The following is a 126,091-nucleotide window of genomic DNA, read 5'->3' on the forward strand; positions in this document are numbered from 1 at the left end:
GTATGTTAGCTATCATTTAATAAAAAAATCTTTTAAAAAAATAATAGCTAACGCTTTACATGGATTATTAAGCTGTTCTAACTCTTCATGTGGATTGTCTCATGAAACTGTCTCAGGCACATGGGATGGATTTTGGAAAATCCCAGGGACGTTGTCCTCTGTAACAGACATTCACTGCTCCCTTGTCTCAAAGCTTAACTCCATTTGGGTCACTTAGCATGGGGTTTCCAGAAATGGAGAGGGTGGCAGTGGCTGCACCAAGCTAGAGGGGAGAGGTGCGAGGTGTGCTGCGCTAGTGATTCACCTGCAGGCCCATCCTTGGTCCTTCATCACCCCTTTGTGACCCATCCTCAGAAAGCACTGTGTCAGTCCTGAGAATGGCTCTTGAGGGAGCTGAATGGCTCAGTGGCAGTCAAGTGTAGGCATGAATTGAGAGAAACCTCCCATCCCTATCACCTTCAGGGATAAAGTGCAGAAGAGGGTCACTGGGCCAAGCTGTGTGGTCGTGTCAGTGCTCTGAGTTCTCTGTGGAGCACCAGAAGATGGAATGGTGAGATGGTCTCCAGCACGCCTTATTAGGAGGAGGCAGGCCCTGAGGGCACAGTCTTCGGAGTAGCTTCGTTTAGTGGGTACATTGAGGCTAGTACGTTTTTCTGAGTATTAGAGATTCTTTTGGAGGGGGGCATAGAGAGCCCTTTCAGAACGAGACGCCCCTCCCGGGGACACTTCAGGGTGGGGAGGTGAATGGGTTGGAGCAGCATTCAAAAAACTCTTCTTCAAAATACAGTGAGTAACCAGTCAGAAGAATCCTGCCCCAAGGCCCCAAACTCCACCTGAGTTGTCCCTTTCTGGCTCTTTCCCACCCCCCATTACTCATACCTCTGAAGCCACAATTCTCTTCACATACAACACAGGCACTGGGGTCTTTGTCACGGGTCTGAAGTCCTCACTTTCTGCAGCGTCACCCTTCGGGAGCAGATGCCAGCTGGCTGAGTTCCTAGTGACAGCAACAAGACCCATCTTCAACTTCCTTGAGCAAGTGCTTCTGCAAAAAGTGTGAGGGGAAGGAAAAGTAAAAACAGATGCGCAAGCAGACTTCACGAGCAGCAGAGGTGGGGGACCTTTCTTCCATGCCTCTGACATCAACAGCCCCTGGGTAGTTCCTCAGGTGCCTGTTGTGAGAAGGACTAGAGAGACAGGGGTCCCTACTGTTAACTGTCACTGTGGGGACGCTGCAGGATGTTTAATACATTTAAGGCATGCTCTACCCAAAAGAAGAATGAGCAAATGCACCTGCTTTGGAAAACAAAGGGGAGAAAAGGAAGACAGTTTGAGGAAGGGCTCTCCAGGGTCCCAACCTTTCTTGTTCCTGTTACCTCCTTGGTATCTTCATTTCAGGTGGACAGAGGGTTGGGGGGGAGGGACATTCAGTCATGAGGACACAAGAAGGACACACTGAGCTCCCTTCCCCCTGTCCTGCTGCAGTCTACGACTGCACTGGCTGTATGTTTGAATTCTGCAAATTCATCTTCTTGGTCTCCCTCCCACATCTCCCCCAAATCTCCTGAAAAGCCAATATATGTGTCTTATGGGAGCTAATCGGAGGAAAGAGGCCAATTTGGGAAGAGCATTATCTTGCATATTCATGTTTCTGTATCCCCTCCTCCCTCACTGACTTTGAGTGACTCCGCCCCTGGAGGTTAATGGGGTCACATTCTAGAGCCACTTAGACACTAGGAAGTAGTGTCAGCACTGGTCTCCTCTGAGGGATCCTGGCCTCCCTGCTCGTGCTGGAGTCTCCAGCCCTGCACTCCACTGGGGATGGGAGGGTGGGCCCGGAGAAGCAGACAACCCCTTCCCCAGAGCCTGACAGCTGAGGCTCACTGCAGGAAATCCTAGGCTGATGGGGAAAAGGACGAGGGAAATGTACAGAGGCATGAAAAGAAAGGATGCCGAGATCCCCCCTCTGGGTTCCACACACATGGCTATGCCGTTTCTCTTTAGGGATTCCTGGGGATCAGGCTAGGGGCTGGCATCAGCCACAGAGAGAGGTGACTTTCCTCTATTGTAAGCCATGCCTCAGGACTACCTACGCTCAAAGAGGTGCCCTTTCCCGGTTTGCACAGACACTGTTTAGGATTTGGGAGGGCTACCCCCATCTGTTTGTATAAACCTTCTTCTTCTTCTTCTTCCTTGGGATCCATACTGAGACTTTCAGTTGAGGCACCGTTACTCATTTTCTACTTGGTTGTTTTGTTTTGTTTTGTTTTCCAGCTTAGAACTGAAAGTGGGTTAGAGTCTATTGACACAGACCACGTTCTAGAATCCTGTTTCTCCAACTGGAAAGTTTGGGAAACCCTATAGTGGGAATGGGAGAAATTAGTAGTATCAGCTTTGAACTGGGCACATCTTCCAAGCAAGATTCTGCCCTGCCCTCACGCTAAAACCTCCAGCTCTATCTTCCTCTCTCCCATGAGCAGGTGGCAAAATACACACCTCACCCCTTTATTTTGTCTATCTCTGATAACAAAGAAAAAATTAAGGGGGAAAATGTTTGTTTATCCCTGTCTAGCAACCCTCTGTACTGTTGGGAGGACATGGTGAGACAGAGGGAGTCATGTTTGTGGGCAAAGAGCCTAGAAATTCAGAGACCAAAACCTCTAATGAGGGTAGCTCCTGGTTTTTATTAGCCAGTTATTTTTAGTTTCTAGTTTACATCTTTCTATCTCAGTGTCTCCATCAGTAAAATGTAGCCAAAACCAATCACAGCTCACAGGGACACTAAGGTAAGATGTTATTTGAATGAAAGCACTATGAAAACAATTTAAAAGCTTCTTCAAATACCCATCTCTTCACTGGTGTAGCCCCAATGTTAAAATAATAACCACATTTCGTGTCCCAAAGAGACAGTCACATATATTAGCTATGTAAATGAGAAACCTCTGGAATTGGAGATTTCTCTTTTCAGGTCCCTGGAGCAGCTAAAGATTAGCTCCTGTCAAAATGAATCCATATCTTTCCCCAGTTTGCTTCTGAGGTTCAGGAAGGTCTACTTCCTGCTACTGGGTTTCCTCTTCTGGTCAGCATTTCCCAGCTTTAAGCAAGGGTGTTGTTAAGGGTCCCTGACTGCATAGAGTGAATGGAATCTGCCTTGAAGCTGATGGAGACCTCCTTGTTGAATTGTAGCTGCTGCTTTTTTTGAGCACCACGAGCCAAATGGAATTCCCTGTTCCAGCTTAGTGCTAGGAGATTTAACCTAAACTCACTCCCTTGTCATCCCTTGAGCTGGGTAGTCATGGATTTTGTCCTTCTTCCCGGTTTTGGAAGGCAGCAGAAATTGAGGAAGGTGAAAGGCTCCAGGTTTCTGCAAAGTCTATTCTGAGGCCTCTGAGGCTGAGGAGCAGAGGGAGACTCTGGAATTAGCCCCCAGCTATAGGAAAAGCTGTTGGGGAAAGCTCCTTTGTAAGACAAAGAAGAACCTTGAAAATAAGGTGCTTAGACTGGGTTCATCAGCCCAGCTCAAGGAACATCATAATATCCAGGATGCAAGAGAAGAGTGTTCAGGGCAAAATGGTGGCACTGGTCCTCAGGAGCTGTTACCAGGCTGAAGATGGCATCTTGTTGTGCAGATAGATGATACCCACACTGACCCTGCAACCCAATGACCACACTACATACATCTGACATTGTCAGTGGGAAACACATTCAACACTCACGACAAGCCTTCTCTTTTTTGCTTACCTTTGTGATCAAGCACAGTTCCCCATGATCTTATCCTCTGAGGCATTCAAATTCTGGATCAGAAAGTATGTGGTCATTTTCCCTTTCCCTTTCACTTCGATTTCACCCCTCTCAATTATTTCAAACACTCAATTTTCCAGGGCTCTGCACAGAGGGGTAAACAATGTACCAGATATTGAAGATCACAGGTCTGTAACTTGAGAGTTGGCTACAACAGGACGGTAATGAGAGAGGAGAAGTCTGGGGTGCAGGACACACAGTGAAGGAGGATGGGAACCCTCAGACTGTAGGGCCTGCTGAGGGGTGCAAAAAGGCAAGTGGGGAGAGGAGGGAGGCATGAAGCTCAGACATTCTGAACAGGGTGAGGGACAAAGGCAGAGGGACAGCACAGGGGAGCCACCAAAACCCTGTGACTCTATCACCACCTCTCCTTTCTTCAACACACTGCTCATACCAGCAGTCCTCAGACCTCTACAGCCATGTCCCACATGGTTCTGAAACAGGAGGCTCCTTGGAGATCAGCCCTCTTCTTTCCATCTTCCCCAAGCACCCTATATGCCCCTAGGCTGTCATCATGCTCATCCTAAGTCCCCAAGCTTCTGCATGGTTTCCAGCTGTTAAGGAACCGAAGAAGAGGATCGAGAGGGGGGCCAGGAAAAGAGACAGAGCTATGGAAGTACTATAAAATGTTTATTTATTTACTGGCTGCTGAGAGAAAAACCACAGAACAGTGCCAACCAGCAATGTTTCAAATTCATGGTCAGCTGCCTCAGCCAGGTCTCAGCACACATCAACCTTCCCTTGTTCTTGGCCAGCTTCCTGGAGGTTTTAGACCTTCACCACTCCATTTCCCCCCATTTGGCACTGGCTCACCTCACTGGGAAGCAGCTGACTGTGCCTCCTTCTTTGTGACCTGATTCATCTATGAAATATTAACCATTATAGTGAAATCCAGCAACTTCTCACCCCACTGACCACACTCACCCTCTTCCCCAATCTCAGAGGATGAGGTGTCCTTTTCAAGGGCACCCAATCTATGCTCCCTTCCTACCTCCTTGGGCCCTGGCCCCATGGCCACCTCTTCCCTCATCTTCAGCTCCCTCTCCATTTGCATCCTCTCCTCACCCTCCTTGCATGCTAAGGTCTCTTTCACCCTAAATAGAAACAAAAAACTCACTTGCATTAATCCCATTTATCCTTCAACCCATAATCCAGTGTCTACCCCCACCATTCCACAACAACCACTTCTGATAATGTCCCCACAAATGTCTGGTGAATATTTTTCAGTCCTGTTAGTATATCTGACATTTTTTTCAGTTCCTCCACCCTGAAAATATTCATAAGGGTGCTTCTCACCCTGGACTTTCCCTGGGTTCTTTTCTATTTTTCCCACCTCGTACATGTGCTCCTCTTTCTCCAACAGCCACTTAAATGTTAGTTCTTTCCACTGTTTTTCTCATCCTTCTCTAGATGATCTTATCAACTCTCATGATTTAATTACTACCTAAATGTTGCTTACTCCAAGTCTGGATGCCAGCCAACAACTCCACTACAAATTTCATCCATCCATTTAATGGTACCTCTACCTAGATTCTCCACAATTCCTTTGAATTCAGCACTCATTGTCTGCCCCTATGTCCTGAAATCCCTTTTGTCTGATTTCAGATAGTAAAATTCAGGCCCTAGTCACCCAAGGTGGAGACTGGGAGATAATCAAGGGTCCTCTCTCTTTCTCATTCTCCATTTCTAGCAATTACCAAGTCCAGCTGATCTACTTGCCCCCAATCCCCACCACCCATGTTCTGGTCCAAACCAAACTCCTGACAGGTCTTCTCTTTCCCGTTTCCTGAATCTCTGTCAGTCTGGAGTGGTCAGTATCAAATAGGACCCTGACCTGGCCATTGTCTCTGATCTCATATTCCTTAGGGTTTCTTCCTCACTTTTAGGGTAAAGCCTTGCTTTTTAATGAGGCACCCATAGCTCTCACCACTTTCTGCTTCATATTTTCTACCACAGAAAGCTAAATTGTTATAGTTCTCTGCACTTATTCTACATCTGTGTTTGTACTGCTTGTTTTTTCACTCCCAATACCACAGTTTTGGCTAAGTCCTACTCTGGGAATCCTTGCTCAAGATTCAGCTCAGGAATCTCCCCTTCCACAAAGAATTTCTTTACTGGGTTGGGCCCCCTTGCCTTAGGCTCCCATAACACACCCTGTAATTTCCTCCAAGCCTGATTCTCTGGGTTTTATCTGACTCTTTTCCTTCCTAGCTTACTTATGACCTGAAGCACCTTACTAACCTTTTTGTGCCTAACTTTTCTCATCTATAGATAACAATAATAATAGTATATCTTCAGAGAGTTGTTGCAACAGTAAATGAACTAACATATTTAAAAAAAAGCTTAGGACAGAGTGTGACCTCTTATAAGTTCTCAAGAAATCATAAGTATCGTTTTATAAATATCTTTATCATTGTACTTATCACAATTTTAAAATAATGATCTGTGAATATTTCTTCTTCCACTAGGCTGAGGGTCAGCAAACTTTTTCTGTGTAAAAGATCAGATAGTAAATGTGTTTGGCTTTGCAGGCTATACTGTCTCTCACAACTACTTAGCTCTTCCATTTTAACATGAAGGCAGTCATAGACATTGGCTGTGTTCCAATAAAACTTTATTTATAAAAATAAGCTTCAGACTGAATTTGGCCTGTGGGCAAAATTTGCCAATCCCTGCACTCCTTGAGAGCAAAAACTATCTTGTAGTAGAGACTCAACAATGTTTATTGTCTGACACGATGTCTCCTCTAAGCTAGTGTGATGTGGAAGAGAAAACATGGGTGTCCTCCACTACCCCATCCATCACATGGCTGGTAGGTCCTCTGTAAATTCTGGAAGGAGAAGAGTCAAAGGAAGGCATGGATGAATGAATGGTTACCTGTAGGCTGTGGGGCTCAGGTGCACTTTATCAGGAAGCCCATGACTTTCCATCCTAGAAGCTGTGTTCACTGTGTCACCACATAAGCAGTACCGGGGCATCTTGCCCCCTACAATACCTACTAAAACAGGTCCAATGTGAATCCCCACTCTGATCTGTACAGAGAGAACCTCACTGAAAAGAGGTTCTCTCTTACCTTTATTTTAAAACTGGGATATAATTTACATAAAACAAAAAAGACAGACCTTAAGTTTTGAGCATAAATCCTTATAGCCATCATATGAAATAAAATATACACTAATTACATTTCTTCATAAAATTATCTTGGGTCTCTTTCCAGTTCAGTGCCATCCTCTCTGCACAGGTAACCACTTTATTTCTTTTTACCAAAGATTAACTTGCCTATTCTAGAACTTCACATAAATGGGATTACTTAGCATACCCTGTTTTATATCAGGCTTTGTTTATGTAATATAATGTTTTTGAGATTTACGCACATTGTTGTTCATTCTTTTATTGCTGAATACTATTCTATTGTAAGACTATATGACAATTTATTTATCCAGTCTTCTCTTTATGAATATGAACATTAGGTTATTTACATTTTAGAGCTGTTATGAACATTCTTTTTGTGGACATATATTTTCATCTGGGTCACAAGGTAGATGTATACTTATTACAAAACAAACAAACAAAAAATACCTTGCTCAACAATTCCCCAAAATCTTTGAACCATTTTACATTTTTGTCAGCAATGTGACACTTCCAGTTGCTCCACATTCTCACCACCATTTGGTCTTCTAGTGAGTGTGAAATGATATTTCATTGTGGTTTTAATTTGCATTTCCCTGATAGCTAATGATGTTAAGCACATTTACATGTACATATTGTCCATTCATGTATCTTCTTTTGTGAAAAGTTTGTTCAAGATTTCTGCTCATTTAAAATATTGAGTTGTTTATCTTTTATTGTTAATATATAGGAGTTCTATATATATTTGGCTATGTAATGTATATGTATTATAAATATTTTCCCCATTCTGTGGGTTTGTTATGTGCATTTTCTTCAATAAGCAGAAATTTTCAATTTTGAAGAATGTATTAGTTTTCTAGGGCTACCATAACACAAGACCACCAACTGAGTGGCTTAAACAACAGAAATTTACTTTCTCATAGTTCTAGAGATTGGAAGTCCAAGATCATGGTGTCAGCAGGTTTAGTTTTTCTGCAGGCTCTCTCTTCACCTAGCAAATTGTACCTTCCCACTGTGTCCTTATATGGTCTCTTCCCTATGTGTGTGCCTCCCTAGTATCTCCTCATATATGTAAATTTCCTCTTTTTATAAAAACACTGTTCAGGTTGAACTAAAATCTCTCATTTTAACTTAATCACACCTTTTAAAGGCCCTACCTCCAAATATAGTCACATTGTGAGGTACTGGGGTTAAAGCATCAACATGTGAATTTCAGGGGAGACACAATTGACTCATAACAATGAATTTTATCTTTTTTTTTTCCCCACTGTTAATGCTTTTTCTGTTCTATTTAAGAAGTCATTGCTTACCCCAAAGTAAGGAAGCTATTCTCCTAGATTTGCTTTTAAGAAGCTTTATAATTCGAACATTTATGTTAGGTCTTTGATACATGTTAAATTAATTTTTATATATGCAGTAAGGTAGGATTGAGGTACATTTTTCTTTCTACAAGGAAATTCACTTGTAACAAAACCATTTCTCAAAATGAGATTCCTTCCTACATTGAATTAATTTGGTGTCTTGGTCAAAAGTTATATGGCCTTAGGCTGCCAGTCAAAATGGTGGAGTAGGCAAATGCTGAGCTCACCTCCTCCCATGACTATACTACAGAACAATATAGAACTGTACTACAGAACAACTATCATTAAGAATTGCCTGAAGTCTAGCTGAATAGAAGTCCTATAACAAAGGATATACAGAAGAAGCCACTTTGAGACTAGTAGGAGGGGCAGAGATGCAGATCAGGCAGGTCCCAAACCAACCTGTGGCAGTTAAAAAGCAGGAGGAGGGATATCTTGGCTGCAGAAATCTCCCTTGAGGAGCCCCATACAAGGCTCCCTAGTCCTGGGTTCAGTGTTGGGAAGAGAAGTCACCATAACACGTGACTGTGAAAAACAGTGGGGATTGTGGCTAAGTGAGCTGGAGGGCAACTGGAGTCACAGGTATTCCTCTTAAAGGACTCACTGATGGATTCACTTACTCTGAGCTCCAGTACTGGGGAAGAAGTTCAAAAGGTGCCAGGCACATACATACAGGGAGGAACTGAGTTGTCTGGCTTCGTGATGAGGGCTGGAGGGGCAACTTGCTCCCAGACAGAAGTGCTGGTAGAAACCATTGTTTCTTTGTTGAACCTTCCCACCACCTAGCCTGCATGTGCAGGTGGGCACCATATCTGAATTCTACATCTAGTAGATTGCTTGTCTCCATTTTGTTTAGTTCTTTTTCTGGAGCTTTGTTCTTTGTTTTGTTTTTTTTTCATTTGGGACATGTTTTTTTGTCTCCCTATTTTGGCTGCCTCCCCGTGTTTGTTTGTATGTATTAGGTAGGGCTGCTATGCCTCCTGGTCTTGGTAGAGTGGCCTTATGTAGTAGGTCCTTTGGGGCCCAGTGGCACAGTCTCCCTGGTCACCTGAGCCAGGTGTTGTAGATGTGTCCCTAGTGTAGATTATGTGTGCCTTCCAGTTGCAAGTGAGCCTTGGTTGCTGTTTTCACATAAGAGGGACAGATTGACAGGTTGGGCATCAACCTGGCTAAGACCATTCACCCTGTCTTGGTGATTCTCCAGCCCACCCAACTTGACAGCCCACCCAAGCCACTTCCAGTGGCTTTTCCTTACAAGCAGCCTATCTTGGCTCATGCTGCAGATTTTCCAAAACTCTCTCAAAGGTTCACAAACCCCAAACAAGCAAAACCTGGCCTCAGCATGCTTTATACCTCTTGCTAAGCAGCCTCAAGCCCGGCACTAGCAGCATCTGGCATCAGTTCACAGTTTAACCTCTCCCAGGCACCTCCAAGCCATCACAAGTGGAAACCAATTGCAGATCACTTTGTAGCTCATACCAACTGGCCCCAGGCAGAACATAGACAGCGGCTGATCTTGACCTTCAACAGAGCCCCACCCCCCTCCTCAAGAGGCCTCAGAACCAACACTCCCAATGGACAGCTTCAGATCACACCAGAGCACCATCCAACCACCCACACAAATGATACATCCAAAGGAAAGACTCAGTAGCACCAGAGACCTGCTAAGTGAATCCTACTCCATAGGGTCAGCTTTTGCACAATAGCTCCTCACTATTGTCATGGCCAGTCTTCAGGACGAGTCAGCCTGAGAATCAGTCTGTCCCTCTGATGTGAAAACAGCAACCAAGGCTCACTTGCAACTGGAAGGCACACACAATCTACACAAGGGACACATCTACAACACCTGGCTCAGGTGACCAGGGAGACTGTGCCACTGCACCCCAAAGGACACCTACTACATAAGGCCACTCTACCAAGACCAGGAGACATAGCAGCCCTACCTATTACATAGAAACAAACACGGGGAGGCAGCCAAAATAGGGAGACAAAAAAACATGTCCCAAATGAAAAAAAACAAAAACAAAGAACAAAGCTCCAGAAAAAGAACTAAACAAAATGGAGACAAGCAATCTATTAGATGTAGAGTTCAAAACATTGGTTATAAGGATACTCAATTATCTCAGTGAGAACTTCAACAAGGAGACAGAAAACATAAAAAGAGAACCAGCCAGAAATGAAGAATACAATAACTGAAATAAAGAATGCACTAGAGGGAATCAACAGTAGATTAGATGAAGCAGAGAACTAATCAGTGATTTGGAAGATAAGGTAGCAGAAAACACCCAATCAGCACAGCAAAAAGAAAAAAAGAATTTGAAAAATGAGGATAGTTTAAGGGGCCTCTGGGCCAGCATCAAATGTACCAACATTTGCATTATAGGGTTACTAAAAGGAGAAGAGAGAGAGCAAGGAGTTGAAAACTTATTTGAAGAAATAATGATGAAAAACTTCCCTAATCTGGAGAAGGACATAGACATACAAACCCAGGAAGTGCAGAGAGTCCCAAACGAGATGAACCCAAACAGGCTCATGCCAAGACACATCATAATTAAGATACCAAAGGTTAAAAACAAGAGAGAATCTTCAAAACAGCAAGAGAAAAGCAGTTAGTTACCTACAGAGGAGCTCCCATAAGACTATTAGCTGATTTCTCAACAGAAATATTGCAGGCAAGAAGAGATTGGCAAGAAATATTTAAAGTGATGAAAGATTACTTGATTACAATCAAGATTACTCTATCCAGCAAAGCTATCGTTTAGAATCAAAGGACAAAGAGCTTCCCAGACAAGAAAAAGCTAAAGGAGTTCATCACCACCAAAACAGTATTACAAGAAATGTTAAAGGGATTTCTATAAGAAAAATATATAAATATGAATAATAAAATGACAATAACTACATATCTATCAACAATTACTTTAAATTTAAATGGATCAAATGCTTCAATCAGAAGATATACCGTGATTGAATGGATCAGAAAACAAGACCTTATCTATGCTGCCTGCAAGAAACTCACTTCAGATTGAAAGACACACACAGAAAATAAAGGGATGGAAAAAGATATTTCATGAAAATAGGAACAAAAAAAGAAAATCTGGAGTAGCAATACTTATACCAGACAAAATAGACTTTAAAACAAAAGCTATACCAAGAGACAAAGAACTTAATAATTCCACCTCTGTGTATCTGTCTGAAGAAAACCAAAACACTAATTTGAAAAGACATGTGCATCTATTTGTTCATTGCAGCATTATTTATAATAGGCAAGATATGGAAGCAACCTAAGTGTCAAAACCAGAGGAATGGATAAAGAAGTGGTACATACATACAATGGAACATTACTCAGCCATTAAAAAGAATGAACTTTGCCATCTACATCATGGCTGGACAGAGAGGGTATTATGCTGAGTGAAATAAATCAGACAGAGAAAGACAAATACCATATGATTTCACTTATATGTAGAATCAAAATAACAATAAATGAACAAACAAAACAGAAATAAACTCATAGATACAGAGAACATTTTGATGGTTGCCAGATGGGAACCATTGAGAAAATGGGTGAAAAGGTGAAAGGATGAGAGGTACAAATTGGTAGTTACAAAATAGTCATGGGTATGTAAAGTATAGCATAGGGAATATAGTCAATAATATTGTAACAACTGTATAGTGTCAGATAGGTACTGGATTTATCGAGGTGATCACTTCATAAGTTATATAAATGTCTAATAACTATGTTGTACACCTGAAGCTAATATAATATTGTATGTAAACTGTAATTGAGAAAAACTATTCATGAAATTAGTTGGTCTTAAATATATGTACTCTATACTGCTGAACACATAATACAGTTTTAATGATTTGTTTTTCAATCCTTCTGCCAATTCTACTGTTTTTATTACTGTAGTTTTAGAATAAGTCTTAAAGTTAGGTAGGGTAAATCCTCCAATTTTATTATTTTGTAAGATTTAAGACTAGATTTAAAGATTTTTATTTCATTTTCCAATTTTTTGCCCTCAGAATATAAAACATCAACTGATTGTGTGTATTGTCCTTGTATCCTGTGACTTTGGTAAACTCATTTATTAGATCTAGTAGTTTACTATAGCTAAAGTTTATTAGGTACACCATTATTTACTCTGAATAATGATAAGTGAATAATGATAATTTTACTTCTTTTTTCCCCAGTCTTTATGTATTATAATTCTTTTTCTTGCCTTATTGTACTGGGTAGGTCTTTTGATATATTTAAATATATATTGTATATATTGTACTTATCTTGCTTTAATTTGTTAAGCTCTTAGATTTGTGGGTTGATATCCTTTATCAATGTTAAAAATTTTCCAACATTGTCTCTTCAAATATTTCTTCTGAGGCATTCTCACTCTATCTCCTTCTAGGATTCCAGTTCCACATATAGTAATCTATTTTATATTATCCTACAGATCTAGAATGCTGTGCTTCAATTTTTCCTGTTTTTTTTCTTTGTGTTTCAGTTTGGATAATTTCTATTGCTGTGCCTTCAAAATCCCTGACCCTTCCTGCTACTGTATCTAGTCTTTTTTAAGCCCATAAAATGAATAATTTATTTCTGATATCATGGTTTTCATTTCCATGGGATATATAGATAAATAGACACACAGACAGACAGATAGAAAGAGCAACAGATGATAGATAGATGAATAGACAGAGATACAGTGTGTGTGTATTTCCCATCTGTTCAAACTTGTTCCCCTTTTCCATTAGATCCTTTAAAATATTTATCACAGTCATTTTTAAAGACACTGTCTGATAATTCCAACATCTAGGCCATCTCTGGACCTGCTTCTATTTCCTCTCTTGGCTGTACACCACACCACCATTTTCTTGTGTGTGTTTTTTTGTTGTTGTTGGATCTAATATTTTAAATTATTTAATTGTATGTTTCATATTGTGTGTGAAAGTACAGTAGAGATTGAAGTAGATAACATTTACCCTTTATAAAATTCATACCTCTCTTTCTGTCAGACTGCTAGATTGGAGACTGAATGAAATAATGTGCATTTGAGTTGGGTCTGAGCTTCTTCCAGAGATATTGCTAGATTTATGTAGTGCTGATTTCAAATATCATGAAGGGTAGATCAGGACTTTTTTTCTAGAAGGGCTTGGGATCAGGGCAATCTCAGAACCTCCTTATGCTTTATATCCACACCACTAGCTTTCTGAATTATGGGAGATCTCTTCTGCTTTAGAGACTAACAATGAGATTTTGGGAAATCTCCATACCCTTCAGTACCTTGGTTCTCTGTACCTTGGGAGATTTATCTCTGCCCTCAGACTTCAAAGGGTTATTGTAGCATATTTGGTGAAAGCCAAGAGTACCTCAGAGGGATTTCTCTTAGTTTTTGTACTCTAACACCTTCCATAGGCCATTGCCTTGCATTTGTGGAAGGTCCTCTGTACCTCAGGGACTATATTCTCTCTCAACTCTCTTTTCTTATCCTTGGCCTTTGGCTGAATAACCCTATGAAGTTGGTGAAGGCCTGTGGGAAAGAATTGGTAGATGGGTACAGCCTCTGTGGCTAGGACTTATCAACTACAGGATCTTTGGGATTCTAACTTTCCATTTCAGCCCCAATGTGGCCATTAAAAGTTCACTAAAATTTAGACTGGTTTCTCCTTAATCTCACCTGATGGATTACTTCTCCTGCTGCTCTCCTAAGGGATAAATGTAATTAGGGTGTCTTCTCCTTAAAAAGGTTTGTTACTTTTTGGAATTTAGTTCATTTGTATTTCTTTGTGCTCTGATTTTTTTTTTTTTTTAACTGCTAGTATGGGAACAGAAGTCTCTGGCAGCCTTCAATATCCTAACCATATTTACTTGTTTTTTCGTCTTTTCATGCTAGATTTTCTCCTTGAAATAAGATTATAAATTCCTCTAGGAAAAGAAGCTTGTTGTATACTTCTCTGAATCCTTCAACATTTAGTAGTACTGTTGTATGCATAAAAGTTCCTCAGTAAATGTATATTAAAGGTTATATGAATGGAATAATAGAAGATCTCAAAGAGTACTAATTTTAAAATTGTAGAAATGGAGCACAATTCTCTTAAGAGAGAAAATATTTCCAGTCCTTTCCCCTACTTCCCTAAATAAACATGACATGCCCTTTCTGGTGGATATTTGACCATGTTCGTATGTCCCTATTCTTAGAATTGATAACGTCTTTTCCTGTTTACTTCTTAGGATATCTACCATGAGAGTTTCCAGGAATTTATTGTTTAATTTCATTCTTATAGTTGTAGTATTATTCACATCTCTGTTGCTATGCCTCACACACACACACACACACACACACACACACACACTTTCTGTTTACACAACAGTAAATTTCAATTATTTTTTTCTCCAATAGCTTGCATTAGTCCTTAAATTGAAACATCTCTTATCTGACCTTCTTATCTCTATGTCCTCACTACCTCCCATCCTGATTTTTCAATTCTTGCATTGGAGGTTTTACTCAGCAGATGTATCTGTGTGTATACAACAGGCAAAGTATTGTGGACATGTTGTTCTTGCGATTACCTAAAGCCAACCTTTACTCAGAAGATTGCAATGGACACAATAATCAGGTTCTACAGGATTTCTCAACTTCTAAATTATCGTGGTGAGAGTGAGTGGAGCACATTTTTAGAATCTCCTGCATACAGGTTATAATGGGAAAAAATCATTTCCATCTCATAACTGGCTCTATTTATTTTTAGTTGGCTATTTAGTTCATTTTGAAGATCTGACCAACATGCACAGGAAGCGATTCGGTTTCAAAAGGCAGAGACACTGCTCTAAGCCATCTCAGAGCAATTAAGATCTGCTGAGCAGACAGAAGGGGACACCTACTTTTCATTTCCAAAATTGTTCAACTTTTATAGAGTGAACAAACTTCCGTACTTGGAAGAGTAGCTTCCTGCAGAAAGCAGAGCAGATGTCTCCCTAATGGCCACGTGGTGGAAGGAAAGCTATTCTGAATATCTTATGGCACCATGGTGTCTAGCCTGCTGGCTGGAGGCAGTTTCACACCTCAGCCTGAGTTCTGAACCTGTCAGACAGCAAGTTGGATACACAATTTCCCTCAGTAAGAAAAGTTGGCTATTTAGTAAACCTGACCACTTGTTGAAATGCTTGAACAAAAAAGCAGGAATTATAAATGAGCTGGCTTCCAAAATGGACTGAACCCTACAAAGTAAATGAGGAGACGTGCTCAGCTCTATCCTAAGTTATGGACAAAGAAGCCTGAAGTGAATCACGTGAAAATCCTGAGCTCCACAGCCTCTTCTGAAATTTGAGAGAAATTGGAACAGTAATATTATGACTACCATGTTTCCCCGAAAATAAGACCGGGTCTTCTTTAATTTTTGCTCCAAAAGACGCATTAGGGCTTATGTTCAGGGGATGTCATCCTGGGAAGTCATGTTAGGGCTTATTTTCCGGGTAGGTCTTATTTTCCGGGAAACACAGTATTGTCTATTACTTAGTAACATACACAAGAGAAGAGAAGAGTTGAGAGAAATCACTCGTTTTTTTTTTTTGTTTTTTTTTTTTTATTAATTAATTTATTTATTAGTTTCAGGTGTACAAAACAAGGTAATACTTAGACGTTCATCATTTATATCCCTCATACTGTGAACCCCCCTCCCCCCATCCACTATCCCTCCGACCTCACCCTGAACCATCACATTATATATATAAAATTATAGTTGGCATTCATTAATGTTTAGCTTCTGATGTACAATGCCATGATCAGGTATCCACAGTATCCCTGAGGTGGTCTCCCAAATAGGACGCATGTCCATCGGATACCCAACAAAATCTTTACAACATTATAGAATACCTTCCCCAAATTAATTTTCAAAAGAAAAACCCTGAGGCCATCTTGTGGTTACCAGCTGCTTCCAAATCCCTTCACCTTTCCCCTTATCCCCAACCCCCTCCCACACACCCATCTAACCACTCTCGGTTTTTTCTCTGCGTCCCCAAAACTGACTCTGATTAGTTCATTCACATAGTCTTTTCTTTAGATTCCATATATAAGTGAGATCATATGGTACTTGTCTTTCTCTTTCTGACTTATTTCACTTAACATAATGTTCTCTAGATCCATCCATGTTGCTGCAAATGATAAGATGTCTTTCTTCTTTATGGCTGCGTAATACTCCATTGTATAAATGTACCACAGCTTCTTAATCCAGTCATCTACCGATGGGCATTTTGGTTGTTTCCATATCTTGGCTATTGTGTAAAGTGCTGCAATAAACATAGGAGTGCATACAGATTTTTGAATTGGAGTTTTGGATTTCTCCGGGTAGATGCCTAGGAGTGGAATTACTGGATCATAGGGTAGTTCCATTTTCAGATTCCTGAGATACCTCCATACTGTTTTCCATAGTGGCTGCACTAATCTGCAGTCCCACCAACAGTGCACTAGCATCAAACTAAAAAGTTTTTTCACAGCAAAGGAAACCATCAATAAAACAAAAAGGGATCTCACTCGTTTTAATTACTGTAACATAGCCAGGAATCACTTGAGCAGACTATTAAATAGAATTCTACTTTTTTGTGTGAGGTGGTATTTAGCAAAGTACTGTTGCTCTCTACCTGGCTGGGCTCTCCAGTAACAGTATGTGTTTCTTCTTTTGCAGAAATTCTCATCCCCAAGGCAAAATTAACCACTCTTTGAACATGGCTTCCAATAGGCACTGGTACACCCCCTACCTCTAAATAAGCATCTCCTATTGTTTCCACCTGTAAGGGGGAAAAATGATATTCAGAGGGTTTCCTCGATGCACTAAACATATCACTAGAAATTTGTGTAATTTTCTATATATTGATGGAGGGCCTTATTAAAGCTGGTGATTACTTGTTAGGGGTATGAGGAGTATGAGGAAGGAGGGGGCAGGGAAATGACTTAGAAAACAACCAAGAGAGAGCCAAAAGGCCTTTCTGCTTTTGAAACAAATCCCAGAGAAGATGAAGCTCCTGGAATAGGCGTAGGATGCTATATATTAGATATGTATTATTTGTATTAGATTTGCTGCTGAATTTAAGGAGTAGGAGAACTACTCTCTGGGAAAAGTGTGCCCTCAAATGCACCTTAGTATTGGGTATTATGAAGGATTCCTAAAAAAAACTAACATTCCTGAAATACCTCCAATTTCCTTTTAGCTCTTCCTTCTCACCCTGCTCCCATCCACACCAAACCCTAGACCGGTGAAGAGAAAGGCCTACAACTGAGTACCAGCCTGCCCAAGTGCACTGTGACACACACCCCACAGCACACAAACACTTACTTTGCAAACCTCGTGGACACTGGTTAATCTGTCAAGCTTGGAGTACATTGAATTCAGCATATTCACTATTTGGATAGGTTCACAGGCAGCACAGATGTTTTTAAATGACACCACATCACTAAAAAGGATTGTGCAGGTTTTAAATCCCTTTGATACCTCCTGTGTTAGTGATAGCTAAGGATTTAGAATAATAATTCTATGGATTCTGAATTCAAGAGACCCTTGGGAACCAAACCTGACTGTGCCTTGGGGGAAAGGAGACAGATGCTATTCACCATTCACCCAACTGACATTTATTGAATGCCTGCTATGAGCTGGTCACCAGGCTGGGAAAAATCACATAGCACGACGCAAACATGGCCCCTGTTCTTAAGGAGTGCCCAGTGGAGAGAAGTAGATAGAAGAGTAAACAAATACTCAGTAAGATGTGCCAAGTGCTGTGGAATGACAGAAATGGATTGGGTGGGCACTCGCTTGCAGAGAAAACCCTGGCAAGTGGGCCAAGGCAGAGGCTGAACTACAGGAGAGCCAGAGTCAGGGCCGGTAGAGACTGGTCACCACGAAGTACGGCAGGAAACTACCATATCTGCAACACATTCTCAAGTCATCTGGCTGCTTTCACTCTTGCTGATTCCATGCAGCAGCCAGATGATCTGTTTAAGTCAGATCTCTGATTCCTCTGCCTCAAATCTTCTACAGCTGTCATCATAGTTAGACTAACACACAAAATCCTAACCATGGCCTGTAAAGGGCCCCGCTCTGTGCCCACCACCTCTCTGACCTCATGTCTCCACGCTGCTCCTCTGCCTGGCTCTAGTCCAGCCACACTGGCCTCCTTGGGGATTCTCCAGCAGAGCAAGTACCTCCTGCTTGGGCCTTTGGCCCTGCTGTTTCCTCTGCCTGACTCACTCTCTTCTCAAATATTCGTGGGGCTCTGTCTCTCACATCTTAAATGGAACCACCTCAGTGAGAACTTTTCTGACCACCCTATCTAAAATAACACTCCCTAGTTCTCTGTCCTCTGTGCTTGAGTGCAGCCCTCTACTCCATTAAGACTCAATTGGCATGATATTTTATATAAGATTGTTTATTTGGTTATTGCCTATCTCCCCCATTGGAACATAAACTCCATGAGATGAGAGACTGTTTTGATCTCTACTGTATCCCCAGCTCCTAGAGCAGGGCCTGGCATATAGTAGGTGCTCAATAAATATTTGTTGAATGACTAAATGGATATCTCCTTGAACAGAGCTGGGAGCCTTCTATATGATTTATACTTCTGGTAATAATCTCCTATTCATGTAACTTTCATTTCCCTTTGGCTTCTGGCCTACATCCTCTCTTCATATTCTTCCAACTTTTCTCATCTCCTTTTATATATTTCCCTGGCTGTTCTTCCTTCTTAAATAATAGGTGTCCCCTAATGTTCAATACCCAATTCTTTTCATCTCACCTCATGCCTCCTAGACGACTTTATTCATCATTCATAGTCTATGATGAATCACCATCCACACTGCGATAAGATCTATAGCTCTGTCCTAGAACTTTCCATTGAGCTCCCCTTACAGTTCCTATCTACCTATCAGCCATGCTCTATGGAGTATCCCACAGGTATTTCAAATCCAACAGTTCTAAAACTGACCTTACTTTCCCAACCCTCAGGATTCTTCTTTTTGATTCTGTCTTAGGATAAAACATCACCTTTCCCCACTAGAAATCTCACACTCATCACGGACTCTTTATCTCTTACCTTTTCCATCTTCTCAGTTATGAAACCCTGTCAATTCCTACTTGTGCTGCCTGAATTCGGCCTTTACCATTACTCAACTGCATATTGATGAGCTTTCAGTGTGCCTCCCTCACATGTGTTCACTGCACTGCAGTCAAAATCATATTTACAAAGCTAATCATGTCACCTCCATTATTAAAAAACAAAAACAAAAAAACAAAAACAACAAAAAAACTCCAGTGAATCCCCACATCTAAAATTTAAGATGATTTCCTTTTCCATAGTAATGCAGATTCATCACGACATCAGCTGAGCCTCATCCTATCTGCTCAGCCTCATAAGGCACCACTTTGCCGTAAACCCTCATGTTCTAAGGATAATGCCCAGCAGTATTTCTTTTTATATTACCTTACCTTTGCTCTTACTATCCTATTCTCCTGAAGTGCCTTGCCCTTCCTGGTTTTTGTTTGTTTGTTTTGTTTTTTGCTGATATTTAGCCTCATGGCCCAACTCAAATACCACACACTTTATATAGGTCTTCACAACCCCACCTTTCTCCCATCTCTTTCTTTTCTGGCATTCATTTATTATTAATTTCCATCATCTGTGTTTCTATAGTACCTTATGTCATGGAAAGAGTATGAATGTTTGTGTTAGATGGACTGATTATTGGTCCATTATTGGACTGATTACCTCAGCTCTTTTACTCATAAGCTGAGGTAAATGTAAATTTGCTCAACTGTAGAATATGGATAAATAACTCCTCCCTCATAGAAATGTTCAGAAAATTAAATAAAACAGCATATGTAAAATGTCTAACACAGATCCTGGCATAATAATTGTTAATGCATATTAGTTTCCTTTCCTTTGGCCAACCTCACACCCTCATTAATTTATTCTGTGTATATCTCTCAAACCCACAAAACTGTGAACTCTTTTGGGTCCCCAGAACCTAGGACAGCACCCTGGCACTGAGTACATTCACCTTGCTTGTCTGGTGGATGAACCCATGCCCATTACAAATGGAAAGTGAGTTCAAAGTAAACATGGCATCCTTCACTCCAGAAATAGCTTACTCTCCCAGGTGGTCTTTAGAGGCACCCCACAATTTAATGTGTAGGTGTATCACTTCCAGTCATAGTGAAGAATCCTATTCATGGTCACTGAGCAAAGAGGCCCATCTTAGGATATAGCTTTAAATCCTTAGAGAATGTTATATATGTTAGTGTCATTGACAGGCATTTTTATTTAATCTATATTTCACCCCTGTATTATTTTTATTATTCTCAATGTAGAGGAGAAAACTAAGGATATACAGCTTAAGTAATTAGCTCAAGGTCATGTTGCTCAAAAGCGATGGATCCAGAATTCAACCCCAGGTCTCTCTGGTTTCAGATTCTGTGCCCCTAATCACAAAGGCACACTGCCTCCTGCTCAGGGGTCCCTGTGGAGGGAAGGAAATGCCTTACCTGCAACCATCTTTTTGTCTTCCTTCAGTTGGTTGACCACATGCTTGGGCAGCATGGTGTAAAGCAAGGTCTCTGTTTTCTTCTTTTCTACAGCCAATTGCTTGGCAAGGACCCACAGCTCCTCCTTCTTCCTCTCCAGCTGGTGGACAGCTCAATCTCAGCCAGTCGCTGCTGGTTCAGCAGGATGAGATCTCTGGTGGTGTCATGGGGGGAGAGGTCCAAAGGATGCCTCTGGTGCTCCTCCAGCTCTTGCAGGAGGAGCATGGGGGAGCACAGGTATATCATGCGCTACGTAGACTCCATCCAGATCATCTGGCCTTTCCCTCATGGAGAGAAATGTGACAAGACAGCATGTTACCAACAGGAGGTGATATGACTCTCCATGCAATGGGCCTTTCTATCCACTACAGTCTCGCTCCTTCCCTTTCAGCCAAATTTTGTGAGAGTTAGCTATACTTTCTGCCTCCACGTACTCATCTCCCTCTCTCTCCATGGCCTCCAAACACCTGCTTCAACACAAGTCTGTCAGTCTTTTCCTTACTCAGCCAATCTGCTGTGTGGTGGAGCAGACCCTCCTTCCTGACATCTCGCTTCCAGGGACTTTCCTGACACTGCTTTCCCCCTGAGACTTCTCCTACTTCTTTCAACTATTTCTTTAGGGTTTTGTTGTTGTTGTTATTGTTGTTCATTCCTTAAATGTTGGTGTTCCCCAGGGTTCTGTCTTGGTAGTCTTCTCTTTTGGCATCCCACAACTGCATTGTACACCAGGCTGACAATCAATAGTGGTTACCTGAGGGTAAGGGGGGAAGGGGTGATCGATGAGGGTAAAGGGGATCAAATATATGGTGATGGAAAGAGAACTGACTCTGGGTGGTGAACACACAATGGGATTTATAGATGATGTAATAAAGAATTGCACACCTGAAATCTATGCAACTTTCCTAACAATTGTCACCCCAATAAGCTTTAATTTAAAAAAAGAAAGTAGACAAAGAAATATGCACCTAGTAATAGTGCATTGATGAATCTGATAGGGCAGAGACTCTTTACAAAGTTGAACTTGTATGTTACTCATTTTATGATAAAGATTAATTTTTCAATAAAAATTTAAGATAAAAAATAAATGTGCTTATTATTTTATTGTAAAAGTAATACACATTCATTGCAGAAAAGTAAAAAGTTGAAGAAAATAATAAAAAGAGTCATTATTACACCACATAGGTAATTACTGTTAATTTTTATATTATAAAAAAAATGGGGTTATCTGGCATCTACTTTTTGTAATCTGAATTTTTCACTTCGAATATTTAATAGATATTTTTCCATATCATTAAATAAGATATGCACCATATTTTTGCTGGCTACATTTGTTATACTATATTTTATTTAAGCAATAAGCTAGAATTGATTATAGTACATCTGAGTTTATCGCTCTATAAACAACATTGCCAAGAACAAGTTTGAAGTAACTCATTGTGTACAATCATGGCTATTGTGTTAAAGAATGTATCCTTAAACACGGAATTACTTAGACAAAGAATATGCTCATTTTTAAGGCTTTTGACACATATTGCCAAATTGCCCTCTCTAGAAAGATTGTGACAATTTATACTCCCATCAAGTGATTTTTTTTATTACCAGTTAGGTATTTATACATGAATATCTGCAACTGAACTCACCTTCTCTGCCCTCTGCAAATCTTTTCTTTCTTTATTAATTCTTCTATAACGCATGTGCTTAGTCCCTCCTACGAGCCAGGCATGTAGCATTAAACAGTAAGGATGTAGCAGTGACTGAAACTGACAAAAATCCTTGCTCACGAGTTTACATCATGTCTTTTCTGTTAATCATACCTTTATCAACCAGTTACCCAAGCAAGAAAGCTAATAATTATCTGAAATATTTTTCAATTCCTACATCTGGTCACCAGTTTCTGCCTTCATCATCTCATGCTTCTGTTCCTTGATCATCACCCCAGTGCCACTGCCTGAATGCAATCAGCACTAGAAAGTTTCTCACCTGCTCTCCAATGGCAGCCTCCACCTGGTCTCCAAGGTTCCATTTTCTCTACTCTCTAGTCCATCCTTTACATGCCTCCAGAGTGACCATTTTAAATCTCAAATCTGCTCATAGTGGACACTTAAAAATGTTTCCAACTGCACAATCTTGCCAGCTTCATCTCCCAGCACTCCACTCTACAATTCAATCGGGGTTCCCAAAACACATCATTTTCCTCTCACATGTCTCTAAAGCCCTGCCTATGTTTATGCCTAGAACACCTAATCATCAGTCTAATAAAAAGACAGTTCAAAATGTGTGCCATCTCACACCATATACAAAAATTAACTCAAACTAGATCAAAGACCTAAATGTAAGACGTAAAACTACAAAACTCTTAGAAGAAAACACAGAGAAGAGCTGCATGATATTGGATTTGGCAATGATTTCTTGGATGTGATACCAAAAGCACAGGCAATACAAGGAAAAATAGTTAAGTTGGATTACATCAAAATTTAAAACTTCTCTGCATCCAAGGGTGCAATCAACAGAGTGAACTGGCAATTCATGGAAAGGGAAAAAATATTTGCAAATCGTATTTCTGATAAGGGTTAATATCCAGAATATTTAGTGAACTCCTATAACTCAACAACAGCAACAACAACAAAAAACTGATTAAAAAATAGGCAAATGACTTGAATAGACATTTCTCTAAATATGTACAAAAGGCCAATAAGCATATGAAAAGATGCTCAATCACTAATCATTAGGGAAATGAAAATCAAAACCATAATGAGATATCAGTTAAAATCCATTAGAATAGCAATTATCCAACAAACAAACAAGCAAACAAACAAAAAACAGAAGATAACAAGTGTTCATGAGGATTTAGAGAAACTGGGATACTTGTGAATTGGCATCCTTGTGACACAAGTATTTCTTGCTACTCTAGCTTTCTGTTTCTACTTGCATGGAATATCTTTTTCCATCTCTTCACTTTAAATCTGTATGTCTTTGGATGTGAAGTGAGTCTCTTGTAGGCAGTACCTATGTTTGATGGGTCATGTTTTTTAATCCATTGAGCCACCCTAGTCTTTGTTTGGAGCATTTGATCAATTTACATTTAAAGTAATTATTGACAAGTATGTACTTATTGTCATTTTATAAATTGTTTTTTGGTTGTTTTTATAGTTCTCTCTTCCTTTCTTCTCTTGATCTCTTCTGTTGTGGTTGTTTAGTTTTCTTTAGTGTTTTTCACTTTGTTTCCTTTCTCTTTATTCTTTGTATACCTTTTGTAGGTTTTTTTGTTTTGTGGTTACCTTGAGGTTTATGTATATTATTCCTTATCTATAGCACTCTACTTTAAGCTAATGGGCATTTAAGTTTGAATATATTCTATAAGGACTATATTTTTACTCCCCTCTCCATGCTTTATGTTATTGTTATCATTTATTATAGTTTGAGTTGAATTTGAAACATTTTTCTTTTAATCCTGTTGTAATGTTTTAAATGTCTGATTTGCTATATTTATTGAATATTTGCCTTTACCAGTGAGATTTTTACCTTTCTCATGTTTTCTTATTTTTTTCCTGGTCTACTTAAAGGAGACCCTTTAACATTTCTTGTAAAGCTAGTTTAATGATAATGAAGTTCTTTAATTTTTGCTTGTCTGGTAAACTCTATCTCTTCTGCAGCTCTGAATGACAACCTTGCTGGGCAAGTTATTCTAGGTTGTATGTTCCTTTCTTTCTGCATTTTAAAGATGTCCTGCCACTCCCCTCTGAATTGCAAAGTTGCTGACGAAAAATCAGCTGATAATTGTATAGGGTTTCTTTCCTTTGTGTGTAATTCATTTTTCTCTTGTTTTCTTCAAGACTGTCTCTTTAACTTTTGCAGTTTTTAACTACAATATGTCTTGCTGTGAGTCTCTTTGGGTTCATCTTGTTTGGAACTCTGTGCTTCCTGGACCTAGATGTCTGTTTTCTTTCCCACTTATGGAAAGTTTTCAGCCTTTCTTTCTTTAAATAAAGTTTCTGCTCTTTTCTCCCTTTCTCCTCTTTCTGGGATGCCGATAACATGAATGTTTGAATGTTTGATGTTATCTCAGAATTCCCTTAGTCTACCCTCATTTTTTTGAAGTTCACTTTTCTTCTGCTGTTCTGAGTGGTTGATTTCCAGTAGTCTGGCTTCCAGGCCATTGTCCCATTCTTCTGTGTTAGCTACTCTGCTGTTGATTCCTTCTAATGTGCCTTTCATTTCAGTTATTGTATTCTTCACGTCTATTTGGTTCTTTCTTATAGTTTCTAAATCTTTGTTGATGTTCTTCCTAAGTTCTTCTATCCACTCTCAAATTTAGTAAGCAATCTTATGACCATTTGTTTGAATTCTTTATCAGGCAAATTATTTATTTCCATTTCCTTAGGGTTCACCCTCTGCTGCCCCCGCCCCATCCCCCGGGCAATTTTTCTTGTTCCTTTGTTTAAGAGATATTCTTCTGCCTTTTCATTTTATTTGAATTTCTATGTTTGTTTATATGAATTAGACAAGATAGTTGTCTCTCCCCGTCTTGGAAAACTGGCCTTATGTAGAAGCATGTAGAAGCAGGCTCTGTGTGGACTGCGTGCAGCATGGTTTTGACAGGCTGGTTAGGAGCCAAGCAGGTGCTTACGGTGTACAGGGCACTGGCCCATTAAGCCAGAGCAGCTCCAAGTGGGCAGGCCAGGGGTGTGTAGCAATGCCCTGTTGATCCTCTTGCTCTATTTGTGCAGAGCCAAAATAGGCTCAGGCGATGTGTCTGGGAACACATTGCAGCAACCTTGCAGGCATACCAGAACACCTGGATAGAGCCCCTACCCACCCCATAGAGGTGGACAGGGCCATAAACAATGGTGCTCACCCACTCCTCCAGCCCTAGAGAGTTTTCAAAACTCCCAGAGGCCTCCCTCGGCTTCTCAGCATTCTCTATTTAGTCTCTTTCTCTTGTTTGTTGTCAGAAGCTCTTCTTCAGTGCTTGGTTGTCTCACAGGAGCAACTGACATCTCTCTACATATATATTTGATTTTGCTCATGGGATGAGGTGAGTTCAGTGTCCTCCTACCACAGCCATCTTGTCCACTTTTGGATATATACTAAAAAGTTTTGTAGGTAGGGATTTCAAGAGAGACTTGTACTCTGTAGATCACAATAGCCAAAAATTGGAAGCACTCAAAAACGGTTAAAGTGGTAAATTTTATGTTATGTAAATTTTACCACAATCGAAACAAAAATGTGCATGCCCTATTAACAGTAGGTCATATGATCATGCTGCTATACAAAAAAGACATTAAATTAGTTCTGATAGTACCACGTGCATTCTGAAAATCTTAGTAACAGAGACCAGAATTTTATAATTTTATATATATTATACAATATATTATATTCTATATATTATACAATTAGAGTCCATTTATATCTAAACCATAAACAGTTGAGGAAATAAAACATATTGTTTATAGATCAAGCCAAATGGAAACGTCAGAAAAACAACTGTTCTGAATGCAGTCCCTGCCCCACTTTTCATCCAACTTTTTTGAAGAAATTGGAAGGCTCTTCTTTCTTTTCTAGCCAATCTCCCAAACAGCAGAGAACAAGGGGAAAAGGGTGACTTATTACCTTGGAGTTTGAGCGTGGGTTGATGTTTCCATACTTCAGGCATCATTTCTTTCAGTGTCTTCAGGACAAATTGACTGTTGATAAATTTGCAGATGCTGAAAATGTTGAAGGTAACTTGGGGATGAATGATGGAGAAATACTTATCTAATCGAATCTTCTGGTTTTGGAGTCCTGGGACATATTTCTGAATATTCACTCCATCTTGCTTGACCCTCAGCTATACACAGAGAACAGATGTAACACTGAAGAATGGAAAGGAACCTGCATCATAAAAAGCAACCTGCACCATAAACTTTCCCTTAGAAATATCATTCTGGCCATGCTTTGTGACTCATTAGGGGGAAAGGGGTCAGTAATGAAATAAACACCAGAGTAATAGTTAAACATTATTTTAAAAATCAAATCTGCAGCTAATCTCTAAAATAGAAAAGAATATTTGAGCAATAGAGTGCTCAAAAGCATATCTCTGACTAATAAGAAACAGAAGTTAAAGCTCTCACTTGAGCTAATAGTTGCTTCCTAGCTCTGTTCTCTCTCTCTCTCTCTCTCTCTCTCTCTCTCTCTCTCTCTCTCTCTCTCTCTCTCTCTCTCTCCTTCTTTTTAGAATTAATTAAGAAAGAAAGTAGCAAATTCTGTAGCATTGGATCTGGTACCCAAGCCTGGGTGAAGGAGTCCATTATGGAGCTGGGGAGACATCATTCATTGCTATCTCCAGGGAACACACAGAAGGAAGAAGCAAAATGAGTACCCTTCACATGAAATACCCAATGCCGGCACTAGTTGTCCAGGAACACTTAGCTTCACTAACCATAGGGACTTTCTGAGGTGATAGAAATCAACCTCATCTTATGAATAAGTATCACTAACGTTTCTGTTATTCTATGCCCAAAACTCAGAAAGGGAGTTTTTAAAGTAGATAAGAATTTAAAATATTAATAGTAGCAATAATAATATCTTGTGGCATTAGGGAATAGCTGAGGCACACTGTTTTATAATTTCCTAGTTGTTTCTTATGGAGGGTTTGTAATGGAATAAACACCAGAGAAATAATAAATATTATTTTAAAAATCAATTCTGCAGCTAATCTCTGAAAGAGAAAAAAATAGTATTGAAGTGCTCAAAAGCATATTTCTGACTAATAAGAAACAGAAGAAATAGCAGCAACATGTCTATTCATTCCAACAAAAATCAGAGAAAAATCACAATAGCTGAAGGGATTTTAACTGATTTTTTGGACCAAATTTATCCTTTGCCTAATTGACCTGGATGTGAGTTCATAACCAATTTAGTTGACATATATTTTATCCAAGAAAATGGAAAATGACCAAACATGACCTGTTGATGGTCATTCTCATAACCCTTGACCTCTTCCCCACCTTCATGAGGCAGAAAGTGAAGTTTGGTGGGATTGGGACATCCGTGGTGACCACAAGAATGATGAGTGGTCATGTCTAGAATACCACCCTGCCATTGCTACTGACTATGTTCTCTTGTCTCTTGGTGTAGGGAATTTTAGTGTCATTTCCCTTCTCTCTGATGGCAAACTTTCTCATGTAGTCACTAGTTCAAACCCCTTGGCACTGCTTCCATCCATATCTATCAAAAAGAGCCTGCATTCTGGTTTCTAGAGGCGGCCACAAGGAAAAGGAAGTCAATGGTCCTACCAGGCTAAATTCTGGTTTTCCAAACTCTGGGGACACCTCGGGGACTTAAAAGTCCCCACCAGCCATAAAGACTATACAATATACTCCGTTCCCCAGCCTATCCCCAATCCAAGCGATAGAGGGAAAGGGTCTCTTACTGATTCATCAAATACAAAGGGAAAGGGTCTCTAACTGATTCATCAAATTCAAAGACATTACAGAATGTCTTCTCTTCCATCCAGAGCCGCTCGGGATAAAGCAGCACAAAGATGTTCATTCAGGAGATGTCCTGCCTGTAGAAAAACAGAGTCCTGTTCCCAGGCCACTTGCGCCACCAACCTGGCACAGAGCAGAGCTTAGGATAGTATCTTAAATGTTTCACAGGAAAAGTACAGTCCCCCACTCTCCAGCACAGCTCCCTCAGCATCTCCAGATGGCCACAGCAATTCCACTTCCAAATTAAAACAAACAGAAAACTTGCTACCAGGTTGAGAAGCCCCCCTGCCCCCTGCCAAGTTTCTGCCTGCCGCTGAAGGGTTTCTAGGCCAATTGAGTATGTCTCGCCATGAAAACAGAGTCGGCATTGAAACGGTGACAGCCAGACAATGAGCTCGCGGAGCAGAGTGTGTGTGCCCAGCCCAGCGTCAGGGACATTTGCCATGGAGCTTTTTAGACTGACAGTTTGGGGTGGCACATAAAAATTTAACCAACAGCCCTATTTGGCAGAGGGTAAAGATTCCAAATGGAGTCTTTTTGATATGAAAATCTCCTAGACAAAGGATGTCAATTGTGTATTTGAGTCACTTGCCACGGCTCTCGGCTCTCGAGGGACTTAAAATGCAGCCTTTTGAGCCCTGCAGACCTTCTCCCAGATGCGTGTCATCGTGATCCAGGGGACGTGAGGAGGACACTCTAGCTCCCTTCTCTCAGTGGGCTGGAGCCCTTAGTCTAACTCAGGCATTCAGTGCTGATCAGCAGACCAGCTCAGGGCCAACGGACAGACTACTGCCTTCATTTTTCAGATGGAAGATGGATGACCTTGGCCAAGGTCACACAGCACCTCAGGGACAGAGCCAGAAATCTGCATTCCTGGCTCTTGACACAGTATCCTTTGCATTACTGGACACTATGGTTTTTATCCACAGATTTGTAGGCCAGAAGTGCTTCCCAGTCCAGAAGGGGCGATGAGCTGTGGGAAATTCATTGTTCTTGATAATATGTCAGTACTCATCGTCCTTCTCTTTAACAGTCACCAATTGGGACTGATTCCAATCCTCTCTCCAGTGGTTTTCCCTGACGACAAGGGAGACTGTGTCTGTGTGTCATGCAGCACAAATAAAACAGGCAAAAGAAGGCAAATTACAGTCTGACATTTTCAAGTTAAAAACCATGTCGGCCAAATCCAAGCTCTGCAGGGTCAGTGACATAATAATCACAAAGGACGTTGTCCATTTGTGTGTTCCAAGCAATCACAGTGCACTGAGAGCCCAGCTCTGGAGAATAGCCCACTCATCTTTTCCAAACATGATAATACTTTTCATAACTTCCCAGTGGGATTTCTTCACAGGATGAACAAAGACACTCCAATACTTCTCCTTCATCCTAAGGAAAGCTGCCCCAAAGGCCTACTGATGGCAGGGAGAGAAGCAGACATGCCTGGTCACGTAACTGGTCATGACCCTAGTGATGCACAAGCCCCATTTGCTGTTATTAGGGCCACAGGAACAGTGAGGGCTGCAAGGTCAATTCTACCAAGACTTCGTAAGCCCCAAGATTTTTATCTACTTAATTCTTATGCTATTCTCTATCAAAGGCAGCAGGAACTTTTTATAAAATCTCAAGAGGGGACTGGTAGGAAAATCACACATGATCATCTTTTTTCCTGTGGTCAAAGACGCTTCAGTGAACAGACTTGAGGTGGACTTTGAATGATAGACTTTGAAAGATACAAACACTGTGTGCTCCAGGAATCACAGACTTACCTGGATATTTGTACAAGCTATGTGGACGTGGAGAGCTGTGCACCTAATATACGTGGTTCCTAAATGGATAATGGTCTACAATTTGCAATTGAGGCAGCCAAATACGTGACCCCAGACCCATGACTGGCCCCAGCTGCAGAAATGGGCACTAAGGACTTCAAAGGTCAATTGGTTTAGGAATAATGCAAAATAAGCCACCAGACCTGAATTTCAAGCCCTTTGTATTGGTATTCCTATAGATGAAAAAATTTCCAGGCTAAGGTGCACCCCAGAAAGCCTCCAATGTATATCCAGGTTAATTTAACCCAGTGGTTCTCAACCAGGACAGATTTTTGTCCCCTACCCCCACCCTGGGGACACTTGGCAATACCTGGAGATATTTTTTATTGCAAAAATTGAGAGAGGGAGGCAAGGTGTTACTAGCATCTAGTGGGCAGAGACCAGGAAGCTGCTAAACATCCCATCACAACAAAGGACAGCCCATCACAACAAAGAATTATCTGTTCCAAAATATCAACAGCTGTGATTAAGAAACCTGCCTTCACTCTATTATTAAACACTCTGTGAGTATCTAATGCCTAAAAGTACTTGGCACATGGTAGGTGCTGAATATACAGAGGGTGCCAAAAAAAATCTATATGGGGCAGCCAGATGGCTCAGTTGGTTAGAGTGGGAGCTCTCAACAACAAGGTTGCTGGTTCAATTCCCGCCTGGGATGGCGGGTTGCGCCCCCTGCAACTAAAGATTGAAAACAGCAACTGGACTTGGAGCTGAGCTGCGCCCTCCACTATTAGATTGAAGGCCAATGACTTGGAGCTGATGGGCCCTGGAAAAAACACTGTTCCCCAATATTCCCCAATAAAATTAAAACAACAATAAAAGAACCACAAAATAAAAATTTTAAAAAATGTATACACATTTTAAGACAGGAAAACTATATTAAAATTGTAATACTCGGTATACACTGATAACAAAAGATGAACATACATAAGTCACGTTTGACTTCTGCAATTACAAGAGGTGCTCAAAGTGGTTACCATCAGTGTCCAGCACTTCTGATTATGGCAAACTACTGCTTGAGCAACGCTGACCAAAGTGTCCTCTTGTATACATTTTTTTGGCACTCCTGGTATGTGAAAAAATTGAGGCCCAGTTGATTCTCCCACTAGGAGGGACTGTGCTTTCTGAAGACACAGCAAGCCCAGTACCTCTTGGTCTCTCCAGGTGTCCTGACCGTCTTGTAACCTATTTGGCTTTGCCTTTCTCATCCGTCTGTGAGACTTCTGCACAATCAGAAACACAACATTCTCCTTCTTCCCGGTCCTCTCCACTCCCTTGTTCATGTTAGGGAATCCATGGACACATTGATGTTGAAGAAGTCTTTGGCCACAGCTTTCTGCAGCCAGCAGAAGGCTGTCTGTTAGTGAGCAATGGCACAAGGCAGTGTGTCAACAAAACTCATAAAAATAGTTAAGTTATACAACTTCTGATGAATATTCCTGAGTTCACCAAGTCCAGGCCCTGCGTCAAGATGGGCAGCATATGACTGATCAATAAAATAAAAAATTAAAATAACTTTATAGAGATTTAAGTTTTATGTGGCTGGATACCAAATATATTCCTGCCACTCTAATTTCTAGTTCAGCATCTATTCATGGAAGGCACTCAACTTATTCAACAAACAAACAAATAAACTCTGGAGATAATGTAAGCAAAATTCAGTTGTAAAAGCATTAAGGATCATGTTTGTTAAGTGTTCCTCTGGGATTCTATCCCAGGTTATAATATAAAAATGGTAAATCATGCATGAAGATGTTTATCACAGCACTGTTTACAATAGCAAATGCATAGTATCAACTAAAAATTGAACAATAGGGGACTAGTTAATTATAATATAAAATGTCATTCAGCCATGGAAGGTAGTGGTTATACAGACTGTGAAAACATGGAAAGATGATTTTTTATAATGCTGAATACAAAAATAAGTTGATATAAAATAGTGTCTGCAGAATTATCACAACGATGGAAAAACCAGCATAATTTTAAGTGTTGAAATAAAAGTGAAATGATGCCTTCTTTTGGCTCTTTGGAAGCTCATTTTAAAGGCTGAAACTTCGGGAGTAATGGTCAAGATGGCAAAGTCAGACTATGGAAGAGATGGAGGTTTAACTTCCTCCCACAGCTGGCATCAACTATCCTGAGAACTTGTAGGGAAACCCATCCTGACTCCAGAGACCTCATAGCTGCAGGACTAGTTAAGCCATCCCCATACCTGGTACAATGTGGCACAGACCACTTCTATCAGAGTCGTCATGGAGAAGCATCTTCCTGTGTGCTCCTCTCTCCAAATGGAACAATGGTGCATGCATCTCCTACTTAAAAGACACAATATGTTTTTCCCAGTGAATGGAAGTTCACTGTCTAAATTATGTTCACTGTCTAAATTAAGTTCACTGTCTAAATTATGCTTTTAAGTTTTTGTGAAACAACAGCTCTTATCCATTGCACCACACCGAACTATATCCCAAAGCCCCCTCCAATCTCACAAAAATAAAATCTACCATATTTTCAGTCCCTATATGTCATGAATTTTATATTATACCTAACCCCCGAATCAGCACTATATGGCAAGTATTATCTCCATTTTAAAGAGGAGGAAACTGACGCTTAGGGCAGTTATGGCTAGATTAATGGTAGAACAATATTTTGACATTTCCACCATGCCATGCTGCTTCTCCCCACACTCAAAGTGGGAGCTGGCTGCTATGCTTGGCATGTGACAGTGGGCATCTCCACTATCAGGAAGGTCAGGGGCTCAGAAGAATTTGCAAGTGGAAAAAGAGTTTATTTCTTGTTCTGGGAGGATAATGTTGTGTGTGGTGAAAACTTGTACATTTGGAAAATCAAGGTCACATCAGAGGAGATCATCTTTCTCCATTAATAAATGCTGACATCCAAGTATGCACCATGTCATGGTAGATGTATGACAGGAAATGAGGACGAAGACTCTGTCTAGGGGCGTCCCTGAGAGAAGCAGTTTTCTCCCTGCTTGATCATAGGCAGCCAGAACACTGCCTAACAGCTTTTGGTCTGAGTGAGGGACGAGATTAAGGAGGTGGGTTCTTTCTGAGATCTTTGTTCTCTTCCATGGTGGTGTGTGTGTGTGTGTGTGTGTGTGTGTGTGTGTTTTGGGGTAGCTAGTTAAAATGAGGTTTTTCTCCAAATATTGATTTTATCTTTGCAAAAGCATATATATGGAGAGAAAGCGTATGTGTGTAGGTATGTGTGTAGGTATGTGTGTTTACATCTTGACTGAATCTAAAGATCATTTGAGGCAGCACATATAAAAATCATAACATAAAACAGGAAATTAAAAGTTATTTTAAAAAAATATATCCAAACTCTACACAGTGGGAAAAATAACAGAGTATAGAGGGGCTAAAATGAAAATTGACACACTTCCAGGGACCATCTCCGCCCTCACTTCTGCCCCAGCCTAGGCCACCTCCCAGAGACACTTGCCGAAGTTTGTGCTTTTAATTCTTCTGATTGGTGTCTCCAACTATTTAAATAATATGATCATATCTTTATTTCTTGATTAAAATCGGGCTTTATAAAGGTGGAGAATGAGGCCAAGGAGAAACTAATGAGAAGCAGACCAGAGCACGGTCTCTGGAGACAGGCACACCTGGGGTTGGGGCCTAGCTCAACAACCACAGCCGGGCAATTTGGGATCATTACTTGACATTTCTGGACCTCTTCTGTGTAGTGGGAAAAGAGTACCTAATCTCAGGGGTTAGAGGATAATTCAATGTTTATGAATTACTTAGCCCAATACCTGCCTCATAATTAGCACTCAATGAAAGTTAGCTAAAAATAATAACTAGATTAAAAGCACAGTTATAACCAGAAATGTATTCCTTAAGGGACTGCCAAATTTCTAGAGATGGACACAAAGAAAAGTCAGTATTATCTTATATTATTTTTGCCTACAGAGACACTCTATAATATTTTGCACAGTATAAAGGACAATGTAGATATCAGTTATCATTGCATATATTTTATTTCAACTTGCATATGGCAACATTTATGCATTTATTTACCTCATGTGCAAAATGCCCTTACTTACCTCTGGAGAAGTCCTGTTGCTTCCCTAGCATTGGTTTTGACATATGAAGGAATAACTACCATAAGAAATGTAGCAGGAAGGGATATAGAAACAAAGGACTTGGGAATTCAGAACCTCGATTCCTTCCACTCTTATCATAAAATTGTGACAGTAATATGCTGAGAACAATATCTGGAATGTATAAGAGATTCCATAATTTTCTTTCTTTTTTAAGGAATGAATGGAAGACTATTGGTATTTTCTCCAGAACTGACTTAAAATATTAGCCAAATTTTCAGACGACAGATATGATATTAAAAAGTATGAAAGATTATTGAAAGGGTCTAACTATATTTTTTTATACCCTAATTGTAGCACTTTAATAAATTTGCGAGAAAGTTACCATATGAATTATCACAATTTTAACACTAGCCATATTGAACAGAAAAAAAAGGAAGAGGAAGGAAGAAAGTTATTAGAAATGGAATGCCTTTTCTGAACTGATTACAATCTTAGAGACTTTTACATGTTATGTCTTTTAATCCACACCTCACTATGAGGTAGGATTTTTTCCCCCTATTTATTCCTTTTGGTCTCTGTGAGTGTCTAATGCCTAGGAAAGTGCTTGGCACATAGTAGTCACTGAATACATATTAACTAAATAATATGTGAAAAAAATTGAGGTCCAGAGAGGACAAGTAACTTGCCTGGAATCATCAGCTAGTAAGTTGCCACATCTGATCCCCTAGCCAGGCTTCTTTCCATTCCCTTTATTCTTGAGTTGATAACATGATAACAACAGAACAGACCCAACTACTCATTCTACTTGACGTCAGTTAAGGTTTTCAAGCCTCTTATTATTTCCTATTTAAAACTAAAGGAAATAATAAATATTTCCCGTTTAACATCTATAAGGGTGCACTATGGTACATGAGGCATTTTAGCATACATCATCCCATTTTATCCTCATGACAATCCTTCAAGCGTGGCTATGATCAATATAGAAATAGTGAAGAAAGAGCTTAGTAAACTAAAAAGGGCCCTAAAAGTAAATATAAACATTATTTCATATAAAATGATGAACGATTGTTATATGTTCATCATTTATATGTGTAAATGCCACCTCACCTTTTCAATAAGACATTTTCTTTTCTAAAATAGAGAAGGGAGTCTAGGTATTTGAATTTCCAATGATCTCTACAAACAAGAAAACTAAAGAGTGAACTCCAGAAGGACAAATCCCGATAGGGAAATTAGATTCCTAACACCTCAGGCAGTCACCCCGTGGGTTAATCAGAGTTGGATGGTGTCTGATTCTGGCTCTTGGTCGTGTCAAGTCTTTCGTTCTGATACATGAATAAATGAATCTGGCTGCAGAAGCTGTTTATCAGCTCCATGCAGGCCAGGAAACCTGAGGAAAGATTTTGCAAATCCACTGAAACCTGAATGTTTCCCAGCCTTTGTTCCCGTTGTAATCAGTCTTCTAGATTTAATTCCAAACTCACCCCAGCCCTATCAGAACAGACTGTCCTCCATCACAAAACTGACCTCTCCAGCTTGCCCTTCTTTGATTGTTGTTGGTCTTTTTATGAAAGTGGCCAGCAGGTATTCATTCTCCATTTCTTTCCCCAGAGAACTCCTTGGTCCTCTGACACCAGATACCAAAGATTCTGCAGGCCCCTTGCAGCTGACCCCTCTTGGGGGAAGTGGGGAGATGTCCCTGAAGGACTCAGAATGGCTACAGGCACTTGCTTCCTTTACAAGCCACCAAGACCAGACTCAAACACCTTACCATAAGAGAGTGCAAAAAAACTGTGGAGGGCATCTAGGTTTTCAATAAACTGCGTGAGATTTCCTCCCAATGTCCGTAACATCCTGTTATAGCCAGACTTCTTACTTATTCAAAGAAATATGTTCCAAATAGTTTCAGAATGGCTTCCATGGAGACACCTGAGGAATCCAAAGCAGACCCCCAAAATAAAAGCACCTGCAAGTGTTTGTTCTCATTTAGGTGGTCTCCATTTACTTCCAAACAGTTCAACTCCTGGCTGTGTGATACATTACTTACTGAATTTCTCTCCAAGACTTCTCTTTCCTCACCTGTAAAATGCCAATGATAACATCTAAGTTGTAAAGAACCCAGTGAAGCTCTGGCAACTGGTAGGTGCTCATTAAACATGAGTCCCCTCTAACTCCACTCCGATCTTTTCTGTGATCCCCATGGTGGAAATTTCTCTGCAGTCCAGAAGGGGAGGCAGAGCTGCAGAACCCTGTGAAGGCTGAATCCAGAACGAGATTCACTCTTGGCAGGGCAGTGAATGCAATCTTTCCTGCCACCTCTAGAAATCTTGAAATATTATACAATGGTCTTTAACCAAGTAAAAAGCTACCTCTGAGAGATAACTAATACTGTAACCAAAAAACAATATTGACAAACATATTATCCTGATTTACCCAAAAGATAATATCAAATGCTTGCAATGACTGCCCCCTTCTCTCTCTTTTCTCTACATGCTCGTCTCCCTTTGAAGTGCAGTTTTCACATTGCATCCTCCATAAAGATTTCTCTCAATATCCCAAGTCACACTGAATCCTCTCTTCCTACCTGTTGCACTTTTCTTTTCTTCCTAACTATATGATAATTCTGAAGGGCAATGACCTCGTCCTAAACCTTCCTATGCTAGACACAAAGAGAAGTGCTTGATAAATGCCTGCACTGTTGGAATAGATAGTGTGCCATCATTTGCTTTGTGGAGAGACAGCCAGTGTTTTTTAAGAATATTTTTAAATTTCGAAAACATTCATTAAGCAATGCTGCTTTAGTCAATGCTTCCTAAAACCTTGTAAGGTAGAAAATTTTAACATCACATCCCCTCATTTACAGGTGAACCCACTGAAGATGAGAGTCATCTTTGTAAATTGACCCAAATCCTAGAGTGGCCGAAGCTCTAGCTCTAAATTTGGTGCTTTTTGTACCATATCCCACAGAGTCTGGAGCAGCAGTCAGAGAAACATTCGGGGGACTGCTTATGGATTTTCACATCATTGGCACGGGAGACAGGGCAACCATCTCTGCTGGTAGTCTGGTTCATCTATGAGAGAACATTCTCTTATTTACGTGGTATGATGAGTCATGGTAAGTCCTGGGGGCTGAGGAAAGGTCTGGAAACCCAAGTTGATGGGAGACCTGCCAGATTCACCATCACCAGCATCCTTGTCTGGCTCCTGGAAGGAGCCTAGGATTCTCTGACTGGTCTGGAATTCACAGCAGGGTCTTTCCAGATCTCTTGAGTTATCCACAACCAATTCCTACAGAGGTAGCAGGGGATCAGAGGAGGTCTTTCCAGTCTCCACTTGCTTCCTCAGCTGGTCTGACTGAATCCCCATAACTCATTGTCCACAGCCAGACTGAAGGGCAGATAATCATTCTGCAATCTGAGCAAGACAGAGTCCCCATTGAGTTAGTCTGGCCTTGTCAGAGATGAGTTATACATACGTCCCAACAATGGATTAGCCAGGTTTTCTGAATCTAGACAAAGCTCAGGACAGTAGATGGGATGTGACAATGGCCTGTGTTAATTGCCTCCGTTGAGTTCTCTATTGTGGGTCCATTCCTAGGTGAATGCAGGCAGACTTGTCTATAAGAGCAATCAAGAGCCACCTGCTAACTCCCAAAGGAACTGAAATTAATTCCACTGAAGTCCTTTGCAATGATTATGAGACCCTGGAAGGAGAACTCCTGAAAAGTACATGGACAGGTGTCAAATTGTTCCTTCCTCTTTCCTCCTGCCACCCCTCCTTTCCTGCTAAATCTGGCTCATTCACATTGAGGGAAAACCAGCTGTGTTTTGTGTCCCATAGGCTGGAGCTCTGAGCAGAGGCCTCCTGTTACCTGCCAGGAAAGTACAGATCCCAGAAGCCTCCCTTTTCCCAGGGACCTCTCCCAGGAGGCCTGGGCTGTCTGCAAGCCAAGCCAAATTATAGGAAAGTGACTGTGGCGGCCCTGTGTGGAAAGACTACCTCCTTGACTGTTCTTTTACATTTGTAAACCTACAAAAATCCATGAAGTTGCTTGTTCCAGACCCTGGTTATTTTGTTTCTGGGTGCCCAGTTCTGTTAATAGGAAAGGACGTCTGGCTGACAGACTGTTCCTTGAACAAGGATCTTGGATTTGGGTGTGGTGTTTTCCATCTGTGCTGGGTTTGGGGTTTGTTCTAGAATTCTTGGTCGAGAATGCTTGTCTAGCAGAGGACGAAGGTCATTTTTTAAAACCCACACATGTATTGTGTTGTTATACAGTTTCATCTCAATGAACTTAGGATTCCATGAGCTCTCTAGTCACAAAGAGTCAGGAATATTTCTCTCTCTCTCTCTCTCTCCATATATATACATATATATACATATATATGTATATATATATATATCTTGTGTTTGTCTTTTGCATTTATATACGTATATATACATATATATGTACATAGTATATGCAGAGACATCATGTCTGCATTTATATATATATGTATATATGTATATGTATGTATATATATATATATATATATATATTCAAAAAAAACTAAACACAAGTCATAGGGTCCTTAACATATTTTTGATAGTGCAAAGGAGAATCTATAGTATGCTGAGTATTCTATCTTTTATGTAACAAATAAGGAGAATAAGGAAATAGGCATCTATCTGTTTATTTGTGCAAAATTAAACACCAGAAGGATAAATCAGGGACTATTGAGATTGGTTACCTACAAAGCATTGGTGGGAGTCAGGTGAAAAGTTTAGAAAATTGTGGCCTGGGGCAGGGGACTCACACTGCTTGAACATAACGTTTTGAACAGTTCTGGTTTTAGAGTATCGTGTTAATGACTCATATCCTTACAGAAAATAACTAAGATCAATAAGGATAGGGAAAGCCCGAAGATAGAATACACACGGAAACAGGTTAACAGGACAATATTCCAACACAACAGTTTGAAATAACCTGATTACCTAAGAAAAAAATTAACCCACTTACATTGAAACATAGTATTTGAATGCTTTGTCGTCATGCTAAAGACAGAAAAGAACTTTAAACAAATATTTAACTGTAGTTAGCAGGCTTCCTTTTCGCAATGGTGTGGGTTAGCCATCCTGAAACACCTTTCTGAACATTTGAGGATTAAGCATGTAAGTGAATATATCATGGATAATGGGATCCAGGTTTCTCACTGTGTGAGAATAAAGTTATAGTTATGGAAAGAAGAACAGAATGAAACCTGTGGTATAGGTTAGGAAACTTACCTTAATAAAACCATAAGACTGATCATGGTTTTAGGTAAATAAATGGATAGAGATAGATAGATAGATAGATAGATAGATAGATAGATAGATAGATAGATAGATAGATGGACAGATGGTGTGTGTGTGACTGTGTGTGTGTGTGTGTATTCAGGGTTCCTTGGAGAAATGGCAAATATGAGGGCTCGGGCAGGGGAAGGATAAGTTTATAACATCTTCTCATTCTAGACAGTAAAAAAGTGACCAATGAGTGATGGGGACATGTTAAAAGGACACAATGGGCAGCTTGGAGAGACTCCCACTCCCTAAATCTCAGAGAATTTGAGTATCAAAATAAATGGTGAAACTAAAGGATTTCCATCTATTTTAAAAAAAAACAAGAATCAAGAGTTCACACTGATATAAATAAATAAATGGACAAAGGGGAAAATTCTTCCTTATAGTAGAAATCCAACTAGTAAATGTGAAAAGAATGGTATAATTAGAAAATCACCATTTGACTACCATCAGAATTATTGATTCAGACAAGAATCACCAATGAATACTAAAACTAGGGAAGGGGGAGTGTGAGAAGCAACAAGGTAGTATTTATATAATCTGAAAGTATCTTCTCACAAGATACTCATTACACAGGGGAAAAAAATTATCTTCACAGTGGAGAACCGTGACAGAATCCATCTTAACCAAGCGATCAAAGTTAACACCAATCATAAGACAAACTGACATAAATATGCCTCATGATATGATGAACTGAAAAGAGCAAAACACCACTTCTGTGGTCTTCCGGCCAAGAAAGCATAACCTGAACTGAATCAGAAGGAAATATCACATAAGCCTGAATTGAAGGGCATTCTACAAAACAGCTGACCAGAACTTTCCAAAGATATCAGTATTATAAAACACAAAGAAAGACTCAGAGACTGTTCCAGACTACAGAAGATTGAAGAAATGTGACAACTGACATGATCTGGGGTTTTCTTTTGTTCTAAAGGACATCAATGGGACAGTTAGAAAAATCTCAGTGAAGTCTGTACATTAGATAAAGCACTGTACCAATGTCTATTTCCCCAGTTGGAGAGTTGTACTGTAGTTATATAAGAGAATTTTTAGGGATATAGAGACATCATATCTGCATATACTATCAATTCAGCAAAAGTATTACAGGTATAGATATAGAGAAAAGGATATATGCTAAATATTAACATTTGGGGAATAAAGATGAAGAGTGTATGGGAATTCTTTGTACTATTCTTACAAATCATCTGTGAGTTTGAAATTATGTCAAAGCGAAACGTTTTTGCTGGTTGTCCTGAAAAGACCTTAGGAAATCTCATATAATAAGACCACAAAGACCACATTTATCCGTAGCCAACTGAGATACGCTAGGTCCTAGACATCTGCAATGTGATGAATGTTGTTAGGTATAATCAGGACATTATGATTATGTTTTTAAATGTCTTTATCTTGTTAGAGGCTCATACTGAAATACTTAGAAGTAAAATTAGGGGAAACCTGAGATTTGCTTTCAGATGTTCCAGCAAAAACAAAACCAGAAAAAGGGTGGAGGGACCAGAGAGATGAAACAAGATTGGCAAAATAGTAATATTTTTTATTATTAAGTTGGGGCAAGGATACATGGGCTTCAATTCGCTCTACTTTAGTGTTCATGTGAAACATTCTATTAAAAAGTGTTTGTTTTTTTAAAAAAATAGGAGACTTCTTTGTTGACAGGAAAATAACTGCCACTAAGTGTCTACACTTGGCTTCCCTGGAGCGGTATGGAAACTTCTAAGAAGCTTTTCCATTGGAATGATGTATAAATTCAGAGTTTCTGATTCAACAAGTTTGGCTCATCAGTGTCACCAGGAAATGTTTACTTCTTGCTGGGTGACAGCTCAAGCAACTGGAAACAGCTGAGGTGGGCTGCCCAGGGCAGGAGAAGATAACTGCTAAACCCTGAGTGAGGGCAGGCTGGCAGAGGAATGCCAGCACCACAGCTGCCTCTGCAGGAGTTCCTGGGCCAAAGGCACACTCGGGACTGGACTTCCCAAGATCCCAGCCCACCTCCCATCACCCAGCACATAGGTCACAAGAGCTATTCCTCTTGGTGACCGACTTCTGGCAGCCAGAGAAACATGTGTTCTTCCACAAGACAGGGAAGTGTATGCCGAACATATTAGAAAGTTTACCATTGGAAATGGTTTGTTTGATTTTTTATTTTTCTTTTCCCAAAGCTTTGATATCTACAGGAATAAGCTTCAGATATCTGAAGAAAACCATTCATCTAGAGTACTCTCCTTCTCAAATGGTATCACTTAAGCCAAGCATGAGATAGTGGATGGGGAAATCTTTTGTGAGTAGGAGAGAGAGGAGTTTAAGAAAAGGAGAGGAATAGCAATCCTTGTTGGTACCGTGTTTCTCCGAAAATGAGACCTAGCCAGACAATCAGCACCAAGAGTCTTTTGGAGCAAAAATTAATATAAGACCTGGTATTATATTATATTATATTATATTATATTATATTATATTATATTATATTATGTCATGTCATGTCATGTCATATTATATTATATTAATATATGAGATCCGGTCCTATATTATATTAAAATAAGACCGGGTCTTATATTAATTTTGCTCCAAAAGATGCATTAGAGCTGATGGTCCGGCTAGGTCTTATTTTCGGGGAAACACAGTACAAGAGGTTGCTAGGAGGAAACAGACTCTAAACTGAGAGGGTTGGATTCTAGGTGTAGCAATAAGCTCATCAGGACATAGATGGGGGAGGGGTGAAGCTCAGAAAGGAGTAAGGCAGCTCAGGTGAGTTGCCTCTGCAGTGAGGGGCTGTCTTGCATAAGCCTGGTGGATAAGCTGCCTGCTTCCGGGCAAACTTCGGAACAGAGAAGTCAGCCCAACCAGGAGCCAGAGCACAGGGGTAGGAATCTGCTAGCGGAGCTGAGAAGGGGGACAGGGTGAAAGGACTGCTTTGTTGAGTACCCACTCTGGGTTAGGTACTTAGCTCACGCTATCAGATTCAATCTTTCGGACAACCCTCTGAGGTAGGTGCTGTAGGTGTCATTGCTGTTTTACCAATGGGAACAGCTCCAGGTGACATTACTAGGAGACCCTACAGCCAGGGGGCTCATGCAGGTCTGTCTGATTCCAAGGCCCTTTATAGAGACCTCATGCCCCCACCCCCAACCCCTCCCAATCAGCTGATCTTCCAGTCTGTGGGCTTCAGCACCAGCCTCTGGCCTCTGAATTGGGACACCTGAGTTCCTTTCCATTTTCAGTTGGTCACATGGCCTGGGTCACTTGTCCCACCTTAGAGGGCCATAATAAAGAGCACATATTCTAATGCCTAATTTCAGGACTGTGTAAGTTTTACATTGTTCCCCTCATTTTTAAAGAGGTAGTTGCTTGTTGGCATTTGCTGATAACTAACTGTTGAAAGCATTTTACTACTGGTTTCTTAGCAAGCAAAGTCGAGACTGACACAGCTGTGCCAAATGGCTGTTGTGTGTTGTCACTTCAGATCACTAATAACCCACTTACACACTAAGTAGGCACTTATTCATACACAGAACAATTCCTTATGCAATGCTCAACCTGCCATCTGGTCCCAGCCTGAATTATGCTAATTAGAAAGCACAGAGCTGTGCAGTGGCAGAGTGGTCTGGAAAACTCCCAACAATGGGGAAGGTAGGAAATGGCATTCTGGGGCCCACTTGGAAGGTAAAACACTAACGGGTGGTAACTAAGTATGCTTTTTTTCTTTGTCTAAGAAGGAAATTAGTCGTAACTGACCATCATATTTTGTTAAAGTGTGAAATGTCCTTAATGTCCTTCCTTCAAACTTCCATCTGGCAGAGCTTTGTTCTCTCGGACTCACAGGAGATGATAGATAGGTAGGCAGATAGATAGATAGATAGATAGATAGATAGATAGATAGATAGATAGATAGATAGATAGATAGATAGATAGAGCATACGGCCCATGCCCCAGGGCCATCTGATACCAAGTCTCATGCATGCGTTTACCTGATTTTGAATCTCGGCTTTTTATTTTAAAAATGCACTCACCATATTTACACACCCTTCCAGGTATAGGACAACACATGTTATTGAGATAAAAATCAAGAAGAAAATACCCTTCTGATTTTGAAATTGAAAACTCAAAAATAAACCTACATAAATATGGACATATAATTTTCGACAAAGGAGCCAAAAACATACAATGGAGAAAAGCAAGCCTCTTCAATAAATGGTATTGGGAAAATTGGAAAGCCAAATGCAAAAAGAATAAAACTAGACTGCAATCTGTCACCATATACCAAAATTAACTCAAAATGGATCAAAGACCTAAATATAAGACCTGAAACAATAAACTGCATAGAAAGAAGAAATCATAGGTACTAAACTTATAGACCTTGGGTTCAAAGAGGATATGAATTTGATTTCAAAGGCAAGGGAAGTAAAAGCTAAAATAAATCAATGGGCCTGTATCAAACTATAAAGCTTCTGCACAGCAAAAGAAACCATCACAAAACAAATAGGTAACTAACCAAATGGGAGAAGATATTTGCAAACAACGCCTCCACTAAGGGGCTAATACCCAAAATATATAAGGAACTCATACAACTCAACAACAAAAAGACAGACAATCCAATTAAAAGATGGGCAGAGGACATGAACAGAAACTTGTCCCAAGAAGACATACAAACGGCGAACAGATACATGAAAAAATGTTCAACTTCAGTAGCTATTAGGGAAATGCAAATCAAAACCACAATGAGATATCACCTCACCCCAGTCAGAATGGCTATCATCAACAAGACAGATAGTAACAAGTATTGGAGAGGCTGTGGAGAAAAAGGAACCCTCATACACTGCTGGTGGGAATGCAGACTGGTGCAGCCGTTATGGAAGGCAGTGTGGAGGTTCCTCAAAAAATTAAAAATAGAATTACCATATGACCCAGCAATCCCTCTCCTGGGCATCTACCCAAAAAATCTGAAAACATTTACCCATAAAGATATATGTACTCCTGTGTTCATTGCAGCATTATTTACAGTGGCCAAGACATGGAAACAACCAAAGTGTCCTTCAATAAATGAATGGTTAAAGAAGATGAAGTACATATACACAATGGAATACTACTCTGCTATAAGAAAAGATGAAATGCTGCCATGGATTGCGACATGGATGGACCTTGAGATTATTTTACAAGGCAAAATAAGTCAGACAGAAAAAGTCAAGAACCATATGATTTCACTCATATGTGGGATACAAAACTGAAAGCAACAAAGGAGAGAAACAAAAACTCACAGACAAGAGTTTAATGGTTACCAGAGGGTAAAAGAGAGGGAGGACGGTAGAAGAGGCTAAAGGAGGTCAAATATATCGTAGTAGAAGGAGAACTGACTCTGGGTGGTGAACACACAATGTCATATGCAGATGATGTATTATAGAATTATATACTTGAAACCTATGTAATTTTACTAACCATTGTCACCCTAAGCAATAAAATTAAAAAAAGAAAAAAAAAGAAAAAGAAAACACCCTTCTGATTTTCAAAGCTAGACAGAGAGAAATCACAGTGATATGCTTAACTTTTGGCAGAAAGGTAATATGAGTCAGCCCACCCACTGATCTATAAATTCATTGCTGCCTCTGTATATATTGTATTGGTTGTTTTAGATTTGTGAATGCATTAGGGCAGGTGTGTGATGGCACCTCTCTGCTAAAGGTATTGCCACACCACAGTGTTCACCATCACCAAAAATGACCTGGGTATGATATTAGCCATATGCAGTATTTCTTTCTGGAGATCTAAAACTAATTAGAGTTTCTGTACAAGTCTGCTCAGGCTGCCATAACCAAACTGTAGACTGGTGGGTTAAAAAAAGAAATTTATTTTCTCAGAATTCTGGAGGCTAGCAGTCCAAGATTAAGGTGCCAGCATGGTCAGGTTGTCTAGTAAGAGTTCACTTCCTGGCTTCTCACTGTCTCCTCACATGGTTTGTGCTGTGGGGGGTGGGGGACGAGAGCATTAGCTCTCGATTGTGTCTTCTTATAAGGGCACTAATCCTGTGATAAGGGCCCCACCCTCATGACCTCATCTGAACCTAATTATCTCCCAAAGACCACATCTCCAAATACTATCATATTGGGGGTTAGGGTTTCAACGTATGAATATGTGGGGAGTGGGAGGGTGCATGATATAATTCAGTCTATAATAGTTCTTAAGTAAAATGAGGTTTTTAAAATTTTGAAAAAGATCTGTGTGTGAAAGACCCATTCTCTAGAGCATGGGATGACAAAACATTTTTGGTAAAGGGAAGACAGTAAATATTTTCAGGCTTACACTCATATATATGGTCTCTGTCACAACTACTCAACTCTGCTGTTATAGTGCAAAAGCAGCCACAGACAATACCCATAGCTGTGTTCCAATAAAACTTTATTTCCAAAAATAAATAGGCAGGGGGCCAGATTTGGCTCATGGGCTGTATGTAGTTTGCTGACTATTACTCAGAGGGTTCAGAACGTTATTTTGTAGCACACTCATTCAAGGTGAATGGCAAAGCTTGTCTCTACTTTTAAGTGGCAACAGCCAGAGGTGAAAAATGCAGAAATGCCCCTGTCTCCCCTTCAGCTCCACCATTCGGTTCACATTTGCTGAGCGCCTGCTATGTGACCTGCAGGTTGCTAAGTACCTTATATTTGTTATCTGATTTAATTCACTCTTTCCCATGACATTTTGGGGTATTGTTCCTCTTTGAGAAGGAGATCAACTCTCAATGAAATTTTGTCACTGGCCCAAGGTCACACAGCTGGCACGACAGCGCAGAATCCAACCCCTGGTGCTCATTCCGAATGACAAGATGCCCTTTGGCAGAGGGACAGAATGTAGCCACTTCAGTCTCCTGTTGCTGGGATCGTTTGAAATAAAAATCACGAAAAGACTGAAGGTGGGCTTCGTTCCACCACCCAGTCCAAGCTTCTTTGCTCTTTTCTTTTCTAAACTCTTGTCAAAACTCTAGCGTTGCAGGTCAAGTCTCAGTAGACAGCTCCAAGTACAGAATTCCCACCTAAAGATTTTTATCCCTTGTGTGGAGGGAAAGTCACCGGCTGCCCCGCTTCCTCTGCTGGAAGAAAGCAGACAACTGTAAGCGTTCAGGCCTGTGGGCCAGCAGCTCACACTGAAAATTTTAGAGGTTTAAAAAGTGATGTTTAAGAAAAGAAACCACATTATCTCTGTCAGGTATGTTAAACCCAAAGGCCGAGAGGTATCGCTGTGCTGCTGCTACATGTGAAGCAGGAAGGCTGCTACTTCCAGGAGCTGAGCTGAGTCTAGATCTGGCCATGGCACAGAGCTATAAAGGGTACACCCCTGGTGTCCAGCTCCTGCATAGAATTCCCACTCCACCTGCTGCTTCATAGCCCCGGCTCCACGCAAACCCACCCCCACCCCTGGCGTCAGCTATAGGAGCGACAAAGGGCCATGGGAGCCCCCAAATAGGCTGGACAGGGAAAGGTTTGCAGGTACCACTGGGGTTGGCAGGTACCCTAGGTCCTGGCCCATCTTTTTCCTGGGAACTCTTTCTGTGGGGCTATTGGAAGGGGTAGTCGGCAGGGGGTGCCCCCCTGTGATTGTTGGGAGGCCACATGAGCCCTGTCCTCTCCCTGCTTGTGTCCTCCCTCAGAGGGTCACACCAGCTTTAGAAGGCATTGGGAAGTTTGCTGCTCTTGGAGCTGGAGTTCCAGAAGCTGAAGGAACAAATGAACGTTTCACTCCCTGCACCTTATTTCTGGCCTGAGACAGGACCTTGTCTAGTTCTGGCAGGAGGTGCAGGTGCTGAGTGGCCAGGAGCTAATGTACGTCTGGTTGGAAGTTAATGACCAGCTGGTGGCCCAGACTCCTCCTAGCTGGCCATCATCCTGCCAGCCCTCACTGGCATCTCTGGCCCTGCTTGGCTCTGTGGCTCCAAGACAGCTCAGAGTGGCTGGATGAACTAGGGGCAGCAGGTGAGCATCCCTTGCTGGAGGAGATCTGCTGATCACACACAGCGAGCTCCCCAAGCCTCAATGACTTCCCACTCCAGGCTTTGCAGCAACTTGGGATTCCTCCCAGATACCGATGCCCGGAAGGGTTTCTGCATCAGGGAGATGACGAGGAACATGAGAAGAGATGCAGGTGTCAGTCCAATTGCCGTTTGAAAATAGCCTCTTGTCGATCAGATCCAGATGCATGGGATCAACTCCCACATTTTTTTTTTTTTTTATCAAAGGATTCTTCTGCGATCCAAGGGAAAGGGAAATCATCTTTATGCCTCACCCGACACAGACACGTGACACATCACTGCTGTATTCTGGAAAAGCCACCTGGCCCTGCAGGCTTAGCATTAGCAGGCTGCCCTGGCGTGTTCTCAAGCACACCTGGTAGGCTGGTTCTCGTGTGCCTGGGCTGGCTTTAACCTGTAACTGCTTCAGGAAGAGCTCGTGAGGACAGCAGGCCAATTTGGTGGGCCCTCACAGACACCATGAAAACCAGCTGAAAACCACAGCCCCTGCCATCTGACCCTCTCCAGGCCACACAGAAACCAGCTTAAAGGTCCTGCATACCCAGGTCTCACCTACACTTCCAACATCTCTGCCCCAGAGTCTCAGGTGCCAGGCGAGGAGGCTGATGTAGTGTCCACCTGCAATTATCCCTAAATACTGTCTCACTATGACCCAAAGCCACTCTGTCTGTGAGGAATGGGTAAAGGAAGTTCCACTGGCACTGAAAGCGGCATGTTGTCCAAGAGCCTGGAAGTGCCAGGGGCTTCCTCTGCTTCCTGCACGCAGTCCCCTAGAGCCTGGGACACCGAGGCTGCCCACGCCCCCTTCCTTTCCTGTTCATTGTGTGCTCAGTGCTGGTGAGAAGGAAGGATAAAGGAAAGGAGGCTGTACTGCGCTGAATAGTGTCCCCCAAAATCCATGTCCACCTGGAACCGCCAAACGTCACCTTACTTGGAAATGGGGTCTTTGCAGATCTAAACTAGTTAAATGAAGATAAGGTCATACTGGATTATGGTGGGCTCTAAATCCAATGATGTCCCTACAGGAAGGCTGTGTGAAGACACACGGAGGTTATGTGAAGACAGAGGCAGAGATGGGAGTGATGCAGCTATAAGCTAAGAATTGCCAGCTACCACCAGAAGCCAGGAGAGAGAGTCATGAGAAAGGTTCTCCCTCCAGAAGGAATTCACCCTGCTGACATCTTGATTTTGTGATTCTGGCCCCCACAACTGTGATAGATAAATTTCTGTTGTTTGAAGCCACCCACTTTGCAGCAGCCCTATGAAATTAATACAAAGGGAAAGAAGAAAAAAATTTTCAGAGCTTATTATATACCAGATACCACATTTGATATATTCACATACATTACCTCATGTAATCCTCAAAACAACTCTGAAGGGTAGATGTTATTCTCATTTGACCAATGAGAAACCTTTGACTGAGTCAATAACTTGTCCTGGGTCATCAAACTAGAAAGAGGAAGAGCTAAATTCTCCCTTTGTCCTGTTCCTCTTCCCCTGGGAACCTAGGAAGTGGGCAGGTTAATATACTAAACCATCCTTTGTTGATACATCCGTGGGTGAAATCATCCTGATATTATATGTTCATTGTAAGTAGGACCATCCACACATGGTGAATGGCATTTTAGAGTCTAGGCCGATGAGAAGATGTCCCATGGCTGAACAGGAGGGGAGAAGGGACCTCAGCACCCTACAAAACACACCATGTCCATTTCCAAATATACATGAGTGTGGTTGGCCTAGCAAGATTCTCAGTGCTGTTCCTCCAGACCCCAGAGGTAATCATGACTGTTCATCTCAAAGGTATTGCAAGAGCTGTCAAAGCCAGTATCAAAGCCAAACACAATGGTGGCACAGATGATGAAATTCAGTGACACTCATAATTTTTGTCCATCAAAAGTCTCAGGCTATTCAAATACGAGCCCAGTAATGGGTTAAATAGTGCCCCTCAAAAATTCATGACCACTCAGAACCTATGAATGTGACCTGATTTGAATATTGGGTCTTTGTAGATGTAATCAAGTTAAGATGAGATTATACTTGATTAGAATGAGTCCTAAATCCAATATAACTGAGGGAAATTTGGACATAGAAACATGGACACCCAGGGAAAAGACGGTCAAGTGAAGAAGGAAGCAGAGACTGGAGTTATGCTGCACAAGGGACAACTGGGAACTCCAGAACCTGGAAGAGGAAAGATTCTTCCCTGGAGTCTGCAGAGGGAGCATGGCCCTGCCAGCAACTTCATTGTGGACTTCTAGTCCTCTAAACTATGACAGAATCAATGCTGTTTTAAGTTACCCAGTTTGTGGTACAGTCGAGCCTCATTATTTTCAGATTCCAAACGCTTTTGTACGAATTTACCTACCTGTTGCTAGAATTTATTTGCAACCCAACATCAATACTCACAGAGCTTTCAGAGTCATTCACGGTCACATGCAAAACAGATAAAATTTTGAACTGTCCAACACACATTTCTAGCTACAGCCAGACAAGGCAACGAATGCACTGCGTTCCTGTTTCCGTTCTCATACTATAAACAGGTGTCCTTTCGGCAGTCTCTTCAGTGCTACATTTTTGCATTTTTGTACTTTCTGCTGGTGACTGCTGTTTCAAATGTTCCCAAGCTTGGTGCTGAAGTACTGTCTAGTGTGCAGTGGCAACAAGGTTGTGACATGCCTTGCAGAGAAAACATGTACCTTAGATCAATTTCACTCAGGCATGAGTTATATTAATATGCTGCTAGCTGCGAGCCCAATGATACTGAATAACAATATATATTAGTAACGGGTCTTTAAGTAGAAATATACACAAAACAAGGTTATGTATTTATCAGTTGATGAAAATATGGTAACCAGAGGTTCCCGGGAATTGGCTCTGTATTTCCCCTAAGAACAATGGCTCAGTATTTGCTAATTCAGTGTTCACGAAGACTTTATAGAACAGAACTGCTCTGAATAATGAGAATTGATCGTACTTTCTATGACAGCCCTAGGAAACCAAAATAAGCCGTTTTCATCCTCACCCAGATCCTTGCAGGCCTCTTGAATGAGCTTAATGCTGATGTCATCATACATGTACATCACGAAAGCATCTTGCACTTCACAGTAGCTCTGAAAGATAAATCAAGATGCAATGACAACCCAGTAACTGGAGTTTTGCCCCAGGAATACATCCATTGACCTAGCAAGATGTAACATAGCAAGAACATTCCTGATCATAAGGAATGGGAGGCAGTGGAGTGTTTGGGTGTCAACTCCTCCAAGAAACCTTCCTTGGACCCCAGTTTGGGCCAAGAGCTCCCCTCTCAAGTACCCACAATAGGCTATGTGTTTTCCCAACATACGTCAAGATGATTGGTTTTATCCCTTAGACTGGGCTCCTTGAGCATGGGCATTGGGACTTATTTCTATCTTTGAACCTCTAGCAAGTGGTGCTGTGCTTGTCACATGTGAGAAACTAATACATGATAGTGAACTTGGAACTCAGTGGTTGTGGAGCCCTGTACTCTGAAGCAAGTAGAACAACTGCTTGAGCAGCTCAGTGTTTTCCAATGTGATTGGCTGTGTTGCGGGAGTTACCCGTGAACCTTGGTCTTGCAACAGCTAACCAAACCTGGTGAAAAGAGGCTAAACTTGAGAGTCAGAAAGCTTGCACTCTTGGCTTGGTCCTTGTGTGAACCATTAAACTGTACTGAGCAATTCAGCCAATTCAGAGGGAAGGAGGCTGGGAAGGAAATGGGTAGGCAAAGAAGAGCATTCTGGACAGAGAGACGAGGCTCCAAGGCAGTGGAGAGGATGAATAGAGTGCAGAACATTTGACTTATCCCAGAACACATCACAGAATCCCAGAATTGGGAGAGTTGTAAAATTTCCCAATTGTCCGATTTCCCACCCTAAATGATCTCTGACTATTGGTCTTCCAGTTGCCTCTTGAATGCTTCCAGGGACAAGAAGCTCACTGCTCTTGCAGGCAGCATATTCCACTTACAGACTGTTTTCTTTGATTGAAAGTTCTTTCTCATATTCAACTGAAACCTGCTTCTGGGCCCTAATAACACCTTCATTTATTGAGCATCTCCTATGACCAAAAAGATGACAGATTACTTCTGACCATCTTTTTACTGTTGAGGAAATGGATGCTCAGAGAGGTTAAGTGTCTTGCCAGGATCACCCAGTTGACAAGTAAAAGACCCGGGCTCTGAGCTCCAACATCCACGTAACTCCTTCATTTTGCCACTGCAGTTTCACTGATTGGTCCTCGTTCTGCCCTCTGGGGAAATGCAGACCAGACTGGTCCCACCTCCAGTTACCAAGCCCTCTAATATTTGAAGATCCTAATTCACTCTTAAGTCTTTATTTTCTCCTGGGCTGCACACTCCTTTATCTTTCTGGAATTCATCTTCCTCACTGTAAAATGGGGTGATACTACCAGTCCCGCATTTCTGACTGGAGTATTGATGAGGATAAAATAGGATAGCAGACATGAAAGAGCTCCAAGAAAGTGAGAAGAACACACTATGCGAGGTGCAGCTTCCATAGTGATGAGATCATAAGGGTGGTGTGGGGCTAAGTGTCAGGAGACGGTGGGTCCAGGCCTGTGCCTGACACAAACGAGCTCAGAGGGAAAAGCACTTCCACTCTCTGCACCTCGACTTCCTTCTCTGTAAAATAATGGAGGTGGTGGTGAGATCAATGTTCCTCCACCTCTTTTTAAATCCATGCTGGCCCTCCCCACACACATTCACTGAAACCGCCCTAGAGGTCCTGCCCGCACCGTTGAACATCACTGAACAAGAAACTTTCTGAGTTTGACCCATTTGCAAGATTTTCTGCTTTGGTCCATTTCTGTACAGGGGTCTCTAAGCATCAGCAGCTGCAGCTGTTCAGAGAAGCTGGACGTGAGCGCAGGGAAGACAAGAGATGCTATTAAACAACATCACTCACTTAAGTGACTTCTTCTTGCCATGTTGATATCACCTTCCTCACACCTCCCCAGGGCCTGAGGGCCTGTGTGACAATGTGTGTCCTCCTTCTGTGCCTACAAGCAACATAGACCCAAGTTTAAACTTGACATGTTGTCATAATTTGTTCTGAAGGCCCCAGAAGGATTCTATTATCTCCAGGACCCTTGGAAACAAACTCTATGGCTTTCCGCAGGCCTCTGGTGGGACCAGCCATTCATCCCTGTCTGGGGCTGGCAGCCTCTCCTTTCCTGTAAGTTGAACTGATAATACTTTAGTGTCAAATATTTATTTGGTTTGTATATATGTGGCACGTTTCTGGAATGCCAGACAAGCCCAGACTGTTATGATTACACAGGGATTGTCAGCCTTGTTTATTTATCGCCATGATCTTGCATATACCACTTCCCATGGATTCAGTGCACATTTGCATATATAGTCATTCAGACCACTTTACTGGAACAATATGTTCACCACGATTTAAAAAAATAAACCAATTGATACCTTTCTAATGAGATAACAAAGCCTGTGATAAGAAGAAGGGAGGAAAAGAAAAAGGACCATCAGAAAACATTTTGAAGAGATTGAAGATTGGAAAAGCAACAAATGTGGGCAATAAAGTAAGTTTGATGTTTCCAGCTCACACAAAGAGAAGAGAAGTGCATTTCGTGTAACACAAAAAATGCTGACCGCATAGGTGGTCATATATACACATAGTCAGAAGATGTGATGAATCAATATTTAACTGAACAATCAGCCATTAAATGCATGTTATTCTTTAGTTAATTCTAACTAGTGATACCCATTATCTGGGCAGGAAACCAGGACTAGGTTGCCTGTTCCAGAATAACTTAGGGAACGAAATAAACATACAGATTCCTGGGCTCTGGTGCTGGTGTCTGAAAATCTATGTTTTTTAACTACTGTCTCAGATGACTCCCCAGGTTTGGAAATCACTGCTCAGAGCACTTCCTAGGATTCAATCTGAAAGCAACATATTAAAAAGTATAGATCTTACATTGTTCACCATTACTAAACTGATACCATGGTTTCTAAAAGTCTGGGGGGAGCCATAAAACCCACAGAAAAAATAAATAGTAGTTTACAGCAAGTTGCAAGCCAAGAAAATGGATCAGTTCTTAGTCATGGGCAATTGTTCCTTCAAGAGCTTTCTTCTGGTAGGTGGGCATTCATGTAACAAATGTGTGTGTCACCCTGTAAATCAAGATGTAGTCGAGGAAGGTGACCGTTGAAGGGCTTGTCCTGGTGTCGTGACCACCTGGTATTTAGAAGCAGCACCAACCGTCATGCTAGCCAGTTCTCCAGAGTGCTTCTCCAGCTCCCCAAGGCTTTCACGATAAAGTCCAGACTTCCTGGTTCTCACAGTCTTCCACCTGCACCAACCCCCTGTCACCTCCAGCCGTCCCCATTATCCATTCTACTCAAAGTTCCTGCGACAGCCATGCAGTTCCTTTCTCCCTACCTTCCCACGGACTCTCCCTCCACAGGAAGGGCCCTCACTCCCTCTTATCTGGCTAACTTTCGTTCCTCCTTCCCAACTCAGCCTAGGAATCACCGATGCTGTTTGATCTGAGTAACAGTCAGATTCAGGCATCTGTCCTATGAGCTCCTGAGCCTCCCTAAATGTACCTGTCTTAGTTCTGGCTGCACATATAACCTTTGATTGACCTGGCCACCTGGTCTTAGACTTCAGAGTCCCAAAAGGCAGGCAAATGTCATTTGATTTTCTGTCTTCAATACCTAGCATTGTAACTGGCCCACAATAGGAGTATGATAGATATTTATGAGAGAATTTAGGAGATGTGAGAGACCTCACTTGACAGAGGCATACGTGTTCACTATGTGTGAGTAAAAACATCTGGGAGTGAATCCTGACTCTACCACAGTTGAGCTGCATGACTTGGATCTAATCCCACTGTGCCTCCGTTTCTTCATCTTTACAAGAATGGTATTGGGTTAGGTCAATGTTTCCATGGAGATTTTGATGTACAACCTTCCCCTAACCTCCCCTCCACTCTCCCCAGCAAATACATGATGTGATTTGCTGAGAAAGATGCTGGTACTGCAACCAGCAGTTCTCAAGATGTGTCCCATAGAATCCCCGGTAGTCCCTAAGATGCTTTTAAGTGTCCATAAGGTCAAAACCAGTTTCTTAGAAAATTAAGATATTATTTGCCTTTTTTACTTTTTGACACGTGTGCTAGTTGTACGAAAGCATTGGTGGGTAAAACTGTTGGTGCCACAGCACTAATCTGTACAAAGTAGGCCTTGTATTCTTCACTGCCACACACTTGCAGTTAAAAAAGAAAAAAAAAAAGCCTGTTTCCTTCAGATTGTTTTCAGTGAAGCAGTAAAAATTGTCCACTTTATTAAATCTCAGCCCTGAGTACACATCTTTTGAACAATACGTGTAAGGAAATGGGAAGTCCACACATACGACATTTCTGTTGTACACAGCAGTGCACATGGTCACCTCGAGGAAAAGCGACTGCTTTTGTGAGCTGAATTAGCCCTTTTTTTCATGGAACATCATTTCTATTTGAAAGAGTCTCTGACAGATGAACAACCGTTACTCAGACTTCAATATTTGGCAGACAACATTTTCTTTAAAAAAAAGCAAAAAAAAAAAAAAAGCACAAAGTTGCTTGTCATTTAAGGAAAATAACTGACAGAGTTTGTTGCCAATGATAAAACTCAAGCTCTCAAGTGAAAATTGGAATTTTGTAAACTTGCATCTGCTACTGTGAGCTCATTAGTTTCCCAATTCTTGGAGGATTTGATGAGAGTGTGAGGATATTGACAAATATGATTTGATATTGTACATTGTATTATGTCAACATTCATAAGATCTGCATAACTCAGTGAGCCAATATTTTCCAAATGACTAGTGCATGATAGTACCAAGTAAAAGACTTATTTCACTGTGTAACACAGGCCACAGGATTTTCATGTAATGGAGTATGGAAAAGCTCATTGGTGTCGTCTCCCACTCAACACTGTAACTGATGTTTGAGAAACTACCACTTGGGGAGCTTTCAAGAGGTTTTTAAAAAATCTCCAGAACTATCTGAAAAGAGTATTAAAGTACTTCCTCCTTCTACATTTTCTCCATATATTTTGACAAAAAAACATCAATCGCAACAGAGAACGCAGAAAATAGAATACTGCTATCTTTTAGTAAGTAAAAAATTAAAGAGACTTGTAAAAATGTAAAATAAAGTCACTCTTCTCACTAATTTTTTATTTGGATAATAGTTATTTTTCATATGAAACATAAAAATATTTTAACATATAAAGTATGTTATTTATGCCGCCATGAAATAGGTTTGTTGTTATTTTTAGATGAATTATAAATAACCATTTTAAAAATGTCTCAGCTTTCATTTTTAATATAGTGAATACTAATAGATAAAAGTTCTTTGGGGTCTTCAATAACTTTTCAGAGCAAAAAAGCTTCCTAAGTCCAAAATGTTTTGAGAACTTCTAATTTAAACCCACAATGAATCAGATTTGCTTTGGGAGCTAATGAAGCTACGGGCTTCTGGGAAGCAGCCCTGCCCAGCCCCTTCTAGTTTGGAGCCATTCCCAGCCTGGAGGGTGGGAGTTGTCACCCTGTATGACCTGATGGCAGGCCACCCAGCCCCCAGAGCCACCTCCCCCTGGTAGACTCAACAAGCATCCAGACCTTAATGTGACTCCCCCAAAATAGCATCCAGACCTTAACGTGACCTCCAAAGGAGAGGCCACAATTCTCTCATTCTCAGAGAACTTTCCCTAAAACAGCAGCAGGAAGATGGGGGCGGAGGAGTGAGACATGTCAGAGTGAGATCAAGGGCTAGTGTTCTCCCAGGACTTACCACCAGGAAAGAAGCACAGCTCTGCAAACAGACTGCTGAGAAAGTTATAGATGTGCAGAAAAAAAAATTGCCTAAGCTATCAATAAAAATAAAATACAATAAAAACAATTTTCAACTAGCCTTGTTAAAGGAATATTCATTCTATTCTCTTTATGGAAAAATGATCTGATTAAATCATTGCCATGTGAATGAGTAAACCAAAAGCAGCCAAAGACGCAAGGAAAAAAATATTATAAAAGTGGGTCAGATAGCTAATTAATGATAGCAATAATAAATAAATCTTACCTTTAGGGCTTTTGATGTTAATCTGTCAGATTTATACATTTTTTCTCATCTGAAAGAAGTATTCATTTTTGTAACTAAATTTTTATTTGTAATTTATGCTCTTTTTTAAAAAGAGTCTCTCTAAATCATGTAAGTTCAGTTTCCTTATAGTATCAGTTTTTACTCCTGCTAAATTTATCTTCCATATATTCCCACTAAACAAAAATATTTGTCAATCTTTACTTTCAATGGACTTTATTAGAAAAACAATTTCTATTTCATATACACAATAATATCATGAAGTTAAATATATTTTTAAAATTTCCTAAGCCCTTGGATATTCTGATATGATCTTTTAGGGAGTAAGTTCCCCCAGTTGAGATATCCTAACCAAATGGATTCCTCAGGGCCCTTCTAATTCTGATAACCTATAATTTTAGGCAACCAGAAAAATCAACGAACACTTTCATGGCTAGGAATGCTGTAGGAGGGGGAAACGAGCAGCATTCCCTGATAAGGTTGAAAAGTAGAAACTCTCTTCTTTGGGCTACGTTTTAGCTAGATTTTATTTGTAGGAAAAGTAGAGAACTTGGAGGCAGCGGGTGCTTTCTAAGAAACGGGAAAGAGACATGGTAAGTCAATGGAACAGAGGAGGTATATAGCAGAAGGAGAATGAATGGGAACCATCCTTTTCTGGCTCAAGTTGTGTTTTTAGTGTATTTGAAGGGATGCTTTTCAAGATGTCAGAATGTTAGGAGCATTTATTTAGTAAGAACAAAAATTCCAAGAATGTATAGGGAGGGATCCTTGAACTTTTTCGGTCATAGAGCTCTTGGGAAATCTGATGATTACTATGGATCCTCTCTCCAGAAAATACATATAGATAGATGTACACATTTTCATAGATGATTTCAGAGGTTCTCAGATCCTCTGAAGCCCATCCATGGACCTCTGATTAGGAACCCCTGACACTGAGAGACGCCATGCCAGCCCATCCACCTCCCTCCTAAATGGATTGGGCTTGCAAGGTCATCCATCTAACAATCACTCGTTGATTCATCTTCCATTCATACACAATCATCCCACCACTCATTCTGACTCCATGCATTTGTTTATAGGTGGAGAAGACCTGCCAATCACGGAAGTCTATTTATAAACTCTTTTTAGGGACCCTACCCTCTAAAGTCCACCTGATTGGGCTAGGTATGTGTACCTGACCAAAGTCGGCCCATCCAATCCTCTGTCTCAGGTGTCTGGAATTGAGACGCTGAGAAACTGAGCCAATCAGATGATGTGATCTCTAGAAATGAAGAGACTTGCAGAGAGAGCCAGGAAAACAGAGTAAATATGAAGAGAGGCACAGAAATGGACAGAGGCCTACTGAGCTTCCATTTCCTCTAGGTCTCTGCACTTTCCACAGTTGAACTCTGTGAGTCCCCTGAATCCTTCTACTAACTCTTGTAAACTTTAGTGAATTGTGGATCCTTGCGGACAAAATTGTGGACTAAGTTATACAACCAAAGTGCCAGATGCTTCACCTGTGTTAGTCACCCCAATCCTCACAAGTAGATGAGGTTATTATCCCTATTTACAAGTAAGGACACCAAAGCTCGGAGACCTCAGTAACCCACTGCAGTTACCAGTAGAGTATAATGTCAACTCTTTTCCATTTTCCACATACCTATATATTCTGATCTTTAACGACTTGTCCACTTTCATCTCCTACCAGACTCTGACTCATGGTACTCCAGTCATAATGAGTTTTCTTCTCAAATTCACCAAACTCAACCCCATCTCGGGACCTTTGCACTTGCTGTTCTCTCTCCCTGGAAAACATGTACTTTTCTGACTCAAAGCTGTCTCCTTCCTGCTTTCAACTCAGATATCATCTTTGCAGAGAAGCCTTTTCTGACCACCTCAGGGAAACTGGCATCTTCTCTCCCTGGTCACTATCAAGTACCCTATATTTTTCATTGTGCTTAGCACAACCTGATTTTTATTTCTAAAATTTACTTGTTTATTGTCTGCCACCCCACATTGAAATAAACATTCCCAGAAAAAAGCACCCTTGTCTGTTCCCTTCACCACTATTCCCAGTGCCAGGAATTCTGTTTGGCATATACTAGGAGCTAAATAAATACTTGTTGAATAAATAAACTTGCTCAAGTCAAACAGCTAGTAAATGAGACAGGCAAAATGTAAAGGTTTATCTGACTCCTGAGGCCTCAGTCGTCCCAACCTATTAGTTGCTTCTCATTGTTAAGTCTTGATAAAGGTTCTAGCCAGGAGATTATAAAAGAGTGGTTCACATAATGAGAAAGCTATAAATCTAGGTTATACAAGAGGGAAATAAACAATGCAGGCAAAGGAGGAGAAACATCTGTTTCTGATTATTTCCTATAAAGTAAAATTTATGTCATGAAGTTTGGAGACATACTTCATTGTACCTAATCGTTTCTTCTTAAAAGTCATGTAGGAATTGATGGGTTTCTCTTTTCTAGCTAAAATTCTATTTTAAAAGTACCAGGGAACTTGTTATTAAATACAGCCTGAAGCAAATCCTTTTGCACAGCAAATAAGCTTGATTTGTGTTTATGGATTGAATTTTCGGCAATACAGGGGTTTTTTTTGTTTGTTTCAACAAGTTCTGATATGATGCAATTTTCATAGCTGGTTGAACTTATTAGATAGGCTCAGCTTTTGATTTAAAGATGCATTTTCAATGCAATCACATAAGTGTCTAGTGCTGCATATACAGACATATCCTTTGAGACTCAGTGAAGCAGAAAATTGGCACTTCAAGATTAAAGATGTAAAACCTAGCGACACAGACCAGGATAGAGCCCCACTGGGTTCTGCATTCCCGAACATGTTTCTCTAATTCCCTTGCACCCTTTTACACCCCTCATTCAAATGTCCTTATCGCCTTAGAGTGTTGTTTGGGAATGCTATGAGAACTGCCTCTTTAGAAGCAGAAGAGAAAATTAACTACTCCTTTCAGTGAGGTTGCACCAAGGCTCCAAAATGGAAAAAGTCTCTTCCATCCACTTACTCATGGAGAGGCGTTTTTTTCCTAAATTTACAAAGATATGTTGAGCATCTCAACCAGTCAGTGTTCTGGTAGCTGGCCACACTACATCTGCTCCATAATGTAGGGGAGGGCAAGAGGCCTTCTTTAAACAGAGTATCTCAGCTGCCTGCCATAGGCAGACTGAACACCTTGTTGTTTTACCTCCACTCTTGTCTAAGTGCTCCAGCTATTCCTGGTTATTTCCAGGTATTTCCAGAGCCCTGACGTCAGCCAGTCAGGACATACTCTTCTGGGCCACCAAGCCGAGCTGACGCTAAAAGGCCTAACCAGAATTCAGATGGTACAAGGATCACGAGTCAAAAATCAATCAACAAAAGTGCATCCTTCCCTTTCACAGCTGGCTGGCCACTAGTGTTTATGGAGGTCCTCAAGGCAGGGCTGGATAATGGCCACACTAGGTGTTAGGAAGACCTCTCCAAAAGAAAAAGCAGAGGCACCAAACAATGCAAATTTTAGGAAGCCAGGTCTCCTCTGGGCAAAGAGGACGCCTTAGAGGAACATCTGCCGTCAAGATGGAAGGATAACTGTGTCTGACCAGCAGCAAAGTGGTGCCAAATACAGTCAGATGCTAATGTTATACCTTACCGAGGGGGAAACGACACATACTGGGTACCTACTATGCACTTTGAGGTAGGTTTTCCCATTCGTCCTCTCCTCAACCCTAGAAGATAGGTACACAATTCCCCTTTTATCAATAACAGCTTCAGAGAGGTGAAGCAACCTGCTCAGGAACACACAGTTCCAAGCAGCAGAGCCAGGGCTCAAATCCAGTCCAGTGAGGTCCATACCCTACTGTCCTACTCCTCTCCCTACCTGACCTGAGGACCAGCATCTGGAAAATAAGCAAATAGTGAGCATCGACTTCAATAACACAGCTTACATTTGTTCAGTGCTCACCACTGACCAGGCATTTTTTCCTAAGAGTCTTGTTTGTTTTATTTCTTTTATCACTTGCAACAAGCCCTACGAAGTGAGTTAATTTTATTATCACTACCTTATGACGAAACACCTGAGTCACAGAGTGGTCAAGTACTTGCCCAGGGTCATACGGGACTATAAACAATGCATCTGAACTTCCACCCAGGCACTGTAGCTGCAGAGCCGCTGCTGAAACCAACTGTGACTTCCTATGGACTTGCAGCCATATCCAGTGACTTCTGACAGTGCAAATGTCCTGTTTCCCAAGTTAGTTCCCACCCCATCCCACAATGTCCACCGGGTGGCCAGTCTGGGCTCACCACCTTTCCCTTCCTCCTCCTCCTAAGACTGACTGCACGCAGGCAGGGGCAGCTGACCCTCTGGCAGACTGACCTTCTCCTGTCCAGTTTGTGACAGAGCAGATGATCCCAGTTTCCCATTTGACTTGGGTTCCAGCATCTAGTTCCTATGTCCCAGGTATATGTGTGATGTTTCTGCAGATTATAAAACCATTCAGGCAACATGGCTCAATTGATTCATTAATACCCCTGTGTTTGTAACAGTACCAGGCATACTATGACAGCTCAGTAAGTATGTGTTAAAGAGATGCCCTTCTCTCTTCACCCAGAGACTCGGTATGACCGGAAATTCAGTCCTGTTGCCAGTGGCTCTTCCTTCCCCCAGGTAATGTGGCTGTTTGAAAGAGAAGCCTCTGTGGTCACAGGCAGGTGTCCCCAAGTCCCAGCCCTGTTATCCTCAGTGGCCCTTTTACCCTGTGTGGCCCTCAGTGACGGTCTGTCTGGGACTCAGTTTCCTCTGGGGTGAAAGGGGACAATAAACAGCCTTGCAGTGTTCTTCTTAGGCTTTAATAAGACCATTGTGGAAGAAGCCTGGACCCAAAATAAGTGCTTAATATGAGACTTTTTTTTTCTTTCCCTTTCTTACTGAGTTTATCTTTTACAAAATAATAGTCATTAAAAAAAACTCTCAGAGCCCTTCAAGATACTGACATTGCGTCTGGCTCTGTCGCCCACTTGCTGTGTAATCCTGGGCAAGGCACTGAATCTCTAGGCCTCATTTTTCTCACCAGTAAAATGAGGAGATCATGGCTAGATGATCTCTCAAGCACCCACCAGTCCAAGCTTTCTCTGATCATTACTCAGCATTCTTCCTTGAAATACTGGGAAATAAGGATTCTTTGGCTCTATGAAGCCAGAGCTTCTTTTTCCCACCCATACTGTGACACTCTAAGTGAGTTACCCCAGAGATGCTATGAAAATAGCCTGGGGCTGCCCTTCCCTAGAATAAGGGAACCAAGGCTCACCTGTGTGACAGGTGCAGAGCGGGTCTGAGGCTGTGGCTCCTCCTCCATTCAGTCTCATGTTTCCAAGTTTCCTGCACTCTCAGCTTGAATTATTATTTGTAAAATGGGGGTAGAATGGGGTGAGGGGAAGTTTGCACAAAAAATTTTGAGTTGTTTGTACATTACAAAAACAATGAACACATAAAAATTAGGGAAATAGGTATTAGAAAAAAGCCAGTCATCTAGCATTTCATCTTTCTAATTCAATTACTGTTATTATTTTGGTCCTTCTCTTTTTTCATTTGCATAATCTACCCAGTGGCTATGGAAGTTTGTCTTGTTTTGGGGGATGGAGTTGATTTGTTTTGTTTGTTGTTGTTGTTTTTTCTTTTCTTTTTTTTTTTTTACTTAATATTGTCATAAAATTGTATAGGCTCCTTTGTGATGTTTGCAATCATCACATGTAATGATGCCTATTGCTTTTACTATTCCATTGTCTGTTGGTTTGTTCTGAACATTAAAGACAAATTTTCTTTATTTATAAATATAAGGCTATGTTACATTACATACATAAACATACACACACATACACACACGCACACATGCCCAAGGTCTGACAATTAAGTTCGTGAACTTGTTGCAATGCTGTAACTAACCATTTTTGATATCAGAGGGATTATTCATTATGAATTTTTACCAACTGGACAAACAGTTAACCTAGTTTACTATTTGGGATTGCTGAAAAGTCGGCATGAAAAAGTTAGACAACCTGAACTTTCCACCAACAATTCATGGCGCTTGCATCACGACAATGCACCAGCTCACACGGCACTGCCTGTGAAGGAGTTTTTAGCCAATAAACAAATAACTGTATTGGAACTCACTCCCTACTCACCTGATCTGGCCCACAATGACTTCTTTCTTTACCCAAAGATAAAGGAAATATTGAAAGGAAGACATTTGGATGACATTCAGGACATCAAGGGTAATATGACAACAGCTCTGATGGCCATTCCAGAAAAAAGAGTTCCAAAATTGCTTTGAAGGTGGACTAGGCACTGGCATCGGTGCATAGCTTCTCAAAGGGAGTACTTCAAAGGTGATCGTAGTGATATTCAGCAGTGAGGTATGTAGCATGTTTTCTAGGATGAGTTCGTGAACTTAATTGCTTGACTATATATGTAATAGGTATGTGTGTTTTTGTGGGAATAGAATCTCGAGAATAAATTCTCAAGGTAGAAATTACTACTTCAAAGGCTTTCATCGTTTTCAAAACTTTTTGTACATGTTGCTGAGTTGCTTTCCAAAAGGGCTGCACTAATTTACAATGCCATCAGCAATTACCCATTTTGCTGCCTTTTATTCGGAATTGGTTATTATCATATAAAGTATTTGAAGATTTACTTGAAGACAAAGCAGCACCTAATTGTTTTCATTTGCGTGTCATTGGTTAACTAAGAAAGCTAATCATTTGTCCATATAGTTTTATTCCTCCCTCTTCATAAGACCACATGATTTCGGAGACCCCTCCAGCCTCATCCAGAGGGATAGCACAAGATTACCGGAATCAGACAGGTGACTGGATGAAGATGTAAACAGTGTGAAGGATTTATCAGAGGGAGGCAGAGAGGAAACACTGTAACAGTTACCTAAAGAACACCTATGGAGGGATTCTGGCTAAACTTAAAAGGGATATTCCCGCTTCTGTGGGGCTTTGGCTGCTCCATCTGGCTGCAATGGAAATAATGCAGTTACTTCTTTTTACTGCTATTAAAAAGAGCAAGTAAGAATTCATTCATAAAATAAAGGTTAGAGTAAAATTGGTAATATTCATATTGGGGCCCTGTTTTAAGGCTGGTTTTAGGGACTGAGACAAATAGGATATAGCAGGTTTTCCTGTATCACCTAGATATGTTTAAGATATTTAAATTGATCTCCTTAGTAACAATTAACTAACTGGCTTAATCGAAAGGTTAGTGAAAACCGTAACCCTCAAAGAATTGGAGACTTATCAGTTGTACCAGGAATTCTTTACCTTTCCTTTAATGTACTTACTTTAATTTTTCCCACGTCTCTTCACGAAATTTCTCTATCACAAGGGATTGCAGACAGGTGTTGATGAATCCATGCTAGAACACAAAACAAGAGGAAAGCCATGGATAATGAAGCATGAAATCCTCTGTCATTGACATTGGAGTGGTCCCTTTTAGGACAAGTGCCATGCCATCCTCGTGGAGAAAAAATTATATCTTTTCCTTATTTCTCAGGAATTTTTTCTAGTTATAAACTGTGCTGATTCCTGACTTGGGATAAAGTCATTTCCATAGAGAAAACATAGGAACTAAACTTGAAATCAGATCAACATTAGAAGTGGTTCATTGTAGTCTTCTCTGAAATAGGGAATTGTTGAGCCAGAACAAAGAGTTCAAAACCACAACAGGGGCAAAGGGTTTGCTTGTAGGTGGGGACGAGAATGTCACTCACCTGGAGGAAAACAGAAAAAGTGGAGGAAAATAAAGGGGGAGAAAAAAACAATAAAGAGCACTGGGATTAACAGAAAGAATTTTCTATTAGAATTGTTCATTAATCTGTGACCTCTTTCATTCCCTCCTTCAGATTAAAGAAAAACATTTTTTAATAAAAATAGAGGGCACATAAATGCCTCTGCTTAGGGAAGGGCAGTACAACCCACGCAGGCCACCCCACTTTCTACAACACGCAGACTGGGGGCCTGTGGATGATCGGATTATATTTGAAAGCACCAAGAGAACTCAGTTTTAAAAAGATATATTCATAAAGTGAAAAATCCTTCTATCACAAATATCAGGCTCAAGATTTGTAAGTTTGGATTTTCACGTATGAGGGTTTCTTAATGCCAAGAGGAATGCCAAGAGGAAGGAGAGAGGTCTAAACTCTAGCAGCTCTTTCCTGGGAACAGAATGCATACCCTCCTTGGCTGTGCTTCCACAGACAAAAGGTATGTAAGTCTTCTCCCTTTTCTCCATCTTTTCTTGCCTTTACCTTCCCCCATGTGTGACCCGTTTACAAGACTGAACCTTTGCCTGAGATTTAAAGCACTCTCTAGAACTCTCTAGAACTGCTTGACCCCTCTGTGTCATCATCACCACAGCATTATTCTGTTAAAATATCACATGGTCTGTATTTCTTTCTTCCCTTCTCTCTCTCTCTTTCTCTTTCTAGCAACACATGCACCCACACTTACACACACACACATATGTATATACATTTATATTATTTTTACATATAAGTTGTTTTCTTCTCCTTTGCTATTATAAATTACAAGCTTCTCATGTCAGGAAGCAAGTGTAATTTGTCTATATTTCGACTAACATGCCAAGACAGTACCTGGCACATAGTAGGTATTTAATAAATACTTGAATAAATAAGTACTAAATCCAAGCCTCTAGTCTGAACTCATGAAAATCTTTAAATACCTCCAGTCATTTAAAACATCAATCCAATGTTAACAAAGATATTGTTTATGCTAGCAATATTTGCAAAAGAGTGCCGAATCAGAGGAAAACACCACGGCCACTGCTTGAGCCCTGGGTGCTCATGACACCCTTCTAGTGTGTGACAAAGGAAACCGACGCACAGGGGACTCATTGTTCTGCTGCTGGGTTAAAACCACAGGGGATAACATTTCTCAGTTTGATGAATTTGGGATCAATGAGACATATGACAGCACTTGGTCTTTGGTGTTCAACAGTTCCTGAAGCCAGTGACACAGCCAATCATTAGCGAACCCTGAGCATATAGGTTAGAGAGCAACTGATTATAAATATGTCCTTCTCCTGGGTGCTGAAATCAGGGGACTTCCTCTGCCTCTGGACAGAGCAAAAAAGAGACAACTTACAGGCTGGTCCCACATAATTGTTCAGCGTATGCCATAGGCGTTTTATATTTGCTTCTTACACACCAGGTTGCAGGGATTCTTGGTAAGACACACTCTTTACACACTTGAGGGATGGGCAAGAATGACAAACAGTCCTCAGGTTCTCCAACACTTAGGAACTAGTGCTGTTAAACTACTTAGATGATTAGGAAGGTAGCAACTCATGTTGGCTGGTGGCACTCTTATATTTCAGGGCTACTGAGTAGTGGTTGTGATACCCCTGGAAAAAAATCAGTGTTCAAAAGAATGAATTTTTTTTAAGTCCAAAAATATTAAGATTTACTTAAATCTGTCTCTTATAAAGATAACTTTGCACATTCCATACCCAATCCTACCTACTGTGCCTGCCATCTGTTGGCTGGGGGATGTAATATAGCTTCAGTGAGTCCAGAGTCGGGTGGGACTTGAGGAAACGGCTTGGGCTCTAGAGTTAGATGGGTTTCTTTCTCTGTGCCTTATAGCTGTGTGGCTTTAGGTAAGTTACCTAACCTCTCTGAGCCCTGTCTGCTCATGAGCTAAACTGGACATAACAGTACTTATTCTTTTGGAGGACTGTTGTTGAAGTTATAAAATAATGGTTCTAGAGTCAGACTACGCAAGTTGATTGCTGATTCCACGTCTCACCAGCTGTTTGACCCTGGCCCTCCACCAAATCTCATTCATCTTCAGTTATTTCACCTGGAAACTGAAGGTGAAAATGGTCCCCTCCTCACAGGGTTGTAGTAAAGATTCAGTGAGATAACAGGTATGAGGCACTTGGCACGTCACAAGTGCTCAGGAAATGATAGCCATTCTTAGATAAAATGTATTTTGAGCAATAGGCCTCAACAATGGAAGCCGAGGGGAAGTCGGTACAGAGGACACTGAGAGCTGTTTACCATGTTGCCGCGGCAGCTGTCTTCAGGTCCAGGCAATCCCAGGGAAGCACCGAGCTCCTGAACGTCCTGGCAGCCCTGAGTCATGCGGGAGAATCCCCAGCATCTCCAGAAGCTTGTTCAGGCGGCCCCCAGGGAAATCAGGAGCTCATTGCTGGCCTCCAGGCAAGGAGCTAACTGTTGGGCCCGTCATCACCAAGGGAGCAAAACGTAAGGCTGCCCTGCCAGCGAATGTGGGCCCTGCTGCCAGGCTACCCAGGGTGCACATTGCTGATGCTAAACCCCGGGGCAGAGGCCAGCCTGAAACCTGAACTTCTCCCTGAGGTGCCAACACAGCAGCAGCACCATTCTGCCAGCACGGAGCCCCTGCGCCTGGAGTTCACAGACCCTCAGAGCACTGGGGGACAGGAGGGCCTCTCCGTTTACCATCCTTCTGGGGGAGAAGGCTTAGAGGACAATCACATCCTGGTCATGCCTGACCCTCTGGCGTAGCGTCACTTCCCACTTAATCTTGCTGCAAAGGCAGAAACTCTTTGCTCCTTCTCCCACTCTGTTCCTCCTTAGAGAGGCTGGCGTCTGACTTTCCATGAAGCATTCTTTCCTTGATTGGCTTAAGTGGGAGGCCGGGATTCCTGAAACCTGGCAGGCTCTTGCAAAGTCATTTATCTTTTCATTTGACATTTCACTATTGGCCATCTACCTGTGTAATGGCAGCATGAGGAGCACGGGGAGGCTGAGGGTCAGCTGTGCTCTCAGGTGGCTAGTCTGTCCCACTTGGCCCAGAGCACTCCTGACTCTGAACTTGACCTTGAGGGTGCCCCTGGGATCCTGCTGGAAGACGGCCTTGTAGATGAAATTGCCTATTGAGAGGTCTTCTTAGTTCTTTAATGAAACCTCCTTGGATATGGTCCAAGAATGGCCTGCTCTGACCAGAACTTGACTCTATAATGTTATAATGTGAAATTCCCTGGTGCCTTCAAGCCTCACCTCCCCATCACCACTCCCTGTCAGTCTCAGGTAGGCTGTTTGCTAGAGGTCTAAATCCTGAGCGGTGTGATCGGAGGTGAGAAACCCAGTCACAAACCAGGTCCAGCGAATGTTGCCTACAACAATTCCAATAGACATGCCAGCTTTGGGATAAACACCAGAGTGAAAATAAGTAGATACAATAAAATCAAGGGGTTAGGTGAGCCCTCCAGGCTCAGGGCTCTGAAGACGTATAGGACAGCCACAGCCGTGTGGATATGACTCATGGTCAAAACAGCATCTCCTAAACCCAACAATGCCAGAGACTGAGGCAGTCCCCTGAAATGAATGCCCTCCTTCAAGTTCAAAACATCTTTATCTTTGTATCCCCAATACCCAACACATACAGTAAAATTCCAAACAGTTTGTTGAAAGACTTCTCCCTTCCCAAGAGGCAGTCCTGCACTGCCCCCGCCCCCCTAGATCCCGCTCCACTCCTGCCTCCACCCCTTTCTGCATCTCCTCTCTAGCCATTAAGCCCTCCTTTGTCTCCCTAGTCTGTTCCCTCCTGTCTTACTTGCACTTACGTGAAAGTGTGCCCTCATGGAGAGACCTAATATTCAGAGAGACTGGTTAAGCCCCCTCTTCTTCCTTTCTGAAATGGAGGCTTTGCTTATTCTCAAAAGCTGGCCTCTCTAACGTGTTTTCCCGAAAATAAGACCTAGCCGGACCATCAGCTCTAATGCTGATTTGGAGCAAAAACTAATGTAAGACCCAGTCTTATATGATATTATATAAGACCCGGTCTTATATTAAAATAAGACGGGGTCGTACATTAATTTTTGTTCCAAAAGACACATTAGAGCTGATTATCCGGCTAGGTCTTATTTTCAGGAAAACACGGTACGTTCTATTCCTGTATGGAAGAAACATGTGGTCAGGAGGAGAAAAAAGGCCCTGGGACAGGTGATTTCCATAATTATGCTTCCCAAGCCTTTGCCACCATTCAGCTGACAGTCTTCTTTCGCCCCTGCCAAGTGGGCTTGCTCTGGTTCTCTCTTATAAACGTCCCCACTCCCCACTCAGCCCCCAACTCTGCTTTTTCAAACACACCAGCACGCTCACATTTCACAATAAGTAAATGGTTTCGAAAAATCTCCATTTTCTTTCTCATGCAGCAGATGGCAGGTCTCAGGAACTTGGTGGAAATCAGGCTTTCTGATTTTCTAATAAATTTCAGCATCTCACACAAAAAGCACAAGCTCATTTTGATTCTGATGTGAAGTACCATATGGCATATAATTCGTGGGCCATAGCAACTTCATCCTCAGGGTAACAAGGAAGGGAGCTCTTTCCTAGGACAACAAGATTGAGCTGGTACAAACCAATTGGATTCCTTGGTGAATGCCTTTTGATAATAATATTGTATATGGCAGTGGAGCAATTATCCCTCTTTTATGGTATGTGTTAATTTTCGCTGCCAGTTTTCCTAATTACAACCGCCACCCAAAGGACTACTTTTTGTAAATACTCTGTAAACATTTGAAAAGACATAGGCAGTGCGTGCGTGAAGAAAAATGTCCCTGGATTTTGAAACTGTCTGGAAAATTGACTGACGTTTTCCATTTGTCAATTGTGTAGACAGCCTAGAGAGGAACTTACAGTGTACGGAAAGTCCCTTCTCTGCCTTCCTGCCTCACTGTGAGCGCTGTTCTGAGGGGCACTTTGGTCTTCCGTGCGCAGTTCTATGCACTTTGACAAATGTCTACGCTTGTGTAACTCAACCCTAATAAAGAAGTAGAACATCTCCATCATGGCAGAAAGTTCCCTGCGGCCCCATCTCCATCCTTCCACCAGTCCAACGACCACTGTTCTCGTTACTATCTCTATAGATTAGTTTTGCTTGCTCTTGAATTTCACATAAATCGAATCATTCAGTATCTTCTCCTCCATGTCTGGCTTCTTAACTTTTAACCCATGTTTGTTGCATCAGAGTTCAAACCTTGTTCCCCAAGTTAGACACATCACTGTAAAGACGCAGCCTCGTTTGGTACATATCCTATGATATCTAGTGAGAGCCTAAAGATACCGCCGATCTCCTGTGGCTTAGGTCTGACGTGCAATGAGAAACACAAGCCTTTTATTTTTCATGTGACGGGGGGGAAAGGTGAGATGCCACAGGGAGGTTATGAGAGTAAATCTCTACAGTTGGAGGAAATAAGAGGGAGAGTTCAAGGAAAGAGTATCTGGGAAGAAAATTTTCTTGGATGAAATACAACCAGCACATTATTTTCGTTTGTTTATTTTTGCACTTCTACCACTGTAGCTGCCTTATTCTTGGTGGGGACTCTTAGACTGCCTCAGTTTGTCACTCCCAGGCTGCCTCAGGCTTCCTACCTTCGAGCTGCTACCAGCTTCCTACCAGGGACTAAAGCAGCAGGACCAGGAGGTGGGATGTGGCCCCAGCTGGACTCCCAGAGGCCCTTCTAATGAAAAATATCCCCACTTGGCCTGCCAGGTGTCTGAAATTCTCGTTGTTTTGGGCTACAGCTTTGAAAACTTCTACCAAAATGAAAATAGTATCTATTTCCTTGGGTAATGAGATTAGTTAGTATTCTCCTGGCTTCCTAGGAGGGACTGAGACATAGAAGAGAGAAACTTTGATGTGCATGCATTAGAGAGACTGAGAGAGCTAAATTTCAGTACCAGTCCAAGATGTAGAGAGCTCTCCGAGAAGCTCTGAATGGTGGAGGAAAGGGGGTGAAAGTGAGTTCAACTTTACTAACATTACAGGTAGTACTGGGTTGGCCTTGATTTTCTCCCTTGATGGGACTAATATCTCATTGAAAGATGGTTTGAGGTAGGGAGGACTTGGCTAAAGGTAAAGCTGTGATATAGAGCCAGATTTCTTTCAGGCATATTTTCACATTTGGAACTTGAGCACACAGAAACAAGAGTCACCTAGCAGTAAGAATGTTCAGGAAAAGAATTTCCAGAAGACAGAGCAGTTTATTTTCTAAATGTTCAGACGAAGTGCTTGTTGTATGCTAGCTGTGCTAACAGCTCACTTCTAACCAAGCCTCACTATGTGCTGGGCACAAAGTAGTTGTAGCATGACCCTCGTGAAATTGCCAGTCTTATGGATCAAGGAATGTCAATCATTTCACTTGATTCAACTTAACATTAATTCATCCTTACCACAATCCTATAAAGCAGGTCCTATTACCTTTTATCCTCTCTAAAGATGACAACATCAAGGTCAGAAGTTAAGTGGCTTTCTTCTAGTTAGTGTCAGACTTGGTATTCAAACTCTGGCCCATGTTCTATAGAGCCTCCAATAAAAAAAAGTGAAAATGGAGGGTAATGACCCTTCTCTTTTTTCTGGAACACTCTCCTGGAGTCAGGTAATATCTTCAGAAAAAAAAAAGTCTCTTTTTCCAGGCAAGTCAAAATTCTGACTCATGAGGGCCACCTTTCTTTCATCCACCACGCTGGTAGGTGATGTTTAACTTTGTACGTGAAGTTGGTGCAATGTTGTGGGAAAACCCTGAAAAATGGGCTCTGAATGTGGAACTCTGGGTCCTTTGATTTCAAACCATAGCCATCCCCTTACGACTGATGAAACCAGCGCGATCCAAGGCTTTCCCTCAGTCGTTGACTTCAGCTCGCCTCTACTATCCCTAACAGCCCCTCTGGCACTGGGATCTGTTTCCTTCTAAGCAAGGGAACGCCTTTTTTTTTTTTCCTTTCCGTTTGAATTTCAAACGCTCAAAGATACATAACAAGGAACAGAGGAATTGCTAGGCGTGAGGCGCCACCGTGTGGCCAAATCACCACATACCAACAGGCGACTGATAATTCCTCCACCACAAGGGAGGCCTTGTATGTGGCTTTGATCAGCCCACACATCCTGATTAGGTGGAAAAATCTCAGAGGATGGGACACAGGACCGAGTCCTCGCTTTAGTACTGGTACCCGAGGTGTTGATTAATCATGAAAAAGCCATTCGTCTTCCCTGAGTGGCAGTTCCCCTCAGTGTAAAATGGGGCCATGATCTTCCATTAGGGCCCATTAAGATCAAATTCAGCTTGAAATCATTTATACATAAAGACACGTGTGCTGCAATGTTCATTGCAGCTTTGTTTACGGTGGTCAAGACATGGAAACAACCAAAATGTCCTTCGATAGATGGATGGCTAAAGAAGTTGTGGTATACATACACAATGGAATACTATTCGGCGTTAAGGAAAGATGATATAGGAACATTTGTGACAACATGGATGGATCTTGAGAGTATCATGCTAAGCAAAATAAGTCAGACAGAAAAAGCAGAGAACCCTATGATTTCACTGATATGTGGTATACAAACCAAAAACAACAAAAGAACAAGACAAACAAATGAGAAACAAAAACTCATAGACACAGACAATAGTTTAGTGGTTACCAGAGGGGAAGGGGGGTGGGGGGTGGGAGATGAGGGTAAGGGGGATCAAATATATGGTGATGGAAGGAGAACTGACTCTGGGTGGTGACACACAATGGGATTTATAGATGATGTAATACAGAATTGTACACCTGAAATTATGTAATTTCATTAACAATTGTCACCCCAATAAATAAATAAATAAAAAAGATCAAATTCAGCAACCTTCAAATCTAACCTAACCTATACTTCCATTTAATTCTGGAAAAGCTGCAAATAAGTCATGTATTTGCATATGTAGAGGAGACATGATGATAAAGGATTGTCACATTGTAACCAACAGGCAATAATTATACTCTGATGTTTTTCCAAAGTCCATAATAATACTGATTGCAATATTTACTGCATGCTTGCTGTGTGCCTGACACTGCAGAATATGAGCATAATGGTATAAGGTGCTCATAACACCCCATGAAGGAGACTTTACAATCAGGAAACTGAGATGTGACAACAGTAATCACGTCCAACACCACCCAGCAGTGGGTGGAGGAGCTGAGATTTCCACCAGACCCCTGACTGCAGAGCCCGCTCTTAACCTTCTGTTGGTTCAGTGCTGTCTTCTTCCAAACAGTTTTTCTTAGGAGGCAATACATTTTCCAGTTATGTCCAAAACATTTCAGAATTTCCCTTGATAGCTATTTGTGACAATCCTAAGTGATAGCAAATCGTCATCCTTTTTATATGACAGTAGTTACCACTTACGATGGACCAGGCACTTTAAAGGTATAAATCATTTAACCCTCACCTGTATAACACTGCAAGATAAGAACTATTATTATCATGCCAACTCCCATTTGAGAACACGAGGCATAGATAGCCTAAGTCACCTGCCCACCTCACACACTCCAGGCTCCAGGTCCACAGAGGGCCACCAGGTGAGAGTGAAATGTTTGCTCATTGGATGAGGTGGCGCAGTGGGGCCTGAACCCACCCACCCCACCCCACCCCCATCTGGTGCAGGCCAGAGGCTACTCAGGGGAAGGGGTGCCTAAGTCACTGTACTTGCCAGTGAAGTCCCCATGGGCCGGGTCTGTTACATCAGTGGCTTCTCAGCAGGCTCGAGGTTTAGAAGCAGCCAAAAAGGATCTGGAGCTGTGTCTTGTGGGCAGGGTCAGTGAGCATTGTGGACATAGACAATACCATGGAGAATCAAATCCAGACTGCTTTTCTCACCTGGCTTTGATAAGAACGGCCTGCAGGCCGTGAACCCTCCCTCCCTCCCTGTGCTCTGTCCCCCCAACATTGGAGCCTGTCCTTCCCCTCATTAGCCTGCTGTTCCTCACGCCGCCCATGTTCCTTCTGTTCCTAGCCTGTACGTCAGGGTCCTCTGGGGCCCATCCTCCACCTCACTGCCCTCGTAGATCTCCACTCAGAACCCAGGGACCGCACCTTCCCATGCCTTCAGATTCTGTCTCCACACTGACAGCTCGCAGCTGTATAACTCGGATCCAATCAGAACTCTACACACAGGTGGGTCATTGCCCACCTGGAAGTCTACAGAAAGCTCTAAGTTAATGTATCCAAAGCAGAACTTTTGATTTTCATCCTCACCACCTCCCAAAAAAACCACCACCACCACCAACAAAAACCCCGTTAACCAGCCCCTTTCTCACTTAGCTTAATAAATGGTACCTTCAGTCGCTGGTTCCTCTTATCGCCAAATCCCATAGCTCCATGTCTAACTCACAGGAAGCCTAAATGCTTGTAAGTCCCACTTTAGAGTTTATCCTAAATCCCGTTGTCTTAGTCACCAAGCCTCCCATCCAGGCCCCAGTCACCACCACCTGGTCTGGACAACTGCAGAGCCACCCAACTTGTTCTCCAAGTTTTCCTTTTGACTCTGCAGACAAATCCCCACCCAACAGCCAGAATCATCTTTTAGAAACTAAATCAGATGATGTTACTCTCCTGCTCAGGACCCTCCAAGGACCTCTGTGTCCTAAAGGTACCCCGATGCCGTCCTGCCTTGGGGCCTTGGAGTTGGTGCCTTCCTTTGCTCGGCCAGTTTCTCCCCTGGTCTCAATCCCTCCCTGGCAGACCTCTGTGCTATCCGCTCCTCTGAGAGGCTTTCCCACCGCCTGCCTCTCCACCCTTTCTCTATTTTGCTCCATAGCATTTATCATTACCTGACACTTTGTTATATACAAATAAGTATGCATAGAATGTATGATTGTTTATTGCCTGTACACCTCTCCCTCAAAATGTATAAGCTCTGAAGGCAGCGTCTTTCCTTCTTGTTCTCCTCTCAGGGCAAATACGGGTACTCGATAATACCTCAGGAATAACTTAATGACATCTCTGAACTCCCTCTAATAAGCCATAGACCGTTTGCCCACAACATTGTCTCAGCCTGAAGCTCTCTCTGCCATCCCCAACCCTTTACTTTTTGATGTCTCTTATTCACGTACAGATCTCAACTCACTGTCACTTCATTCATTTATGCAACTTGTCAATCGATGACTCAGTCAACAAATAGTTGTTGGTGTAGGCTCGGTACCAGCGCTGGGGATGGGGAGTGAACAGAACAGACTAAGCTACTGTTCGTGTGGAGCTCACAATCTACTGGGAGTACAGAGGTATGTTTCTGTGAGTGTGTGTGTGTCATCGTGTATTAGATCATGGGAAACACAGTCCACTATAGCACAGTAGAGATTAAGGACAGTGATGATTGAGATGGGGCCTCAGGGAAAGGCCGCTCTGAGGAGGTGACATTTGAGTATTTGAGTGTGACAAATGAAGCAATGTGAGATCCAGAAAGTTCTCCCCAAGCCACCTGCCCTGACTAGCTCAGATCCCCATCACACGAGTTCCCCATGACACCCTGGGCCCCCCTCACAGCACTTACCACAATTCGGATTCATGTGTATTGGTATAATCCTTTAATTAATGTCTTTTCTCCCATCAGACTGAAAGCGTTGTGTGGCACTGTTTGTATTATATCCCGAGACACAAGGCTGGGACACAGTACATGTTCAACACTCTTTGTCAAATGACAAATAAAAGAAGAAACGAACATGATTAAATCCTCAAAGAGAATATTCAGGAGTCTTTGGCATCCTCTGTGGCCCTTGACTATTACCTTCTATGGCAAAAAGGACTTTGCAGCTTTGATTAAATGAAGGGTCGTAAGATGGAGCGATTATCCTGGATTTCCCAGGTGGGACTGATATGATCACAAAGGTCCTAATAAAAAGGTAGGAAATCAAAGTGAGTAGGTGGAAAGGTGATAACACAAGCAAAAGTTTGGGGGTGACTCAAGGAAGGAGTCACGAGCTAAAGAATACAGGCAGCTTTTAGAAGCTGAAAAGAACAAGGAAGTGGATTCACTCCTCAAAGCCTACAGAGGAAGCCAATTCTGCCCACACCTTCACTTATTTTGGTTCTTAGGACCTCCAGACTGTAAAAGAATAAGTTTGGGTTGTTTTAAGCCCTTAAATTTGTGGTAATTTGTTACAGCAGCAACTGGAAACTAATCCACCATAAAAAGGCCATCAATGATGAAGGAAGCGCAGTCTACTCTTAGACCCACTCTGGGATCTGTGTCTAAGAGTAGGCACCAGAAAGCTCTGTCCTGGCAACCATGTTCTCAGTTGCCTAGCAACCAGGAAAAGGGCTGGAATATACAGTTCAAACTAAAGGACCCTATGTATCTTTCTCCATGAAAGAGAAGATATTTTATGGGGGTGGGGGGCACTGGCAAGGGGAGAGCTAGCAACCAAAAGCTAAAGAACAAGCCAGATGCCAGGGACTCACAACTTCTTTTTGGACATTCTGTCTAGGGACGTTTTGTCTAGGCAGATTTTCATATATCAAAACTGAGACAGTTCTGGGAAAACTAGAACCACTAACATAATTCCACAAAGACCAGCTGATCAAATAACTGGTCGTTTCAAAGGGGAAAAGAATCAATCAGATGTTTTACTGAACTAACCTTCCTTTATCTCAAAACCCCAGCAGACACCATCTCAGTATTCCCCAAAGAGAACCCATATCCTAGGGTTTATCACCAATTTCAAAGACTTACAATCATCCCATTGACAAGCCAGCCTCATGTTTCTGAATCATGGAATTTTTCAGACAGTCTGTGTATAGTCTCATTAAAGATAAAAATTTACAAAACATGAAGCAAAAGAGCAAAACATAGCTTCATGTCCCATAGTAATAAATGCTTTTAAAAAAAGAATCAAGACTCCAAACATCCTCTCTACCATGTTTATTTTTTTCTTATCTGTTAAAGCAAAATGTACACAGTGTCTTCACCACATAATGTCAGGGTCCATTTATGATAAACTGTAGTTTGATAACAAGCACAGTCAAGAGACCTTCATTTTGAGTTTACCCTCATCAGTGACTTTCATTTGTGGGACTTCAAAACAAAGCCACATTTGGGGAAAAGAAAGATACATGGTGATGTTAACTTGGTGTGCTTTAATGCAGTTTATAAAACAAATCTCCCAAACATTTATTTTTCAATTAAGCTTCTGGCTATATAGCGAGCTGAGTATAAGCAACAAAATGAAAGAAACCTCCCAAACATTGACATTGGCACTCAAAAAATAATAACGACAAGCATTTACAAATTTCCAGTATATTTTCATTCTGAAAATGTGTTTATATAACATTTCTAAGAATGCCACGTAAGTATTAGGAATTCTTTTTTTCTGAAAGGAATTATAAATCCTTAGATTCAGGCAGTCAGGTTCACATAACTAAAAGGTTCTTTCCTAAAAAAACGGAACAATAAGAATGTCGTTACATGGGCCTGGCAGAAAGGAAGCTTTATTTAGCTCTTGGAGTGACCTTAGCCTAGAACATTCTTGGCTTAATTTAAATTACTGGTTTTTCCTCCCGTAAGCCTGTTAGCACTCTTGCATTCAGGGGCATGCATTCTTCTCCCACCCCCAGGTGATTTCTTTCTTTTTTTTTTTTTTTTAAGAAAATGTCAGAAGAAATAGGACAAAGTGCAATGTATTCTGCAAACCAGCACTTCTCAAACTTGAGCAGGCATAAGTATAAGCAAAAATGCAAAAAAAAAAAAAAAAAAAAAAAAAAAATATATATATATATATATATATATATATATGACAAATGCAAAGAATATATTGAAAATGCAATTCTGATTCAAATACAATTGCTGAAACTCAAATACAGAAATCCTTCCTAGTCCGAAAGAACTTAATGATTCTGATTGCCCCCTTAATTGGTGAAAGGGAGAAGCACAGCCTGTCATAAACTGGTTGCCTGGGTATCTATAAGGATTTTATGGATGAGAATTAGGGGGGAAAGCACCACTTCACCTCCCTCCTTCCCCAGCAAACCGCCTATGAGAAGTGGAGATGAGTTTTGGAGCTGGGGGAGACAGTGTGGTCCCAAGACATGGCTCCGACATGTTCCTTCTTCCATTCCACTGCCAGGGCACTGGCCTCATCTGTAGCCTAATCCAGCAGAAGTTTCCAGAACATTGTGGAAAAGGTTAGGGTAAAAGGAGCTGCTTCTTGAACTGCGTTCTGCACTCAAAAAAGGCAATCTCAGTACGTACCCAGAGTGTCTCTGAGCCCCGTAGAGAGCAGCTGCCTCTTCGAAAAATTTGGCCCAGATCTCTGGGTGGCTTTGTTCCCTGTGACGAGCACAGTGCTGGCAGCCACTTGGATAGATGCAAGGAGAACTAGGAACAGCCAGGGGAGGCAAGGCCTTCCATTCTTTCTGCCATTGAAGACCAGCCAGGCAGTTAATACCTGCTAACCCTCCTGTGTAGGGAAAGCCCAGCTCCCAAAGTCTCCAAAGGCAGGATGTCGGGGAGGCCGCAGGTTATTTGGCACTTACTGGTTACCAGCAGTGTGATCATAGGCTTGACTTTGTTACAGTTTCCATTTTAAACCTTCTAAACCTCCATGCTGCGCTGAAAGCAGACAGCTTCTCAGGGATCCAGCCTGAGCTGGGCTGAAGAGCCACGGGAGTCAGGACACTGGCCTTTCCCAGAGTCGCTCTCGAAGCAGCCACTGCCCTTTGGGGTTCTCTGTCTCGTAGTAGTCCTCCCCCAGAGATGTCAGCTGCTCCAGCTCAAAGAGCTCCCCATCCCATTCCATGTCTTCTCCTGAGAAGTTGAAGAGGATCCGTCTGGAGCTCCCCAGGCTGGAAGGGAGGAAGGCAGCAGAGGGGTTAAGTTAGGGTGGGCCAGCCACACTGAGAAGGGATGCTCTGATTCATGTCTCCAGTGGAGACCATCAGATACTCCCCCAGTGCTGGGCCTTGTGGAGGACAAAGCAGTGTCAGCACAGGGGTTGTGCACAGACCTCAGCTGGACCTCGAGCTGGCCTCGAAGGAGAAGAGTTGATGATGAGGGCTGGGTCCAGTACATAGTCCACCACTGTGGCAGGAAAATGCTATTTAGAAAATCCCTGAATCCATCAGAGTTGAATGGCTCTTGCAGAAACAAAGAAAAACAGGTGGATGAGCCTCAATGGGTCCTTCTATTGTGAAAGGTGAGGTTCCCCCAGAGTGGCCTAGGTTGGCCAGAGCAAGAGAGGACTTACTGTTCTGAATAAATGGGTCACAGGAATTTTGGGCTAGAGATGTAACTCATCTTGGGAGAGGAGGACCTGGAGAGATAGGGGTTGAGAGGGGCCAAGAAATGGTAGCAAGGTGGCAAGACGGGTCCAGCCAGCAAGTTCTCCATCTGAGCCTGGCCAATGCCTTTCTAAGGTAGGGGCATCTAATTGGTTTGATGTTGGTTTTCTCTTCGTGCTATGCCCTCTTCAACCCCAAACTCTCATTAAAAGTGTGTAGCACACAGTGTGTTAGTAGCATTTAGGGGAGAAAAGGAAAGCGGATATCACAGAGTACGAGGACTAAGTGGGCCAGAGAAAGGGAGGCAAATCCAGAGCTGAAGTGACAGGAGTGGGGACAGCAGTGAACCAGGCTAGAATGGTATATATATCTGGTGCAAAAAAAAAGTATACACATTTTAAGAAAGGAAAACTGTATTAAAATTGTAATACTCGATATATAGTGATAACAAAAGATGAATACGTTTGACTTCTGCAATTACAAGAGGTGCTCAAAGTGGTTACCATCCGTGTCCAGACACTTCTGATTATGGCGAACTACTGCTTGAGCAACGCTGACCAAAGTGTCCACTTGTATACATTTTTGGCACCCCTGGTGTATGTGTGTGTGTGTGTGTGTGTGTGTGTGTGTGTATATATATGTGGCATGTAGGATAGGGACTCAAGGCACCTTAAGAATAACCCGAGTCCGAAGGACATGATAACGTCTTGGTTATACTATGTGGTCCAAGCACTTACTCTTTTTCGCAGGCTTTAGGCTTGAATTTCAAGGTACTAAATGCCCCTTCCACAGCCTTCGGCAAGTAAATGGGATGCCTCTCGAGTCGCCTCTGAATGCCAATGGTCCTGCGCTCTGTGCTCCTTCGAAACTGGCCATCTGTCGTGTGCGCGGTATGCACAGCCATGTCGTCAGAGTGCCGGCGTGGAGCCCGCAGGATCCAGTTGGAGTGCAGGCTGTGTTCGCGGGAGCTGGTGGCCACTGGAGGAGAGAAGCAGGGACCCCAGAAGGAGGACTAGCCATCAGGAGCAGCAGAAGTCAACAGAGAGTGGGCTGAGAACTCAGCAACAAATGTGTAGAAAATTCATAGCAAAGTCTTAGAAAGCACTGGAGGGCCAAGCAAAGGCATTGATTTGACTCTGCAATTATGGCGTATGAATACAATGGAATAGTGTGTGTCCATTAGAAATAAGGACATCGATCTGTATTTACTAACTTGAAAAGATGCCCATGATGTACTGTAAATTCTTCGGTGAAAAGAGCAGATGACAAAAATAGCAAAGAGATCCTATTTTTGTTGTTTTGTTTTTATTTTATTTTTTATTTTGTTTTTTAAATGAATCTGTGTGTTTAAAACCTTTTTGAAAGGACATACACCAAAATGTTAGCAGTAATTATTATCTCCAGGTGGTAGTATTACAGGTCATATTCTTTACTTTCTTCTTCATATTTTAGTGTGTTGTTTGATTGATTTGATTTACAATGAACTGTTCCTGTTGTAATTAGAGAAAAACCATATAGTCATTTTCACAGTTATAACTATGAAGATGACATTTTTGTCCTCAGTGGATTTCGTTGTCCTCCACCAATGTCCTGGATTCCCAGAGTCCTGGGTAGAGGGCTGCTTTTTGTCAAGGACTGAAGGGGCTGCAGTGGGAGCGGAGGGCGGCAGATGGCCCTGCAGGATACAGTGAGATTGGGGAGTGGCAGTAACTTATGACAGTCCCCAGAACTCAGCGAGAACCGAAAACTCACAGATAAAAGGCTATGGGGCCAGAACAACAACAAACCACAAGAATGTAATCTGTTGAACATTAGATAAAACACTCAAGAATTATTTAATACTGGTACGGAAAGCTGTTACTTCATTAACCAGGGGCCAGTGACCCCTGAATAAAATCATTAATTATACCATGGCAAGGCAAGTCAAAAAGCAAAGAAACTAACAGTAGAGTAATAGAATTTAAAAGTGGGCTCAACTCATGAACTGGCTGAATTCTTTGCTCTCCACCAGGAGAAAGCCAGTGACACACCTTGACGAGAAGGAAAGCATCGTCCTAGCCCACACCTCACTTCCTCTCCTATGATCCAGGTTGGGCCTGGGCAACCCTCCAGGCCCTCTCCTGCCCTACACATGCTCGCAGTGCAGTGACCCGTGAGGAACACAAAGGGAGTGCTGGGGGGAGGGGTGCAGAGGGGTGACAAAGTGGGTCATGGATCAGCGTCGGGTCCAGCCACCAGTGCTGCTCCAGAGTCAAGCTAGCTCAGGTAGGGTCAGATGCTGGATTTTCAATTTAGTTTGTCCTTTTTCCTTCTTTTTTAAAAAAAATTATGATCAAATAAACATAACATAAAATGCACCACATTAGCCATCTTTTAGTGCGCAGTTCAGTAATGTTGAGTATATTTGCATTGTTGAGGGAGAGATGTCCAGAACTTTTTCATCTTACAAAACTGAAATTCTATCTCTCTACCCATTTAACAATGACTCCCCACCTAATGCCTTTGTTTAATCATGTTGCTATGGCTTTCCCTTATGGAACCTTACAAAAGGCCTACCCTGTCTCAGCTGTGGCAAGTAGACCACAGGGAAAGAGTTTTTGTCCAACTATGGCCCCAAGTGTTGAAGGGGCAGGCTGGGGCAGTGTCAGCAGAAACAACTAAAGCAGGGACCCCAAAGGGAAGAGCAAGTCCACGGCCAGGTTCTGGCTTGCAGAGATTATTTTCCCTGTAATTGGGAAGTGGGGTTCCGGATAGCCCATCTTGTAAGTCCATGCCAGAGACTGCAAGCCACCCTCCTTCTGCCCTGGAGATCTGCACTCACCATCGAAGTCCACGTCTTCATTCTGCGGGTCTGCCTCAGCAGCCCTCGGCCGTTTCTCTGTATCCAGCTCTGCGATGATGGAATCAAAAAAAGCTATGGCCTCTTCCACATCTGCGCTGAATTGCGAGTATTTCCTTGGGCTTGTTTTCTGCTGCAGGTGAAGGAAAGGAGAGAAAGTTGCCTGAGCCAGCCTCATAGTACCCTCACACTAGTCAGCCACAACCGCCAAAAAGGATGAAATGTTCCTGAATGCATGTAAAGTTATGAATTTGTGGGGTTTAAAAAGGTAAATTTGAATAAGTGCTTGTGGAAGAAAGGTAGAGACACTCCACATCCCCATTGCTGTAGGTCAATGGATTTCTAATTATCTCAAGAAGAGAGAGGGAAAGAATGAAAAGATCTGCCTCCCTTGGTCAGGACCTATTATTGACCATTAGGCAAAATACTTGGTCTTTCTTTGCCCCTGTTCCCTGCTTGGCGATTTTACAGTTCCTTAGGTAGGTGATGAAATGCTCACAGGAGGAAAAGGAGGACAAGATATGTTGGAAACTCTTCCTAAGAGTCTTCAGTACCTAGAGTGGCCAAACTTGGACTCAAATCATTGAATAAATTGAAGAGAAATTAGTATAATTGTTTGAAAAGTCTAAGGAATAATAAAATATAGAGTTAAAAAAATCTACTGAGTGCCTAACTACGCTCTGCCCTGATTCGTTCTCCTTCACAATCTCATTCATCATCATCATCTTCACAACAGTCCACCAATGGTCACAAGTCTGACATCATGGAAGTTCAAGCACCACGGTGAACTTTGAAGGAGAGCTCACCAGGAAAGGCACAGAATCGATGCATGAACTAATAAAACACTCTCCAGTGAATTTAGGAAATAAGAGAACTCAGGGAGAAATAAAAAGGGATAATATGTGTTAACCCAGGCTATTCTGACCAGGTGTAGAGTTCTTTTATTTGATGTGGGCATTTTGAAAGTAGAATGGTATTAAAAATGAATATGATCAAATTATAGCCTGGAATGTTGGGAAATAAATGGGTGACATCTCTGTTTGTGTACAAGATATGGGTGAAACGTATGCATTTTGTACTATTAGAAAACATTTTTAAATCAAGAGGTTTTTTTATTCCATTTCTATTAGCAAGGAGCCTTCTTACAGAAAATACTAAAGAACCACAACATGCACTTCAATCTTTTCTGTTAAAAGTGGAAAACCATCCAAATGTAGTTACCCTCCCCTTCTTCAAAGAGCCCATTAAAATGAAAGCAAGGAGCAGAGACAATAGAAACCCCAATGACAAGGAGAAAAATGGAGAGGCCATCAGTGAAAGAGAGATTTCCAAAAGCTTCTGGCCATTGGGAAGCAGTTGAAAAGGGGTAACTGATGTAACAGAGCAGAGGGACTGGCCTCCCAGAGCAACATTGGTGGCAAAAGCAGCTGATAAGGGGGACATTTTGACCCTTGGGAACTGAAAATGCTTCAGACTTGGCAGCACAGGTATCAGGTTGGGAATAGGATGCGGGAATAGGATGGACTGGTTGAATGTCTCTGTGAGCACAGAAGGCCAGACCAGCAGGCATGTTTCCTGCACGCCGATGACAGGACGGCTCACCTCTGTAGGCCAGTAAATGTTCTTTTCTCCTCCCTGTGTTTGTTTCTTGCTGGCCCCTCTCCCTTGGATGTCTCATCTGGTTGACTCCTATTCATCCACTAAGACTTAACTGAGGCAGATCTTTGTGGAGGAAGACCCCCCCCCCCTCCTGAGCTATTTCCCTCTAAGCTCCATGGTCCTCAATACCTGACCTCATTCTACCAACACACATACCATTTTAGAGATTTCTGTGTGTGTGTGAGTGAAGTGGAGGAGAGAGATACAAAGAATGGAGAAAACCACACAATCTGGACTGAGCCCCAAAGGAAGGACAAATATTGTCTAATAGGAATGCCAGGTCCATAGGTTTTTGCATCTCAAAATTCATCTCCACATGGAGCGGATGTGTCTAAGTTTCTAGTAGCAACTACCATCAGTGTTTGGCTTAATAATAGGGTCTCAGTCTTGCATCTGTCTGAGTCACCCTACTATTTGATCTAAGCTGTTCATTCCTCAACATCTCAGGAAAGTAGACTTTGGTCAGCAGCTCAGAGCAGCCTGAAGCAGTTGCTTTCATTTGTGAAAGCATTTAGAAGATTGTCTTAACTATCAAAGGCTAAGAAAACAATGTGCATACTACCATTAGTCTGATCGACATGAGCCTTTTCCTGTGGTCTCTTAGGAGGGTCTCCTGACCCTCCTCAAGTATCATTCTCCAAGGACAACATTTACAGATTAAAAGAATAAATCAATCAATCACTAGCACATACATCACCAGTTTAGCCCCTGAACTCTCTGTCCATCAAAACTGGTAGACAAAGGCCCGTTAGCTGCACACTTGTTAGTTACTCCAAATATTCAAACATGTTGATTGTTTCCAAAACTTTAAGCTTTAGGATTCAAGACTCAGGTCTCCCTCCCATATCTTACTCTTTCTGCTGTGCTTAGCAGAGATTGCCTTCCTGGGCAATTTCATCCAGAGACACTGATAAGCTCCTTAGACAACACTGAAGACTCCCATCTTCCAGAGTCTCTACTGAGTCATTCAACTTTAGTATTATAAAACATGTTTCTGTCACAAGAGCTTTGGGATCCTGGTATGGCTGGAAAGTGAGACATTGGGACACACTGGTGACATTATTTGTGGCTGACCCATACCTGTGTGACCAAATCATCATAAGAGGGCTTTCCCCCACCCCTTACTGCAATTGCCTTCATTAGTTCCCCACAAACCCTTCACGGGATGATGTAGGAGCACAAATAAATGTAAATGAACAAACAATTGCTTTCCTACCTTACTTAGCCCCACCTTCCTTCCCTGCACACAAAGCACCCGCCCCTGACTGAGTCTAAAAGCCAGGCCTAGCAGGCGGTGAGGGTATGCCTCTCCCTCATCCCTGCTAGGGTGAGTCTATGGCAGTTGAACCCAATCCTATCTGAACATCAGAATCTCCTGGGGTGCTCTTAAAGAATATCTATGTCTGGCCCTCTCCTAGATGAATTACTTCAGATAATCAAGTGATTCTAATGCATAGCAGTTGAGAACCACTGATCTGTAGGGACAGGGACATGGGGGAGTGAGTGAGAGGGTCACAGAAATTCCTACCTCAGGGTCTGGTTTAGGACGCAAACCTTAAACACCACTCTTCCTCCCTGGCTCTGCAAGAGCTGACAGGAGTGCTTTCACAAAGTCAAGGGCACAGAGACAGGACCCAAGGGGACAGGACACGGGTCACTGAAGAAAGAGGACAAAAGCTCCTGGATTATGATGCCCAGGCTCCCTGTGTGCTTGTGTACCTACTGTCACTCAGCTCACAAAGAGGCCAGATGAAGGGACCACACCCACCCTGTTCCTCTCCCTTTCCGGTGGGGGCATGAGAGAATCCCACCATGTGGTTCTCCCAACATCTATCCTTCCCTCCCAGCCCCCAACCCTGACCTAAATCACCTCCTACACAGGCATCCCTCTGCTTTTTATATAAAAAAATATAGTTTTGTTTGCTGCCTGGGCTTACTGTTTGGCCTGCATCTCTGCTAGACTTAATTTTGTTTAGACACCAAGTTTTTTGTTTATCTCTCCATCATTTCTTCTTAAAATATATTTACATTTGTATTTAGCCACGTATTTAAAAAACAAAACGTAGTGTACAATATCCACCTGTGAACATTGCTTTCTTCACTGACTCTATCCTGAGGATTACTTCATAGCAGTAAATAGAGGGCCTGCCTCATCCCTTTTAATAGCTGCATGATTCTTCATTGTCCAGACACACTGTGTGAACAAACCATGGTCCCCTACTGTTAGATCTCTGGGTGTTCAGCATCTTTTGCTATCACACTTAGTGCCTACACATATATCATCTTGGGATTTGCAAATAATACCCTAGTTCGGGGTCAGCTTCTAATTGTAAGTGTTCAGCGTGCTGTGCATAGGCTTGACAGACAGAATGGGAAGCATCAAGTGACCTGGCAAGGCAGTTTAGTGAACAGAGCTTCTGTTGTACTTGATAAAGTACACTTTTAAATGTCCCCGCATGAATTGTGTGGTGATTTTCCTGCGCACCGAGGCTAAGCTACACGTCTGGGCTTTCTGGGCCTTTTCAAGTCCTAGTTTCAACCCAGGCTAAGTCTAGTTTATTTCTGCCTTCCCACAACTTCCATGGGCCTTTCTCTCCTCTACGAGGACCTTCTCTTGGTCAACACTCACAGACCATGAGCACAAGGACTACACCAACCGAGGCTCACGTTTCCAGACTCAGGCTAATAAACATCACAGGATAATCTACTTTACAAAAAGGTTGTTGTACAAAATGAGACGTCTGTCATCAACACCCCTGGCTGTGATCCAAAACTGTCCTCCCCCTCTGAACTCAGAACTCTGGGTAAAAGTGGACTGCTTCCCTCCCAACCTTGACTTTTTTCTAGCCCACGACATTTGCAGTACTTCTCTGGAAAAACTGCACGCCCGGCAGCTTGCATTCTGTTGCAGCCGGTGAGGCCTGAGTTTCACAGGGCTCATGTTCCTTTACCAGCAGCCCCACCACAGTCCCAGGGAGAAAGAACTTTCTCTGAAAGCCTCTGTATTGCATTGCTGACTCCACTTCAGTTTGCCTTTCACATTTCACCTTCGGTGACCTTGGGGAGATCATTTTCCACGCCTCCCTGTCCCACCCTCTTACACCAGGCCTGGGTCTCAGATTACTTTGCCCAGATGGAACCCTTTGCATTTTTCCAAACGAAGCTCTGCTGTATTTCTCATTTTAATTTCTAAGTGCCACCACCCCCTACCAAAGGCAGTTAATGATATTTTTCTGTATTTCATACCAGCTGCCACCCTACTGGTTTCACCTGCCCCAGGGGGTCCCTGGCCTTCTCCAATCTATTCGTTTCCTTCTGGGATCTGTCAGTATTTGTAGACAAGTGATCTGGATTCTACAAAATGAACGTCCAGTTGTAAACAGCAATACTTTTTTTCAGAGTTTAGGGCAGGGTGACATTCTAAACCCACCCAAAGTCAAGAGGACCACTACTAAACATGTTGCCTCCTTCTCTCTTCTCCTCCTTGGCAATCTCCCTCACCTTTTCAGGGAGCCAACTTACATGTCACCTCCTCTCTGACACCTTCACTCATTGCAGCAAACAGACCTAGGCACACCCCTCCAGGCTCATGATCTGACCCTGTGAATCGTTGACTCCAGCACGTTGTATTGTACCCATGTAGCTCCCAGCAGACCAGTGGTCTTTAACTTCTTCTCTGACATAGCTTTGGCATACAACATCACAGAAACGCCTGGCTAAATGCTCACTGCCAGCCACTGCTTACATGAGACAGGTTTACAATACACGCAAATGAATTACTGATAGACAAAAGACTTGGGGTTTTATTAAAAAATAAAACTATTAATAATGGAGAAAAATGGCAAATATGCAATTTGATCTTGAAACATAGAAGGACTTTCTAAGCATGAAAACAATAGAAGAAATATCAAAGACAAAAATTGATATGTTCGACTATATAAAAACCAGTAGTACTCGTACATCAGAAAATGTCAAATAAAATTCAAAGATACATAATAACTTAGAGAAAATATTTTTAACACAGATGGCAGACAATGTACTCATATGCTTAATATAAGATTTCATGTAAGTAAATAACAAATCTTTAATAAAGCCAAAAGAAAATTTATGAAGACATAAATGGGCAATCCATTAAATAAGAAACATACATTGGTTTGATAAAATAAAAGGGTCATTCTTTGCTCAAGCAATAATAAAAAAAGTACATAAAATAATGTAGTTTATCTACATATTACATCAGTAAACTTTTTAAATTAATGACAATGCTTGGTGCTGACTAAATGCAATTAGAAGGACTTTCTAAGTCAATGTTGATGAAAGTATAAATTATAAAATGTTTCTAAAAAACAATATGAAGAAGAATTTTTAAAAAAGAATGAGTTTTAACCTTTGATCCATTAATCACACTTCTAGGAATCACTGCTAAAAAATGCCTTATAGACCTAGAGTAAGATATATTTATAGTTTTTAACAAGTGTTTCAAGAATATAAGTTGTTAAATCTTTGCTGTTAAAACTTCAGTTCTCAAAACCTAGTTAATGAAATGGGAAAGAATCTACAATATGAAAAAATATATTATAAAAAGTATGAACCAAATTTAATAAATTCACATATATACATATATTAGAGTTGCTAGATTAGCAAATAAAAATATAGAATAGCAATCAAATATATGGTGATGGAAGGAGAACTGACTCTGGGTGGTGAACACACAATGGGATTTATAGATGATATAAAACAGAATTGTACACCTGAAATCTATGTAAATTTACTAACAATTGTCACCCCAATAAATCTAATTAATTAAAAAAATATATATATATATATATACAGAATAGCAAGTCAATTTCAATTTCACATAAACTATGAATAAATTTTTAGTATAAATATATACCAAATATTGCATGGACATAATTGTACTAAAACAAATTTATTGTTTATCTAAAATTCAAATTTAAATAGTCATCCTTTATTTTATCTGGCAACCCTAATAAATATATATGCAAAAATACAAGAAATAAATGATTGAAAAAAATATACCTAAACATTTTACAGTGATTGTCTTTGAATAGTAGGATTCTAAGTTATTTATACTTTCTTCTGTATATTTTTTTTTGTGTTTTACAAATTTCATCTAATAAGGAAGTAAATATAACCTTATCATCAGAAAAAAATGTTTACCTAACAACATGTCCTTTTGATGATGAGCTCTGAGCCATTACACCCTGGATATTTCAATTGTTAGGATATGATTCCATATGAATATACTCAAACTGTATCTACTCTGTGAAAAACAAAAGAGAATTCTCCACTCACTGAAAACCACACATCTATTATTTTTCAGATCTTTCATCAAATTTTGTAACACTTTCTGTCTTAAATTACAGTGGAACATCTCTGATTATTGGTTTATTGAACACCTACTATGTGCGTGGAATCTTGCTAGAGGTCGGAGATGAAAAGATAAGTAAAACATGGTGCCCCCACTCAATGAGCTGATGGCCAGTGCAGAAACAGCAAATGAACAGACAATTACAGTGCTATGTGCTGAATAGTGAGTGCTGCGTGCTGAGCGCTGAGATAGGGGTCAGACAAAGGAGGAGGGAAATCCACTGTATTAGATTATGAATGTGAGAAATGGCTTCCTGGGGAAGTGCTTTCTCTGCATGCCTAAAAAAGACAAAATGTTAGCCAGGTGAACAAATGTGATGAGGAAGAAAAAGGGAGGAGGAAGTATTGCTTCTAGGCTGAGCAAACAGCACGTGCCCAGAAGATAGACTGGAAAATATAATTACCAATCTATGGTCTGAGAGGGGCTGCAGGAATTATATGCTCTGCTATCAGTCATTATTATACTATCTGTCATTTGTGGAGCACTCTACCAAGCATAATGGAATATTGTTTGCAACTCATATTGATTTTTTACTGCCTTTCAACTCTGGAAACCAGATACAGGCCAAGTGATAGAGAACCCCACCCCCTCCTCATAATTGATGCTCACAGAAAACCTGCATTTTAATATCACTGTGTTTGCAGAAATTCTCACCAATGGATCTGAAAAATATTTCTCAGCTGTTTAAAACAGATCTAGAACCTGCTTCCCTCCCCATATGCAATTTATATAGGGATAATTTGGAACCTCTTAGATGACTTGGATACGACCCTCCTGCCACAGAGGAGAAAGAATCTTCTATTTGCTGTTGACGTGGTCTTATTTCATGAATCAGGATTGAATGGCCTTTACAGAAAATTGATTCTGAAAGCTAACTATTGTCAGAATAAAACTACTTTCAATAAAAATCAATCACTTTTGGCAGGCATTCCCCAGAATTCCATTGGCTCTTTTTAAATCATTCTTGTAGCAAGTGAATTTCTTTAGTTGGGGTGGGGATGGGGTAGTGTGGTGGTGCAAGGAGGGGCATACGTTTTGCATCTAGTTCATCCAGGCAGAAAATCAGGAATCCAAACTGCTCAGAACTAGATGATCCACAGGAGAATTAATGAAATTTCTTCTGGCTGTGGTAGACGACTGGCCTCAGAAAATACATACCCAAACCATCCGATCAGTGATCCATGGGGGTGCTGCAGCCAAAGCCTCAGGCCAGCCTGGCTCCGTGGCCAGTCTCCCTGAGGCTCTTCTCTGTGGTCCGCCCAAGCCAGGGTCCACTTACATGGCCATTCTCATAGTGGGATGCTGGCTGTTTACTGGTTCATCTGGCCCTAAAAGTCTGAGGAGCTGCCCTCAGGGAGGACCCCAAATGCCAACAAGCATTTGGTCAGAGTCAGAGCATAATCTCAAACTTTCCCTTTTCACCTCCCTTCAAAACCCAAGCTGATCAGGCACACAATGGAAGGAAGTTCTGCTACCATGTGGGTGAACCTTGAAAACATTACTCTAGGTGAAAAAAGCCAGTCACAAAAGGACAAATACAGTATGACTCTATTTATATGAGGTTCCCAGAATAGGTGAATTCATAGAGACAGAAAGTAGAACTTACCAGGGGTGGAGGTGGGAAAATGAGGAGTTATTATTTAATGGATAACGACTCTCTGTTTGGGATGACAAAAAAGTTCCGAAAATGGATGGTAGTGGACTATACAACTTTACTTAATGTCACTGAATCGTACCTATAAATATGACTAGAATGGTAAATATAAAAATAAATTTTAAGGTTTTTTTTACTTAAAAAGACTATTTTGTATTTTAAGAAGTGAAAAATTGTCAAAACTTTGATTAAAAAATTCTCCTAATTACCAGGTAAAGTATTTTTAGAGCTTCCATAACCTCCAAAGGAACTCATTTCTTAAAGTATTCTAAAAATATATTAATTAGCATTTAATAGTCTTTCGGATGAATTATTATGGGTTTATATAAATGGTAATTTGGAAAGGTTCATGGAAGTCTAGTGTGAAGCACTCTGGTTATTTTCTGACAATGAACAATTTGAAAAGATATACATTTTTCTTTAAAAGAAATTCATATAAAATCATTCAAAGAAAAGCACGTAACTTCTTAAGAATGCGTTACTGTGACAGACTTCATTACCCATAATCTGAGAACACTAAAAAGTACTCATTTAAAGAACTATGAAGTACTCTGTTTAAAAAGGTAAATTTTACATTATGTTTATTTTACCGCAACAACAAAAAAAGCAAGCTGAAATGAGTGATGAAAATGTTCTGGAATTAGATAGTGGTGAAGGTTGCACAACTCTGAATATACTAAAACCCGCTCAATTCTACACTTTAAAGGGTAAGTTTTATGGCATGTGACTTAAAGCTGTGGTAAAAAAACAAACAAACAAACAAACAAACAAATAAAAAAACACCTAGTTGTGAGAAGTGGTGTTCAAGAGAAAGAGTGAAAAGAGAAAAGTAAGATAACCCCTCCCAGCAGCTTGAAGAAATTTCCAAGGGAACAAGAAGGTCGGGAGAAACATGCAGAGGCGGAGGCCAGTCAGGTCCCAGTATTGTCCTCAAATCGATTGCAGGGGGAGCAGTTTGCTTTCCCAGGTGCTGGGATGAGGGCGGAAAATAGCAGGAAACACAATAAGACAACTTTCAGTTTTTTACAGACATTTTTTTTTTCATAAGGTAACCCACATCGTCAGAGGATTTTGAAAAAAATCTTAGAAGAACATGCGGTCCCTCCAAGCCTCTGACATCTGAATTTTCAGCTGCATCCAGAAGGCACTGGCAGAAGCTAATACTCAGGTGGCATTCCCTAGACCCTTCCTAAAACCCAATGCAATGCTGCACCCTTGGCTCTCACAGCAGGGGCTCTGAGAAAACGCCACCAGGAATATGTGTGCTGGTGCATTGCCTCACTCTCCCACAAGAGTGATCACCAATGAGGATAGGGACTTTGACTTGCTTACCAGTATCTAGAATAGTTCCTGCCACATAGTGTGCGCTCAACAAATATGTGTTGGGGAATGAAGAGGAGAATGAATGAATGATATATGTATTAATGAATTGTTACTAAAATGTTACTGAGGGCATTACAAATCGCATCACGCACGGTTCCCTGTAGTGAGTCCCATCTGAGAAATTTTGAAATGTAAAGTTGGGAAAAATCTCACTTCCCCTAAGCAATGGGTATGGTTCTTCCTCTTAGACAGTCAGAATTTTGAAATGAGTCCAGCTCTCTTTTTATTGTAGCTTCCAGAAAGTGCAGAGCCAACTCTAAAGTTCACCCATAGCAGCTGAATTAACTGAATGAGCTGCATATTCTTTTGCGTGGTCTTGATTTTCTGTTGATATTTTTTCTCTCCCAATTTTCTAGTTTCTGTTGCTCCATTATTCAGCTGGTGTGTGGCTCACTCAGATAGTTTGTAGAATGAGCCGGGAAGTATGAAACTATTTCACAATACCTACCCATCATGGAGTTCCTGTTGCAGCAGTGCTCACCCACTGTCCCCCCAGCTGCTTCCTAGTGCAAAAGAAGGTAGTACAAACTCAATATTTCAATGCTAAGGAGACCAAGAGTAAAAATGAAATCAGAGTTAGCCATGTGAAGAGAAGGTGTCAAGATAGAAGGAATTTTTACTCATGGGCTGTGGAGAGGCAAAAGTCTAAAACAGGCCTTCCCATCCTGCTTCCGGTCCAGGTTTCTCCTGGACAAAGAGAGGCCAGGTCACGCAGCCTCATGGGGGAGCTTCAGGTTAGCACAGAACCCATGCAGGGTAGGAGACAGGTAGCTCCCTGATGCCTCTCCCTGGCCCAGATGCGCAGAACAAAGCAGCATCCTCACCTCCTCCTGAGGTGCACACTCCTGCCTCTGATACACTATACAAGTTCAGAATATGTTATCCAATTGAAAAGCACTGTGGGCACATTAGCAAAAGTGTGAGATCTGGCACGACAGAGCCCGGGTGTAAATCCTGGCTCTCTCTTCACCAGGTGCACAACCTTACATAAATCACTTAATGTCTCTGAGCCCCAGTTTTCTCATCTGCAGAGTGGGGCTAACACTTAACACACTGGGTTTGGAGGATGACTAGAAATCAGGGATAACTGCTGATAGTTCCTGATTGTGCCTAGGCTTCGGCACAGGAGCATGGGAGGTGGGTGTGAAGGAAAACCCATGGCTCCACTTCGCTGGCAGAAACACCCCAGGAGTCCAGGGCAGGAGGGCCCGGGGTGTCTTGCCCTATCAGTTCAGAAACTCTATATTCCAGGACAGGACTGTTTCAAATATGCCATGCTTCTGCCACATGCATTTTGTACCGTGTTGGAAATTTTCTCATTTGATCATCCAAACAATGAGTCCCAAACGGCAGCTCATGCCCAACACTGACACAAAACTGCTCAGATATGACATTTTTGTTTGTTTTGATTTAACAATGTTGTAGAAAGTGTGTTTCATTCATTTTTGTAATGACCTCCTGTTCTGAAGGAAGAGCAGATTATCACAGGGCCTGACCAAGACCCACCATGCAGGGACCCAAGGGTCTTCCCACACCTAGCCCAGGCTCACCTCACTTCCTCCTTCCATCAACCCACGTAGCTAACTGCCCTTCTAGGCTCTCAGCATCTCCAGAGGGCCAGGATGGCAAACCATTTGGCACCTAGTGCATCATACCTTAGACACACATTAGCTTGGCGACAGAACCTGTTGGAATGCCTTACTCCAGGCTGTGAGAAACTATAGCTTGCAAATTAGTATAACATGACCAACATTTAAAAAAAAAAAAAAAAGTACAGAGCACTTTGAAAAACATCAGAGTACCAAACAGAGAACAGGAATAAGTCTGTTTCATGAAACTTTGGTTTTGGTGTGTTTGGGTAAATGGGGTCAACATCTAAAAATCTATTTCTTACTGAGGGTTTTAAACAAAAGGGTTTAAAAGCCACTATCTTTCCCCCAAAGAAAGACAGATAAAGGAACTCAGGTTCTGGGGACAGGCCAGGGGCTGGTATTTGTGAGGAGGGAGGGACGGAGAGAGGGAGAGGCGGAGAGAGGGAGAGGCTGGCATGGTGTCCAGGCCACAGGGAACACTACTCACTCCCAACATGAAAACCAGCTCTCCCTGTTCTACAGCATGAAAGGCCATAGACGGTAAGTCTACAAAGCATCCATAAGTGACCCATAAGTACTCACTGCTGTGCTCTGGGGACAGAAAAACTGACAAAGATACTGTTTTCAGTTTCATCAAGCTCACCAAGTTCACCGCAGTCCACTGGGGAAGACACACATGATAACAAACCACAAAGGATGTGGTAGAAGCTAGAACAGAGACGCGCTGAGACAAATGTGTGAAAAGAGAAAAGGTTGCTTCTATCCAGAGGTGCATTAATTTCCTAGGGCTGCTCTGATAAAGTACCACAAACTGGTCAGCTTAGCGCAACAGAATGTATTGTCTCACGGTACTGGAGGCAGGAAGTCTGAGATCAGGGTGGCAGCAGGGTCATGCTTTCTTTGAAAGTGCTAAGGAAGGATGTTCCAGCCCCTCTCCCGGCTTCTGCTCTTTCCTCGGCTTGTGACAGCATAACTACAAGCGTCACACAGCATTCTCCTTGTGTGTGTGCATGTGTCCCAATTTTCCCTTCTTAAAAGGACACCAGTGGTGTCGGATTAGGGGCCCACCCTAACAATATGCATTCACCCTAACCAATCATATCTATAATCACCCTTTTCCCAAATAGGGTCATCTTCTGAAGTAGTGAGGGTTAGGACTTAAACATAGGATTTGGGGGAATCACAATTCAGCACACAACAGGGAATCAAGGGAAAGAATGTTATTTGCCCTAAACCTTGAACACCAGCAAGCATTTTCTACCAATGCAGGAAGGTGATGACATTCCAGAAGGCCTTCCCATCCTGCTCACCTGGATGAAGAAGCTCACCTGGTCCCCTGCCCCTGCATGCACAGAGAGGCAGGTAGGTACAAGCCACCTTGCTAGCCTATCCTCACGGAGGCCATGGAGCCTGCACCCACTATGTCTCAGGCACGCCCAGCATGCAGCTCCTTCTTTAGGTGTGATGAAGGACAGCAGCTTGTCTAAAGGCTGCTGAAAAGCCTCCTGCGCCTTACACCTTCAGTCAGTAAACCCTGGACCACCTAGTATGTGCCAGGTCCTCTCACAGGTAGGGTCTCACTTCCTCCTCACAAGGTATACTCTTCTTTCCATTTGTACACTACAGAAATAGAGGCCCAGAGAGGTAAACTTAACTTGACAAAGACACACAGCTTTTATTTGTAAATACAGAGTTAAAATTCAGGCCTTGTTCTGATTGACTACGAGGTCCTTTCCAAACTCTTTCCTGGTTACAACCTGGTAAGAGGCATCTCCTGAAGAAATCCATATATTCTGTCATGCCCATGCCCCTCCTCACAGCATTCCTACTCAGCCAGCTGGTTGTTCTGCCTCTAACCCTCTCTCTGTCTTCAGACAGCTTGAAGGCAGCTTGGTTCTGCAAAGAAAGGACTCCATTTTGCAGGAAAATGTAGTGCTTAGAGGGGGTTCTAACCAGAGCACAGAACCCAGGATACTCAAGCTGGAAGGGAGTCCAGAAGCCACTACAACTCCCCCACCCCTCTGTCATCAGAGGTGGCCCTAAAAGAAGGGTGACTGGCCTACAGCTGGATGGTGAGGGTCAATACTGGGACCTAAAAGTAGGAACCTTTGTAATGATCCAACACTGACATACTTTTTGAGTTAAATTGATTATTTTAACTGCTCCCACCTGGGATAAAAAAAGCAGACAGTTGAAACCAGTTGGACGAGGCCAAGCCCTGGAGATTTGATAGCAGGCCAATGTCATTCAACCTTAATGGGGCTTGCACAGCCTGTGGGACACTCTGGGGAGACAGCCAGGATATGGGAGAGACAGGCCTGCTCTGAACAACTTAGAGTCCCATCATCAGGAAAACGATTGATGGAAATATAAAACAAAACAATCTAAAACCTCAGGTATTAAAACAAAAGCTGAGGAAATGAAGGGAGGAGGAACTGAATGAATTGAGGGTCCTGTCGGAATCAGGTCACCCAGCTTCAGCTTGCTCTTCTGTGACACAGAGGGAGCTGCTTCCCCCTTCTCCTCACGTATCACTGGAATGCTCAAAGAAAGGCAATGTGTACAAACACTGCGATGAGTATAAACAAGCAGATAAATGCAAGTTATTTCTTTCCCTAATTTCCTGCTTAGTCTATTTGAGCTGAAAGTCTCCAGTGCCCAGCAAAACTGTCATGCAATCTCCTTTGAGGCACAGACTCTCTTTGTGGCTGTTCCCAAGTCCCTAGAATACCCGGGTGCAAATGGAGCAAATCCTCCAGTTATTTGGTTCCCATGGGGTGAAGCACCGAGATATTTGAAAACATCTATTTCATGTGAAGATTTCACCATCCCCTGGGAGTTTTAGATATGATTGCAATCATAAAAATAATAACAACAATAATTTGCTGAGAAATGATGTGCTGTCACCTGAACGCCATACAAGCATAATGTCATCCGTGAAATGGGTGGCAAAGGACCAAGCACCATGCGGTGCAGAGCTTCCTGACCCCACAGGCCAAGCCCTTCCCCCAGACCACTGAGGGACACCAGGAATTGGGCCTCCCCCGTTGGAAAATCAAACACAGGATGAGCCCCTCTTCCCAGGCTGGGCACTGGCAATGAAGAGTCGCTGAGGACGACTAAGCCATTGTTCAGAATGTACAGATGAATTAAGCTGTGCTTGGAGGGGCCAGGCTTCAAAGCGGCATGGGAGGCTCCTGGAACAACTCTCATCTCACTTGCACTTCTCAATGGCACTTACCTTTATTTCTTTGGAGGTGGATTGGCCAAGGGCCTTTTTCCCTCCCTTGGAGGATTTGGATGAGGTGGAGGCGAAGCCCTGGACGCGCTTGGGCTTCAGGTCATTGAGGCTGCTCAGGTATTTCCTCCGCAGGGCCAGCAGCTCCTGCAGGTACTGCAGGCAGTCCTGGGTGCCCGAGTACATCCACGCCCGGTCGCCCTCCTGCTGCAGGTAGTACAGGCTGGTGTCCATGCTGCTGGCGCTGTTGTATTTCTTCAAGGACTCACTGAATTTCTCCCCGTGGTCCCCGACCACGTACATGGAGCTGCTGCGGATCAACCGCACCGTAGGGGCTGCTCGGTCGTAGTAGGAGCTCTCCGCCACCTCCGCCTTCCTCTGCGGGCTGGAGTTAAAAATGGAATGGAGCTTTCTGAACATGCTGCTCGATTTCTCTCTGTGGGTGCCTTCCAGCTGCCTGAGCCGCGCCACTTGATCTAGCTGGCGGGGAAGGAGCCAAGATGCAGGCCTTTCGCCATCTGCCCTCCCGGAGGCCTGCGATCTCTGGAATCCCAGCAAGTGTGGGCTCAGTCAGGCGGGCGACCAGGGCCTCTCTCATCAGGCGGACCTTTACACCCAATAACCGAGATGCCATAAAGCACCTGAGGACATGAGCTCAAAAGCAAGCGCCCTGGCTGGTGCTAAGCACATGTGGGGCAAATACCTTCTGTGCTCGTCCAGCTGGAGAGGCAAAGCTGACAATGCTTTTCCTGCTCAGCTATTTTCTTTCCTTTTCGTTTTCCAGTGCTGGAAGTGGTCTCGCTTGGTTTAACTTGCTCTTGGTGTGGATTTTTGCGTTGCCACCTCAGCTGAGCTGGCCCTGGTCCTGAATTTCCTGTATCCAAAATGAAATCCTACTTGGCAAAGACACCCTCAGCCAAAAGCAGTGTGTTGCTTGAGGTAAAATCTAGTTCCCCGAGCTGGGCCAGGGCGCACACTGCCAGGGCAGTTGGCAGGAGGCTCAGAGATCCCCGATAAGCTGGGCTCTGAGCAGGCAACCGAGCGCCCTGCAGGCGCCTCGCCTCCAGTAACGAGACCTCACAACCGTCACCAGATAGCAGCCCATTGTGGAGACGGAAGGATTCAGGTATCTGGACCACAACTTTCTGCACAAAAGGCTCAGTGAGCTGAGGGTGGCCACCTATATGGGGCAGACCTGTTCTTTAGCTTGAGTACATTTTCATTGAAATAGACTAGTTATGATCAGACACAAATTTTGTTCAAAAGCATCATTTGAGAACATTACAATCTCAGGGATGTTCACTCTAGGATTTTTCTCAGGTAAATGCTAAACATCATTATTGCACTCATTTTTCTACAGCCTATTTTTTTTTTCACTCAGAGAGCTGAAGCCTGTAAATCTCTAGCACAGGCATTTTCTTGAGCTGAGAAGGACTTCAGAGGAGACCATGAGCCCCCAGAAATTGTATGGAAAATGTTATTGGATGTATGTGTTAACATGGTTTATTTCTGCTGCGGTTTTTTTGGTTTTGTCTTGTTTGTTTTTTTAGAGAGAGAGAAATTGTTCATGGTTTTGTCAGATATTCAAAGAGGTCTTTGATACAAAATATTAAATTAAAAATGTTTATATCCTGTTCTAGAACTATAACTTTGCTTTTTAAAATATAGCTATAAAAGGACATTATCGCTGTATTGAGGGTTTCTTCTGCATGTAATGTTCTCCTAGACACTGTGGTGAGATGGCCCCAAAGAGGTAGAAGCATTTACACCTGACGCAGAGTGCTTTAGGGCTGATGAAGCACTCCCACATAGGTTAACTTACTGACTTCTTATAGCTTTCTTGGGAAAGCAGGATTGTTTCCATTACGGTTATGATTGGTCCTCAAGTCACAGATAAAGAAGGTGAGCCTGGAGATCTTAGAAGACCTAAGATCTAAATCTGATCAGTGAGAAACTAGTCCTTAGACCAGTGCTCTAGCTTCAAGGGAAGCTGGTCAGACTGGCCCCTCGGACATGCCAAGTCACATGCTCCAACGTCTCCTGGAGGCTCTCTATCCAGCCCATTTCTCTGGCTTTGCACAGGCACAATATCTAAGCACCCAGGATGGAAAAGTACTGAAAATATTTCCTCCTAGAGAATCCAGGGACTGTGAGTATACCGCCTTTCTCAGTAGCTTTGCCAGTGGGCCTATAATGATACTTAGTCCACATGGATTTTTTAGAAATTTTAGGTAGATTTTTTAAAAATGAAGTGTAATCTGTATCATATCCAGAACATCATAAGAACCAAACCTCTTGATTGCAAAGAGAATAAAACTATCTTCCTATGTATTCTTCCTATGTGTTCTTCTCCTCTCCACTCCTACCTCCCTGCTAGAGCCTTCCCGGGGGCCAGACTTATGAAGAAAATTGTAATGACATCACTTGCAGAACATTTCATGAACACTAAGGAACAGGGCATTCACAGCAGCCATGACCCAGATCGCTGACACTCACCTTCTGCCCTGGAAGCCATCCCTTTCTCTGGAGCTCCTCCTGAGGGAGTCCAGGGGAGAGAATGCTTTCTCCCTACAAAAATACTCGTCAGCTCTGCTCAAGAAAATTTGTTCCAAGTGGCAACTGCCTTTATGCCATATTTAGATTTTCTCATGGCATCACTAGAAGAAATGGGTGTGAAGTCACCTCATAGTCTTAAAAAAATGTATTTCAAGGACATTCCAAATGCCCATCTGTGGGGAGCCATGATTTCTTGTTTCTCAGGAGTCTTGTGGTCTGGCTTCTAAAACATTATCTCTGCAAAACGCCAAGGGGGCTTGCAGGCTACTGAAGAAATGAGGTAGGAGTTGCCGGTTTTCCCGGACACAGATAACTGATGGCTATCAGGGCAAATGGTAGTCTCTTTCGTATGTTAATTACTTTGGGGAGTCTTGTAGTGACTCTGTAGTTTCTTTGAAGTTAGAAATTTACCTTCTGTGAGGTAATGCGCACATGTGATTGTTAAACTGCACGTACCCAAAGGGTATATATTGGTGAAGGAAAAATAAATCAGGGCTCCAGCATCCCTGGAGACCGGCCGCATCATCATTTGTGTGTGCCTCTTTCTTTCATTTCCACTCCCCCTTTCAGGTACCTTTCGACTCGTGGCGGCTGGCCCGCCACACCCATCCCATCCCAAACCAGGCACCCGGGCTTGACTCTTCCCTTGTATCATGGGGAACCCTGGGCAAGCACCCAAGTGGGGAAGGGAGAAAGGCCTGTGTACTCACCCCCAGCCCAGCACTCCCACACCAGCCCCACAGTGCACTGGAAGGGAGCCGGCCCTCGGAGTAGTGCTCCTCACTCACATAGATCAGCTGTGCTGTTTGTGTAGTGTCAAGAGCCTTGAGGCTTCACCAGGACCCCAGAGAACTGGTGTAAAGTGACTCAGCACAACAAAGTTGGCTTTATTCCAGAATTTTCCAAACTCAAAGGGAAGACTTCAGGGTGTGGGCATAGTAGTCCAGAGAATGTGCTCTGTGGGGATGCAGGGCCCTGGCCGCTCTGGGCAGACTGATGGAGCTTTTTTGTCTGCTCCTGGGTGAGCCAAGTCTGCACTGCGGGAGCTGTGGTAATGCTCACAGCCCAGTAGTCAGGGCGCGGTGACAGGTCTGCCACCTACCAGCTTAGGAAAGTTATTTCAAGTCTGAGCTTTAGTGTTCTCATCTTCAAAAGTTAGATATTATCTATTTCATAGAGTTGTAATAATTAAGTGAGGTAATAGAGAACACTGAGTATGTCACAGTTGCTCGATAAAAAATAACAATTATTATTTTTACAATAATATAAAAATACTACTACGTCTATTTTGCTGTTCCCAGCAAGTTGCCAAATTATTGTCCCAGGCAACTAGTTTGTACCCAGACCTCCTTCAATATTTGTAGAGATCACAGGCTGAAGTGGGCCAGCCTTAATAGTGATCAGGTTAGAAATGGCGAGTTTGGGCTACTGCTTTGAATAACGCTGAGTTTCCCTGAGATGCTAGTTGTCCTAAGCAGACCACATGCTGAGGGGGTACATGCCAGACATTCCATCCTCTTCCAGCATGAAGTCACCTGAGCACCTAATCACCTCCTGCCCCCACAGTCATGTGCTGACTAGTACTGTGGTATCATCTGGGATAGTCTCAGTGGGACATGCATCTCCAGGTAGCTCCACCTTCAGTCCCACCAGGCTGCACCCAGAGTTCCCATAAAGAATCCTGAGTCAAAGAAAACAATCTGTTCACTGGTCCAGGTCTAGAAAACCCCTTGGCTGTGTCCCTGACAGGAAAGTGACTGTGAGTCACCACTTCCCAGAAGTCAAGGAAGATGGAGAGAGAAACAAAGGAGGAGGGAATGCAGAGGAAGAAGGGGGAAGCTGAGCAAAGGAAGAGATCAAATCGTCAGTGTTGAATATTTAATGAAGGGTAAGATTACAAAGTTCGACAACGTATATCCCATGTCATGTTGGCCCATTTGCACAGCATATTTGAACATTTTGCTTTCTGGTTGTGCTATGAATTGTGAGGAAAAGAATTTCCCCTGGAAACCAGCTTCCTTTGCCTCCCTTTGTCCTGTGCCTTTGGACCCTTGTCCAATGAAACACTGCCTCCGGGGCAGAGTAACTCTCGCCGCCCCCCCCCCCAACCCCTGAGTTTGGCCTTCCACATATGGAGACCTAAAACAGAATAGTGGATGGCTTTACTGCCTCTTCTTACTTTAACATGCTTGGAAATACCCCCCCAAAATATGCCTGTAAGCAAATATCATATCCCCTGAGGTTTACAAGACTAAAAATGCCCTGCTGCCTGAGTGCACAAAAGTTTTGCTGGCTGCATTTGAATCCTCCCCTACAATGTTCAGCCTCAGTTTGGGAACTGCTGCTGTTTGGAAGGCAGAATGGACATATCTGAGGATGGGAGGTAGGGTAACTCCGCTGGGCCAAGACTGGAGACAAGTAACAAGAGTTTGGGTTGGAGAAAGTTAGAGGGGTTACCAATAGATATATGAAAAAATGCTCAACATCACTACTCATCAGAGAAATGCAAATAAAAACCACAATGAGATATCACTTCACCCCAGTCAGAATGCCTATCATCAACAAGACAAATAGTAACAAGTGTTGGAGAGGCTGTGGAGAAAAAGGAACCCTCATACACTGTTGGTGGGAATGCAGATTGGTGCAGCTGTTATGGAAGGCAGTGTGGAGGTTCCTCAAAAAATTACAAATAGAATTACCATATGACCCAGCAATCCCTCTCCTGGGTACCTACCCCAAAAATCTGAAAACATTTATAGATAAAGACATGTGTGCTCCAATGTCCACTGCAGCCTTATTTATGGTGACGAAGACATGGAAAAAACCAAAGTGTCCTTTGATAGATGAATGGATAAAGAAGTTGTGGTATACATACACAATGGAATACTATTTGGCGGTAAGAAAAGATGAAATAGTACCATTTGCGACAACATGGATAGATCTTGAGATTATTTCTAAGCAAAATAAATCAGAAAGAAAAATACTTTTTCTGATTTATTTGATTTTCTGATTTATATGATTTCACTGATATGTGGGTTATAAAACTGAAAACATCAAAAGAACAAGGCAAACAAATGAAGAAACAAAAACTCATAGATACAGACAATAGTTTAGTGCTTACCAGAGGGTAAGAGGGGAGGAGGGTGGGAGATGAGGATAAGGGGGATCAAATATATGGTGATGGAAGGAGAACTGACTCTGGGTGAACACACAATGGGATTTATAGATGATGTAATACAGAATTGTACACCTGAAATCTATGTAACTTTACTAACAATTGTCACCCCAATAAACTTCAATTTAAAAAAAAGTTGGAGGGGAAAGCAAAAGTGGCATCAAGCAGTTAAAGGAGGTTTGGGGACCACGTCAACATCTTTGGGTTTGATTTGACTGAATACTCTTTGTCAGCTTTGGGCAATGAGTATTCTTCATGCAATTTAGAAACAGTGTCCTCTCTAGGCAAAGGCCTGGCAAGCAGTTCCCATTGGCTCCTGTGGTGGGTGCCCTGGTACAGTGCACAACCCGTGCAACTACAAACACTGACTGCTTAAGATCTTAGAGCAGAAGACAGTGTGGCAAATAATGTTATGAGAAAATTCCAATAAGAGACCTTAAGTAGGAGCTCTGTAAGATTTTAGAAAAGTTAATGCTTCATTTACCTATTACTATGTCCATCCCATCCCAAGACTTAGTGGCTTAAAACAATAATCATTGTGTTTGCTCACAATTCTACAATTTAGCTGGGTTTTTGATGGGCATGTCAGTGGCACTCCTGTGCCTGAATTCAACTGGTGGGTATGCTGGGGCTGGGCTCAGTTGGGAGAAGACAGCAGGGCCTCCCCCTCCCCACATAATGCCCCGAGCAGGGCAGCCAGAATTCTTATATAGCTGCTCAGGGCTTCCAGCAGTGCAAAGGCAGAAACTGCCATACATACTTACACATACAGTGTAAGTGAGGCTTACACTGGGAATAACCACCATGTTCTTCTGCTGCATTGTACTGATTAAGTCAAATCATAGGACAGAATGAAGAGGTGGGGAACTACACAAGGCATGACTCAGTGGGGCCACCAGTGTAACTGACTGCCATCATCTGTCAGGAAGCTATGGTGGTGAGCCAGGTAGAGTGGTGAGAACCTCAGTGAAGGGCAGCCAGTGAGCAGATTTTTCTTTTTAAGGATAATCTCCAAATTATTTACACTTCACTTGGGATGTATTCTGTACCCTACCACTTTATCCTTCTAAGTACATTCAGCTAAGATTAATGGCAAAATAGATTACATTACCCAAAATCAAGTGTCATAAATCACTATAGGAATAGGTCTCATTTTTTCCCAAAATATGAATGGAACGTGGATAATTAGCAGTTAATTATATAATGATTGGAAAGAAATTTAGGGACATAATTTTATTCTGAATTATTTTCATGAGGTACTGCAGCATGTATTGACTCAAAAAAAAAATAGTCTTTGCACTCTTTCTTTATCAAACATCTACATGACTATGAATAGAAAAGTTGGGTGTGATTTTCCAAAGCCCCAGGAGAAGGCTAAGCCTGAGCGTGCTTTGGGGATTGGAATGAGATCAGCTATCTGTCCATTTTTGGTTTTTGTTTTTTGTTTTTTCATCTTCTCCTGCAGCTCCATTTCCTTTCCCATACTCTCCTCGCCACTACCATTTTTTTCTCATTTCCTTTTCTTTCCAATTGGAGCCTATTATATTCATTAGAGTATCAGCTTTGCTTCCATAATGGAGATAATGTGCCATTTTTTTCTCTCCTGTGTATCAGTGTGGAGGAAGGCGTGTGGGTAGATGCCTCTGCTCCATGTGACAATCCAGGGGCTCAGGTCCCCCTCATCTTGTTGCTTTATGTTCTGTTTTCAGATCTGTCAGTTATTGCTATGTGACCTTGGAAAAGCCTTTGGTTTCTCTTTAGTAAAATAATAACCATAATAAACCTTGCCCTACCCTGCCTTTCCCAGGGAGGGTTTTAAGGATTCTCATGCCTCCCAGGCTGTGGCAGTTGGTAGCTGAGCTCAAGGTTGAAGGCAGGATGAGGAGATAGTCACCTGCACTTACGAGAACCTAGAGCTGTCCTGAAGGAAGGAACAAGGAATTCAACGAGGCAGACCCAGAACCCAGAGACCTAGAACTGTGCAATGGAAAGAATGAAATTATACCAAATTGCATACCTCACTGGAGACCAAGTACACTTAACTTAAAATAACATTTATCACTTGTTGGAAAAGACTTTGAGAAAAATAACACCTAGTGTTGCAAGGGGTGGGGGAAGTTGACAGGAAAAAGATACCGTAATACGCTATTAATAAGAGTACACATTGGAATAACTTCTATGGCTTAGTTCAGAAACACATATCAAAATCCTTAAAATTGGCATTCATTTTGATCCAACCATTCCACTTTTAGTAATTTATCCTAAAAAGATAAATCATGGATGTGCACAAATATTTGGCCATAAATTTCTTACAGCTGAAATTTAGCTAAATAAAGTATGCGTATATAATAGAACACAGCACAGGAATTAAAAATGATGCCCTAGAACAACGTTAACAATATGAAAAGATGTTCACAACGTAACAAGTGAAAAAGCTCCAGTGTAAAAGTAGGTGCAATATACTCCTTTTTGCCTAGATCTGTATAGTAAACACACTATGTATTATTTCTGTTATAAGTACAAATGTGTTATTTTTAAGTCATGTAGAGAAAGAATATTTAAATACATAGGAAATATTTATAGTATATACTATATTATATAGTATATAGTATATTTATAGTATATAGAGAAAAAGGTTAGAAAATAGAATGTGAAATAGTAAATGCAGCATAATACAACTATTGTATATATTTATTTACATATTTATATAAAGAATATATATCAGAATAGATGACAAAAAAAGATTTAAAAACAAGCATTTATAAACTTTAAAACAATTTTTTAAAACTGTCATCATCTTGTTATAAAGTGCTAGTTCTGTAGTTTTGTTCTTTAATTAAGTAAATAGGTCTTATGGATACAGCAAGGTAAAGGCTTATCGATTACCCCAGGTAATCTGTGGTGCTTCCTGCTTCCTGACTAGTCTTAAAATTGGACCTATATCCTTGGTACTTTCTTTCAGTTCTACCCTTGTTTCTGATTATCATTTTTAAAACAATTTTTTAAAGAATGCGTTCTTATCTCATCCTCAGCAACCTTGTATCAATCAGTTCACTATCATCTAAAGTCAAATCAGGGAGAGGCAGCTGGGCTGCAAAATACAATGGGGAGGAAGGAGGGCTTGTTCTGAGGTCTAATTCACTGCTGTGTCTCTTTCATTAATCAGCTCTCTTTGATCTTCTAAGAGAGTCTGTTCAATCAAAGCCACATGTGGTGAGTGATCAATTGGTGTGTTAGACAATCCAGAAACCACAATCCCTCCCTCTTCCCAGCTACCCTCACACTACTTGCTCACTTGTGTGTTTTATGTCAGTCAGCATGGGCTCGTTTTGCTGCGGTAATAAATAATCCCGTACTCTCACAGGCTTGTTACACATATTTCACTCACCATCACATTGCAAGTTCATTGCAGTTGGCTGGGGGCTCTGCTCAGGGATTCAGGCTAACAGAAACTCCATCCAAATAAGCTTACCATGACAGAGAGAAGAGACTATGGTGAAAGGTTCTCATTCCTAAACCTTCCCAGTGAAATTACACTCTTTATTTCTGTGCACACTTCATTGATCAAAGTAAGTCACACATCCTCTCCCAACTTCCAAGCAGGTGGGGCAGTACAATTCTAGCATGTGCCTGGAGGAGACCAAGACTACTTGTAAGCAGCCCTAATAACTTCTGTGCATGTTCATAATTTGCTTATACCTCTAGCACTAACCTTATGGGTTCATGCAGGCAGGAATCTATTTTTCTCCATAGTTAAATCTACCTCCATCACCTAACCCAGTGCCTGGCACATAGAAAGGACTGAATATTCATTGAATGAATTAATTAATAACTTGTCTCACCTAATGAGGAAGTAAATCTAGGAATTTAGGAGCTTTCATGTTGTGTTGTGTTGTCAGTTGTCAACTTTCCCTACTACTGCCAACCTCTCAGTGGGCCTTCCTTTTCTGAAATCCCCTTCCTTGTACATTTCAGGCTTAGATTTCCAGTGAGAGGAACTGGCCTGAGCTTTGGAAGGTGGAATTGAGGAGAGACGGTTATCCTTAGGACATCACGGGGACCAAACCAGAAACAAGGTTCATAGTGGTTTCTAGGGGTCTTGGCAAGTACGAGATTAGGTGGGAGACTTCCCAGAGATTCTTGAAAATTGTAGCAGTTTCCCACCAAACTTTAGAGAAACATCCACTTACCGTGTTTCCCCAAAAATAAGACATAGCCGGACAATCAGCTCTAAAGCGTCTTTTGAAGCAAAAATTAATATAAGACCCAGTCTTATTTTAATATAATGTGGGACCAGGTCTCATATAATATAAAATAACATAAGACCAGATCTTATATTAATTTTTGCTCCAAAAGATACTTTAGAGCTGATTGTTTGGCTAGGTCTTATTTTCAGGGAAACATTGTAGGTGTTTCAGGCTGCCCTTCCAGCTGTTTCTATGACCTTCTTACTGCTTTTACTTCCCCAACTCTTCCTCACTTTATGTGTGCCCTAAATCCTATTAGTATAACATGCAGAGTGGTTTTAATACTAGGTCTTCCTTTATTTTTCCCAAAAGTAAAATAGGATTTTTTTGTCATACTCCAAAGAAACCTGCTACTTTCACTCTGTAGGAAAACCCTCTACTCTTATGTAAGATTTGCTATTCTTTTCCTCCTCAAGTCTTAGCGGGAAAGGGGGCCTGAAAAAATTATTTCTGATTCTGAAGAGGACTCGCTAGCAACCTGTCTCTCCTCTCCACTCAGTGACAGCCTCTCTCGTGGGCAGAGGTGCCACTCTTATTCGTGACAAGTAAATTAGAAACAGGTATAGCCAGAGGCAGTAAAACTTCAAGGTTTGCAAGAAGATTAGCAAACGTATCAGGGACCTGTCCATTCTGACCAATAATTACAGACTAAATTCTGACTAAACTCTCAGCTCCGCACTTGCCCCTTCCAATAAAGCATGTTATTAATATTCCCCTCTTCTTGGATTCCGAGTAAAATTGCTACTGTGTATCAAATATTGATGCCTGGGTCGAATTGACATTTCTGAGGTGTAGGTTGCACTGTTCGAGAATGCCTATTTCATCTCTAAATCCTTTAACTCCCCTTGAGTGGAAAATGGCTGGCTATTTCTAGCTCAGAGAGCTGGTGGAGAGACGCCTCACACTCTGTAACAGTGCTGGGTGGATTAAGCGATTACTGAAAGTGAATATTGAAACATTTCAAGATTCAGCAGGATTCTCACTGTTGGTGCAGAATTAGTCGGCTCACCTCAGTTGCTAGTACTGAGCCCCCCACCCGTCAGTGAATCAACATCATGTACCCCCCCACCCTCCAGGCTTATCTTTTTAATCCGTCAACAAACATTTACTGGAGGCTACTCTGTGCTCATCTCTGTCTTATGTTCTATGGGGGTTCTTCTCTGACTGCTCCTTCTCTTCCTCTGTCATTCATTAAATAAATACAACTGCAACATGATGAGCTAATATTTACCGAGCTCTTACTGTGGTACTGCAATTTCTTTCACTGGCTGAGTCTCCAAGACTTCTAACTTCCACCAGAGAGCAGCACCTTCACACGCTCAGCCCAGTTCTAGCCAGCTTGAAGAGCAAAGCAAGAACAGCCCTTGCCATTGAAATAAAGGTGAGCACATGTTGGAGGGAAAGGAAACCTGTCCAAATTAACAAGTGTATCCAAATTGTATGTGCGGGTCTGTGTGTCTATGACTGGATGAAGCTGCAAGTGTATATTCACATCTTATAATTTGCAGCCAAGGCACAGTCACTATTGGGCACCTACCATATGTACCAGAAACTGTGCTTCTTGCTTTAATGTTTTCTTTTAGTAAGGAATTAGTTGTAACTAGTACTTTACACGAAGAGAAATGCCAAGGAAATGCATTTGTCTGAACACTTAAATAAAATAAGCATTTCCCTCTAACCTTGTTGACTGCCATTTAATGGTCTTACAGAGGATCTTTAATAATAACATAAAAAGAATAAATAGAGTCATTGCATTCAGGCAAAACTATTTTAATGCTCTGGTGATGAGAGAGGGATGCAGGACAGAATACTAAAATTATGTCTTTGAAGTTAAGATATTCTCAAATTGAGTACTAATTTAAAAACACATCAGCTTCTGATCCATTTTTGAAATTGTCCCTTTGCACCCAGGGTTCTGTGATGTTTTATTTGCAAACAGTCATGCATTTGCAAATGGAAGGTGCTGTGCAAAAAGGGAGGCCTTCACAGGGTTCAAAATAGAGACCTGTGTGAGTATTGTCACCATCGTCCTGGCCAAAGAAGTTGGCCTCCGAGTGAACAGAGGGCCAAGGATGACAGGAGGAGATTGCTAAGGGGGTTCCAGACTAAGACTGGGGTGGGTGATTGTTAATGTTTTGTTTGTTTGTGTTTTTTTTAATGGACCAAGACCCCATTTGATTGTTGTCACAAATGACAAATTTAGTACAGATCAAGTTCTAGGTGTCTGAGGAATTTAAAAGATGAGAGGAAGAGCAAAAGAAAGGGGCTGCAGGGAAATTGTACACACATCTTGAAGGAATAGCAAGCAATAGTTATAGAGTTCCACCCACGTGCCAGGCATCAGTCTCGGCAATTTATTGACTCATTCAGCCCTGACAATAGCGATAAGTTAGCTATGAGCTCCTTAAAATAACATTTAGGGGACAGAGAGGACCTGTGTTACTGGAGGCCTGGCCAGGGTCACTGGGGACCTAGGAGCTAGAGGGGATGCGTCCACTAGCAAATGTCACCTGCCCCTCCTACCAACCAGCTCTCATTGCTGGGCTTTTCGTGTGTGCTGTTCTTTTCTGTTAGCTCATGCCATTCTCACAGCCACCCTGGGGTGGGTTATTTTCATTTTACTGATGAAACACACAGATAACACTCCACCCACTCCCAAATAAGAAATACTATGAACCCAGATCAATTTAGATCCAAAATCCTAGCTGTATGTATCCTCCAGAGAACCTATCTTTGTCTTCTTGGATCCAGAATCATAAGCTCAAGAAATAGTTATTGAACTAATCAGATGCAGAGTCATTTAGCCCTGGGAGTGAAGGATTTTGGATCTAAATTGATCCAAATTTAGAAAAGTTCCCTTCCGAAGAGCTGTCAAAAGAAGTGAAACAGTAAAACGCTGCTCCTGAAAGGGCATTTGCTGCAGAAGTGCCTGACTGTAGAGCAGGTTCCAGGGCCTTGGCCTCGGGGGTCTGACAGGCTCCCTAATGATCCTTAGCATCCTAGAGTTGGCCCCCTCTAAGGAAGAGGACCACCTAGTGGGAAAAGGGCATGCAGAGACAGAGACATACCTCTTCGGCAGCCCTGGGGGAGGCACAGTGACACCAGGAGGAGTGTGAGGCCAGGAGGGTGACCACCCAGGGCCAGAACCCCAGGGGCTATAAGTGAAGCGACGTTGAGAATGCATTCATGCAGTCAGTGGTTCACCCAGAAAACATGCAACAAGCACCCAAGATGCTCGTACTGGGAAGACAGTGGTGAGTGAGACTGTGCCCCGGCTGTAGGAAAACTTAGCGTCGGTTCCTTGCTGCCCCTACTCCTCCTTTGAAGGTTTCTTGGTGGCAAGAAACCCCTCAGGGACATGGTAGTATAGCTGGAAGGGAGGGGAGGGAGATGGGGGTAATAGCAGCAAGCGTTAGGCACCTGGACTCATAAAAGAGGAGAATTGTGTGAGTGTGTGTCTATATGTGTGTGTATCTATATGTGTGTAGGTGTGTCTCTGTGTGTGTGTCTGTGCGTGTAGTACAGCCACATACATGTGTGGCTCTTGGTTATCCTGAAAATGAAAGAGAGAGCATGTGGAAAATCAAATAAACTCATTAGGCAAATTATTTATGTTGATAAATAACATATGTGTTTATACAGATTAATTAACCAAAATTATGACCTGTGCTGAACTTCTAAATAATGCTCCATAACTAATAATTGAGGCTTTAGGCACTCAGCAATGGAATGAAACCCCGAACAGGCCTCTGGGATGTAGAGGCTGTGCAGCCCCCTCCCCCCAGACGCTCAGCAGACCCCTCACAGGCTATAATCTGATCTGTGGATTCCAGGGTCCTGCCATGCTGCACAGGGCTGTGACCAGAGCCACCAAGAGGACGGACAATGTCTGTGCCTCATCTCATGATGGGGAGGGGAAGAGGGACAGGACTGACCTGAGGACTGTGTGTCTCCTCTGCCCCCTGGGTGTCCCCCAGTTCCATCCCTGACATCTCTGTCCTTTTCTGTCTCCCACTTCTTGGTGCCTGGACAGAGGGACAAATAACAACCAAGCACAAAAGGTGGGGTGAGCTCCTTTCTTCCTTCCCATCTTCCCTCCCTCCTTTCCTCCCTCCTTCCCTCCCTCCCTCCCTCCCTCCCTCCCTCCCTCCCTCCCTCCCTCCCTTCCTTCCTTCTTTCCTTCCATTTTTCTTCTTTTGTCCTTTCTTTCATATCAGTATTTTAAAACAACATATATTTTTATCTGATTGCAAAAATAGTCATCATTATAGAAATTCTAGAAATTTCAGAAAAGCACAACAAATAAACTGAAAATCCCATGTAGAGCCCACGATGGGTGCATATACTATTAGTCTCCATTTCCATGCTTTGGCACATACGTGTGATCAGAAAAATATGGTGAATTTACATTAAAAAATATATTACAGTAAAAGATACATTGCCATTAACCCCCTCAAAATACTCCCCCTCACTTCAAACACACTTATCCCATCGTTCTTGCCACTTTCTGAAGCAGTTCTGGAAGGCCTCTTTCATGATTGTCTTAGTTGTGCTGTCCTGGCTGCCTTGAGGTCCTGAATCGATTCAAAATGTTTACCTTTTATGGTCATTTTGACTTTGGGGAAGAGCCAGAGGTCACACGAGGCCAGGTCCAGTGAATAAGGTAGATGAGGGCACACCGTATGTTTTTATTTGACAGAAATTGCTGTACCAGAAGTGATGTGTGATACGGCACATTGTCACAATGGAGGATGAAGTAAAGACACTCACGAAAGAGGACTTCCAGAACTGCTTCAGAAAGTGGCAAGAACAGTGGGATAAGTGCGTTCAACGTGAGGGGTAGTATTTTGTGGTGTATTAATGGCAATGTGTCTTCTATTATAATAATTTATTAATGTAAATATTCACTGTATTTTTCATCATACCTTGTATATGCCTTCTATAGAAACAGGCTCAGTGTGCAGTTTGGAAGCCTGCTTTTGTCACTGAACAATACACTATGGACTGTACCTTTTCTCAGATCATTGAATATTTTTATTCAACTTCACTTTTAAGTGTTACACAGTATTCTACGGTATAGAAGTATCAGGATTTACGTAATCAGCGGTGTCCCTGAGCCCCTCGCACTCCCAGCTCCGTCTCTTTTCCCCTATTTTCTGTCCTCCGTTCTTGTAGAATATAAGCTGAGCACAGGCCTTGGAGAGGAGGAGGGGACAGGGGACACTTAGACTCAAGTTGCACAAAGGGTCTCAAAATAAAGACAGTTTATAGAATTCCCAAATACTGTGATACACCCAATGCTATGGACTGAATCGTGTCCCTCCAAAATTCATATATTGAAGCCCTAACACCCAATGTGATGATATTTAGTGTTGAGACCTTTGGGAGATAATTAGGTCATGGGGGTGGAGCCCTCAGAAATAGGGGTCAGTGTCCTTATAAGAAAAGACACTGGAGATCTTGGAGATATCTCTCTCTCTCTCTCTCTCTCTCTCTCTCTCTCTCTCTCTCTCTCTCTCTGTCTCCCTCCCTCCCTCCCTTCCTCTCTCCCTATAATGTGAGGGCTTAGCAAAACTGGCCGCCGTCTACAAGCCAAAAAGAGCCTCATCAGGAACCAAATTGACCAGCACACAGATCTTGGACTTCCAGCCTCCAGAACTGTGAGAAATAAACGTCTGTTGTTTAAGCCACTCAGTCAATGTTGTTTTGTTATACTGTGTTTCCCTGAAAATAAGACCTAGCCAGATCATCAGCTCTAATGCGTCTTTTGGAGCAAAAATTAATATAAGACCCGGTCTTATTTTACTATAATATAAGACCCAGTCTAATATAATATAATATAATATAATATAATATTGCATCTTATATTAATTTTTGCTTCAAAAGACGCATTAGAGCTGATGGTCCGGCTAGGTCTTATTTTCAGGGAAACAGGGTACCAGCCCGAACTGACGAAGATACCCAGTTGTAGAGGTAGCTACACCTACAAAATTAAAAGATGCTTACTACACAACTTTACATTTGTGGCCCATTATCAGACCACAACACTTGAAGTGTGTTATGATTTCATATTTTTATAAATCTTATGATTATCTTGTAAACAGTACAATTATCTTGCATTGCACATTTGATGTGTGTTAAAAGCATTCGTTTGTTAAGTGTGAACTTGTAAAGTGCACTAATTTGTTCATCTGTTTTTTAATTCATCAGTTGTTTATATAGTAAGTATTTCAAAAAATACAAGTGGCCTGTTCTTCCTTTACACCTCAGAGCCTCTAATTACTGGGTGTCTGCAGAATTAAGACCTTTGAGAACCCTGCTGTAATCTGCAATGACAAAGGTGAGGGAAGGGTTTCTCACCCCCTCTACATCCCTGAGCTGTGTTCCATCTGGAACAGAACAAACCTCTTGTGTCCCCTCAAATGTAAATTAAATCGCCCCTTGCGAAGAGCTCTGGATTTCTCAGTGTCTGTCTGGCCTGTATCCCTTACCTGACCAAGTTTCCCAACCTGCTTTGATCCTCTGCCCAGCATGAGAGCCCACAGCTTTTCCCTGGCTTATCCCAAACCTAAGTGCCCTATTGGAAGCAGTGAAACGGCTGCATCTGCCACAGCTGGGAGTTCTCAAACCTTTAGCAACAGGCCCAGGGCCTAGAGAGGGGCTTCATGCCAGGCAGGAAGTTGCAGGTGCTGACCACCTGTCCCCATCCCAGGTGCTCTGCCCAGACACATATGCTGCACCAGTTTCTGCTCCAGTCTATGTGGCATTTACAAACTGTTCTTGGACCTTCGACAGGATGTGACGTGGACCCAGTCTTACCAGTCTTGTCTAATAAGACCTTCTCTCACACTAAATGCAAGAGAGTGGCCTCTCAGACTCTGGCTGTGGGACAAATCATGCCTGGTGTCTGTGGCCAGGGTCCCTCCCTGTGCACAGTGCCCGAGGGACAGTTACTATACATAGATAGCCTCCTGATCTCTGCTTACTTATCTATAATCTTGGGTGGGTCCCATCAAGGTCCTCAGCCTTGGGTGCATGAGAGAATTACTTGGAAAACTGTTTCCTAACTGTGCCTCCTCCTCCTTGCCAACCAATTAAATCAGAGCCTCTGGGGTGAGACCTGAGAGTGAAGCTATCACACAGACTTCTCAGTTGATTCTAACATGCAGATATGTTGGAAGCCCTGTGTTGAGGGACCTCCAAGGTCCTCCCATCACTGACTTTTGGGATTCCCTGTATGATCCTGGGCTCTGGGAGATGGTGCCCACCCCACCCCACCCCCACATCTCACACCTCTTCTCCCCTAGTAAAGGGATCCAGAAAGCCAGGGCATTTACAGTAAATGTAACTAAGCAAATGGAAATGAAGCAGCACTTGATAATGCTTTGTATTTGCAGAGGACCCCAGTGATTTCCTTAACTGACCTCGGTAAACGGGCCCCACTGTCATTACCTCCAATGGAGAGGGAGGAAACACACCAGGATTCACGCCTCTCCCTCGAGGAAAAGGGGGCCTTTTCCGCCATCCAGCCTCCCAGCCTTTAGGCTCAGACGCCCATCCCTTCTTACAAACGCAGAGAACCTCCCCGATGCCAGGACTTGCACCAGGTTCCAGCCCCACAGAGATCACAGTCTCTGTCCCAGTGGGGAGATCACAACAAACATGGTAACATGTGACATGATGACAAGTTGTGATAAGCACTGGGAAGGAAAACACAAGGTGCCATGCAGAGAATTATGGTGACAACCAGAGGACAAGTCTTCCTGACAGACAGTGAAAAGTCTCCATAGGGGAGCTATACTACCCAAAAGGAAGGCAGCCTGAGAAGAGCCAGGACCCTCTCATGTGGCCAGCAGGCTGCATGGACTCTCCAGAGCTCCCTGGGGGGTGAGGTGACCAGCTAGGGATCAGGTCTCCTGTATGACAAGGAAAGGATTTTCCTCCAGTGCTTGGTGGGATTCTGCCTCGTTGACAGGAATCCACTCCCAACGGGGCAGGACCTGGCTTAGGAAACAGAAGAATAAAACCCCTGCACCTTCAGAGGGTACAAATGCCCCACAGGCTTCAGGCATTGGCCCTACCAGTTCCCCCTCAGGAGCCTGTGCTGCCCAATGCTGAGGCTCTGGGATTTCCGGAATCTTCCAATGGCCCAGCCTCCCCACAGGCTGGCTGACTCCTCCTGACTCCTGATCAGGCTTCCCTTTAACTCTGGAGAGGGGCACAGGGCGCATCGTCATGCTCCACAGAGGAAGATCCTTTTCCTTCCCTTGACAAAGCATGTCCTGGACTGCCCACTCCTGTCATGCGAGCTCAAGGAGAATGGCTGGTACCCTTGACATTTGGAACCGAGGCTTATGCGGAGGCCTCCATTGGGCTCTAAGAGAGGAGCTGGGCAGGAATTCTAAACGTCCTACTAATTTCACTCAGTTACTGCGGTGGCAGCTCCCTATTTCCCCCACTAGATGGGGAACTTGATCTCCAGAGTCCACAGCTCCCATCTTTAATTTGGATTTGAAAGCTGCTCTGAAACGTCTTCAAAGCAGAGAGAACTCTTCTTTTATAGGAACTGGCCATGGGCTGAAATAGGAAAAACCTTTGAGTTCTGGTTCCACCTGTATTTTCCCTAACTAATAAACATGATAAAGGTGAAGATGTTTGCCAAAGAAACCTAACAAATCTGAAATATGGATCCAAATGGAGTCAGCTAGAAAATGATTCTGGCTCTGCCCCTTGAGACAGTCCAGAGATATTAACTTCGGACAATCAGGCTTGAAAACACCCTTTGGCCTGGTTATCATTTTGTTTGATCAATGGCAGCCTGGTTCTGGTTGATCAACCCCAGGCCCCAGACACACAAATCAAGAAGACTGACGCAAGAACGAGGGTGGTGATGCCTTTTTTTTTTTTTTTTTTTTCTGAGCAGAGTTGAGATAGTGCGAGGCATAATGAAAATGAAAAGACACCAAATCTGTCTTCAGAGTCTACATTTTAGCCCCAGAAACAGAACTCTCCAGAAAATAATAAAGATATACCTTTTTACATCACATTAGAACTTTGCACAGATGAGTATAAACAGAATCCTTCACAAGCAAACTCAAATTTTCAATGTGTGAAGTTTTCATAGCGACAAAACCAGTTTTAAAGAGACCTCCTTTTTGAAACGCCTTCACAGGACTCCCCAAAACGGTCACCAGCAGGAGTTGAAGACGATTGTGAGACAAAAACAGATGATGAAATGTTACTGTTCACATGTTTATTTACTAGGAACCTGTTTGCAGGGACCCCCACGTTTCCCCAGGATTGGGGATATTTTTGACGGGCGGTCTCTGAGAACGTGGTCATTTTGCAAACAAACAGCTTTGGGTACTGGGTCACCGCACTTCACAATTTTGACTCAAATGTACAGCCACGAGGCATCACCTATTGGGAAAGTTGAGGGAAACAGATACTGGGCTTTGTTTTCAATACATGCTGGGAACAAGCGCAAGATAGTCCCCGAGGAAGTAAAATCAGAACTTCAATAATTTGGGGAGGTGGCTTTTAAGAGATGTGCTTCCCTAAGAGTTCTGAGATTGGCTGCACAATAATGTGAATGTACTGAATGAACATTACCTAACTGCACCCTTAAAAGTGCGTAAGATGATTTCTAAATCTTCATATCACTGAGTTTCAATTTATTTCTCCTGTCATCAGCAAAAACAGGTCCGGGAGGCCAGCACCGCCAAGCCCTGGTGTACAGGACCTCAGCCCCAGAAACCCTTGGTTGAAAGCCCTTTTGTTCTTGCACTCCCATCTCCAGCCTGGGCAGGAGCAGAGCATGACAGCATGAGGAAGCAACAAAATGGCATTTTTAAAATGTGGAATGAATAAAGCAAGCTTAGTAGAATCCCAGTGTGTCATGAACTAAATGTTCACTAAAATTCAGAGGTAGGCAATTAAATATCGATACCTGTGTTATGTCTCTCACAAAAACCTTGCCAAGGATTTGTAAGCGGCAAAGATGAGAAAAGAGGAAGGTTTTTAGCCATCACATGAGTTTAAAACAATCGCATGTTCTTACCCTTACTGATAGGTATTACTAAGAATAATGGTTCAGGAAAAATAATAATAACTGGCCTTTTCCACATTTATAATGTCCCAGGCCTTATACAACGGCTATCGTATTCATTGGTTCCATGAATACATTTTGCAGATGGGAAAACTGAAATTCAGAAAGGTTAAGTAAATTGCCCAAGGTCCCACAATAAGTAGAGGTGCCAGGATTTGAACCCATCTTTGTCTGGTTCGAGAACTTCTGCTCCCAGCCACCCCACTATGCACAGATGAGGGGCAGATGGTATCCCAAAGAGAACTGTGGCTTTGGCAATGGAGAGAGGTGGGTTCAAATCCTGCCTCTGCCTCTCACTGCTGGCTAACAAAGGAAAAGACTTCTCTAAGATTTTCAAGCAATAGAAGAACAGAGAGGGATGACAACTTCTGCCTCGCTGGTTTGTTACAGGTAAGTAATAATATTTGTAAAGTGCTTCGGTCACAGAAGGTACTCCGCTAAGGGTGGCTGTTAAGAGTATTCACCGCTGTGCAAACTAGAGGTAAGCCGCCCATGAGGATGATAATGGCTGCACCCCGCAGTAAGGTCGTTCCCAGCCAGAGAAGCACCTATTGGCCATGGTGAGCTTGCAGCCTCTGTCACCTGGCCCTTCGTAGCCTTCCAGCAGGATCTGCTGGGTCCTGAAGTTCCCACACACCACACTGCACAGACCTGGCCGCAACTGAGCACACAGGCCAGCGATGGATCTGAACGACCTGAAGTAACCCATCAATTCAATGAAACAACTGTTATTGATGGGGTTGTTTTTCTTCCCCACTGGTTGTTTAACTGAATTGATGGGTGTTCTGGGGAATTTATTGTACCAGCCGGTTCTTTCAGTGCAATAGAGACAAAATGATAGTGTGTTCCCCAGAAAAATGAATGAACCTGCTCAGTAAAGACAATGTTCAAGCAAATAATTTTTTTTCCTGTGACAGTGGCTTTACTCATCAGTTCCTTCTGCATAGGGAATTGAAAAGTATTTAAGGGGACTTTCATTGCATGTCAATATGCTGATAAGCTGGCTGGTTCCCTTTTCTTACTGTTCTTGGGGACTGTTTAGGTACCGAAATGACTCCAACAATGGATCGCTCTCTCCACACACACAGACTTTTGCCAGTTCTGAGTCACTGAAACCATTGTCTTTTATGTCTTCCCTGCTACCACCACCAACGCATTCACCTAAAAGCTGATATTCAGCATTAAATGAAAATTCAGACTCTCAGGCAAGTCAACGTATGCCAACTCTTGAGGGTGATGGTTCACACACCTATGATTTACATTTTCTTCCCTAGACGTTGCTTTTTGTGGATTTCAGACAGCACCACACTTGTTTTCACTGACAGTGATGAAAAAAACAGATGTCAAGATGAGGATGGGAAGGGTAAGAGGGTTGCTGTGGGAGGTGTAAAATGACAAGAAACGAAAGAGAGCTGAGTCCAGAGAATTCTGAAACCCTGAGTTGCTGAACTCTTAAGCTTCCTCCAGCCACAGCGAGAGACCAGCTTGCTGCTCCTTTCAGGAAATAGATTATAGTTGAATTTTTATTGACTCAAAAAAAGAAAAATCAATCTCTCTCCCTCTGAATCTTTGCTGCTGTCATTGTTATCCCATTGTGCTGAGATCTTAGGGTTATTATAATGAGTGGAGCAACTGAAATTCTCACATACAATAAAAGAGAAAAAGATCCTAAGGACCTGGAGTCTCACTCATCATAAAGCCCCATAAGTCAGCTGACTTGGAACATGCAATGTATATTTCGCATTTTTATGCATTTTATATAGCGTGGAATGTCTAATTCCTGGCAACTCACATGTAACATAGCGTGACATACAGACTGGGTTGACACAATGCCAATTTTTTAAAAATTTGATTTACTCCTCCATATTGACATACTTTTTGGTGCACAAAATACAAGGCAGGAAACAGGCCTCCTTCGTTGAAAACCAATGAAGAATGGTGAATTGAGTCACCGGAAACCAAATAATTCTTCAATGGTGTTAGAACATCCCTCAAAAAGGCAGGTGTAAAACAAGTGGGAACACCCATACATTAATAATGAGAATAATACACCTCATAGCAAACTAGAAATAGAAAGGAAATTTCTTAACCTGATTTTTAAAAAGGTATCTGCTAAGATCCCACAAAGAGTGCTATTCCTAGTGGTAATCAGAGAATGCATTCTCTCCAAAATAAGGAACAGGGCAATGAGGCCTGAGGCCAGACTGTCATTTTTCACAGTTGGTATGCTTGTCCACAAAGAAAACTCAAGAAATAATTTATAACTAAGTAGAATTAATAAGTGCACTCCACATTCATTTAGCCAACAGATATGTATCTAGCACTACCGTGTTTGCCTGAAAATAAGACCTAGGCAATCAGCTCTAATGCATCTTTTGGAGCAAAAATTAATATAAGACGTGGTCTTATTTTACTATAATATAAGACCTGGTCTAATATAATATAATATAATATAGTATAACATAATATAATATAATATAATGTAATATAATATAATACCAGGTCTTATATTAATTTTTGCTCCAAAAGACTTATTAGAGCTGATGGTATTATATTATATTAGACCAGGTATTATATTATAAGATTGGGTCTTATAATAAAATAAAACCAGGTATTTATATTATATTATATTATATTATATTATATTAGACCAGGTCTTATATTATAGTAAAATAAGACCAGGTGTTATATTAATTTTTGTTCCAAAAGACGCAGTAGAGCTGATTGTTTGGCTAGGTCTTATTTTGGGGGAAACACAGTATGTACCACTTTTCCAGGTACTTGTAGTATATCAATGAAGAGCACAGGCAGAGAGCCCTGCCTTCTTGAGCTTACCAGCCACAGCCACTAAGCAATGTAATTGCAATGAGTTGGAACAGGAAAACTGGATGATCAATGAAAGGTAGGAGCCTTGTAAACATAGGGTTCTGGTCCCTGCTAGTATGCTGAATTATATTATTTATCAAGAGTGTATCTGCTCTTGGGTCATCTAAGACAAGTAGGGTAGAGAGAACTCAGACCAGCTAAACAAGAGTCATTTTGGCCTTTGTTTAGCAGACAAATTTTTTTTTTAAATCGCACCTCTAAAATTTAACATTGTTTCAATGATATCAACTATTTACCAATCCATATTCAAATTTCCCTAATTGTCCTAATAAAAGTTCTTTATAGCCTACTTTCAAAAACCTAGGATCTCATTAATGCTCACACACGCATTTGTTTGTCATATTGTCTTACTCTCATTTAATCTAGAACAATCCTCCCACCTGTCCTCTCACACTGTGTCAAAGGCCATCGCTCCCACTAGTCAGCCCACTCACTCAGCTACCCCTTCTGAGGTCTAGTAACCACTCGAGTTTCTATCCCCTCAGACTTCCCTGTTTGTAACTCCAGAATTATTGGATTATTGACTGTTGATGCTCCTAGCCTGTGTTCACATCGTCACAAACATCACATTATTAAACTCACCTCAGATTACCTAGATTTTTCCATTAGGGCCCTGACCAACGCAGGGAGAGAGTACAGATCAAGAAGACACCAAAGGGCTGGGACTGTTAGCTTAATACATTGGGGAGAAAAATAGGAACAAACAAAGAAGTCCAAGAAGGAACAACAAGGGAGGAAGAACAAAACTCAAGAAAGTGTGGGCATCCTAAACACCAAGTGAAGAAAGCATTTTAGGAAGAATGACCAACTGCGCCAATGGTGTTGATAAGTCATGTGAGGTGAGGACTGACAGAGAATGTGCCATTGGTTTAGCAACCTGGAAGTCACTGATCACCTTGCGAAAGCAATTTCAAGGGAATGCTGATGGAATGTTTCCATGTACAGTGGTCACAGGTAGAAAATGAGTGCAGATTCTGCTAATTTCTTCCCAGTGGCAATAAGTAATCCTAGTTTCTGAAAAATTAGATCTGAAACTACATTTAAGCCATGTTTCAATCAGCACAGCACTATGCAACTGTGGAGACCCCCCAAATAACAACGGCCACCATTAAACAAGCACTAAGAGCCTTACTCAGGGCCAGGTGCTTTGCAGCTATTGCCATATTTAATCTTCAAAATATATGAGACAGAATTATTATTCCTATTTAACTGATTCATCCAACAGATATTTGTTGAAAACATACTATGATCCAAGTACTATTCTAAATGTAGGGGATACACAAGTAATCGAAAGCAGTAATCAAAAGTGTCTGCTTTAATGGAACTTACATTCTGGTGGTAGGGTTGAAATAACTACACAGAGAAGTTACATCATTTTCCCAAGCTCAGAAAGCTAGGAAGTGGAGAAACTGGCATTTAAACAAAACACTGGTTCTTTCCAACACATTTTTTTCTCTTTTGGCTTCAAAATGCAAACAAATGAATTTACAATTAAAAATGTTGTTAAAAAACTAAGAATGACATTAAACTTTCTATATGATAAATATGATTGCCACAGCAAGTCTCAATTCTATATTCAAATATGAAACATTCCATTGTCTATAATGTCAAAGACTAAAATAACAACTTCAAATATCAAGTAATTCTGTCCAAGAAACCTACCAAGAATTTGCTGCATTTGAAAGGTAGTACAAGCACATACATGCATTCTCTCTCTCCCTCTCTCCCTCTCTCTCTCTCTCTCTCTCTCTCTCTCTCTCTCTCTCTCTCTCTCTCTCGCTCGCTCTCACATACACACACACACACACACACACACACACACACACACACACACGTTTTCACATGCACCTCTCTGGGAAGGTTGGGAGGATGACCTGGGCATTGTGTGTCTTTAGACAAGTCAGAAGAAAGAGTGGATTTCTGGAAGAAAGTGTATAAAACACTTTGTAAATCTGAAAAGCACTCTTTAGATATCTAATGGCAATAGACATAAAACCCATGACTCTAGGATTCCCCAAATCCGTCCGTGAAACAGAATTTAAGAAGTTAGCCACTGAAGACCTGGGCCTTCCCTTCCAGCAAAGGCACAGCAGTCTACTGCACAGCATGGAGGACTAGGCTTGCTCTTGGGGACTGCAAGTCTCTTTGTGAGGCAAAATGACAGGAAAGTGACAAATGGCCTTTAAATTCCATTTCCATAGTTAGAAAAGTCTCAGTGTTCTCTATATTTATTTTTAATCTCCTAGGTAAATGACTCTTTTATATAGATATAAATACCTGATTGGACCTCAACAAATCAACTCTAAGGGTTTCTGATTTCACTCAGGTATATTGGAAGATAACACAAGTTTCTAACTTGATTACCAGGCTTTGGATGTACTGTACTTCCTGCTACCTTATGGCTTTTATTTTTAATCTCTCTGAGTTCTGTATGCTCAGAGAGAAGCTTTCAAAATCATTTATCTAAGCTCTCCAGCTGCTGCCTCTCAGAGTGTGTTCCAGCCAGAAGATGAAATTCCCATGCACGTATTTGAGTTCTAAGCCTTCAGTTAGTTATACAACACAGCCTTCCCAATAAAATGGCCAGAGTTTCATACTTTCTAAAAAGAGGAGAAGAAAGGGACCCTTCATTGTTGACCACCTACTATGTGCCAGATGCTCTAACAGATACCTTGTAAACATTAATTCTCATTTCTCATCTCTATTTCATAGACAAGAAAACATACCTGTGCAAGGTTCAGTTAAGATATGATTTGTTAGATTATTAGTTGCTTAAATTGAATGACAGCTTCCCATTGTCTTGTAAAGTCTTACCTGCTAGAGATTGCTACTTATCCCCTAGTAACCATTCTTTCATGTCTCAACTTTCGCTGAACAAATGTTTCCCAAAATCAAAGTTACATTTCCCAGCCTTCCCTGAAACAGGGTATAGTCATGTAACAAAGTTTGACAAATAGAAAGTAAGTGGAAGTGATGTGATCTTCTTTAGGTTGCTCTATTAGAAGAAAAGGGCTTCCCTTTCCCTTGGTATATGTGTCTGTCTTTATGCCGGTACCATACATTTTGATTATGGCAGCTTCATCATATATTTTGAAGTCAGAAAATGTGACACCTCAAGCTTTGTTCTTCCTTAGGATTGATTTGGCTATTTGTGGTCTTTTGTGGTTCCATATGAATTATAGAATTGCTTTTTCTATTTCGGTAAAAAGAAAATTCTTTGGAATTTTGATAGGGATTACATTGAATCTGTAGCTAGCTTTGGGTATAGTATGGACATTTTAAAAATACAGTACTAAGTCTTCCAATCCACGAACACAAGATGGCTTTCCATTTATTTGTGTTTTGTTTAATTTCCCTCATCAACATTTTGTAGTTTTTAATATGTAAATCTTTTACCTTCTTAGTTAACTTTATTCCTACGGAACAAAGAACCCAGAAATAAATCTATAAGATATAGTCAACTACTTTTCAATAAAGGTGCCAAAAATACACAATGGGGAAAGCACAGTCTCTTCAACAAATGGTATATTGGAAAAATTGGATATCCACATATAACAAAATGAAACTGGACCTATATCTTATACCATACAAAAAATCAACTCAAAATGGATCAAAGCCTTCAATGTGAGACCTGAACTGTAAAACTCCTAGAAGAAAACATGGGATGGGGGGAAGTTTCATGACTCTGGTCTTGGCAATGATTTCATGGATATGACACCAAAATTACAGGCAACAAATACAAAATAAACAGGTGGGCCTACATCAAATCAAAAAGCTTCTGCACAGCAAAGGAAACAATCAACAGAGTAAAAAGGCAACCTATATGTAGAATGAGAGAAAATATTCGCAAACCATATATCTGATACAGAGTTACCGTATTTTGCCATTTATAATGCATACCATTTTGTCCAAATTTGTGAAAGAAAAATAATGATGTACATTATACATGGGTAGTACTAATTCCATATCTATATAAATGTTTTTAATTCATTTATTTATACTTATGAGTTAAAAGTGTAACTCTAGAAATCAATAACGATATCCATATGCAAAATAATACCCTGGAATATGATGATCAAGTTTGTTGAACTTACGATGAACTTGCAATGACGAAAAGTTCTTGGCCTTCCATGATGTGTAAATATTGTAAATTTGTTACCGGTGCATGAAATTTCTTGTACCTTGTATTTGTGCTTGTGTTTTGTAATTATTTGTGACATAAAATTTCACAAAAGATGTTTTTCCCTGAAAGCTTGGGCCAAAAATGTGGGTGTGCATTATACATGGCAAAATACAGTAATATCCAAAACATAGAAAGAATTCATACAATTCAATAGCAAAACAAACAAAGAAACAAACAAAAAAACCTATGCAATCTGATTTAAAAATTATACCCATCACTAGTCCCTCTCTTTTCTGCTCTAACCCTAAACTTAGACCAGGGTCTACACCCTGGCATCCTCAAAACTCCCACAAAATGACAATCACTTGCTTGACTTCTTAATGAACTTTCAGGTAATAAACTGAGTAACAGTGATTTTCTCTGGTCCACTGCTTACTCACATGCTGAACAACAAATAATGAAAGCATACTCATAGGGATAGGAGCTTTTTCAATGCTTGTCGAAAAGAAAAAGGCAATACATTTAGGAAAATGTCTCCCTGTTACAAAGTTGCCTCTGCTCTAGGCGGTCTATTTCACTCTCTTTTTGTCCTGACCACTTTCCCATGGTGTAATCAAAATGCCCAAATTACTCCTATAACTTGGGCATAAGGTAAAAAGGTATAAATATGTATCTTTGGGGGAGAAGTCAAGCTTCTGATGTAGCCTTTGACTTACTATGTGTCCACACCTGGTCAAGCAGCACACAGACCATAGATCCAGCTCAAGGGCCACCCTACATTTTCATTAAAATGCAATGGACCCACAACAGAAATATAGGACAAATACCAACAACGAGAAATCACATAGCGACATGTTATTTCTGAAGGTAAGTTGCCTTCTCCATTACTCCTCCCAATGTTGCTCTCACAAGCTGTGAAATTCAGACCCTAGAATTGACTTCCCCTGTCCTGAATAATACTGGGCTTTCAAAATTCCTTGCACTCACTCTCTGCCTCTACAAGGCCAGCCATCTGTCTTGGCTGATAAAGTCTGCATTCCCAAGGAATACATTAAGCTCAAGGCATTCCATTTCCAAGAACATATGCTACATTCTTTCTTTTTCTTCCTAGAAAAACAACATTGACATTTAATTCCAGATTCATCAGGGAAACTCTTCTATGACTGAGTACACTTCTTCTTTTCACACTCAGGATTTCTGTTACCCCAGAAATCAGTGTGGTTTGGTGGGAAAGGATGGGTCTTGGAAACCACAGAGCTGGGGTTGAATACAAATTCTCCAAATTGTTATCTGTGTGACTTTGAGCCAATTATGAATCCTTCCAGAGCCTCTGTTTTACCATCTGTAAAATGGGGATGGTGATAATGCTACTTTGCCAAATTAGATAATGAAATAATATATGGTACTTGATTAATTAAAAAATAGAAGCTAGTATTATTTAACATGAATGAACACAGAAGAAATGGTTAAGAACTTGAGCTTTTGTGCCAGGCAGACCTGGCTTAGCATTTACATCAGTACTATGATTTTGGAAAATTGTTTAACTTCCTGAGTTTGTTTCTGTGTCTAGAAAGTATCAGTGAAAACTAATGTACTTCTTGTTGAGAGGATTAGAGGTGATTTTTGTAAAGCACTTGCACCTAGAATGTGCTTAATAAGTGGTAGCTGCTTTTATCCTTGATGTTGCTATTATTATTATTGGGCATCTTTCCAGACACTGGCTCCAAATGCTCCTTCTCTCAGTAAAATTATTTACCAAGTCAGTTTGAGAGACAACTTCTGGACTTGGAGCCCTTGTTTCCATTTTGCCTACCCTACAGCTGACTCCTGGGTAAGGGGAGGAGAAAGGGTCTTCACTTTCTGATTGTTTAGTGCATAAAGGACCTTTGTGTCTTCTCTGAAAAATGTCTTGGTTACCACATCCGACCTTCAGCATAACCAAGAAAGCTGTCAGCCATGATGAAGATTCCTTCTTCACAAGTGGGGAGTGGTCCAGGGGAACTAGGAGTCTAAGGTAATAAAGGCTTCTAAGAATAATTCAATGCTATCTGCTTTTAAGGGAACCAATAAAGACTATTATTGTTACTCAAGCAATGAGGTCTCTGCCACACAGCACCTGCTTCCTTTGAAGCCTCTCTAAATTTCCACTTATGATCACCATTGTAAGCCCCAAGTAATGTGCAGATGGCTGTGTAAAACCCCACGTCATCTCTCAAAAGAAGATTGTGTCACACCTATCTACCTGAGTCCTTGCTACTGAACTGCTCATCTCTTTGCCCACAGACAGTCCTTCAATAAATTCATCTAGCGTTCTTACTAAAAGAACAGTTGACTGGGTTTGAATGTTCAAGACCTAAGCCGGATGGGGAGGGGAAGAGTTACCCGTAAAAACACCTCCAATCAACTGGCTTTGACTCATTTGAAATACGGGAGATTCTGAAAGGCACCGTTCATGAT

General features: G+C 41.9%; 2 protein-coding genes across 2 annotated transcripts; both read right to left on the reverse strand.

The window, feature by feature from the left end:
* Positions 1-3,749: 3,749 nt before the first annotated feature.
* On the reverse strand, positions 3,750-64,095 carry LOC308496847 (guanylate cyclase soluble subunit beta-2-like; the record flags this gene model as incomplete). Its single annotated transcript, XM_081046645.1, is given in 17 exon segments — positions 3,750-3,869; positions 3,873-3,885; positions 6,679-6,833; positions 16,921-17,067; positions 17,613-17,768; positions 20,818-20,954; positions 20,957-21,098; positions 21,102-21,127; positions 26,460-26,676; positions 28,296-28,379; positions 31,293-31,429; positions 31,432-31,501; positions 32,364-32,456; positions 35,980-36,092; positions 36,095-36,142; positions 50,584-50,671; positions 64,031-64,095. Coding segments are annotated over 16 exon segments (1,716 nt in total). The 5' UTR covers positions 50,642-50,671; positions 64,031-64,095.
* Positions 64,096-77,384: 13,289 nt separating this feature from the next.
* LOC308496771 (uncharacterized protein C13orf42) lies at positions 77,385-97,339 on the reverse strand. The gene is made up of 4 exons (XM_081046415.1): positions 96,543-97,339; positions 81,604-81,754; positions 79,520-79,760; positions 77,385-78,347 (listed from the first exon to the last, which is right to left on the reverse strand). The coding sequence occupies exons 1-4, from the start codon at positions 96,957-96,959 to the stop codon at positions 78,173-78,175; spliced, it is 984 nt and encodes a 327-aa protein (XP_080902541.1). The 5' UTR covers positions 96,960-97,339; the 3' UTR covers positions 77,385-78,172.
* Between the last annotated feature and the right edge of the window lie 28,752 nt (positions 97,340-126,091).

The sequence above is a fragment of the Rhinolophus hipposideros genome (assembly GCF_964194185.1).
Source record: "Rhinolophus hipposideros genome assembly, chromosome: 4".
Taxonomy (NCBI): domain Eukaryota; kingdom Metazoa; phylum Chordata; class Mammalia; order Chiroptera; family Rhinolophidae; genus Rhinolophus; species Rhinolophus hipposideros.

What these genes read in the sequence shown, in the direction of transcription:
- LOC308496771 (XM_081046415.1), bottom strand. Translation starts at nt 96,959, where the DNA reads ATGTTCAGAAAGCTCCATTCCATTTTTAACTCCAGCCCGCAGAGGAAG. An exon ending in CCACCTCCAAAGAAATAAAG is followed by an intron (nt 81,755 to 96,542) that starts GTAAGTGCCATT and finishes CTTCACCTGCAG; the next exon opens with CAGAAAACAAGCCCAAGGAA. An exon ending in TGAAGACGTGGACTTCGATG is followed by an intron (nt 79,761 to 81,603) that starts GTGAGTGCAGAT and finishes TCTCTCCTCCAG; the next exon opens with TGGCCACCAGCTCCCGCGAA.